Genomic DNA, 144,179 nt, shown 5'->3' with positions numbered 1-144,179 from the left:
ACTCTGTAAGTGCACATGAATGTTTGCCCAGCCGTCTCGGGCCGGCCAAACATTCATACACATTTTGCATGTTCTCCACCCAGGCTGCATTGCACAGGCTCCCACTGCCTGTCTGAGCTGCGACCCACAATGCTCAGATCAATCACAACGCTACATTGCAGTGTTGTGATTGGCTTAGGGGAGCCTGGGTGTGCTTTCTGTTCCGGCCAGATGAGGGACGACGGAGGAGAGATGCTGCATGGATGTGGCGAGAAGGGAAGTACGTTTTTTGTCTTCTTTTTTTTCACCCCCTCTCCCGCCCTGCCACCCCCGATCCGTGCCGGCTGCCACTGATCTTTTTCCAGGAAGTCATTCTCACTTTTTGGAAGCCTGTTTCCTCGATGCACAATTCTTTTAGCTGGTGTTTCTGAAACGTGCCTCTGGCTCCAAATGCGCCAACACATCAAAAGCATTTCTCAGTATCAGGACCACAGGGCTTAACTGTAGTATAAAGAGGAAAGAAAACAGCAAAATATGATGTTCCACCAGCCATTCATCTAACAACTCATCCAGCAAATTGCTGAAATAACACATGTGACATAACTTATAAAGTATTTACTGTGAGCGGCTTGGTTCTGGCTCAAATGCACAAAGCCACTGAAACCCCTGCCATCTGCCTTGTTCCAACAACAATTTGCTGACTGCACAGAAACAAAAAAAGAGCCAAGACAACAATATGGTGGAGAGCATGAGTTATGTTTAATTTTTAGTTAAAACATGTTTTGTATTAGCAGGTTCCTTACAACCATTTAATTTATTTTCCCTTATTCTCGTCCATTTTGAAGAAATAGTCCCCATTTTCTCACCACTCCACCACTTACCTCACACATTGCATACTTATACGCTAGGTGATGTCAACAACTGTAGTACAGATTTCTGGATTGAAAAGATAGGAGAGGCCAAGATGAAGATCTCCACCAGTAAGTTTGTGAATTGCATTTTGTAGTAAGTAGTGCTGCTTTATGTACAACAAAGTTTGTGAAACAGACCCTATATTCGTTTGCACCACACACAGTCTTCCCTACCTTAAACCTGCCACTTTGGTGTGCCTCGCCTCTTACCCCCAAAGGACAGCATTGGTCATTTAGTTTTATTCTCTATGTTTTCTTTGCATCATTACTGTTAGTAGGCTCTGATTGGCAGATCTAAGGATTTTGGTTGGGCTGTAATGGACAAAGGGGAAAGTGTACAACAGACTAATTGAGCGTGGCATTAAGCAAAACTTGCTAACACCACGCTCTGCCATTCTGAAAACACATGGATGCATCGTACTTACAAAGATACAGTGCACCTCTGCGTTTCCCCTAGTGCTGGCGTTAAATAATGCTGCCTAGCCTCAATGCAGGCACCCTTGCACCATACTGCAAGGGTGCCTGCGTTGGGGTGAATGATTGTTTATGTGCAGGGGGGTGCCTCTTTCTGCACATAAACAATCACAAATGGTGAGTTGTAACTCCTAAGTGTGCTGAACAGACATTGTTACATAATATCAAAATCTATGTGGGTGACAGTGTGGAGCAAGGAGTTTCATTTTTGGGGCAAGAGGAAGGTGTTGAATGCTTTGACGGAAGGCAGCATGATGGGGGCTCTGTGGATTAGCCTAGGTAGGCTGGCCCACAGATTGGACCTTACACAGTGAAACATCTACCAGCTCTCATAGGTGTTGAGATGAAGGGTGGTGATTTGTAGGAGCCTGGCGAGCAGTCTGGTGGGCTCAGAACTGAACAATTGATGGTGCACTGCTGGTATTTGTGAGTGGGATCTGAAAAACATTTATGGTACTGGTAGGTGAAATTGTTTATTATTTCCATGCATAGTCTGCAAAAAGTGTATGAAATTTCTTTAAAATTCTGTTTATGATGTGAATTTCGCTTGACATGACATTTGACTGTGACATACGCATTTGTGTATATAAGTCATGCAAGATACCTACTCAATGTATTGAGTGGTTATTTGCATGATATAGATATGAGTATAAAATGGCAGAAGATACCTGTTCAATGTACTGGGTGGTCATCCACATGGCTTTACCTACTGAGGTGAATACAAAATCACATGAAAAGAGCAAGCATAAGAAAAAATAAATCCACAGTATGTACAACTCAAAGATTGAATATTTATGCCAAGCTGTACATGTGTTGAAACATTCAATTTAAGGGTTAAACACTTGAGTCTGGTCCTGGGTGTAGTAATGCAGGTAGCAGACCAAAACAGGTCCTTAACTGGGGTTTGCTAAGCCATGCAAATCCACTTTGCGTGGTCTAGTAAATATGAAGAAACACAATGCAGTGCATAGCGCTACCTTGCTCTTCTTTGCTTCAGGTAGGCATTACATGGGTGGACCCTGGGCATTCCTATGCATTCACTGATGTATTTTGATGCACACCCAAGATTTACAAAGACTTGTAAACCTGAGTTTGCGCTAATATGGTGCACCTACCCGAAAGAGGTGTAATGAGGCCAAATATCTTTATTTCTCCTTTTTGATTCCTCTCTCCATAAGTGCTGCTTTCTGCAGCACACATAGTAAGAGGAATAGGCCTCTAAGGATTGTTTTTGTGCAGGAAGTTGTCCCTTCCTGCACAAAAACAATACTGCCCATAATGCATCCACCCTTGCAGTATGGTGCAAGTGTGCCTCCATTGGCACTAGGCAGAACACAGTACTCCAGCGAAAGGAGAGAAATCTTATTTTAAGTGCCTGACTAATAAATTAATTGTAGTACAATTAAGAGCTGATGTAGCTTTAAGTGAAGCAGATTGGTTAAAGGCTCACCATACGAGACAGTGAGAGGGCAGAAATGCTCCATGTTTACAAAGATGCTGAGCATTTCTGCCCTCTCCCAGTCACGTAACACAGCGCAGAAAGTTGTCTTGCTGTTTTGCAGTGCATGAAAGAATGGCAAATCTTCGCATGTGCATAAACGTGCGTCTGCACAGGGTTTATTTTAGTATCCTTATGGGGTCTTGCATGTGATATGAGGACCTAATTGTCCTGTGGGGACCTGAAAACAAGTCCACCAAAGGCAATGTCTTCTAAGCACACTTTGGGGCATATGCACAAAGAACGTGGCGGAGTGAGGCGTTAGGCGTCATGGCTTAACACCACACTCCGCCACTTCAGAAACACAAGGCTGCACCATATTTACAAGAATAGGGTGCAGCCTTGCTTTTCCCCCTAAGTTTAGCTGCTTAGCGCCAACGCAGGCACCCTTGCTCCATAGTGCAAGGGTGTCTGCATGCAGAGGAAGATTGTTTATGTGTAGGAAGGTGTCACTTCCTGCACATAAACAATCTTGAAATGCCTTCTGTCACTTCTTTGGGTGCTGCTTAATGCAGCACACCTGGAAGTTACAAAATGTCATTATTTTAAAAGATTGTTTATGTGCAGGAAGTGACACCTTCCTACACATAAACAATCCAAGGCGTTTTGCTTTTTCCATGCATGCTGCACAAGTCAGCACACATGGAAAAAGCACAAACGAGGAGAAATAAAGCATTAATCCTCATTTCACCAAGTTAAGACCACGTTTTCCCTGGTCTTAATTTTGCCGCTGCCTCCAATTTACTCTGGCCTTGTAAATAGAGGGCAGCGCCAAAATCAATGGGTGTTGCGGTGGAACCCCCATTGTAACACCCACTGCCCACCCCTTTCACGCTAAGCATAGCGTGAAAGGCAGCCTTATTTACCAGGCAGCATTAGGCCACATTAAGTGGCTTAATTCTGCCTGGTAAATAAGTCGGAGTCTATATCGCCACAGAAATGTCCTAAAAAGTGACGTTCCCGTGGCGATAGGGGATTGTTCATATGTCCCTTTATCTTTTGTTTCCAGTTTCACACTTAGCAGTGAAATTGACCTTTGAGAGAGAAAAGGGGAGGAAGCAGAACCTATCTCAGGAGCTGGTGACACACAGGTATGCTTGGTTCCCAGCTCTTACTGTCCTGCCCTTATCTCATTCTGTTTAAAAAACACAAACTTGACCATGTAAATATTCACTTTAATGGTCGCTTCTCTGCAATGGCGGAGGAGTGTCACTCCACAAGCTCAGAGCAAGCAGCTGAAAATTAAAACAATATTTTATTATCGTTTTATTTTTCAGCTACTGGCTGAGCCAGCGTGTGCAGAGAGGGGTGGGTCCAGGCAATGGAGGGGGGAGGAGGAGTAGTAGGTGCACTTTTAAGTGAGCATGTCTGTTTAACCGGCAGTCTTAGAGTGGCCAAACTGACATGTGCTCTTAGGTTTCTCCAACTCAGCTGTATTGCACAGCAAGATTAGAGAAACAGTACAGACTCCCTGTGCCTGAGCAAGCGTTAATCCAGCCCACTCAGGCCAATCCACACACTGCTATCATACTTGAGAGCTGCGCAGGGATTGGGTGAGGAGTCCGTGATGCTGTCTAAGGGACTGCTGAGACCATGAACTGGAAGCAGAGGAGTGCGAGGCGGGCGGCAGCACCAGGTAAGTCTTTAACTTTTTTTTTCTTAAAGCCCCCGCCACGCACGTCCCCTACCCCCCGCCCACCACTTTTTAGGTCATGCCGAGAGGCAGAGCGCATGCGCTGCTCTCTCTGCGAGGCATGCAGTAGTCGAGCATGCTGTAGAAGTCCCGCCCACTCTCCGCCCATACTTTTCATTGGCAGGTGGGCTGGTGTCATTGTCCTTGGTAAATGTTGGTTTCCGATTCCTTATGAGGCTTGTTAGTTCCTCCTTGTTAATGCCTTGTTGCCATTTGTTACTGCTCATGATGACTGGACCTTTTACTTGGCTCGTTACACGGTCGGTTTTATCTAGGGGTCAGCACTATTTTGTTTATGGGCACTTATGGGGACAATGGCAGATACTATTTTATTGTATTTGTATCCTGAGCGTGGCGCCAGCTTTAGGGACACGACGCTCAGTTTATTTATTTATTTATATTTAACTATTATGTTGAGCGAGGCGTCCACTTCTGGGACATCGTGCTCTGTTTATTTATTTTTAACCTTCATAAGGAGCGCGCTGCCCGCTTCAGGGACACCGCGCTCAGTTTCTTTTTTTTACTTTAAAACTGAGTGTGGTGCCACTTCAAGGCCACCACGCTCAGTTTTCTTATTTTTTTTTTAACTTTCACACTGAGCGCGGCGCCCGCTTCAAGGACACCGCGCTCAGTGTTAAAGTTAAAAAAAGAAAAAAGAAACTGAGCGCGGTGTCCTTGAAGCGGCGCCCCGCTCAGTTTTAAATTCAAGCAGGCATATGTAATGCAATAGGTCTCGCATTTACACGAGTTTAAGCTATTGGCATTATAAATGACAATGCCTTTTATTTATGTTTCAAAAAACAAAAATAATAGGCATTGTCATTTACAATGCCAATTGCTTAAACGTGCGTAAATGCGAGACGTATTGCATTGTTATCTGCATCGGCTGCCACTGGCTCACTTCCTCTGGACTTGCCCTTGTCCAAGCCAACCCTTGGAAAAGATAAATGTACAGGTTACAGCATGTTAGCTTTACCTAGGTGAACCTGTATGAGCTTCCTCCGGGCAATGAGGGGGGACATCCGCAGGTGAGGCTGGTTTCAGGCAGCAAGATGCCAGTGACCTGTGATCATGTAGTAGGGTTAAGAACATACACAAAATTTAAAATAGCCCTTCCTTCCAACAAAAAATACTAATTTTAGTACATAATAGTAATAATAATAATAATAAGAAGAAGAAGAAGAAGAAGGAGTGAAGGAAACACCACTTAGTATGCACGTTTTAACAGCATCGAGAGCATAGTGTATATACCGAAACCCGCCGGCATCTAAAGTATTAGAGAATATAGAAATTCTGAAAACGAAAAATGTATGATGAGCCTTTAATCAATCTGCTTCACTTAAAGCAACATCAGCTCTTAATTGTACTGCAATTAATTCGGTAGTCAGACACTTAAAATGAGATTTACAGCTTTTTCATTAACTGCTCGTTAGACATGCCATTAATATCTGAACATGAATTACTGTACATTACAGTGCCTTTCTTATTAATCTAATTCATTCAGATGCTTCCAGTCTAATATGTAATAGACTGAACATAAAAGGAACGGCATAGCGCGACTACTGAAATCCAATTTCGTACAAGAGCAAAGTAACGGTTCCAAAAATATATATACTGCCATTTCCAAGATGGCTGCCAGCAAAGCAGCCCTTCATCGCAGTTCCTGCAAAGGCCACGGATCACCTACATCTTCCTTTCCATTTAGCCTTCTGTACCCTCTTTTAACATCTTTGATCCTCTAGAAAAGAAATAGCTACAATTACTTGTGAGCACTTTCTTTACCGCAGTATTGGAGTGCCTCTCCCTCACACATGGTGGCCATAAACATCAGGGGGCATATTTAAAAGCCTGTTGTGCCGCCGTGCATCACTTTTTTTGATGCACCTCCAGTGCAATGAGCTTGCCCATATTTACAAGGCCATGGAAAGTCATCCTGCATGACTTTTATTGGACTTGTAAATATGAGCTTCTTTCACACGGTACTCTGTGTGAAAGGGGCGTTCCATGGGCGTTGCTGTGGGTGTTCCTATGCAACATCCATGAAACTTGAAACATTCCCAGAATTACAATATTTTGTAAAACAGGGAATCCGTCAGAATCCTATGCCTCCGCAGGGGAGGTGTAGGAATGGCGCAACGAGGAGAAATACTTATATTTCTTCATGTTTTTCCTCTTTCCCAGAATGCAGCATGCAGAGAAAGTGGATATGACTTTCATGGTTGTTTTTGTGCAGGAAGCTGTACCTTCCTGCACAAAACAATCCTCCCCGCAGCACAGGCATCCTTCCAAATGATGCAGGGGTGTCTGCACTGGCACGCGGCAGTCAATTTGGCGCAAGCGCAGGGGAAAGCACAGGGATGTGTCGTATTGTTGTCAATACAATGCATCCCTGTGCTTGAAAATTATGCAGCTTGGTGCAGCTAAATGGCTTGCGGCGCCGCACCAAGTCATTTTCCTGTAGAAGAAGCCCCAGGTTCTTATTCCTGTTGGTTACTGAACTCTACCTCACTCCTCCACTCCCTTCTCTTAAGGGCAAACTCACTCTCTGAATTGCAAATGCTTCTTCTGCATCTCCTCGCTTATCCATCTCTCAGTACTAGATCAGGTCCATCTCGAGTTGTCCCACCTCTGCTCACCTACGAGGGTCTATGGGGTCCCTTAGTTTACTTAAATCATATTTTTAGTACCTCACAAGCCTGCCTCATAGATGGCAGAGATGAGGACGAAAGCTGTGCTCGCCCCTGTGCTGGTGCTAAGATAAAGGTTGCGTTGAGCACTTGGCGAATGGCTCGGATGGTGAGTCTGTCACCCAGTGTTGTAACCAGGAAGTTGAAGATTTGGTAAAGCTTTGTTGAGATCTTGCTGGGACAAGCACCACGGATGAGTAGGGGGGACCAAGGAGTGGTTGCTGGGGTTGGGCGAGAACCCAGCGGTTGCTTGTGGCTTTTGCCCGTAGGAGAGTATAAGGATAAAAGTGTCCACTCACCATTCTCATCTGGAGCACCAGACATGTTGGAGGTTGTTGAATGATGGGCGAGGTAAAGTATGAGTTTGGAGATCCTCGGGGGAGATGGATGGAGGCGGAGTATTGAGGCTGGTTGAGCTAAAGGGGATCATTGAGGGAGGAAATATGCTACATTCGCTGTAAGGTGGGAAGTGTCCATGCTGTGTTTCTTATCACTGTACTGTTCTCTCAAGTAAGTGGTGTGGCAGAAACATGTTCTTTACGTGACCTCATACAAGGAGGATTGTATCCCGCTGCCTGATGACTAGCCTGAGAGGTAAGGGATGGGTAGAAACTGTTGGGTTCTGCCTTGGAAGAGGGAGTTGAGCTCTAGAGGAGGAGAAGTTGGTTGGAACTAGAAATCTATTGAACTGCTTTTTGTATCTTGGAGCTTCGGGTTTGGATGGTGGTAACATGTTGATGATTAAGTTTGCTCTTGTGCAGTGGAATTTACTCCTTGCCCATTTGTCTGGGTGTTGAGTCTATGGTGGGAGAATGGTATTGGCAATTGAGGGATGCCCCACAAGGAGGGTGTGTTAGGTCACTTATCCTGGCTTCCTCCATTCTCCCATTCCTTCTCATCCCTCATCGGCCATCCCAGCATTTCTACAATTCATGCTTCAGCTGAGTCTGACAATACAAATTGACAGGATGGATGTGGGAGAGTGAGTCCTTTTGGAATGAGCATTTCTGCTGTCTCCCCTCACCCTCATCCATTTTAAAACAGCAATCACTCCCTCTAATCAATAGCCAGCTCTTCCATTCTGCTGCCGTACCTTTGCAAACCACATTTATGTGCATTAGACACCTTGCGTCTTATGTAGGTGTCTCTGGCATTCCTACAATGTTTCTTAATCGTGAAATCAACCCGGTTGTCTCACATTCTGAAGTCCTATGTTTGCAGAGGTCTTATGTTTCCTCTTTTGCCCTCTTATCTCATACACCAATGTTGGTTCCCAAATGATCCCCCTACCATCTCATGTCTTCATCTAAGCCTCTCATCCCGTCTTAATCACCCGCAGACTCTAGATGCAGTAAAGTCCAGGTGGCTTCATAGCGTGTGCGTCCACTGTTGCTTTGAAGCTCCCATGAATCTGCAGGGAGGACATCAATATCAATATATACAATCAATAATATTAATTGATGAAATATGGTTCAACTTGTGGGCTTTTCCTTGCATTACATGATTCTGCGATTTTCATGATGCTGTACCACCACTGTCAGGGTAGCCACATGGCAGTCATGGGGCAGATGTGGCTTCAGAACTGGAGCTCTTCATCCTCGCCCTGTAGTGTGCCTGTGCTGCTCCTTCTGCGTCCTCCTTGGTGTACCCATTACCCCACAGCTCCATGATTTATTGCACCCACTTTTGGTGTCCCCCTTGTCACATGTAATGCACCATCACACGGAGGATGGGAGCTACAGAGTTCCATCACTAACTTCAGCACATGAGAGAGGCTTTGTGGATGTTGTGTTCCATTTGGTGCCATTGGAACAGGAGCGGCTCCCCCATGAGAGCGGAGGAGCATCGAGCATGCTAGAAAATGCCCCCAGAGCTGACAAATAAAATGGTGATAAAGTGTATTTATTACCATTTTCTAGAAACCCATCCTGAACCAAGTGTCACAACGGGGCAAGACAGTCCCTTTGGTCGGCTGTCTTGTGGCGGCCAGCCAAACGTCCATTTTACACTTCTCTAAACTAGCTGTCTTAGACATCTGGGTTAGAGAAAGCACAGGCCTCCAGTGCTCTTGAGAGCAATGAGAGAGCCCGCTCCCTCCAATCCTCACACTTCTCTCATGCTAGAAACAGCTTGAGAGAAGCGCCAGGATAGGATGATGCAGTTCCCTGGGTCCCAGAGCTCCAAGGAGAGATCAGGAGGACGTTGTGTTGCAAACCAGGAAGGTAAGTGCCATTTTTAATGTATTTTTTATTTTAGTTTCACCCGCCGCACCACTCTGAAATACTGGCCAGCCGCCACTGCATTGGAAATGTAGCTTTGTTGATCCATCCGAAGATGGGTGATGAGTGGCAGTGTGAGGGAATGCATATCAGCAGGAGCTTGAGTGGGCTTGAGGGATGACAATTTGTACTGACCCATCAGACCCCATCATTGCTGCACACTGAAAGACACGTCAGGAAGACAAAAAAAACAGAAAGCATTTACAGACATCTACACCATCTCTATTAGTAGTCTTTGGGCCTAACTTCATGACAGATGTAGGCTCTGAGTGTCTGATATTGTGGTGTGTAAGAAGTTATCTTAAGTGAATTATTTTTTTTTCATGATGTTTACATACCAGCCTCCTTTGTCTATACAACGTATGTTTCCGAAAAGTTATGTATTTTTTAATATAATTCATGGTATTATGCATAAAGCCCTGTGCCTGCCCCCCAGTTCCTGTACAGCATGGACTTTACAGTTCGTGCCATGCAGGAGCTGTTCTTGGCATTTCCATTGCGGTGCCCATTTTCAGAGGTACTGCCCTGGGACCTCTCAAAAAAGCCCACCAGACACATGGAAACTCATAATCTGGCAGGCAGTGTGCACTAAGGTTTGGCAGTGCAGAAGCGGGCCGCTGGCGTGGTGGTCCGCTTCTGCACCGCCAAACTTGTAATAAGGCCCTTTGTGTGAATAATAGTTTCAAAATGTACTGGCACATGCATCAAAAATGCCATTTGCGATTCCTTATTTGCGAAAAATAAGGATTCGCTAATGAGGAATTGCAAAAGCCTATGCATGTAAAACTCGCAAAAAAAATATCGATTCCTACAAATTCCTTAATTGCGAGTCGCAAATTGCGAGTCGCAATTAAGGAATGGCACTCTATGGGCCTGCAGGCCCATAGGAATGAATGGGAATTGCATGCGCAATTTCAAGTGTGCAAGGGTGTCAAAAGGACATCCTGTTGCACCCCTGAAATTGTAATGCGAACCCATGTTGCGCACATATATGCCCCAATGGCATGTGTGTAACATGTGACTTTGAAAAATGCACTTTAGTACATTTTTCAAAATGTCCACTAATTACCATCAGGTATAATTTTCTGGTAAATAGCGGACCCTAATAGCGAAATCGCTATTTTAAATGGCATCTTGCATTGCATTCAATTCATCGCAATTTGCGATGCCTTAAATGCAATCACAATTTGCGATTTGGAATGATGCATCCCAAATGCAAAAATTCCGGTTGCAAAGGCAGATTCTGAGAATCTGCCCTTTTGCGACTGGTTTTTTCCTTGATGCATGTGCGCCCAAATGTTTAGCAAATTAGCAAATTCTATGTTACCAACACAGACGAACAGCAATAAACAACATACACTGTCCAATTCTGGCTTCTCAACCTCTGCACATTTCCTCTTGCTCCTAACGAGTAATATCTTGTCTTATTTTCGCAATGATTTTGATAAACCCATTTGCTTTTTGGGTGATTGGCAAACTTGTAGCCATTGTGAATTTGACTTCCATGTTTTGAAGCTTTGACACATATTTGTGCGCATCATAGAAACTAAAAACATACAATACAGGAGGTGTCCTGTGATTGCTTGTGTCTGAGACGATGCTCGACTGTTGCATCTTCTCATTTACGATTTCCTTCCAGTGTCAGCTTTATTTTGTTCTTTCCTTTCTTCTTGCTGGCTTCTCTTACCCTCCTTCAGTTCAGTCGCTCTCTCCTCCTTCCCTTTGAGATTCACTTTTTCTTTTCTGCTCCCCCATCTGCTCTCCTGGATCGAGTAAAAACAGTGGCTATTTCATTGGCAGACATCTAAAGAAACAGTATGATTTATTCCCTGTGATTTTCTCCTTTGCTTTTCTGCGTCAGCAAATCAAGTATTGATCAGGAGAAAAGGAGGGCCGGGTGTGATAAGTGGGAGCTTCAGAAATGGAATAAAATATGATCGTGCGCCCACGACCGAGAGGAAAGAACTGAAGGTACCTTTTCAAAGGGCTCTTGAATCTTCACCTTATGAACAAATCATTGGGTGCCTGATCTGCTGGCATCCAGGAAGGCCTGACTTCTCCAGCCTGGAAGTGTTTTTTTCCCCTACCACCAAGAGGCACAGTGAAACCTCTGCAAGAAGGCGTAGATCAGAGGTCCCCATCCTTTTCTGTACTGAGAGTTACTTCTATTCAATTACACTCATTGAGAGCTTCTAATATTATTGGTGTTGCATAATTTCAATTTTGTTTTATGTATATTAATTCATCCAAGCCAAAGCTTTCTAATTTAATAAGCTGGGCTGCACAAGGTGAGCTACTCAGAGGTAGCTGGAGGGCTACAGTAGCTCACGAGCTACGTTTTGGAGACTTCTGGGGAAGATCTTTTATTGTTGCGGACTTAATTGAAAAGAACAAAGGAGATATTGCAGATGATATGACTCATTTTGGTTAGAGACACCCTCTTTGAGGACTGAAAAGTCTCCTATGAGGGTAGGGAAGACTTTTTTGGTGTCTTTGCTTGGAATAGAGCAACAGCTGTCAATTCACCAGATTCCAGAATTCCAATATCTAGTCTGGTTTTCAGAATGACCAACATAATGGTAATAATCTATGTTCAAAGCTACTGCATGCTAATTTTTTAATTCAGCTTCCTCATGGTTAGCCTGAAGTCCTGGTTAAATGTATTTATTCATTGTTACTCAGTCATAGTATATGGACAAAGTTGCATTATTCAAGGGAGGAAAGGACGGAGAGGCGGAAGCATAGGTAAGCCTGAGTCTGCGGATTCACAGATCCTTCAGATGTAACCATATGTGGTTGGTTTTGAGTTTGGTGGTCTCTTGTTTGTAAGGATGTGAGTCGAAAGGAATGAAAGACATAATGAGTGACATGCTTCGGTGAAGTCAGGTTCTCCACTGAATCCAGCATCTCCGTAACTTTTGGGGTGAGGTGTGGAGGTGGTCCACACAGTATTAGGTGAAGTGATTAACAGCTCCTTGGCCTCTGGCCAGGTGCCTCTGTGATGGAAACATGCTATGGTGGTTCCACTCTTTTAAAAGACCTTTGCTGGATGCCACAAGCTGGAAAACTATTGTACGGTTTTGCTGCTACCACTCTTCTTCAAGATTAGGGAGAAGTTTCTTAACCAGCAGCTTTCACGCTTTATTGAGAGAAATGACCTGCTTCACACGACTCAGTCGGACTTTCATCCCTCATACAGTACTGAGTCAGCTTTGTTGCTGGCTACAGAGTCAATCCGTTAGAATGTGGACGCCGGAGATTTGGTGGCACATTACTGTTGGACCTCAATGCCACCTTCAACACTGTTTCCCATAACATCCTGATTGAAAGACTCTGGAACTCTGGTGTGGGCCATAAAGCGTTGAGTTGGGTTGCTTCTTTTTTGCATGGGCGCACCTTTCAAGTGTCACAAGAACCTGATCAGTCAAAAGTACTTCCACTGAAGCAAGAGGTGCCGCAGGGCTCCTCCCTGAGTCCATTCTTATTAAATGTGTACTTTTGCCCTCTGGCTGAGGTCATCAAACGCTATGGGTTTACCATTATCTCATATGCGGATGATACGCAGTTTATTATCACGCTGTCACAGAATTCCTCCCACATGGCCTCCTCTTGATGCCTTTGCTCTGCAGGGTTCAATAGGTGGATAGATACGAATTGTCTCAAACTTAATGCTGGGAAGACCGAGGTTCTAACCTTGGGCAATCAATCGAACATCTGGTCCACTGCTAGATGGCCTAATACTTTGGGCCCATTACCCGCACCCAAACTCAGAGTCATGAACCTTGGCATTTGGTTTGATGAAAAACTTTCTTTTGACAGGAAAATGACTACAGTGGCAGGAAAATGCTTTGGACTGCTCAAGATGTTGAGGACAATCCTGTGCCTCCTGCCAGAGTCAGCAAAAAAAACAGTGGTTCAGGCCTTGATTGTGTCCAGGCTTGGCTATTGTAATGTTCTGTATCTTGGAGCCACTCAGGGGTATAATAAGAGACTCCAAAGAGTACAGAACTCTGCTGCACGTCTCCTATTGAATCTGCCAAAGCGGTCATCTACTGGGGCTGCGCCAAAGAAGCTTCATTGGCTTCCGGTGAAGCTGCAGATCCTCTTTCAAAGCCTTGAGCTATTGTTATAAGGCATTTGCCAACAAAGCTCTATGGTACTTTCAATCCTACCATAGAGGAATTCAAGATCGGCAGGGGCCTTGTTAGCCAGTGTTCCCAAAGTAAAGAAAGCATGCACGGGTGGTATCCCTTTCAGCTATTTAGCGCCTAAACTGTGGAATGCTCTTCCTCTGGTGGTTCTTCAGGCCCAACCAGAATGTCTTTTCAGGATAAAACTTAAAACGTGTTTTTATAGTTTGAAATTTACATGGGTTTAACAGCTGTAGGTAGGTCGACGGAGACTTATACCTAGCACTGGGACACCTCACATGAGGTAGCTATGTGCTTTAGAAATTGCATTATTATTATTATTATAGAAGTGAATGACATTTGTGGTTAAAGGGAAAAAAGAGATCAGGTATTTATCCAAATTTACAAAGGACATTTTCTGACTTACGCTTGCATATAGGAATAAGTTATGACTGTAAAAGTTCATAAACTTGCACTGATCATTCAAATAAAAGAACATAATTTAATCATGTATATGTAACTTACACACTTAAGATGACTCTGAACGTCTACTTGTTTGCATCCCAATGAGCATATGATAGGAGATGACAGTACATACCATGCAAATGTGGAGCAGACTGTTATGAAGAGGCTGGGTACCTTAACTTGCAATTTGTAGTTTATTGGGAAACATGACCTAGGCATGGTTCCTTCCTCTCCAGCAGATCTCAGATGATCTGGTTTAGAACTCTCAAGTCTAATCATAAGAAGACTCTACACTGACAGAAATTTCTGTGTCTTAAGAATATGACACCCACCCGTTCAGATGTAAGATCTTTGTTATTCCATGGCCCAACCCAGAGAAGAGTTCTCCTTTGCTAATAGCGATAAAACCTCAACAACAGGGCATTCCCTTTTCCAGTGCCCGGGTGAGAGACTAGTGTCTTTCATGCATGGCCTTGCATCATTGTGCCACTCAGTAGGTAGTAGACTCAGGAGCATAGATTGACGCACATACTATCTGAATACCTCGCCACCTCAATGAGTAACTGTTCTCTCCTATGCGAGTTGTGTAATCCTTTATACCCCTAATTGCATGTCCCAGATCTTTACCACCAGGAGAAAAGAGCATTTGCGCCAACTATCCCTGCGGCCTAACACCAAACCACTATCTCACCTAAGAGCCCTGTTCATGGGATTCCCACTAAATGAGCCAGCGACTCCTTCAAGAAATAATTTTCTTAAATTCCTGCACTGTTAATTTAGTGTTATTTTTGTGGTATAGAAGCCCACTTTAAACCGTTTTGTCATTTGTCATTCGCCAGCTTCCAAATGGGTAATACTTCTCCTAGGACATTATTCCCAAGTGGCATTTTTCTCCTGACACATTATTTTCAATGGCTATCACTCTTTTCCACAATAGTTCTTATGAGTATTATCTGACATGAAGCGACGGAAAAGCCATTGTAACTAGATGACCAGCAATAGTCATGTCAATAGATGAAAGCGTAATTCTATGATTCTATGTGGTGTCAAGTACCCATTGAGGTACAGTATAAGAATATTACATGTCACTGAGGTGTTTCATCAACATGGAGAACAAGCTCAAAGGTCAAGGTCACAGAACTCAAAGGTTACTTCCAATGTCATTTTAATGTGCAGCAGAGGGTGTTTTATTCCTTATAATAGGCGGTCGCACCATCACCTTTCTCAAAAAGTGCTAAGATCATTGAGGTGTGGATCTTTCAGGCAAAAGAGATAGCATGGTTGCAGACATGAAGAATAAAAGTGGAATATGAAGCGCAAAATAAATTCCCTGAAAAATACATAGTAATGTGTTACAAAAACATTAAAATCACGTTAATGTAAATCACATAAAAAAAATAGATAGCTCAGAATGTGTATTAAAATGCAGATGGATTCTCTGTCTTTCTTGTAAGGACTATTAGCATGTAAAAAGAGACATTTGCAGAAATGTATCCTTTCTATTGATCACTGTTCATTTTAAAAGCACAGATCGAGGGAATATCAGTCAGTTCCCATTTTCTTTGTTTATACTGCAGCTGCCTTTCACTTGGTTGCTGGCTCTGGCAGCAGGAACTATGACGCCACAACTCAACTGCAATATCATTAGAGTTGAGCAGCTAAAACGTCACACTTCGACTGTATTAAGGCAATTAGTGACACGTTTTTAAAAAGGGAACCAGGAATTGAGGGATCGTAGGCTCTTGTGTATTAATATGATTAGATTGTTCTGCCTTTTCTAATGATTTTGTAGAAAATGCAGGTTATTATGCAAGAGTTTGAAACTGATTCCTCCAACCAATATATTTTCAGCATATGTTGCACCAAGCAGGCTCATATAGACAGACACCAATTCTGCTGGTTTCACAGTAGTTGCCTTAACTATTTGGACTCAAAGCCTCAGGGGTAAATAAAACAACCAGATGCTGTCATTACTGGCTTCAACTACCAGGTTTCTGTGGGGAAAAACCCAACTGGATATCCATGCATCTATAACACCATGGGCTGCTTAGACACCAATGAAGGACTTTAGGGAATGTTGAAAATGTTGCAAAACGTAATTCCACATACCTGCTTGCCATAAGGGGGTTTTCATCAGACTCAATAACAATGATTGTGTATATAGAAGTCCACACAGGCTGAGCTATCTGTCTGCAGGCCCTTGGATCACAGAGTGCTCCTATATAATACACTTCTTAACGGTGGACATTGTATTGTGTTCTGCCTTTAAGGTATTCCTTTTCTCTGTGTTCTATAGCTTTGTCATTGTAGAGTTTCAGGGTGCGTGGATCACATCTGTGTCACTTGGACCAGTGCTGGCAGGAGGGAAGCCATGTGCTTGGCAGGGTGTGAATAAACTCAGTTTATTCTATATTCTGAGTGTCGCCAGTGCCTTCACTACATATTGCCATTCAAAGCTTGGAAGATCTACCGGGTTATAGTCAATTTCCTGGGTTTCTTAGAGTCCGCACTCACCTTTCTGATCTATCTAACCAGCTAAGAATGCCCTGATACTTGATTCAAGCTCTCTCTCCATCAGATGTACAATTAATTAATTGTTTAGCAGTAAAGAGTGCTTTTATTTTGTTTTAATGAGTTTTTTTATACAGAACATGGCATCTGGGGACTCCTTCACCTAGGCAAAAGGCACACAAGCTGAGAAATGCTTCACATCTGCACATACAGAGTTTACAAATGGAAGGGAGACTCCGGTTTATAAGAGATTTTGTATTCAACGCAGAGAGCATGTCTACAAATGTTGTGGGGTATTCAAATACAAATTCAAAGGGGTCTCAACAATACAGACCAGTCAATAATCAGGGGTGGGTGAGTAGTAGCGGGAAAGCCCAGGTTAGAAGGGATGCACGGGAAAAAGGAGTAGGCCATTACACAATTCTAGGGTATTGAGTAGGATGGGGGTAGATGGAGAAGAGGAGTTTTTTTTAGTTTAATACTCTCTTGAGATAAGGCGTCTGAGCTGCACAACCCACAATATGCGTGAAAGGGACAGAGGAAGAGCACATGGGGACATGTGGGGGGGGGGAATTAGGCTTTGGCCGAATGCAGTCAAGAGATGCAGTGGCTGCCGATAAGTAATTCTAATAGTAGAAATGCTTGGGGACAAGTCGTTGGGGACAAATCTTGAAATCTTGACATGCTCAGTGGGATACACTCCTTTGCATTCAGTGCTTGGAATGTGAGGGATTTGGCCAGGAATTGCGCCTACATGAAGTTGTCAGTCCCACTCCTCTGCACCCCTTTTAATAGGGGCTTAAGGGTAGACTTGGGTAAAATACTAGAGAATTGACTAAAGGTGCTCACAAGCCATTTAAAATGGGTTTCTACCCCAACATTTCCCTGAAATGTCACTCGTAATCACTCACTCTACTCACTTCTTTCCGTAATCGAGTGTATGCTAATCAATGCGGACTGTAATCTCAGCCTTCGAGATTTAAACAGAGTGAATCAAATCTGCCCTCTACATTAGACTCAAATTCTCTGCTTTCACCCTGTGATGTTTTCCCCGCCAGTCCAGTTTCTAAGGCCATAACTTAGACTGGGGCGAAAAACCCAGTAAGATGATATACAATAAATGGTCCTACTGCAATGACACACTATGACCTGATCTCCTTTACCGAGAAGTCCATAACTATCTACTGTCTTCAGAAAGGACCAAACAAGCAAACTGATCGCAATCAATGAGAGAATCAAATAAGATCGCTTATAACCCCACGAGTGATTCAAAAATCAATTTCTATCAATTTCCACTTGATGAATCATCTTTATCTTGCATATAGAGTTCACTGCTCCTGTCTGTGCCACGATGCACCTGGCACAGACCACGACTGTGCTCCCTATTACAGAGAGGGTGCTGTTCCCAGTGCAAGCATCAACTCCTGCCTGCGCAAGTAAAGGCGCCTTAATAAAGACAGATCAGCTCTTGAAGCCACTGTCCTGCTTTTTAATTGAGACAGCCCACCTTGCCTCCTATTAAAGGGAGCAGGAATCTCCCTGAAGACAAGTGTAGTGAGTGACTCCACATACTTACTATAGGATGCCAGGAGTGTCTGTGGGACCCCTGTGACGTAAGCCAAAGGGATGCCCTTGACTGTGGTTGGTTGCCTCACAGATCCCAGTTTAATCACAGATAATCAATGCTTCTTAGATGTGCCTATGATGTGGTTTTGGTTTGCTGTAATAGGATGTGGTGATACTAACTGTGCTGTCTGAGCAGTTCAAATGTTATGCATGGATTTATATTTTGTATAGACTCACATCTCTGTCCTTGTTTAGGGCGGTGGGGGAGGAGGGAAGATAGGAAAAGTAATTGAACTGTAATGTTATCTTGTTCCTAAAATCCGTAAACAAAAGACAGAGGGAGATTGAAAATAAAAAGTTGCCAGCACACCATTCTACAGGTACAGAACCAGTGTCTCAATAGTCCTTCCTTCAGATTTTATTTTTATTCCATGCTTGCAGTCAGTACACTTCAAGCCAGCCAACACATGTTTGGTCACTTCAGGTGTTACCCATTGACTTCGTCAGGGATGCTGTTCTAATCAATATCACTATAAGTCCATTTAAACGGGCCAGAGGTACTCCTTAGGACTGGTGTGCTTCTCAAGAGTGTCCCGCCGCGTGCCTCATGCTTGTAGCCATGTTTACCGGAATCTCAGTCAGTGTGCATTACGCGCAGCTCCTTTGCCTCTACGCCCAAGTCTGTAATTCAGTACAGGTGACGAGGTGCGGCGTTGCCTTGTGTGAACAAAGCCACACCCCCAAGCAAATCAGTGAATGCCCCCTCATCTTTGCACTGCATTAAAATGTATGCCAGGGTGATCCTTTTTATAGACGGTGTCACACAAGCATCTTTGCCCACTTCTATAAAACTAAACCGTACAGGGTTGCAAAAAGGAGGGGCGATTGCACACAGTTGCCCCAGAGCACATTTGTAATCTAGACCTAGTTCTAATTTATTATCCCTAAAACAAAGTTCACAATCTTTAACTTCCTATCCTCAACTTCAAAATGCTACAGATAATGTTTACTGTGCTCTGCTCATGGTGGGACGGAAATGTCCCCTGCATGGTAAATGGTCCTGTACCGTTGTCCTGGCTGCCTGGCGGCATGTGAATCTGGTAGAGCTGTCTATCCCTGTCCACGAGATACACCAGATCAGCTGCGGTCCGTGCAGGAAACAGCGGTGAGGCATGGGGGGGGATTTCGAGGGACGCTGCAGAGGGAAAATTAAATGAAAGAATTAATTTTCCCCTCTGCATCGTCCCCCGAAAAAAAACCACGCGGCCCCCCCGCACCCCTCCCCCGCTGTTACCTGCACGGACCGCGGCTGAACCAGATAATCAATTTTTTAAAAAGGATATGGCAATTTGAGTAAAAAATAATTTTACTCTATAAAATTCTGTAACATCAGAGTTTACAACATGAATATGTAACATCCTTCGGGATTTAAGGAGTGTATCAGGCAATATCATCAACAGAGACGTGTAAACAAATTAAAAACATTTTCTCTGCTAAAATATTGCTCATTAGAGAAATAGCCTTGGAAGAAGCCTCGCCTCGAGCCACAACACCGGCAGAGAGCACAGACAACATTTCTTTCCAAAAACTAATTGCTGTAATATCATGAGCACAAACGCTTAAGCCTTTGAATGCTCATTTGGTCTCATTAAAAGGCCATGACTTCAGAGTGGTCTTTGGAGTTTGACCTCTTCCTGGGGGATCACTGTCCAAGATTCATGTGATTTTAGTTCCCTGGTCCATCATCTTGTTTAAAACCTGTATTTATTATTTCTTTCTTGGAGACATGTCACGCAGAGATCTTAAAAGTCAACAACAAAAAACATCAGACCACCAATAATGCCTTGATTAAATATATGTGTATATATCTGATGTATTATCCTGATAGTTTCTGCTGACTTGTACACAAAAGGGGTTTTATCCCACCTTTGTTCTTTTTCAGCCTGGTTGATAACAGTGCAGAACTGGTTTCTAGTGGAAAACCGGGCGAATATTTACAAGCCCCAATCGCCACCGGAGCGTCACTTTTTTTTTACGCTCAGGTGGCGTAGCACCATTTCCCATTTTTAAAAGGAGGCACTAAGCCTGGCTTAACATCACCTTGTAAATATGCCCCTTTCTGCCGCAGTCCTCTGCGGCAAAGGGGTTGCAATGGGTGTTGCTGTCAGCGTTCCACCGCAACATACATGCTATTTGATGCTGCACGATTTACAAGGCTGAGGCAGCTCCAAAAACAACAGCGCCATTCTAATGCCATGGATTACCAGGAGATAGGAGGAGAAATCAGTAATTTAGCACACATAGAAAGAGCAATTCGCCATGAATAATTCTTTATGTGCCGGAAGGTGTCCCTCCGGACACATAAACAATCGGCTCTGCTGCTCAGTTACCCTTGCAACATGGCGGCAGTTTGCTTGCACTGGCGCTACGCAGCTTATTTTTGCGCTATGAGAAACACTGGGAGCGCCATATTCCTATGACTATGGTGCATCCCTGCATTTTAAAAATGCCGAATGGCAGTGCTGCTCATTTTAATTTATACAACCATACTGTAGGTTTCTATAGACCTTACCTAGAACCTGCATTTATTACCAAATGCTTTTTTATCAGCCTTGGAATTATTACATGCTGAGTAAAAAATATTTCATAGTCGATCTCTGCTTTTTCAGGCGAAGTGGCTAAAACGTCCACAACCCTAATCTTGTATAAATGAGATATCTTGATGTAATTCTCCTTGTCTGTGTGCAGAATTCAATGGCAATGCAAGGGACAGAGGCATGCATTTAATAAGCTAGTACATTTAGAAAAAATAAGACTGCCCAGGTCTTTTTATGAACACTTCTCTTTCTCCACTCACTGAATCTTTGAAGCAAAATCCTGCATTCATGATGTTAAAGAAGGTAGGCATGGGGCAGTGCTTATTTACAAATTAACCTTCAGATTTACAGAGACTAATAGAGTGTGTTTATCATAGATTTCTGCTTATTGTCTCAAAAAATGTTGCCTAAAAAGCATGGTAAATAGACAATAATCTTTTGTGATGATTGAAATAGTCCAAACGTGTGGTAGGCACCACCAGCACTTAGTTTGGGGATCTCGGATTCTGCCTCCTCATTCATTGCCCTGGTCTGCAGCGGCTTTACTGTACAGACCTGAGGCAATAAATGATGGACGGAATGCTGAATGAATCAAATATTCACCCCAGTCAAGAGATCCGGGTTAAATCCATATGGCTGGGTCCAAACTGGGTGGCATAGTGAGCAAAAGAACGATGGATTTAATGCAGATATTTTGACTGTGGGTAAATGTTTGTTTCATTCAGCATTCTGTCCATCATTTATTGCCGCAGCACTTTTTGCCTTAAGTGGGATGGCTATGCCCAGCCATGGGTCCCTTGCTCGCTGTGCCACTAGATTCAAGCTAGCCTGGATGATGAGGGGTGTTACCCCAAAACCTGTCTCAAGAGGCTTGTTTCCGGTCCAGGAAGGACCAGGCTTGGCAGTTCAGGCTTGACTACTCCCATGAGGAGCAGGTTCAAGACTGATTTGTATATGGCTGGGTCCAAACTGGGGCGACATAGTGAGTAAAATAACGATGGATGTAACCCAGATCTTTTGACTGGGGTGAATGTTTGATTCATTCAGCATTCCGTCCATCATTTGTTACTGCAGCACTTTTCAACCTAAGTAGGATGGGTATGCCCAGACGTGGGTCGCTTGCTTGCTGTGCCACTTGATTCAAGCTAGCCTGGATGATGAGTGGTGTTATCCCGAAACCGGTTCCAGGATGCTTGTTCTGATCAAGGGAGGACCGGGTTTGGCAGTTTGGGGTGGACTGTTCCCATGAGGAGCAGAGTCAAGACTGATTTGTATATGACTGAGTCCAAACTGGGGTGGCGTAGTGAGCAAAAGAACAATGGAATTGATCAGATATTTTGACTAGGAGTGAATGTTTGATTCATTCTGCATTCCATCCATCATTTGTTGCTGCAGCACAATTAATATACAGACCAGCAGGAAAAAGCAGATACCTTCTTCCATCTCCACAATAAGCCACAACAGAGCATGGAAATAGAAGAAAGACAGCCAATACATTGATTTTTCGCCTTTAAGTCTATTAACAGCACTTCACCTATTTCCACAAACCACAACGGAACGAAAAAGTGTGCATGCCCCTCCCCAGCCAGGCAGGCTGATTGTACAGCAGACAGTTGGGAGGCTGAAAGAAGTGGTTACAGGTTTCGGACAGTAGTGGAGCTGCACTGCAGCTAAAAGAAAGGCTAAAAGCATCTCCTCAGGAAATGCTTAGTAACCGGCACCTATAATTTGACAAATTAAGCACTGGAAGTGTGGATCGTAAACAACATTTTGTTGGGAAGTTAACTGGCAGAGACTTCAAGCCAGACCGGGAGGGGGTTGTTGTGCAAAACAACTTAAATATATCTTATCTTTAGTGGAGTTAAAAAGATTCACCTGGCTCTTGTCCTTCACAAAGTGGAAATTGAGATTAAGTCCAGCAGTAGGATCCCCAGAGAAAATTATGTCTTCCACTTGGGTGACTTCGTATCACAAGCCAATAAGGCAGTGTTCTTGGAATTAAAAGGATTCCCCGGTAACTCCAGGAGTCATGGTATATTATTGTCACGGACATCAGGCAATGTTAACCAGAGAGCACCACAGTGTTGCATAGAACATTGAAAGGGGGCAACGAGTCAATATATTAGATATGTGGGACGTGAGTGGTATGAGTCTCATGCTGTTGGGCCTTGAGGTCAGGAGATCTTACATTTCCTTAACATTGGTGGATGAGATGCTCACAAGAAGATGTATATAAAACATCAACATTTGCTTGTGCAATTTTTGTCCATATGTTTCATATGAAATATACTTTTGCATAGCCAACTCAAGTAAGGCTCCTAGTAAGGCTTCTTAGCTTACTCAGAGCAGCAACTCTTTTGTGCACTTTACTTCACAGGTTTATGAAACAACTGGATTTATCTTTTCAGCCATGGTAATCCTCATTATAGTTCTTCTCCTGCGGCTGAAACTCCTTTCTGAACTGCAAGATCGCCAATGCTGTGGCTTATTGTTTTATGTTAGCGACAGCACCCACTTCAGAAGTGTGGTTGTGGGACATGAACAAGGAAGGTGGTGGACCTCCAATTGGGCATCACCTGGTGCAGGGCTGGCGTTAGCGATGGTGGCGCCCGGTGCAACCCTCTTTATGGTGCAACCGTGACCTCCTTCTGCACGGATTGCCTCACTATCCTCCTCCGACAATGCCCCTCAACTCTCCATAGCCCCTCTCTCACATGCATTTCATCTGTTTCATAGAGCTACTCATACCAGTGTAGGGTGTCAGAGCACTTTACACCACACGCACACATTATACAGAGCAATGAATCATATGTGTGTAAATCAGTCTGTAGGAAATGTTACGTAAAACAATGAGGATTACAAGGTGTAGGAATCATGTCGCAAATACTAGTAGGAATTATATTTTAAGGGTTTTAGGTCTGAAGAAGCACACGCTTTGGATTTAAGACATAACACAGTGTTTAGGCTTGGCATTACTCATAAGAATGTATTTATACCCAAACAGACCCTTTTTTAGCAACATTAGGATAATGCAAGATTGGAGAAAAAACGTAATCTTCTAACTTGTGCAATGCAGTTTGCATGTAACTCTTTGAAGACAGTTCATAGGTAATTTTGCTATATTAAGATTGTAACGTATGATCTGTAAATAACAAAATGATCTCTGTGGCAAAATCAATAACCCACTGAGAATCTACACAAAATACCTTGGCCCTCATTTATGGGGATTAGTTGTAGGGCAGAGCAGCAAGTCGCCTTGCTGTGCTGCACTATGCCAAAGTGAGAGGGCAGGAATGCACCATATGTATGCAATAAGGTGCATTCCTATCCTTCCCCCCTGCACTGGTGTCATTTCAGCAGCCTAGCTCCAATGCAGGAACCCTTGCAGCATGGTGCACGGGTGCCTGTGCTGTCTGCAGGATTGTTTTGTGTAGGAACGGACACCTTCCTGCACATGAAAAATCCTAAGACGCATTTTCCTCTTTCTATGTGTGCTGCTAAAGAGGAAAAAGCAAGGAGAAATATAGCTATTTCTCCTCATTACACCTCACCTCAGGAGGCGTAAGGTTTTGTCACTTCCCCAGGTTCACATGCGCTCGTAAATCTGTGGAAGTGTCAAAATCCATGGGTGTTGTGTGGGAAAACCCACCGCAATGCTCATTGAATGCCTCCTGAGCGCAGAGTAAGGCAACACAGCTATTTGTGCGGCCTTGCCTTATTCCGTATCGATGAGGCCCTTCGAAGCCACACATAGTGGCTTTGAGTTGCCTCGTAGATATGATTTTAGGATTTGCACTGCCAGAGCATCACAAAAAGTGATGCTCCTGTGGCACAAGGGGCTCATAAATATGCACTCTTGTGATATGCATGATACACATTCTTTGCAGCAGGCATGTTATCCCTCTGGGCTACTTTATGATGATTTAAAACAAGCCACCAGACAAAACTCGATCTCTCTACAGTGGGAACATTAATCACAGGAATGTTTTTTATTGCTGCCTGAAAACTGTTGAACACTCAATGAACTCTGCAGCAGGTGCTTTTACACCCTTGCGTTATTTCTAAACACATCGCGTCAACCATTCACAAAAATGACCATCAGTCCAAAAACTGCTTGTAGATCGAAGAAAAAGAAACAACCATTGTGCTAAATGAAGCTATGTTGCAGATTCCAACTGTGGGCCCAGTTACGATGTTGATCGGATAAGCGTCCAACAAACACCATAATGGAAATGGAACCGCCCAACTATTAGTCAGCGGGTCCACCCGCAGTATTAGGATGCAACTGCCCATGGGCGATCGAAAACATCCATTTTTCTATTGCAGCTTGTGCGGCGGCCGTAAAAGGGCCGCAGCACGTGCTGCAATAGAAAAATGGATTTTTACAAACATCCCTGCACCGTTTGGCAGGCACCATGCGGTGCCTGCCACATGGTGCAGGGATGTTTGGGGGGCACCATAGGTGATCCCAGGCCCCAGAGAGAAGGGTCTGAGGGGAAGCGGGCCCTGATAGGGGCTGCACTGTATTCAAACACTAATTATGTGTATTTTTCGGCTTGCACTACTGTCACCAGACCTCTGCTGCAGCTGTATGCTTACAGGTTTGCACCACTATTCACCTCAGCTGTTTATATTCCTGTTTCCACGTCTGTCTTCACACCTCTGCAGCAGTTGTATGTATGTTTGCACTGCTATTCACACACTTATTCAGTGCATTTTTCGACTTGGACTACTGTACCACACCTATGCTGCAGCTGTATGCATACAAGTGTACGTGCACTGCTATTCACACACTTATTCTGTGTATTTTTCAGCTTGCGCTACTGCCACCAGACCTCTGCTGCAGCTATATGCAGGCATGTGTACGTGCACTGTTATTTACACATATTCTGTGTATTTTTCAGCTTTCGCTACTGTCACCAGACCTAGGCTGCAGCTCTATGCATACAGGTTTGCACTGCTATTTACACACACATATTCTGTCTATTTTGGGGCTTGCACTACTGCCACCAGTCCTCTGCCGCACCTGTATGCCTACATATGTGCCTGTTATTCACACATCTCAGCAGAGTACATTTATATTTGCACATCTGTCCCAACACCTCTGCTGCCGCTATATGCATGCATGCGAGCACGGCTATTTACACACATATTCTGTGTATTTTTCAGCTTGCGCTACTGTCACCAGACCTCTGCTGCAGCTATATGCAGGCATGTGTTCGTGCACTGTTATTTACACTTATTCTGTGTATTTTGCAGCTTACACTATTGCCACCAGACCTATGCTGCAACACTATGCATACAGGTTTTCACTGCTATTTACACACGCATATTCTGTCTATTTTGGAGCTTGCACTACTGCCACCAGTCCTCTGCCGCAGCTGTATGCATACATATTTGCCTTTTATCCACACATCTCAGCAGAGTACATTTATATTTGCACATCTGTCCCCACACCTCTGCTGCCGATATATGTATGCATACGTGCACAGCTATTTACACTCATATTCTGTGTATTTTTCAGCTTGCGCTACTGTTACCAGACAGTTGCTGCAGCTGTATGCATGCATGTTTGGACATTATACACACATCTCAGCAGTGTGCATGTATGTTTACACATCTGTCCCCACACATCTGCTGCATGTGTGCCTGGCTATTTACACACTTATTCTGTGTATCTTTTGGCTTGCACTACTGTCACTAGACCTCTGCAGCTATATGCATACATGTATGCACCGATATTCGTATTCCCCAGCTATTTTATTTCTGTTTGCACATCTGCCCCAAACATCTACTGCAGCAGTATGCATGTGTGCATTGCTATTCACACACTAATTCTGTGTATTTTTCGGCTTGCACTACTGTCACCAGACCTCTGCTGCAGCTGTATATACACAGGTTTTCACCACTATTCACCTCAGCTGTTTATATTTCTGTTTGCACATCTGCCCTCACACCTCCGCTGCAGCAGTATGTCTGCATGTGTGCACTGCTATTTACACACTTCTTCTGTGCATTTTTGGCTTGCGCCACTTACACCAGACCTCTGCTGCAGCTGCATGAATAAATATTTGCACTGCTAGCCGCACGCCTCTGCTGTAAGTATTTCTGCATGCACACGGCATTCACACGTCTGCTGTGTGCCTGCTCACAGCCTCCTTCCTGCGTGTTAGATGTCGGCATTGCTTTCCAGATTGCAGTTCCTGCAAAAACACCGCATGGACCTGTGTTCTCATTGTAAACCTCGACTGTATACACTTCTGTGTGCACACTGTCCTCACCTCTGGTGCAGGCATTGGTGCTTGACTCCGTAGCTGGGGATCCGGCTCGAGTCTCGGCTCCGGCTCAAAAACCTGTGATTCTAGGCAAATCCCTTAATCTCCCCGTGCACAGAGACAGCGGCTAGATACCCTCACGGGTGATAACGCTATATAAATCTACAAATTTAAATGTAATATAAAGTCCTCCTCGCACACCTGCTGTGGGACTCCCTGTTCACTTCGCAGCGCTTGGAAGCCTGCTGCTTGCGTTTCTGCTCGCTTTTCAGTCCCTGCTGCCTCCCGCAGAAGCCCCGCATCTGCTCCCTCCACGCTGCGCTCCGACACGTGTTACTGCTGTTTGCTGAGACTGACCCCGGAGGCGCAGTGACTCCGGGTCTGTTTGCATTAATTAGCCGGACAGTTATCTCCATAAATAGTATCACGCCTGGCAAACAGCTGCAGCTGGGACACAGACACATCATTAACCACAGGGAGTACACCACGCATTGCAGTCAGCAAACAAAATGCAACCTTCTGTTATCAGAAGAGGCCGCCTGGACCTCTGCGGCCCGCCTCGCTGCTGGAGATGGCTGGTAATGAACTGCCGACGCTGTTTGACGCTGTCACTTGTAATTCCTGCGGCCCTAGAGAGGGGGTGTTGCTGCAGACAGAGGCTACCGGGATCTCTATGGATTAGGCCAATTAGTGAAGCCCATTCCTGGCTGTCCCAGCACTGACTAATGAAGCAGTGCTAGCTGAGAATACAGCACGCGCTGAGAGAAACCCAGGGTTCATTGTCTGTGGGCCCTCCAAAGAAACCATGGGAGAGGCAGCTGATTGGCCAGCATCTTAGATTGAGTGGTAGCTCCTCTCACCTCACACCAGTGCTATGTTTGCCATTTGTTGCTTGTCCATCATGGCAGACGCCACCTTCTCCTGCTGAGGTCCAGGACCACCTGACCTGTTCAGTGCATATCCAACCTGTTCAATGCACAGAAACAATGCCAAAAACCAGCGGCGGCTCTTCCGATAAGGCGGAGGAGCATTGCCCCACTGCTTTTCAACAGTGCAAAAAAGGAAAAAAAAAATGATAAAAGCACGATGTTAATATCATTTTATTTTTCCATGCTGAGGCAGGTTTTGCGGGGCAGGCGGGGCTGGGCTGCTCACAGTGCTGGGGGAGGAGTGATTGGGACACTTTCTTAGTGTGCATGACGGTTTGGGCGGCCATCTTGAGCTGGCCAAACAGTCATGCACACTTAGTATATTTTCCACTCTACTGTATTGCACAGTCTGGTTGGAGAAGATGCACAGGCTCCCAGTCCCTGTCTGAACCACGGCGCTCAGACCAATCACGATGCTGCTGTCATGCTGGTGACAGCAGCATCATCATTGGCTTAGGGGAGCCTGTGTGCTTCCTGCTTCTGTTCCGTGACTTGTCGGAAAGAGAAGTGGAGGAGAGACGCGGCAGAGAAGAGATAAGTGTATTTTTTCCCCTCATCTCCCCCCTCCCCCGGCACTGCCACCCCCGATCCGTGCCAGTCGCCACTGCCAAAAACTCCTCAACAGATCCCTGGTCTGATGCTCTCCTCTGAAAATATATAGAGGGATTTGCTGCTTATGGCCTACCCTCTTCTCATGCCTGCATTTCTCATTTAATCTCTACAATCTCCACAAGGGATCCTGGTCAAGCGGCCCTCAAGCCTTCCCTGGCTGCTCTCATGGGTGCCAATAGGTGATTGTGAGAATCCACACAGCTCTGAAGACTGCATCTTGTGACTTCCATCTTTCTACATCTTGTCCTGGAAAGGACTTCTTGCATCTGTAAGCATAGGCGTGGGGTACTAGATGCACACAAAATGTGTCCAATTTTCACAACCTTCATACGCGGAAAATAAATTACCACATCTTTAACTATAACTTCCACTTTGTCTTTCTTTTCTTGGGGTTGTGTTCTTTGAGGGGGAGGTTGATATCCAAGGTGAAACCAAGTGACTTGCCATTCAGTGAAAGTTGGGGTTCGCAGCTTTCACGGTACATGTCATTCAGCCACGTTTCTTGCTTCTTGCTGAATCATCAGCATATTGGTGAATCTTGATGCTTTGATCACATTACAATACATTAAAATGACCACTACAGTACCAACCGTTACCTCGAACGGCACTATGGAGATCTTGCTATGTCAGTAAATTTACTGCATCTGGAGCTAGAATAGTAAATCTTCGGTGTTGAAGCAATGATCATCCTGAACTCACATGTTTGAAAGTGCCTTCATACATGATAATGAAGAAAAAGAAGTCTGGTGAAATAAAATATTTGCCTAAGATCACACAATTTAAGTGGGGAAGCCGCAATTTATCCAGATTTTCTGATTTCATTCTGTACAAATCAGCTACTAAAGAGGTATTTATTTGTCTTTCCTTATGTTAACTTCTTGCCTTTACATTTGTCTGCAGTTTCTGCATTTTTCTGCAGTTTTTTTTATATAACACAAACTCGACCCAAATGTTTTGGAGCTATTTACATGACCACCAGTTCCCTTACCGCAGCAGTGGCCGCTCCTTCTCCTACATCGCTGCCAAGACCTGGAACGACCTTCTCCTCCAGCTCTGTACAGACTCCTCGCTGGCAGACTTCAGAAAGAGACTGAAGACCTTGCTCCTCGATGGAGACACAGCGCCCAGATACCCCTAGTGGCGACTGTATTGCGTTTTACAAATGCTGATTGATTGATTGATTACACACGGTCACATTCATTTTTTATAGGCATGGTGAGATTAAGTGATTTACTCAGAATTACAGGCTTTGAGCAAATGCCCAGATTCAAACCTGGTTCTGTGTAACGCCACATTCTGGGAAGAGAGAGGATGGCAGGCAGAAGGTTAGAATTGGACCTCGAGCCAAGCCAGAGCCAAGCTTCAGGCTTGAGTCTGGCTCAAGCTTTCTGTGGCTCCCCCACCTATATTTTAAAATATGTAAAGAATTTTTTATGAAAAAATGAATGTAATATATTTTCAAAAAATATATTTCCCACAACAGAACTTGTTCAATTAATAAACATAATAAAAACCTGATTATTGAATTTTTGTTATCAAAGTTTTCATAAATAAACCAATAACACATACATATACAACAAAATATAAATGTTTACATTATAATGAATACATATTTATATTATGTTTATACTATAATTAATCATTTCAAAAATACTTCAAATAAATGTAAATTAAAAAATAAAATGTGTTCCAGTTTTTACATTTACATTATAATTATTATCATATAAAAGTAAAATATTTAAATGATTTTTCTGTTGGTTAGAAATGTAAATTACAATTTTTACTTTTATAAAAAATGAAATTATTTGGCATTGTTAAATTAATTTTTGATGAATTTTTATTTTTCAATAATGTGTTATCATTTTAATATTTATTTTAAATGTACAGTTAAATAATTTTTTGGATTGAATACAATTAATATACATTTAAATGTATTATAAACTATTATTTACTACAATTTGTAAAGTAACAAAAGAAATGTAAGCATTTTACTATACTAATTTCCATATCATTAAAATAATGAACATTACATTTAAATTACATTATCCACTTTTTAATAATCTTCCACCCTTATCCCCTAAAAACCTAATATCCCACTGCTAAAGTAATTTATAAATCATTATTTTAAGACATTAAAACAACTAAAAATACTAATTTCAACAATATCATAATTAATAAAGTATCTTCCTAACAACACAAACAAAAAAATGATTAAGCATATAATATCAAACACACTGCGATAAATTACATACAAATTTACACTTACAAATGGTATTACATACAGAGATATTTTCTAAATTGATATTTGACAACAATATTAAAAACAACACATAAAGCGATATTCTTACCTTCGTTATTCCTGTCAAAGATATTTTGCCATCCTGATATTCTTGACACAATATTTTTAATCACAATATTTTTAATTCGCTATTTTGTCCAAACACTGTTTTGGACGTCACTTATAATTAGCGATTTTTACCCTGATGTATTAATTAAAAAATGACCCCAAAGTTGGATGGTAACTAGTTCATAAAGGGAAAGGATTTACGTTTATACACCTTCCCCTTTGTGTATGTTCAATAAAGATTCTGTGGGATGTGGGATGAGTCATTGGTCCACAGGACCACTGCCATCTCTCAGTGAAACTTTCTACAAAAACAAAGAGTTTTTCTTTTAATCACAATCCAATTTCCTTTATGGAAAATGGACTGCTTAAAAAAATGAAAAATAACATTAATTAAACATAATCACAGATATGGTAGTGTGGTGGTGTGCTTCTTCTTGCCGACCACTATTCTGGTGACTGTGGCCACATGCGGGGGCAGGGGTGAATTGGTGAATTGTGACCTGCCTAATGAACATTAGGCAAGCAGGTCGTTCTGTGACCACGTGCATTTTAGTATTTGCTAAACTGACCTATTTGTGCATAGGTTAATTTGCAAAACACTGTTCCATTCGCAAAACGGCACTGCACAAATTGGTACCACTTTTTACAAATGGAATAATTGTGAATGGGGCCTTAAATAGGGCCTGAATAGGAACTCATGTACTTTTATTCAAGTCACAAAATGTGATTGCAAATTGTACACTGCCTTTTTGACAATGTAATTGCATTTTGCTTAGATATGGCTTAAAGGGGGCCTCTTGGCCATTATCCCACCCATCATATCACTTTATCCTGTCTCAGAGATATGAGCCTTGAAGAGATGAGGTACATCAACACATCTCCATTCACAAAATACTCTGTAGGCACCAACAAATCTCTCCCTGACATTCAGGTTGGTTTACTCTTCCTCAGGTATGTCACTCTCCAATCTACCTCTCCCTTTTACCACATATGACTCATAGTTCTACTGGTGATTGGGACAGCTAGCAACTTTAAGGATCGGTGGGGCGCGGCGCACCATAAAACTCACCGATATGTTACCTTTCTCCTCACCCGATACTTTCTGCTTGCAAATTCAACCAATCCTGGAGCTGCTCTCAAGCTGTTAGCAGCTTCCGGATTGGTTGGAGCAGGCTAACCCAGCGCTAATTTTGAGGCTGGTGGCCTGTGCCTGCATTCCTTCAGCTGTTTTACTGCGCTGGGATTGCAGGCTCTGAAGTGCGCATGACAGATTGGCCGGCTGTAAATAGGAAGCCAATCTGTCATGCACACTGAGCACTTGTTGAAGCAGTCATCCTGCAATACGCAGGAATGTCTGCCCCGCCCCCACCATCACGCTTGCAGTAGCGCAGCCGGCGGCACACATAATAATAAAATGGTAATGACCATTTTATTATTCAGTGTGTACCTGCTGTGCTCGCAGCAGGTGGGGCAAGGCACCTCCTCCTTAACGGAGGAGCCGCCGCTGGTGGCGATACTAAATAGCAAAACAATCCCGGATGTTGAACACCCTCATAAACAGATCTTCTCTGCAAACCTCTGCAGTCTACCCTACTATTGCTTTCTTCCTATAAAATAATGCCTTCCTCTACCCATGTTTGTCAATTTGCTTCTACTAGTGTGGCTCAGAGCCATTTCCATCACCCCAGCTCTTTTACAATTCACTCGTTCATACACCTGTACGGCTATGGTTAACTCCCTCCTGGTGTTCACTCCTCCCCTGCCCACCATCCCCTCCTCAGAGCCACTCTCCATCCCCCTGCTCCTGTGCCACATTTTGTGTCCCGCGTCCCCAGCGCCAGGTACAGAAGCTCATTTGTCTTGGCGCACACGTACAGCGAAGAAGGTGACAAATGAGCACTTCTAAAATGGAGCAAGGAAGTAACTAGATGTTATTTCTGCAGCAGCTCTGCATGGAAGACGCGTTATTACTCACTGTGCGGTGAGCATTACACAAAGGGTATTGATGTCCTGTGCCTGAGAGTGGCCTGGTTCTATACGTCAGAGTGGGCGGATCATCCTAGAATAGGGTTAAGTGTCATGGATGAGGTGGAGGAGTGACACATTTAGCTCACCAGCAGACAAGACATAGCAAAGTGTTATAGGGAGGAGAAGGAAGGTGTAGTTGAAGGTACTCAGCTGAAAGCAAGAGATTCTGTGGCAGCAAAAAACTACAATGCAGTGGCGGCTGTGAATTCTGCTGGGATCTTTCCTCTCCCTGAGGCAAGCCGGCAATGAAAGGGGCTGCTGCACTTCGCTAGCCTTTCATCAGTGGGTGAGCCATAAGCTACATATCAAAAGGAATCTCTCATAAAATAATTAAAACATTTTAGTTGCTGGCAATTTCAATTGTGGAAAAAAATTGCTTTTTTTAATTACCCTTTATGTTTCAAATAATGCTTTTTCACTGTGATCTGGTCCACTGTAGACTGAGGGCAGAGTAGTAGAGTACAGTGCCTTAGGGGCTTCAGTAGCCAGCAAACAGCATTGTGTTGTGGTTGGGGTCCATGAAGTGAGCTTGACGGGGCCTTTGTTGATGTGCGACATATGATGGATATCGTACAGCTGACAGCTTTGGTGACGTTTCCACACCGACAAAGTGGTTTGAGATTTATCTTGTATCTGGAATAGGGATAATTTGTTTGCCCTCTAAGGGGGTGATTACGAGTTTGGCGATGCGGTAGCAGACCATCATGCCGCCTGACAGCTCCCGCACCGCCAAAACTGAGTGGACACCGCCAGCCAGATTACAAGTTTTCTCATATTTAGTGGGCTTTTTTTGGCAGTGCCTCTGAACATGGGCACCGCAATGAGAACTCCAAAAACAGTTCCTGCACGGCATGGACTGTAAAGTCCATGCCGTGCAGGAACTGGAGTGCATGCACACAGGGGGGCACATGTTCTGCCCCCTACATTTATCTCCTTGGACATGGGCAACAGTAGGCCCTGTAGGGCCCCCTTTGTTTCAGGACTGCCAGCTTTTTCATGGACGAAAGACATCATGACACCTCTGGTGGTCCTGAAACTCGTACTATGCATGGCGGTGCTGCTGTGGCACCACCAGCATATCACTGAGCCCCTGACTGCCATGCCACCACCAGGGAATGGTGGTTCACTGGTGGTTGAGGCGGTGTAATGGTAGTCTGACTGCCAAAGTTGTAATTGGGCAGTCAGACCACCAGTGCGGTGGTGGCTGGACTGCCACCGCCACGCCGCTGCGAGTCTGGCGGTCTTCGATTGGCCAAACTCATAATAAGGCCCTAAGTTACGTGGGGTGGATGGAGTGTCATGGCAACACCTTTAGAGGGTTCCCCCTTTTACAGCAACAACGTTTGCATTGGGCAGGAGAGTCTTCTTGCCAGCCAAAATAACCACGCTGTGGATTTGCTCCGCTTCTCTTGAGTGCTCAGCTCTTATGCTTATCTACACCTTGTTTTGCCGGTGTTGGCTCCTGAGCTGTAGGAGGAATCTTGAGAAGTTCCCCTGGTAGTCTCTATGGGCTGGCAGGGTGCTCAAGACAAGTACAGTAGTCAAAGCAGGAAAGCCTCAAGCAGATCTCCATGCCATGGCCCTAGCCTATTGGAGATGGGCAACTTGCAGTCCTGATGTCCACCAGGCTCCACAAATCTACAGAGTATTCTCAGTGGGGCTCTTCAAGCTTCAAGCGACAGCTGGGCAAAGTTTCCTAGGCCTATGCCTCACAAGCTGATCCAATCCAGGTTTTAAAAAAAATTCTGGGACTTGAAGTCTTATTTATAAAATCAACACTACACATATCGGAATTAAAAGGAACAGCTTGGACTGGAACAACTCATCACCCATTGACCTGGGAAACATGGCGGGTTTGAAGGGACATGCTCAAAAGGATCAATATATTTGTGTTGAGTGGAGCAGACCAGGGGACAAATCCCAACCAGAAACTGAGCATCTTTTAAAGTTTTGGTCGCATCCATTTAGGGGGGGAACGGATTTTCTGGAGTGAACTGCAGGAATATGGTTTGCAATAGAACACGGTGTTCTTTCATTATCTCAAGCCAGATGCAGCAAAAAGGCCTATTTATGGAGTTCCTTCCTTGCAGTGACAGACCATCTTTGCTGATTTATTTCTTCAGCTTTGAGAGTGCTTGTCGGGGTGGGTCATTGTTTATTCCCCAAAGAGGGAAAAGGTGATGCAGGAGCTTCAGGCATTGGTGTTGGAGGCAACTGGTAAATGTACATCCATCATTCCAGGCACAGGGGCCTTTCTTATGTTAACACATGCTTTCCCCACACACCAGAAGAAGGGGAAAGAGTGTCTACAATTTCAGGGAAGAAAGAATTATATATAGGGCCACTAGTTCTCGATCTGAGGTACAGGAAGGTTTGTTCCCCTAAAGTTCCAATTGCTTCCACCATCCAGGAACAAACTTAAAATTGTCTGAGGAAAGGTACTCCCTCAAAGAAAAATATTGAGACTATGTTGAGTCCCTTGTCCTCAAGAATCAACCCAGGGCTCTGCCGGTGGAGCAGATCTTGTATCCATGGTGTTCCTTGGTATAGAAGGCTCCGGATATGTCACAAGGGGAAAAGTAGGAAGGACGAATGAAAAAATTCAAGAAGGGAAAGAATGAATATATATAAAAGTGGAATGTTGTCCTCACAGCTCTGTAGCTGGATCCTTCACAATGCATGAGGACCGTCAATAATTCATGGCTTATAAACTGAGTAACATCTGCACAGATATTACAAATTCCAAGTGCGAAGACCTAACGACTTTTCTATGTATTGTTCGCAATAATACATACAAAACATACTGAACATGAGGTTTTTCTTTGCTCTTCAACCGATTATTGTTGCCAAAAATGTAGGAAATGCGTCGATTGGGAAGACTAACTTTTACTTGAAAGTAAGCTTGCCTGGAGGTACACATTCTTAGGTCCCTATTACGAGTCTGGCGGTCTGAGGACCAGCCACCACCACACCAGCGGTTTGACTGTCTCATTAGGAGTCGGACAGTCAGAACACTCTGGGACCGCATGCTTCGCCAGGCAACTGGCATTGCCTGGCGTTGGACAGGCAGTCAGAGGCCACAATATGCTTGGCTGGACCGCCGCGGTGCCACCAAGCACATTACAAGTTTCCTCTCCTCCAAGGTTTACATGGAGGTTCTTCCTCCATGTAAACATTGGAGGAAAGAAAACAAAGGGTACCCTGCCCCCTGAGACTCAACCGCATGTGGATGCACACAGGGTTGCATAACATGTGCATGCACATAGGTTCCTGCACGGCATGGACTTTCAAGTCCATGCCCTGCAGGAACCTTGTAGTGCAGTCCCCTTCTCAAAGGCAGCAAGGCCTTCAAAAGAGGCACCGCCATGGAGCCACCGGCCTGCCGGACTACTGCAAAGTAGTAATCTGGCTGGCGGACGGCAGAGACCTTCGGCGGAGTGGTCGCTTGCACCGTGGTGCCACCGCTCCGCCAAAAGTCATAATCGGGCCCTAAATGTTTTTAATCGATTCTCCGAACATGGATACCAGAAAATAAACAACTTCTGCTTCTTTGCATGGCTAAAGGAAGGACTGTGTGGGGCGGGCCATGCCTATTCAAGCATCCCCTGTCTAGGAGTTCAAAACACACCTTCTAGGATCGAGCCTGGTGTACATACCCACACCGGTAATTCCGGGTTCATAAACACCAGGCCACTTGGAGTCTCCCCCTATATGGCAACGGTGCCATGTTCTCAGTCCTACGTTACCTTAAACAAGTCAGTGAATTTTGAGGGTCGGCTTGTTCGCTTGTCCATGTAACCAATGACCTTAAAAGGGAAACCCTGAATTGGAAACATACTGTTCCGATCCGGGGACTCTCTCCAAGCCTTCATCAGGATCTTGCTGGCCTTCTTTACTGGCCACACGAATAAGATGGGAGGAAGCCAAGATGACAGCTGTGTTGTTCACGAGCAAGGCCACGGTAATTAGGCCACACTGTGTAGTCAGAGCCAAAACCTTTCTGCTCATGATGCACTGCTAGAAACAAAAACACCGCAATCAAATGGAGATCAAAAGCAACACAAAATAACTGAATGGAAAGGACTGCCAATCAGTCACATAATGACAGGCAGTAACCCCATGAGCTCATCTCAGACCTGTTATTGGCACAGGGCGACCCCTCGGGGGTCCGGAGCCCTGCCGAGCTGGGTTTCTGTTTTTAGAAGCGGATTATATGTACGGGACGCATTGCATGTGTCATGTCCCCAGCTGTGAAACGGGATTTTCTGCACATCAGCAGAACAGGCAGCTAATCATACGTTGAAAGACCCGTAGGGCGAGGAGGCGCGACTCGGTGTACAGAGTGCGCATGCGCAAAGCACATCATCCCAGCTGTGAGAAGTGATCAAGGCCTCCGTGATCTGAAGAGCGCCTGAGTGCCCTTACCTCGCCTACACCTAACACAGGCGGGCAGCTGGGCACCACTCGTGCAATCAGCAAGAGACAATAGATGATGGATTTCAAGAACCACGCACTTGTGTTACAGGAAAAATGCAACTGTGTTGCTGTATCCGTTATGGAACAGACGTATTTTCGGAGTTCTGCACACCCACAGTCTAATGGTCACATCTACCAATGTCACTTCACCAAAATGCCAGAGTTGGTGACAGTAACGGCTCAATGTGACACCACAGGAAGTGGCACTGGATGAGCTTTCACCACAGTGGAATATCAGGAAGTGATGTCACGTGATTTTTCACCGATTGTCAGTATATGACGTCATTACATTGAGTAATGCCACTACAAAAAAGGACTGCAATTATTTAACGATTAATAAGACATCAAAAAGTTAACAAAGTATATAGTAAGGTCTTTTAGTTAACTGCCATATATTAACTAGGGCCCTGCAATAATAGGAGAGCCATACAGCAGGAACATCCCATATGCACTGCCTTCGTGTTCAAGATATACACTTGGTATTGCTGTCATTTTCCTGTATACTAAGGGTCTTATCGCGAGTTTGGCGGTCCTCCTGCTGGGCCGCTGCAACGACAGGAGGACCACCAAGCATGTAATGCACCCGCATTATGAGTGTAATCGATAGAGGGCGGGCGGTGCTGCGGCGGTCTCACGGCACTGCCGTGATACCGCCTGCAGCATGTTCCTGCACGGTATGGAATTCATGCCACACCATGCAGGAATGGGGTGCAATTGCAGAGGGGACCCACATCCGGCAGTTGCCTCAATGCCACCCTTTTCATGGCTGTCTCACTGCCATAAAATAGGTGGTGAATAGGCAACTCGCAATATGCTCTGCGTTGCTGACAGTGGCACCTCCAGCATATTCAGGCCAGTTGCAGACTGCCAGTCTAGAGGGATCCTTGATCCCAGCAGAGCCGGAGGTCTTGTGGCGTTCTGATCACCACACTCAGAATACTGCGGGAGGACCTGCAGTGTGGCGATGGTTGGACCGCCACCACGAGTACAGCAGTCCTGAGGACCGATGTACTCGTAATAAGGTCCTAAGAACAGCCGCCGTATGGCATATGCCATATTAAATGCCCAAGTATTGTATATTATTGTATCATTTGTACAGAGCGTACTGCCCTAAGAGAGACCCTGAAGAGATAATATGCTACAAGGTATGTGTGTGTGTGTAGTTGGAAGGATGTTATGCGGGAAGTGCGAGGTGTGGTTATTGTGTTGTTGAACACAGCACTTGGCAGTATGATGAGTGAGGAAATGTGAGCGATAGATGTGCATTTTTATAGTTTCTGAAATACCAACAGCTCGAGTTAGCTCTGCAGGTTCCTTTATTTCATTAGCAATTTTTTTTCTTCTCAATCTTATTTTCAATGTTGTCTGTGGCAGGAGTTTATTCACTCTGAGATCTTATGGACCAGATGTACCAGGTGCAGAGACAGATTTGGGGGAATCGGTGATCTGTCCGGACAAAGTTACAGTTGTCCTCTCAATGATTGCCATTTTGAGTAATAAAATAGGGAGATTTGCCAGAATACACTAAGTTATATATTCATCCTTCTTTATCCTTGACATTATAGGATGTTGGTGTTCAGATTATGCGACTATTCCGGTGCTGCAGAGTGGACGCTGTTAATGTTCCTCCATGATCAGCATTGCGTGTCAGATCAATTTGATATTTCCAGACCTTGCTGGTTAGTATTGATGAGGGTGTCTGGACAAAATATGGGATTACAAATATCAGGAGGTAGAATTATTGGAAAATAAGTATCGTGATGCACAAATATTGTGATGCACAAATATTTTGACAAGAATATCATTTTTTTAAGGTAATATCGTTTTTCATAATATTGATGTTCTTAATATTGTTTCTAATAATACAGTAGTAATAAATATTGTTTTTTCATTATTTGAATGTGTTTTAGTTGATAAATAATTTTATGTGTTACTATTGTTTATATAAAGGCTATTTTTTTAACATAGCTTGCAATTTTAAGTGAGTTAGATAAAAAAATTTTTTATAGCAATTTAAAATGTTTTAGTGGGTTGTTGGATTTGTAAGAGGCTTGGGTGGAAAGTTAGTTAATGATAATTACAAATGATTTAATACATTTTATTGCATTATATGACTCATATTTATTATGCAAATTAAGTAATATTGATTTATTTTCATTACATGCTATTTGCGGACTGTTAGATTTGTAGGGGTACTGGGTGGGAAGTTAATTAAGTTATAATTATTTAACATTTAATTATTAATTGTTTATTAATTATTTAATTGATATGTAATTATGTAATTTAGGAAATACGTATTTATTGTACTTATATTTTAGTTTCAAGCTGCCAGGTTTGTAGGGATTTTGGGTGGTAAGTTAAGTAATAATTAATTAATTATTTAATAATGGTTCTAATTAATTAACTAATTAATTTTACATTATGTAAAATACGGAATACTAACTTATTGAATTAATAATTTAGTTGCTGCATGCTAGGTTTGTAGGGATTTAAGCTGGAAAGTTAATTAAGTAATAATTAATTATCTGTTAATTAATAATTGTTCATTAAATATATTATTGATTTTACATGGATAAATAATTGAGTGCTTATTTTTGTAAGTCATATTTTAGGTGTGGGCTGCTAGGTTTGTTGGGGTATAGGGAAGACATTTAATTAATTAACAATTGATTAACACTAATTGGTCACTAATAAGTTTAATGAAAAGTAACTATGTAAATTGATTCATGTTATTTATTTTTAATGATATATATTTATAGTTATATTTACACAAAGGTTAATAATAACATATATGTATACACATATGTTAATTAATATTTTTTTATAATAACAGTTTAATATTTTTTATACATTCGTTGTGTTACTTATTTATGTGATGTGTTTGAAGTGAAGTACTTTACCTCCTTTTCTTTAGATTACATAAAATTAACCTCTTTGCAGTTTGACATTTTCCCTACTGCTGCTGCTGCACTTTTTGGAGTGGGAATAGTAAATATCAGCCCCCCCCTCCCCCCCCCGATAGCCAACACTTTTCCTACTTTTGCACACACTGGAGTGGGAATAGTACATTTCACCCATCCGAAATCCAAAGCTTTCCCTACTGAAGCACAGACTGGAGTGGCAATAGTGAAGTTCACCGCTCTGAAATCTAGCACTTTCCCTGCTTTTGCACACAATGAAGTGAGAATAATACATTTTGCCCTCCGATATCCAAAGCTTTCTCAAGTGTGGCACAGACTGGCGTGGGAATAGTAAATTTCTCTCTCCAAAATCCAAAGCTTTTTCTAATCTTGCAGAGACTGGAGTGGGAATACTAAATTTCTCCCCTCTGAAATCCAACACTTTCCCTATTGCTGATCAAACTGAAGTGGGAATAGTACATTTTACCCCTCCAAAGTCTAACACTTTTCTCACTGTTGTACTGACTGGATGAGAATATTAAATTTCACCCCTCCAAAATCAAATGCTTGTTGCACAGACTTGAGTGGGAATAGTGTATGTTAATCCTTCAGAGTCTACCACTTTCCCAACTGTGGTGCTGTTTGGAGTGGGAATAGTAAATGTCACGCCTCTGAAATTCAACTTTGCCCCTACTGTTGCACAGACTGGAGTGGTAAGAGTAAATTTCACCCCTTTGAAATCCAATGATTTCCCTACTGTTGCACACACTGGAGTGGCAATAGTAAGTTTTACTCCTCCACCATCCAACACTTTCCTTACTGTTGCTGCTTGAAGTGGGAATAGTAAATGTCACCCCTCTGAAATCTAATGCTTTCCGTGCTGTTGCAAAGACTGGAGTGGGAATAGTAAATAATTGTATCCCTCCAAAGTCCAACACTTTCCCTACTGTTGAATAAACTGCACAGAAACTGTTGTAATATTGTTTATTAAATATAGTTTATAGTATTAATTGCTTTATATATTTCTATTTAGCATTATTTGTTTTTATTCTAATATATAAAATATCTAACATGACCCTGCTGCTTTGGCTGCCAATTGCTTCCGCACTCTCAAGTGGGTGCAACGTAACGCGAGGGCTGGCTCGCATAAAGGTTTCGGCGTTTTGGCGGGTCGCCTTCGTCAGTGACACTGACGAAGGCAAACCGCCGAACCGCGTTTGTTTTTGAGTATAAAGCAGTACGAATAAAGAAATCCGGAAGAGGATTTAACCCCCCCCCCCGCGAGTGCTGGTCTGATTGAATTAGCAGCCCAAAAAATTATGTCTTACATAATTAGGAACAATATTCATTTAAATTAAATTAATTGTAATAATATTTAAAAAAAAATTGTACAAATACAGATAGATAGTTTCCTATTAATAAGTGTAAAATGTAGAAACATTATTGTATTGAATGTAAAATAAATATGTTTTTACACTATCTATATAAATATATATATATGTAGAAACACATATATGTAGAAACACACATATATGTGTTTATATAAGAATATGTTTATATACATAGTATTAAATATTAGTAGAATATATTTAATTTCATTATATTAAAATTAAATATTAAAATATTGCATTTTACTGCTTTAAACTCTATCTATATTAAAAAATCGATATTTTTGACAATATTAGTTCCCCGCTATTTCCCCCCAATATTTTTGTACTTACAATTATAACTACAGGATCACGATATTATGGTAAATAATATTTTTTGCATATTTTCGACAACGATATTTCTTGCAACGGTATTGTGACAGTGATCCAGTGATGAGAGGATATTCAAGATTGCTTTTATACCCTGCATCTGTGCCATTCAGTTACCAGTTACCAATGATACATTATATACCTGTCCCGTTAATGATGAGGGCTCAAGTAGTGAATTGGTGCATAAAATATTATGGTGAGATGGATAATAATAGATTGAGACAGGGAGGATCATCTTAGAAGACCATCAGGTATACTAGCCTCTTCGGTGAGCATGACGGCCCGCGGCCGTCATGCATCACGGTGGGCGTGTGCGGAGGGCGGCTGAGGACCGTCCGAATTCCGCCCACTATTAAAATCACCCGCACAGGGCGAAAATGTGCGCAGCGCCGAAGGGGCTAGAGTTGCTGTCTTCTATTATGTTGCTAAAGACGGGGAGTAGGCAGACATTATTTACGCTATCTGTGGTGTCTGGGGGCTATTGTCGGAGTCCTCCATTTCACCAGTCAGAAGGCCCATCTTCAGGTGCTCAGAAGTAGTGAGTACTTCTAATATTAATTTGAGATGCATATATTACAATTGGGATGGGGCAGGTATGTGCCATCCTTATGTTGAGATCAATGCAGGGATATGTTGGGCGGATGCCTTGCGCCTGCATCGGGTGCCTGCTTCTGTCTTCTCAGTGTATATTTAGTCATTCCTATGGAGTTTCTTCATGACCTCATGCAAGGTTCTAAATTGTATTTTTTTTTTATTTGTACATCTTCACATGCCAGATTACAACCTCTTACGAGACTATTATGCCCAACCATAGCTTCATACATGCCTGTTTTTCCTTGTGTCCCTTGGCACTGTGTTTAATGCCACGAGACTGCTTTCACATCTCAAGTTCACTTTCTGCACACAATATGAGTCAACATAAGGCTGATTCTGCTTGAAATGCAAAGTATTTATTTATCAATTTATTTATTTATCTTTTTGTTTTAATCAGCATGAACAAGGCACAAACTGGTAGCAGAGAGCATTACATAATAACCATAAAGGCTGCATACAAACAGTTTAAATGAGCAGTTTAACAATCTTCAATGTATGCAACCTGTTGGAGCAGATTCTCAAAATATTTAGAAACACATAAGCAATTACAGATTCAAATTATGTTTTTCGAAGCGAATAGGACATATAATTTGGAATAACATGAAGGGATAGATTTTCAAACACTTTGTGCTGGGTTAGCGTCACAAAAGTGGCAAAAACCAGCACAGAATGTTTTTTTACCAATTTACTTTCCAGCACAAAACTTGTAATGCGTTGGAAAACACCCTACAAGTAACGCAAAGCAGTGCGAAGCATTACTTTGTGTTACTTCGCTCCAAGGGGGCGTTACATGGGTGGCATATGGGCGTTCCCATGAACCCACCCATTCCTTTTGATGCAAAACCCTATCTACAAACAACTGCAGACAGGGTTTCGCGTCAAAAGTTAACGCCATCTGAAAGGAGGCGTTAAGAGGAGAAATGTTTTCCTTTCTCCTTTCTTTTCCGACTTTGCATGCGTGCTGCACTGTACAGCACACTCCAAGTGTGAAAAGCATTTGAACTTATCTAGGTATGTTATTTTGTACAGGAAGGGTACCCTTCCTGAACAAAACCTATGCTAGACTCAGGCACACATGTTTGCACTATGGCACAAAGGTGTGCGCTAGGCACACAGCAGCTGAAGTCAGCGCCGGCGCTAAGCAGAGGGGAGGAGAGAGCCATGTCTCTCTCCTGCTCACTCCCAGTCATGCAACCAAGTGCAGCATGTTTGCCTGCTGCGCGGCGTTACGTGAATTCTTTGAAAATCTGCCCCTATGTATCCACTTCTTTTATTACTTGCCTCAGGGTGAGATTCCTCTTTTTAGATGGCTGCTAGAGCTCTCACCAGGATTCGTGTGGAGTTATTATAGTGGTAACGTCCTCTGAACAACACCGCCTCCTATGTCCAGATATATCCTTGTTTCTCAGGCTCAGACTCACATGTTATGTAAAGTTATGTTGTGTTATATGTATTTATTAAGCACACGTATGCATAAACCTCTTGGAACTATAGAGCATTAACACAACCCACTCAATATTTTAAAGGATTAGTTTTGTTTATCGAATAAAAAGCCATGTTTTTAGTTGTTTCTTTAACAGAGATAGCTGATATTCACATCGCAGAGAAAGAGTTCCAATCGAGAATGCCAGGCCACCATAGAAGGCTGATTTGGAGTGAGGGCGAGAAAGAAAAACACAAATTGGTGGAATGCAGGTTTCTTCCGGAGTTCTGCTGATTGAATTATGATTCAAAAGCAGTGATGAGTTTTTATAAACAGTCATGTGCAGAATTTACATGGATTTTAAGATACACCTATTATATAAGGGTAGCCAGTGGAGGGATTTTAATATGGGGCAGCTATGGTCCCATCTAGCGCACCCAGAGAGAAGGCAAGCTGCTGCGTTTTGCATGAGCTAAATGGGTTGGACTAGTTTGGAAAGGGACATGGAACGCACACTAAAGATGAATGATTGATTCTTTGTCTCAATTCTTCATTGTTTATTCTTTTCTTCAAAGCACTTCTAGCCAACATGCGTTTGATCGGCCTCGTCGCCAGCATTTCCACATGGCTTGAAATTACAATTTGCAGAAAACATCCAAGTATCGCACTTAGGTTAAGTGAGCCAATCAATGTGGTTCCTCCATCCTTAAGTAATAGCTCTGAGCAAAGGGTTGCGCTGTGCACAAAACCGTCTGCGTAGATTCGCTGCAGAGAATCACCACTAGCATCCTCCTGCTGTGGTCCTATCTCCCCATCAGCCAATTCAACACAAGGAATGAGAAATGAGCTGTATATCCAGCCATAGATATGCCAGGCACCTGTGTTTGTTAACCTGCCATGGTCATGTCGGTCTGTCTTGAGTAGCAGAGGGCTGATGACCCCTTTGATGCATTGAAGGCTGAATATCCAGTGAACCACTGATATGCCAAAGTCATTTGTTGTTCCCAGAGGCGCTTGACTGACTGCCCGCCACACTTGTAATCTGACTTCGAGAACTCTGAAATAAGGCTTGCTTAGTTTTCTCTGACTATACTTGGGACTGCGATCCCACTTTCCTTTGTTGCAGATATTGTGGACTAATTGTAATTAACTTAAACTCAAATAAGTGAATATTTTAAATTTTTGGAGAACTAATGTTATTCCAAAGCTTCAATATTGGCTTGAAGATATGTCTGACATGGCTCACTCTGGAAAAATGATTTAGAAGTTGAATGACAATTGACTTCTTTTAGGTCATATATGGTGTCCTTGCATAAATTTAAGGTGATTCTGACTGTATAATGGATATTTACTGTTGATGGGTTCTCACTTGATTCTCATATATTGTATACATGACACTTTTTGCTGCATGTAACACTAAATTTTCATCCAGTTGTATTGATTCATCATCTACATGTGCAATCAAGGTGTTTCTACTATTGCTTAGTTTTTATTTTCTTTCTTTTTTTTTTTTATTATTCCTTTTTAGGTCTCGCGAGCCAAAGGCTCGAAGAGTCATTTTATATCTGGGCTTTTCAAAGTGCTGCCGTGGCCTAAAGCTACAGTGCACGTGAACGTGCACGCGCGCAGCGCCATGTGTCTTTCCTCCTTAGAGATCGTAATCATGATCACTTTCACTTTCGCGGGCTCCTCTGTTGCTGGCATTCCCCCCTCCCTTCTCGCCCAGCCCTTCTTGTTTTTTTTCTCTTGTACTGAGTCCAAGTCTGATGGTCAGATGCGAGTATCACTCTCTCGCAACGAGCAGTTTATCTGCAGTTTAACTAAACTGGATTTCATCTCCTCCGTCTCCCCTTGTGTCAGGCGATGCCATGCTGTAAACAAGAAAAGGCATTATGGAGAGTGACTGCAAACTGTCCTCCCTCTAATGACTTGCTTGTTACATGATGAGCAAGGATTCTGGGAGTTGTATTTCACCGTGGCAGCGAAGTACAGAAGCTAGCCAACTTGTTTGCCATGGCGCCTGGTTCGCGCCCCTTGCTCCTTGTTTATTATACCAGCATATTTGCCTTGGTGACTGAACGCAGCGCCCGTGGAGTCCGACCCGCCAGTATTCCACTGTGAGTCCCAGTCAGGCGCGCAACACCCATTGGACTCACAGGGCTTCAGCCCCCCCCCCCCGTCGCGTCTGGCAGCCCGGGATGAGACAGCCTCGCGGCACACACACAGCCGCACCCGAGTACTTCACAGGTCTTTAAAAGACCATTTGCATGTTAATGAGGCCTCGCTGTTGTTTCACCCCTTCTAAGAGCCCCTGCAGCTCCACTCTGCCTCTGGCTTAAAAGATTCAGCCCCCCCCCCCCCCCGAAATTTTTTCTCAGCCCCCCCCGAAATTTGGCTCTAGTTGCGCCTCTGGTCCCAGTTATGGCTGTGCGGTGTCTGCAGGGATTGCTCCACATACCAATCGGCAGAATGTGAGGGTTAACAGGGCGGCGTCTAACATCGGGTGCCTCAAGCAACCAGAAGCCCCCCGGGCATCCAAGGATTAAAGGGTAACGAGCGATTCTTATTTCCTGTCTCTTAATCTTTGGTTCGAATTTAGCGGCGTCATAAAATGCCCGTAAGTGCTCGTGGAGTCCCACAGTGAAAATGCACTTGAGGTTTTAATTCCTGATTGATTAAAATCATCCTTCTGGGTTGCTAAAAACATTTGGTTAACTTCAGTTACTCCATGTCACTCAAGACGTATTTTAGATTCTAAGGCTTTATATGTGACATTGTTTCCAGTTGTGTTGTTGCTTTGCATCATGGTAGCGCAGTACTGAAGGTGACAGTTTACTTTTCAGCACACAGTGAGTTTACTGCTGCTGTTTACATACGCTGATCTTTCTGACGGGTTTTACAGCACTGTGTTGCCTTGTGCGCTGCGAAGGTCTTCGGGTGGCTTGTTGGCACTACATAAAATACGTATCACAAGGAGGTTTCTTGAAACATAAATATTGACAGGACTGCATAACGCGATGCCCTGGCATACGATGTGTTGAAAACAGCACTGGTGCCTGCAAAAACGTCACACTTTTAACTCATTCCCATGGTCCCCTCCGAATGCAAAGTGCCAGCTTTCATGTATGTACTACTATATGTTACGCTACCCATGACAGACTACCGGCTTGCTTTCCCTATAACGAGTCTTCTTTTTGGTTGATTTGTTGGGTAACATATAAAATATGTTATACATCCGGTCTAGGTACTAATCTGCTGAATTTGGACCTCGGGACCCCGAAGTTAAAAAATGACCACAAATTAAGTCATGATCTTGTTTTGGCTGTAATTGTAAGTATATGTACTTTCAAAAACAAATGTGTGCCATCTACTGTCACAATTACATGTTCATCCCTATTGCATGCTGGAGTATGCCGGCTGAACTCACGACACACCTCTTCTCCTCACCCTCCTTCCTTCTGCCTCATGTTGATCTTCTACTCACTCTCCATCCTTATGCCTCATGCTGCTCTTCTCACTCCTTTCCTTTTGCCTGATGCTGCTCTTCTCCTCACTTTTCTTCATTGTGACTCGCGCTGCTCTTCTCCTCCTCATTCAACTTTCTTCTGCCTCACATTGCTTTTCTCCTCACTCTCCGTCCTTGTGTCTCACGCTGCTCTCCTCCTCACTCTCTATCCTAGTGCCTCACGCTGCTCTCCTCCTCACTCTCTATCCTTGTGCCTCAAGCTGCTCTTCTCCTCACTCTTCTTCCTTGTGCCTCACGCTGCTCTTCTCCTCACTCTCCATCCTTATGCCTCATGCTGCTCTTCTCACTCCTTTCCTTTTGCCTGATGCTGCTCTTCTCCTCACTTTCCTTCATTGTGACTCGCGCTGCTCTTCTCCTCCTCATTCAACTTTCTTCTGCCTCACATTGCTTTTCTCCTCACTCTCCGTCCTTGTGCCTCATGCTGCTCTTCTCCTCACTCTCCATCCTTCTGCCTCACGCTGTTCTCCTCCTTACACTCCATCCTTGTGTCTCAGGCTGCTCTCCTCCTCACTCTCTATCCTAGTGCCTCACGATGCTCTCCTCCTCACTCTCTATCCTTGTGCCTCAAGCTGCTCTTCTCCTCACTCTTCTTCCTTGTGCCTCACGCTGCTCTTCTCCTCACTCTCCATCCTTCTGCCTCACGCTGTTCTCCTCCTTACTCTCCATCCTTGTGCCTCACGCTGCTCTCCTTCTCACTCTCTATCCTAGTGCCTCACGCTGCTCTCCTCCTCACTCTCTATCCTTGTGCCTCACGCTGCTCTTCTCCTCACTCTCCTTCCTTGTGCCTCACGCTGCTCTTCTCCTCACTCTCCATCCTTCTGCCTCACGCTGTTCTCCTCCTTACTCTCCATCCTTGTGCCTCACACTGCTCTTCTCCTCACTTTCCGTCCTTGTGGCTCACGCTGTTCTTCTCCTCACTCTCCTTCCTTCAGCCTCAAGCTTCTCTTCTCTTCTCCTCACTCTCCTTTTCTTTTGCCTCACGCTGCTCTTCTCACTCTCCATCCTTATGCCTCATGCTGCTCTTCTCACTCTCCGTCCTTGTGCCTCACGCTGCTCTCCTCTCACTCTCCTTCCTTGTGCTTCACGCTTCTCTTCCCCTCACTTGCTGTCCTTCTGCCTCATGCTGCTCTTCACCTCCTCAATATCCTTCCTGATACTTCATAGTGCTTCACAAATAACTATAATCCAGCTCAAAATATTCCACTACACACCACATATTTACAATCCATAACAAATGGGTACAAAACATTGCCATTTACACCGCAAAAAGCTCAAAATCAAACAAATGCGAGACCTATTGCATTTCCAATGCTTGTTATCAATGTCATTGTTCACATCTAATATTGTATAACTGGTGTTTTTCCTCTGTTTTATGAAGGTATTTGTTTGTTGATCATTGTATGTTTGAATTCGAAAAAAACGTAATAAAAAGATTTTTTTTTTTTTTTTAATGAGTAGCAGATGGCTGATAATGGTCGAATCGTCAGACGGGCTTACCTGCCTGCTTGAGGACAAAATAGATGCTAAGGTACAGAGACAGGAGCAACAATTGTCTCTTTATTGAATGCTGCCTCTGTTCGAAAAAAGTTTGAGGACGTGGGCAAGGCAGCCTAGGAACCTCGAATATGTTCCTTTTGCTGCTAAAAGAAGTTTTTTTTCGCTGAGGAAATGGTAGGGTTCAGAAATCCTAAATTGCTGTCATATTCCAGAATTTTCTAATGTGCCACCTGTTGACAAATATCATTGCTACTATCTCCTAGCACTAGTATAGGTGTTTGATTTTAATCACATACAAAATATATTCCCAGTGTGAATTTGTGAGTGTGTCTATTCATGGTGAAAGAGGATTTAGGTTCCACTAACAACTCCTGTGAGTGTCACACGATGAATCCTTATCCAATATGCACCTTGCTCATCTAATGCTCAGTGGGCTGCAGGAGGTGACAGTACACGGAGTTCTTGGTCTCATGTGGTACATTGACTAAGGGACATATTTACAAGCCCCACCTGCCACCAGGGCATCATTTGTTATGCTTCTGTGGAGTAGCACGATTTCCCATATTTACAAGGTGGTGCTAAATGCTAAGCCACTTAACATGGGTTAACGCCACCTTGTAAATAGGCCCCTTTCTGCCGCAGTCCTCTGTTGCAAAGGGGCGTGTCATGGGTGTTGCTGTGGGCATTCCACCGCAACACACACTGCTTTTTGATTCCGCCCCAGATTTACAAGGCCGAGGCTGCACCAAAAACAGCACCATTCTAACGCCATGGATTACAAAGCATTAGAATGGCGATAAGCGGATAAATCATTAATTTCTCGTCGTATTTTGCTTTTTTCATGTGTGCTGCCTTCTGCAGCACACATGGGAAGAGCAAATGGCCATGAATAATTGTTTAAGTGCAGGAAGGTGTCCCTTTCCTACACTTAAACAATCGCCCCTGCAGTGTAGGCACCCTTGCAACATGGCGGCAGGGTGCTGGGCGGACGGCAGGCAGCTATTTTGTGCCAGCCCTAGGGTAAACACAGGGGTGCACTGTATTCTTGTGAATACGGTGCATCCCTGCATTTTGAAAATGTCGGAGCGCCATGCTGCTGATTTCGGTGCAGTTCCGCGCTCAGGCGTTTTTTTTTCAATATGCCCCTAAATCTTTAGTGCCAGAGGGTCCAGAGAGCCCTTTTCTCAGGCCTTCTTTTGGAGAGAATTCCATAACATGTATCAGTCCATGTGAAGTGTTAAAGAGCACCTACTTCATGATGTGTCTCTTTTAGCCAAATAACAGTGAGCTGTCTGAGGACTTTGGGCATCATTCAAGTTATTTAAAAATCATCATTTTTATGGTTGTATATTCACCCAGATACATTTCTTCTTTTGTTCTTTCCATTCTCCTCTGGTGTAATTTTGGAAAACCTGCTCAATAACAACCTTTTCAGAGCACGTAAAGTTAATTGATTAGGCCCACTTGTATCATATGTATTTTCTTTCGTATTTTGTTCTTTTTGGTAGAGCTCTCCAAATCTCCTTGGGGCAGATTTATGTTCCCTGGTGCATCCCTGCAAATCAGCAGGGATGCGCCAGGGAAGATGCATCACGCAAGTTTTCCCTTGCGCCACCGCAGATGCGCCGCAAGGACAAGCAGATGCCTGACGCATCTGCCGGCCTAAGGTTGGCGCAGTGCTGAAGTTGTGATGCAAGCGCGACGCAACTCCAGCAGTGTTCCAACCTGCCCTATCCCTAACATGGTGCGTCACGCCTTACGCCTGCTTGCAGCAGGCGTAAGGATTTGACGCACCAGCGTCGGAAAAGTGACTGCGTGAAATCTTGTAGATTTCACTGCGTCACTTTTCCGAGGCTTTTTCCGATGTAACGCCCACCCTGCATACATTAAACCTGACGGGGGTTTAATGTGGCGCAGGGCTTTACAACGTGACGCATCTCCCGTCACGTTGCAAATCTGTCACAGCATGGCGCTAGTTTTCCGCCGCCGCTGCGTCACAAAAGTGACGCAACGGCGGCGCAAAAGTGGCGCGCGGGGCTTGTAAATCTGCCCCCATATGTCAGCCTTAAGTGGGGTGGGAGGTTCAAATGGGGGAGAAATAGATTGAAGGAGTTAGAACGGAGCAGTGAAGAGATCACAGGAAACCATCAGTGGTGCTTTAGCAAGCACAACGGGTTCCACCACTCAGATCTTTCTTCCATGAGTTTAGAGGACCAATACCAAAAGTGGACAGTCATAGAGTGTACATGCTGGACTACAGGTACAATATCTCATTTCCGTTCTTATGCATCTGACATGTTAGGAAAAGCCTTTATATACAGCTATGTATGATCACTATGACATATACAGTGCATTGCACTGATGCCAAAATATTCACAAAAGATTAAAACTGCAAACATGTTGAAGTGGGAATACCTTATGTTTAAGTGTGGTTTTAGGAGTCAGGGTTTTGTTCATTAGTCTAATGTGCACGTTTGCACTGTCACATCCCAGTCTGCCAATTTACTGAAGCAAAACCCACTCTTCACTAGTCTACTAAACAAATGTTTGAGCAGGCCAATCCAGACGCTGCTCTCATGCTAGGTATAGCATGAGAGCAGCGTCTGGATTGGGTGAGAATCCTGTGCAGTGAACCGCATCCATTTCCTGGATGAGAGGAGCAACGAGGCAGCCGGCAGTGGGAGCAGCAGATAAGTCTTATATTTGTATTTTATTTCTAAATCCCAAGATAAGATTATTACTTTGACAGGCAGGTCTCTTAATTAATGCAATAGAAGACAATGTCATGGATTTTGTGAGAATTGGGCACGTCAATTAAATTAGGGACACTTAACAGGGAGGATGCCTAAACCTATAGTAATGAGGGTCCTAACCATTTAGTATTAGCTCAGCACGTGCCGCCCTATGCAAGGGGCACTGAAAGATGGCATGGGCATCGCAGACAGGGTTCACTTAAGGTGTCGACCAGAGATGTCCAGTCCTTGCTCTGGGTCAGGTGCAGAACAGTGTTGCCTACAATAAAAATTCACCTTATGACTGCCCAATCTTTGGAGAGTGGCTTGGCATATACCCACTAGTCCCAATGAATGTGTGGTGTCGGCACTAGACACCAAAGAAAAGCAATACAAGGAGCAGATGCCATGCCACCAGAGTACAGACCAGGGCTCTGAATACTGTTCCAGCAGTGTGTCGTTCATTTAATGACCCTAGGATGCAAATGCACAAAGAGCAAGGGTTTGGATTGCCTAAAATTGTCGCACTTGTCTAAAAGCACATTGCAGAATAGAGGTTCACTTCATTTTTGCCAATTTTTGGAATTTGCCAAGACCTTTTGATTTTACTAAAATGATATGCATAATGTAATTATATGGCTTTCAATCAGCCCTCTTCAACTGTTATTGTGTCAATCACATTTTTCTTCCATCCACTAAGGGCGGATTGCAGACCACAGCTGCCCTCTAGGGGGACTCAACTTTAGAAAGGGGCCACATTCAGTCAAAGTCATTTTCTAAGTGTGAAACATGAAAGGCTTAGGGGCCCCTCATAACATTCTGCAAGGGCGGCCTCTTCATTGTGTGTTACACCACCGCCATCCACTACTGCATGGGTTAGCGGTTACACCTACTTCAGCCATTCGCTGTGAGTGACAGCACTCTGCCTGCTCATAAGGAGAAGAGGAAGGCGGGGCCAGCATCGGCCCCGCCGCCATTATGGTGGTCGGCCGTGCCCCCACCGGAACTGTGCCCCTCAATCCTGGTCTCTCGATGGACATGCCCCGGAAGTGATTGAATCACTTCCGGGTCACGTGAGGCTCCCCCGCGCCCCGGAAGTGATCTGATCACTTCCGGGGGCGTGGGCGACCCTCGGGTCCTTAAAGCCGGGGGGAGCCCAGGAATCGATCTCTTTTTCTCCCCCTAGCACAGCAGGTGCATGTGCGTCACCTCCCTCGGGAGGATCTTTAACCGCTTTTTTCTTTTGTTTCTTGCAGGTCTCAGCTCGGGGCAACATCGGACCGTCTGGTGAACGAGTTGCGGTCTTTCGCGTTTTCGGCGGGGACATTGGTCGAGCTGCAGCTTCGTTTCGTAGGGTGCAGCGGACTCGGTTTCTTTCCCTGAGCAGGACTTGGTGTGGGGGACACGGGCTCCGTGTGTCGGAGGTAAGGTGTTGTAGGCGGCGGTTCATTCGGCCTGCAGGGGTTGCGGTGTGTGCCCGTTTGTGGTTTCCGGGCACGCTGCTTTGTTGGCTTCCTCGGTTGGGGGACATATTGATGGTAGCTGCACTGTAAGTGACTGGCATGCGCGTTGTGTGACTCCGTGGGTTCACAGTTCACTTGAGCGCATTTAAAAAAAAAATATATATATATATATATACATATACGTGTTCGCATACGGCAACAGCGCGGAGACCGTAAACACTGTTTGTTTGCTCTGAACACGTCCTCGCGGCGCTCGTGCATACGGAGGGCGCATGTCCAGCAAGGGCTTTTTGGGATGAATACTTTATGTCGGCGGATCGTCTTTTCGTCGGGGCACGCATTCGGTAGCCTATTATTGATTTTGTCCCACTGAAGTTTAACGCTTGCGGCGTGTTACGGGGATTAATAAGCTGAGGGTTGAACCAACTGGGAGAATGCTCCAATAGGGAATTTCTTTAATTTTAAGGCTGCAAGGAATTAACTTGGTGCCTGGGGTGGGGGCATTATAGTCTTTCATCATTGTTGCCCGTCCATTGGATTTAATTTCAACGTGCTTTATCAGAGGCTCTAAAGAATTTTACACAGCAGAAACTTTTGATAATCGCCTTGTTTTTTTTGTACGCCATCAGGCGCCTACTATCATCGCACTGCAGCAAGCATTCATTAATTGCTCTGTTCTTTTTCAGCATAACAGGAAGGCGTGGTGTTTTCGCTGTGGTTTTACAGGCACTACACGGATCGTGTGCAAGCAGCTCCAGGTGCTGACAGGTGTGACGCGGCAGTAACATCAGAGGGTGCCTGAGGACACGGTCAGTGGACTGCACCCCGGCGCTGCTGGGAGCCAAGCGGGTTGGAGCCTGTGCCCACCTGCCCTGCTGGGTTAGCCAGTAGTGAGGCTCCGGTAGCGAGGGTGAAGTGGCCCGCGTGTATCCTCCATCAAAACAGTGGTAAAAAACTTGGTAGAGGTCGTAGTGTAGTCATGCCCCCGAAGGCTAAGCGTGGCGAGCGGCGCCCAGGTATAGCGACTGTTTTAGACGCGCTCATGAGGAAGATTGGGGAGATAGATAGTACCATGGCACAGCTGGCAGAGTGGCTAGATGCGCAGGAGGGGCCATCTGGGAGATCGCGCAGGGACGCTTTACTTCCAAAGGAAGCTTTTCCTCCCTTGCCAAAGAAGAGTAGGGCTAAGAAAGGCCCACGGGTTGTCCCCGGGAAGGGTGGTGCCCCGGTTTTGCCTATAATTCCCACAGGCCCTAGTGCACCGGCAGGCGAGCCTCTTCCTGTAGACCCGAGGGTGGGGCTGTTCCTTTGCTTCCCGCGACACCTGTTATCCCGCCACCGGAACCTGCGCCCCCTATGCCCACTCCCGCGCCAGCTGTGCCAGTACCAGCAGTTCCGGTGCCAGCGGTGCCTGATCTTTCTTTGCCTGTTCCCCCTGCACCTGCAAATCCTACCCCGGCGCCAACGCTGCCAGTCCCGGCGCTGCCTGCTCTTTCGGTACCTCTTCCCCCCGCATCTGGGGGGGTTCCAACGCTGCCTCCTGATTTTGTTTCCAGTTTAGCAGCTGTACTTCCCTGGCTGGGGGGCATGGGTTTGAACGTGAGTGCGGCGGGTGTTGCCGGGGCGGACGCGTTGGAAAGGGCGAAGCAGCTTGTCGAACTAGCGAAGCCTAAAGACATGCCGGCGGTCGGGGCCCCCAAGGAAATCCCGGGACCTTCGCAGGGTAAGCCACAGACGTTGCCAATGTTGGGCATGGGTGAGGCACGCACGTCTTATGAATCACTCTCGCGCCACCTGTCGCAGGAGGTTAAGGAACGCATTTGGAAAGGGACCTATATTGATATATTTTCACTCCTGATCGATGATGTAGAGAGGGAGGAGATGAGGAGAAAAAAGGATTATATGCCTGCACGGGAGTGGGCACATGAAATGTCAAAGTATAGGGTTGAGGAGAATATTAGGCATTGGATGCTGGCATATAACATCTACATGGCAGTGGTGACAGAGCGTTTCCCCGAGGAGGCACCGGCGATGGCATGCTACATGTCTAGGATTTCAACGGCGCAGGCAACGAAAGGGGGCTCGGGGTGGTTGGAGTATGACAAGAAGTTCAGGCTTATCAGGGCTTCTGATCCTACGTTAAAGTGGAATCAGGTAGAGGGGATCTCATGGTTGGATCATGTGGGCGGCCTTACAGCGGAGACTGTCAGTGACTCGCCAAAACCTCAGCCCTTTCGTGCGTTCCCCCCAGCTGCGCAGGGCGGGGGGGGCGGAAAGAAGGGATGTTGCTGGGATTACAACAGACGCTCCTGCGTTAGGGCACCAGGGACATGCAGGTTTAGGCATGCATGCAGTTTCTGTGGCAACGCTGGGCATGGCGAGGCAAAGTGCCTTAAGAAGCAAAAAGATAGGGGGGGGAAGAAACCAGACGGTAGGAGTTTCAACCAGAGCTAGGACTCCCATCCTCCTCCACGCCATGATGCCTTGGTTAAATCGATATAGGTGCGCAACCTCGGCGAAAACCTTAATTGGGGGTTTCAGAGACGGTTTTAGAATTCCGGTGGAGAACTTTGTGGGTCCCTCGTTCTGCAGGAATCAAGTATCGGTCACCCAAAATGCCGGGGTGGCAGAGGCCAAGATTGGAAAGGAATGTAGATTGGGTAGGGTAGCAGGGCCTTTTGACAGCATTCCGGTGCATAACTTCGTGTGTTCCCCCCTGGGGGTAGTCCCGAAGAAGGAACCTGGGGAGTTCAGGCTGATTCATAATTTTTCGGCGCCTCGGGGGCAGTCTGTGAACGACTCCATTGATGATGATTGCTGCTCGGTGCGTTATGCATCTATTGATCAGGCGATTGAGATGCTGAGGGGTCTGGGGCCGGGCGCACTAATGGCAAAATCAGACATAGAGTCTGCCTTCAGGCTCCTGCCCGTACACCCGAGCGATTTTCACCTCCTGGGCTTTCAGTTTGGGGGCAAGTTTTTCATGGACATGTGCATGCCAATGGGGTGTTCGGTGTCATGTGCCTACTTTGAAATGTTTAGTACGTTCTTGGAGTGGGCTTTTAGACAGGTGACAGGTCATGGGCATGTGCTGCATTACCTTGATGATTTTCTCTTCCTGGGGCCTCCAGGGGGCGCGGGGTGTAGGCAGGCACTGGAGCAGTTCTGCGCATTGATGAAGAGCTTTGGGGTACCCCTGGCGCAGGGTAAAACCGTGGGCCCCGCCCCGGTAATAGAGTTCTTAGGAATTGAACTGGACTCAGTCGCGGGGTGCTCACGGCTTCCCGCTGACAAAGTGGCTAGGTTTGGGGAGACACTGAGGCAATGTTTGGAAGCAAAGAGGGTAATGTTGCACCAGCTACAACAGATGGTAGGGCAGTTGAACTTTGCGCTACGCATTATACCTATGGCACGCCCCTTTTCTAGGTCCATTGCACAGGCGATGGCAGGCCTTAAACACAAACACCATCACACCAGATTGAGCGGCGAGGTCAAGCAGGATATGCGGATTTGGCTAGCATTCCTGCGGGATTTCAATGGCTCTGTCCTGTGGCCCGGCCCTGTCACTTCTTGCAAGGAGTTGGGTTTAATGACAGACTCCGCGGGCAGTGAGGGGTTTGGCGCCATTCTGGGCATTCGGTGGGTGGTGCAGCGTTGGCCAACATGGTGGGTGGACAATGGACTAACGGCTAACATTGGTTTCCTGGAATTGTTCCCCATTTGGGTGGCATTGTGTGTCTGGCCGGAACAACTACGCAATAAAGCAGTGGTGTTCTGGTCTGATAACATGACAGTAGTGGAGTGTATAAATAACCAGGCGGCAAAATGTAAAATGATCTTGCGTTTGATTAAGGAAATAGTGTTGAAATGCCTCCAGCTGAATTTACTTTTTAGAGCGAAACATGTCCCGGGGGTGTTGAATCATGCTGCTGACGCTCTGTCTCGTTTCAAGATGCAGGTGTTCAGAGCACATCTCCCGGGAGCAGCACCATGCCCAACGCCGTTTCCCGAGCAGCTCTGGCAGATTGGTGCCCACACTTACCAGACTTGGTGGCAGCGAGTCTAGCACCAGGAACGCGCAAGGCTTACGAAGGGGCGTTTGGTGCATATTGTAATTTCCTACAGAGTCAGGGTGGGACACATTGGGCAGATTCTGGCGGGGTTTGCTGCTTCTTGCAAGCCCTGCGGGACAATGGGAAGTCGGTTGGGGTAGCTAGGAGACACATAGCTGCAATTTCATTCTTTGCACAGCTCGGCGGCGGGCGGGACCCTACGCAATCATTCATAGTGCGTAAAGCATTGAAGGGCTGGCAGCGTTTGCAGGGGACTGCGCCGGATACTAGACGCCCTATAGGTTTGAACACCCTGACTGCAGTCTTGACAGCGCTAGAGCAGATCTGCAACGGCGTTTTCGAATGCTTATTGGTCAGGGCAGCCTTTACTTTGGCTTTCTATGGGGCCTTTAGAGTAGGGGAATTAGTGGCTAACAACAAAAGGGACCTGGAGGGTGGTTTACAGGTGGGTGACATTCATTTCCATAACGGTGCTTTGCAAGTTACGATCCAGCGTTCAAAGACCGATCAGCAGGGGAGAGGTCAGGTAGTGTTTCTCAGCCGGGCGCTGGGCAATCCCTGCTGCCCGGTTTATCATGTGGAGGCTTTCCTGTCACACAGGCCGGGTGATAGGGGGGGGCCGTTGCTAATACACATGGGGGGGGATCCACTGACAAGGTTCCAATTTAGGCGGGTTTTAGACAAGGCAATAGACAGGGCGGGTCTGGACCCCGGGAGTTTTGGGACACATTCGTTCAGGATTGGAGCTGCCACCGAGGCGGTTGCGCAGGGTCTCGGGGAAGAGGCGGTGCGCAGGATTGGGCGGTGGGCTTCCAATTGCTTCAGGCGTTACGTGCGTGTGGATATGTTGTGACTTCATATGTTAACGGTACTGACGGCATTCTTTTCTTGTCTACCACCAGTTCCCTCTGCCTGCCACGCGGGTGGAGTGACGGCGACGTCCCACCAAGACAGCAACACAGTCAAGTCCACAAGGATTTCCCCGAAGACACAACGGGAGCGTCATGCATGTGTTTTTGGCCATTCTTATGTGTCCCGGTTGGGCAGTTTTTTCAGGGCAAACAATGGGGCAGCACATGCACAGCGTTTAGGTTTCAGGGTTTCCTTTTTCGGCCATGGGGGCTTACGGTTTGACAGGTTCAGGGAACGGGTAGGGCACATGCTCACCTCTTTGGATGCCCCTCCTGACGCCATAATTTTGCATCTGGGAGGCAATGATTTGGTACACCTCAACAGGAGGGTCCTGATAGAGACGGTGCTGTCGGAGTCGGCATGGCTGGCAAAGCAGTGCCCTGAGACGGTTATCGTGTGGTCACACATGATACCAAGACTTGAATGGCGTGGGGGGGTATCAGTGAAGGCGCTCAACCGCTCGGTGCAGAGGGTCAATAACAAAATAGACAGGCTGTTTAGGACCCCTAGATTACAGGTGATTGCTCACGGTTGCATTAAGGGGGACATATGCTACGTGCAAGACGGAGTCCACCTCTCTCGTTTGGGTAACGAGTTCTTCCTGGGCAATATTTTAGCTTGGTTGGAGGGTTTCCAGTGGTAAGTATGACCTTGGGTTTGGGGGGGGGGCCTGATAGTCGGTCTACTATGCAGGCCTGTGCGGTAAGGTCATAGGTTGGACAGACTAAATTGACTCATCTTTTGGGGCGTCTCATTACGTGGGCCGCCCAGAGGGGAGGGACATTTGGTTCTCACCAGACTCCAGGGGCAGTTACAACCGGTTGGTTGGAACGGTGTGGGGACAAAGGGGGTTACGCTTTCCATTGGCTGGTTGGCCACCACGCACGCGGGCGTAAGTAAGCTGCGCTGTCTGCATGGCCCCTTTATGGAGTAAGTCCTGAACGTTTGGGGGTTGCCTGGGGGTAAGTACTTCTGGGTCAGCTGGGCCTCCGGCGCATGCGCATCCCGGTTGGGGTGCGCGGGACAGTTTCGGTGTAAGGGGGAGGGGCCAGCGTTTTGACCTTGCCGTAGGCTCAGAGGAATATGCAGAAATGTAAACAGCAATGTGTTAGACTAGGATAGGAACATTTATGTATTAGAGTTTTGTTAAAGCTAGGATCTAAGCAAATGTACCGAATCCTGTCTTGTCATTTCTGCGTTATGGTATTTTATGAATATAACTTGTTTTGTATGTTAATAAATACGATCGGGGGTCAACGACCCCCTATTCCAAAAACAAGTACGTTATCTTGGTTTTTGTCACAGTCAGGGGAGGAGGGGGCGTTAGGCCGTACCAGACCATAGAGGAAGGCGGGGCCAGCATCAGCCCCGCCGCCATTATGGTGGTCGGCCGTGCCCCCACCGGAACTGTGCCCCTCAATCCTGGTCTCTCGATGGACATGCCCCGGAAGTGATTGAATAACTTCCGGGTCACGTGAGGCTCCCCCGCGCCCCGGAAGTGATCTGATCACTTCCGGGGGCGTGGGCGACCCTCGGGTCCTTAAAGCCGGGGGGAGCCCAGGAATCGATCTCTTTTTCTCCCCCTAGCACAGCAGGTGCATGTGCGTCACCTCCCTCAGGAGGATCTTTAACCGCTTTTTTCCCCACCCACCATCCCTGAAATAAGAGTTTGTGGTAAAATGTATGTTTTCTGTAAATTTTTTCCACAGGTTACCAGTTTGTAGATATGTTGTCAATGCCTTTTTTGTCGTGTTTTTAGGCGATATTCCATAGGCGAGCGGTAAGGTCGTAGGTTAGACAGACTAAATTGACTCATCTTTTGGGGCGTCTCATTACGTGGGCCGCCCAGAGGGGAGGGACATTTGGTTCTCACCAGACTCCAGGGGCAGTTACAACCGGTTGGTTGGAATGGTGCGGGGACAAAGGGGGTTACGCTTTCCATTGGCTGGTTGGCCACCCCGCACACGGGCGTAAGTAAGCTGCGCTGTCTGCATGGCCCCTTTATGGAGTAAGTCCTGAACGTTTGGGGGTTGCCTGGGGGTAAGTACTTCCGGGTCAGCTGGGCCTCCGGCGCATGCGCATCCCGGTTGGGGTGCGCGGGACAGTTTCGGTGTAATGGGGAGGGGCCAGCGTTTTGACCTTGCCGTAGGCTCAGAGGAATACGCAGAAATGTAAACAGCAATGTGTTAGACTGGGATAGGAACATTTATGTATTAGAGTTTTGTTAAAGCTAGGATCTAAGCAAATGTACCGAAACCTGTCTTGTCATTTCTGCGTTATGGTATTTTATGAATATAACTTGTTTTGTATGTTAATAAATACGATCCGGGGTCAACGACCCCCTATTCCAAAAACAAGTACGTTATCTTGATTTTTGTCACAGTCAGGGGAGGAGGGGGCGTTAGGCCGTACCAGACCATACAATTACACACAAAGTACTTCCCTTAAGTGGTAGGAACTACTGTGACAATGTGTGCTTTTTGAGACCAAAAATGTCTTTGGCATTCAGGCAATGCGTGTTTTTATTAAATTGATGAGGGCCGCGCAGTTTGCCCAACAATAAAGTTTAACAAAAACATGAGAAAACAAAACAAGCATTCCCAAAGCAAAAAGGCTCCAGGCAAACACCAGACCTTTTGGCTTTGCTAATGTTTGTTTACTGGTTGGAGACTAGAAGTGGACACGGGACCAGAAATGTGTGAGTTACAAGAACAGTGTCAAGTTAGAGGCAGAGTGCCGAACCATTCGTAGGATGGGATTTTAACCAGGCGTGGCCGTTACAGGTAAGAGCGGTTGGGCAGGGTGGGGGCGAGTGGAAGTAGTCAGACGACGGAATAAGGAAAATAATATATATATATGAATAAAACAACTAAGCTTTCGCATGCTGCATCGCCGACTTGGCAATGCGGCAAGAGCAAGGTAAGTACTTCTAATTCTTTTATTTTCCCTATCCCGTCGTCTGTCAAGTTCCCCCGCCTCACCGCTCTTACCTGTACCAGCCATGCCTGGTTTTAACTTCATAAACTTACATGTATCCCTTTACGACAGCAGAAAACCCAGATGTCATAGGTAGATCTGGAGTCTCTAGGGTGGGGCCAGATGAGGGCCGTGCCCCACCTCTGTTCATCTTGCCCGCTCCTCTACTTTCGGCCCCACCACCTCCGCTGTTGAATGTGCCAGGAGGAGGCACAGAAGAACAAACCTTTGCTGCACCTGCCCCACACATTACTCTGTCCAAGCACCTTTCACTGAAAAGCAATGTAGTGTGCTTAAAATATTTAAATGTATTTAAAAGTTTGCATACTGTTATATATACATGTATACAGATATCCATATTCATTTGCACACAGTCACATTTAAACATGTTTAGTACACATGTATCTGTGGCACATATTGCAATATTTTAGAGTATATATATATATATATTCACAGAAAAAACCATAGGTTTCACACATGTTATAGTTAGCGGAAATTTTACTGATAAAAAACCAATGAAATTCCCCCGTTATAGTTAGTGCAGGCAACTATAACTCACGCGACCGCAATCCTCTGCTGATGCTAATACTGTATTTAGACACTTATTTGCCCATGTCTTCTTCCATACATTTTTAGCTATACATATATTACAAATATTTTTTTTTCATAAAGACACATATGTCATCAGCAGAAGATTGCGGTCGCGTGAGTTATAGTTGCCTGCACTAACTATAACGGGGGAATTTCATTGGTTTTTTATCAGTAAAATTTCCGCTAACTATAACATGTGTGAAACCTATGGTTTTTTCTGTGAATTTGCAAGGTTTTTTAAATGCTAATTCCTAACTATAACGTGTGTGAAACCTATGGTTTTTCAGTGAATTTGTACGGTTTTTTAAATGCTAAGTTACTTTACGCCATTCGTGGCGTGCGCGCCCACTTAACGCAGTTCGTTCCGTGCACGCACGGTGCGCTTCGCGCACCGTGCGCGCACAGTGAGCACGCGGTGCGCTTCGCGCACCGCGCACCCACTTTACGCAGTTAGTGCCGTGCACGCACGGTGGGCACGCAGTGCGATGACAAAGCAAGAAAGCACGTCAACAAATCTGTTTCTGCTTTCCTCCGTGACTATGGTATGGGTGCCATTTACCACAACAACTTGCGTTATGACATGCAAGACATTTATAGAGGAGATGGTGTGCACTTCAATGATGAAGGGAACAGAGTCTTCCTCTTGAACCTTAGACTCTGCATCGGTACTTACTTGTAGGTACCACTAAAAAATCATTTCATAAACACAACGGCTCTTTTTAGAGCCCCCTAATATCTAAACACTTAAATCTGATTTTCATTTTTTTTTTTTTTTTTTCCTACCGTACGCTTACCGTAAGCTTACCGTACGCGTACCCCGTGATTTTTTTTAAAATCAATAAATGTTTTTTTTGTACTTTTCTGTCCTTCTTTGACCCCCTTACAAATGTTAGGGGGTCTGTAACTCTCCTCATTGCCCCCTTTCCTTGTTTTCACTCTTTTTTTTCAGAGTGAAATACACAAAATGGCGGCCGCCGCTTCCTGGTTTCGGCCGATTCGAATGTTTACTAAGATCTAAGAGCCAATCAGAATCGCGCTCGCGCACGCCACCGTACGCTTACCGTAAGCGTACGGTAAGCGTACCGTAAGCGGGCTCAGATATATATATTGATTTAAAGGCTATTTTCTCAGAATCTACTGAACAGATTTACACCAAACCTACAAAAGGCACTTCCTTGACCTAGGGACTACCTCTCTGCCAAATTTTGAGTAATTCTGTTCAGCCGTTCGGGCTGTAGCTCGTTCTAAAGGTCCTATGGAAAAATGCATGGGAAAAACGCGTTTTGGGACCCCCCTTTTATCTCAGCCCCCGCTTGACGGATCCCCCCGAGACTTTCAGGGTAGGAGCGGAGCGTAGCGCCCCACCTATTTTGAGAAATTCGCGAGGATTCGTCAACCGGCGCCAAAGTTATTCAAAATAGAATGTTGAGGTTTTCCTATGGAAACGTGGTCCTAACTATAACTACCTACTGGCAACCGCCAGTAGGTAATATATATATATATATATATATATATATATATATATATATATATATATATATATATATATATATATATATATATATATATACACACACAGAGAGAGAGAGCAGTACAGTTGGCACACAGTGGCATCTCTAGGAGTGAATTTCTGGGCCCTAGGCAAATGTGCTGTAGCAACCTACAAAGGTTCCATGTATTATATATATAAACTTTGTAGGTGGCCCCAGCACGTTTGTTTATGTATCCTCATGCTTGCCCCCACCGCCCCCGGCCCCCTAAAATTCACGGTATAGAGCGCCAGTGTCGCAGTCTCCCGGGTTGCTCTGCATGTCTGGCACGGAGGCCGGTTTCACAGACGTGATGTGCGAGCAGAGCTGACAGCCATGGTTTACCAAACTCCGCCCGGGACGCGGCTAACAGAAACCAATCTTTTTGATGTCACAGTCAGATGGTTTTTCACAAATTCCGCTCCATGATTAACTCCGGTCCCAGCTCCGCTTGACATACATATTGCTTGCAAATTTCATTCCACTGATCAAAACAAGAATTTTTATAGACACTCGCGGCGCTTCGGGGGCCGCGCCTCGGTTAGCGCCGCTAATCAGCGGCCATTGAGGACGGCTCAGGGCGGGAATCCAGCCCATACCTATGTATGTGGCTTTCTGCCTTGAGTGACATCTACTTTCTTTTCGCACAAATACCGTATCCCCAGTTAACGTAACACCTAGATACTCGCGTGCCCCTCGACTGCAGAGTCAGTACATATTTTTTTATTACTATAATTGTTTTTTATATTAATCCGTGCGGTCCTGAGGAGAGGCGACGAGGGGCATAGCAGTTTTCTGCAACAGTTATTACAATATTTTAGCAGCTAACATTACTATGTATACAGTTAATCGTGCAATTACAATTGACATATTAGGCTACTAATAAAAGAGCTAGCTAATTTAATGGTGTGATTACAAAAATAGGAATGACTTTTAAAAATAACTTTCCAATTTGCAGGCAGTCATTCGGGAATATAAGGGGCAGATTTACAAGCCCCTTGCGCCACTTTTGCGTCACTTTTCCCATCTTAAAAATGACGCAAAATTGGCGCAAGGGCCTTGTAAATAAGCCCCTTAGAATTTAGAATGTATTCTGGGCAGGTTTTCACACATTAATAAAGCGCCACTACAAAGTGTTTACGCCACCAATATGAATTAGTGGAATTGTTTATATTTCCATAGATTGTGTTTTAAAACAGACGATTTTTTAGGATTAGAGGCCAATACACGTTAGATGTGGTGCTTACAACTCCATATGTTTCAGCTAATGCCAATATTAAGAGCATCATTTCATCCATTTCTTTTTGATGGTCTCTGGGCCAGAATGAGAAAAGGAATATATCGTTTAAAGTGGCAGAAAAGAAGCAATTGATCAATTTTAATCTCATTCCAATGTACTATCAATCAGTGACTCCATTAAAAGATGCACCCAGGCCAGGCAGGAACTGGGGGGCAGATTGACAAGCCCATTGAGCCACTTTTGCGTCACATTTAACATAGGAAAAGTGTCGCAAATGTGGCGCAAGGGTCTTGTAAATCTGCCCCTGGATATTTTACGCTGCTTTGCGCAAAATGCAGCACCTCGAAGTTACGGGAAGCCAGTACGCAGCACTTTACTAATGTCCTACCAACTAAATAAATGAGACATTATGCTATTTGAATGTTTAGAAGCAGAATTTATAATAACGACAGGCGCACAAGGGCAAAATGCCTCACGCGTCTCTAAAATGACACATTGAATTTCTGGCTGTCACTTCTCATCTTGAGAGCTCTCACCCCGCCAGACTCGAGCCGCCTTTTTCTCCTTGTGCGGGCGACGCACCTGCACTCGTTGGCCGCAGTGTGAGGCTTCACCCACACTTCCGGTGACACACGGCGGGCTGCAGTGAAAGGGCAGGCGAGGGAGGACGCCTGCAGACGGCTGTCCGTGTGACGCAGCGTGCGTCACAGGGCTGGGGAGGCACGAGACAGGCGTCCTTGCAAGGGGGATACAGGGCTTGACAGAGGCAGCCCACGGCTAGTGCCATGTGCCCAGGCACTGTGCGCGTGGGAAAAGGTCTGGCGTGGCGCCTTCTCAACCACCATCCTTGGCTCTCTCTAGAAGAGGAGCAGTGCCAGGCCTGAGATCTACACTCGGAGTCCCTCCTCTGCCTCCTTGATTTATTTGTGTTTGCCAAAGACTATTATTTTACAGATATAGATACAGTGCAATGTTTTATGACGAATGCCTTCTGGACCGAAGGAACATTAAGGAAAACAAAAATGTTGCAAAAAAAGGCAACCACAAAAACATGCAATGTATTAAAATCCGTTGAATAGTAAGGTAACCTGAACACTGGGTAACACAATCACGATCAATTTATATTTAAAAAAGTTAAAAGGAAATGTGAGAATCAATCATGATAACTTTATATGTCTCTTGATCTGGAAAGGCTTTAATTTCTTTTGGAATGCTGTAAAGGGTGTATTGCTTTAAAAGAGTTGGCTTCACTTGGCTAAAAAGTAGCAATTAGGCCCTGAATTTAAGTGTGGCGGGCTGCCCGCCAACTGTCATGGTGGTGGAGTACACAACATCCGCTGCCCTGGGTGGACTCCGCTTGTCATAGTCCCGCGGTCAACTCTGTACCTTCAGAGGAACTGCCGTACCTGTGGTTCCTCTGAAGGCGCTGCAAATTGATGCACGGATGCTGTCTTCCCGATGGCCACGTGCAGACTTGGTGTGAGAGTTATTTTTTAGGTCAATCCTGGGCAGCGCATGCGCTGCTCTGCAAGGCATGCTGTATTAGAGTATGGACTTGAAGCCCCGCCACTCCGCCCACATTTGTCATTAGCTTGAGTCATTGTCCTTCGTAAAGGCTGGCCTCTGATTCGTTAATAGGCTTGTTAGTCCCTCCTTAGTACCGCATTGTCTTCATTTGTAACCTCCCATGAGGACTGGCCCTTTTACTTCGGTTGTTACACAGTACGTTTTATTTAGTCTGTAAGTACTATTTTCTTCAATGAATTCCTCCTACTGCAGGCAGGGCATGCTTTCCTGCAACTTTCAGAGCGCCATGCATTCTTTCACTTTCCAAGCAGCCCGGGACAATGGCAGGCGCTTCTTTGAAATGCAATAGGTATCGCATTTACAAGAGTTTGAGCTTTTGGCATTGTATATGAGAATGCCTTTTATTTATCTGTTTAGATAATTAACATAAATAAAAGCCATTGTCATTTACAATGCCAATAGCTTAAACTCACGCAAATGCGAGGCCTATTGCATTGCAAATGCTTGGCTTGTTTTCTGTCTAGTACTGGCTAATTTTCCTGCCAGTGACCAGGGGCATAGCCCCGAAGAGGTGTGATACTCCCCTAATAAATGGATTCTGATGTGTGTCATTCGGTCCAGGGGCCTCCATTCAGGCGAGCAGTGTCTGTGGTCGATTTTCCTCTCGGATTAGCATTCCTCATAGCACAGACAAACATGGATTAGCATCCCTCATAGCACAGACACACATGGATTAGCATCCCTCATAGCACAGACACACACGGATTAGCATCCCTCATAGCACAGATACATATGGATTAGCATCCCTCATAGCACAGACACACATGGGTTAGCATCCCTCATAGCACAGATACATATGGATTAGCATCCCTCATAGCACAGACACACATGGATTAGCATCCTTCATAGCACAGACACACATGGATTAGCATCCCTCATAGCACGGACACACGTGGATTAGCATCCCTCATAGCACAGACACACGTGGATTAGCATCCCTCATAGCACAGACACATTTGGGTTAGCATCCCTCATAGCATAGACACACATGTGTTAGCATCCCTCATAGCACAGACACACATGGATTAGCATCCCTCATACTACAGACACACATGGACTAGCATCCCTCATAGCACAGACACACATGGATTAGCATCCCTCATAGCACAGACAGACACACATCTCAATGAAACTTTGCAGATCTTGTATACACCCACCCCTCCTCTTCCCTCTCACACACAACTGGGAAAGAGTAAACAAAGGACTGTATGGCTCTTATGTGGTGCAGAGAAGCCTTTTAAATGTAATGCTCTTGTCATGCATTTTGCCATTTCAATGACAGTGATGGTTGGGAACGCTCTGTTTTACAACCCTCGAATCTAACTGGCGACGCCCCTGCCAGTGATGGAGAGAAAATAATATTGAAATGTCTGCTCTAAATCGTCTGGGTGGTCTGATGTCTGAGGTCGGAGCAATCCTTCTGACAACAGACACGGTGGGGCACCGGTGTTGGAAAAATGCTGGTCCACCTGGATCTAAATAGGGAGGGTGGACTAAGGTTTTGGCATACAGTGGACTCTACCTCATTGGTGTCAGAGTGCTCCGCCCACCAAACTCTAAATCTGGCCCTTAGATTCTCCTTTTCTTTTGTGTGGAGTGGTGATTCTCTAGGTTTAGTTTTGAATGAATACATTGTACAATTAGACACTTTACTGAGAGTGGAAATGCTTTTGATAAAACCAATTGCTAATTCATTCACATTTCCATATCCTGCCAGCGGGGGGTGCATTTAACCAGAAAAAAACGCGGAATTCAGGAAAAACACGTGGCAACCTACCTTATAAACCCGGATCAAACATGCAGTACCCGTTTCCGGATCCTTAGCTCATAATGACGCGTAAAAGGGGTGATGTTACCACCTGGAATCGAGCCAGGCCTTACCACCTCATTTTCTGGTTCAAATCGGAATGAGGGCCATAAGGGGTTATTTACAGTTGCCAAAGCTGGGTGCAAAAACACCATGTAAAAATAAAGTTTGTCACATAATGCTGTGGCAGCTGAGGGCGTTATTTGCAGATTTCTTACACATAGTTGGAAAACAATGACAAGTAACACAAGCACTCAGGGGCAGATTTACAGGCCCCTTGCGCCACTTTTGCGTCATTTTAACATGGGAAAAGTGACGCAAAAGTGGCGCAAGGGGCTTGTAAATCTGCCCCTCAGTATTATTTGTACACAGGAGTCCCACTGTAAAAGTGCTGCCACTTGACCGAGGGTGGTGACTGGTCTTGTTGATACAAGTGGAGTGTAATTTGTGTTCATGAATGATCTCCCCATTTTATCAACAAGGCTTGGATATAAATGACCCATTTAAGCATACAAAGGAAGCACAGTTTCACTGAATTTTGAAACTGGTGGCTTATTTTCAGACACTCTAGATACTGGCGTAAAGCAAAGTATGGGGAAAGATGGAAACTGGCACAAGCGTGTCAGGCACCCAAACTAAAGATGTGTTATTGTTGTAGGGTGGTAGATGGTCTTTAACATACCCATCACTCTCAATTGGCCAGCTTTATGCCGCCTTGGCCTTTTATCCGCCAGCATGTTACATTTTGCTACTGGTATGTTTAGTTTTACCCATTATATGCTTGGGCTTGAAGTACCAGGAGGCAGAGGATCGGACACGACTAAATCAAAGGATCGCCTTGAGCTGATCCCCATAACATAGGTTCAGTTATGTTGTGATGTGTTATTTTGTGCTATATGTTGTTCTTTACTATGTTATGCTGCATTATTTTACAATATCCTCCAAAGAGGAGGGCAGTCCCTCACAGCTGCTATAAATGTCCGCCTATTGTGTTGCTTTTTAAAGTTGAAAAGCACTTAAAATATCCCTCCTCATGATGGTTTAGATTGGAGATGGTTTATGTTTTTTTCATTACAATCCAAAAGACCTGTCTTTGATTCTTGATATCGTAAACCTGCTGTCCCAACCACCAGCCAGTGAAAACTCGAATGATCTTGTCACTGACAGCAGATATGATGCAACCCTTAAAAGGTGGCACACAATCCATATGACCGAGCATCCAGAATAGAATGAGCAGAAAATTGCGCTAATCTGGCAGAGTTTTGCCTGCTCCACACTATGCAGGTATCGAAAAGTTAGGGCAAACATCCTCCAAGCACTGGTGGTGGAGTTTTTCTCACACACGGCTCACCAACGTTAAGTTGGCAAGTGAGAATTTGCATTCCCCTACAGTGATTTTCGACCACCAGAATGCCTCCTGGCGAGATTGCCTCATTGCAGAAGTGACTGTTCGCGTTGAGAAAACTGCCGCTTGAGTAAAAAATCAGCAGTACCCTCTGGCACGCCGCATGGTAAATTTGCGCTGATTTTGCATCACAGAGCAGGATGCCACGCTAAAAATCTGCGTGAGCAGCGCAACGTGCCAAATTTCAGACGCTTGCGGAGCTCCACGGAATCTCGCAAAGTTTTTATGTAACTCTGTGTAATTCTGTAGAGTGAAACTCTGTGAGCTCTGCCCACCCCTAATCTTGAAGTTGCCAAAGGAGTCTGACTTATTCACCACAAACCTGCATACAGCTTAAACTGACTGTGAATTTCTGCGCCCTTCTTTTCTTTGCTTTCACATGCTGCAATAATTTGCCCTCATATTAAAACCATCCTTTCACCCACCCCACACATTATTACTTCAACTTCTAACCTAAAGCCACAGTCATTAGAAACCCTGCTGTTACCCTCTTCACAGCTCTACCTTCCCTTCATATGCCTCACCTTGCCATTCCCACTCTGACCACCTCCCTACTTTCTCTTCTGCAGCTCCTGCTGATCCAAAGCCTATTTTGAAATATGCTAAGTCATTATATCCCTAGTTCAAACTTTCAGTCTACAAAGCATTAAGGTCATGACCTTCAGCTCCCTTGCCATGTCCTGTCTGACATCCTTTGTTCCACTCAGGGGATAATCCATAGTGCTTTAACTCTGCAGCCAGTCAAACCATCCTAAAAGCCACTGTAGATCTCTCCTACCTCTCTATATTCCAAGGTCACAGTTCCACTTCTCAAAAATATATGAACATCTTCTATTCAACCTCCTCACTCTCTTTCTCACCACATAGTCTGCGTAAGGTTTCAACCGGGGTTTCAACCTCTTCACCCCACTTAAACTGTGCTGTTATGTTGCTAAACTTTTATTTAGCCTCATGCTTGCTAAACTCTCTGAAACAATTGATGGTGTTAGTCACAACACATTGCTGTCAACCTTCTTCACCTTTAATGCTACTGATTCACCCTAGAGTGGTTCTTTTCTTATCTTTTGGACAACTTGTTCTCCTTCTCAAGGAACACAGCAGAAACTCTCCTACTGGTTTGGTTCCCAATTCATAGCTTTGAGTCCATTTAATTTTCCCTCTATGACACCTCTTGCAGAGTAGTGTCTTAGCAAGGTTGTCGTAGGATGTACCACAAACAAGAATATGTTCCCAGTTGCAATAAAAAGAGTGGAGCAATTGGGTTGCAGTGACCCTCAAAGACATAGATGCCTTTGTTATTGCCCCTGCTGCAATAATGTCAGCTATTCCCCTGTCTTTCTCATGGGTCCTAGGCATAGATAATTTGTTTTCCTGTCACCCCTAAAGCTACCTCCCTTCCCCTTTCCTTTGAAACCTTAATCCCAGCAACATCTGCCAGATCCTATTACATGCTTTTCAATGTTCAAAAAGTGATGATATACTTTGTAGATCCTATGGAAGCTCAGAATCAAGTTCTGAATTTATGCAAGAACCAACCTAATATCCCTGTCTATTCAGCCAAGGCTTTCGACCACCATCCTTCTATGGAAACTTAATTTAGTGGCGGGTCACTCACTCGGACAATTCTCTTCAGAAGAAAGAGTCCAATATTTCAACACAAGGTCTCTCTACAACCTTCTTAGACATATTTCTACCTCAAAGAGGAATTTCTTCAAATTGCAGATCTCAGTGTGAAAAGCTATCAATTAAACCTTCTCCCCATTACAAACTGTGTCCCTAATCACAACCAATGCTCCCTGCCAATCAAAATCTCCTAGTGTATCCCAATCGTCCTGCACTGCATCAACATTCCACACATTTCTTCTACTGGGACTCCGCCAATGGAAGTCGCTTCTTACTGATCTTTGAGCTATAGTGTCACTCTATGTGTTCAGGACCACTCTCCAAGCCCAGCTTCTCCTATCTGAATCTTATGATGACTAACCATCTCCCATGCCTCCCCCATTGGTCCGGGTCAGGATTCCAGTAGTACCTGGGCTACCGCCAACGTATGTAGTGCACGCTCCCACTTCTTTCCAAGGCTATATATCTCCTCCCTTCGGCTCTCACTTAGATTGTGCTGTTAGTTGGGGCTCACTGCAAGTTCTTATATACTTTTACCAGGTTCTGGTCTGCGGTGCTTGCGACTCTTGTGGCTTTTGATTAAAAATTCAATGGATCGCAAAATCTTGCATGCACCGTGAAGTTTCATGAGAACATGCTGGCGAGTATAAAGGTCCAACAATCACAGCCAATTATTGAGGGATTCAGTGGGGGAAGAAGTCCTCGTGCAGGCCTTCTGGTCTTACTCTGCCCCTTTCACCTGCCGGACCGACATCCTGGGAGATGCCAGCCACTTGTGCCTACATCTTGGAGGACCAGCAATCCTGCAATCTGTTGCTAGGGATGCAAGAAGGACCCCACTACAGTTAACCAGAACTCTGAGGATTGTAATATCACTGCATTCCCAACACAGATGCTTGTCCTTGTGCAAAACACTGTTGGGTCTGAACAACACCAAGGTAGGAACAGGAAGCTTCTTTGAACATTGATGTTCTAACCAAAGCAACTGTGAACCCTTTCTTGGTTCTACTTTCAAACTAACATTGCTGTGACAACCATTAGCTGTCTTGTGGACTAGTAGAGCACTGTTTTGGCTGTGAAAAAACAGACTTGTGAACAAATAACTGAAGTACACACATCAATGCTTCACAGGCTGATGATCACAGTTCTTTGTCTGGCTTTGAAGAAACAGTTACTGTTGCTAAAATGTATACTGAAGACAAAGTCAATCCTTGCAAACGTCTACCTCAGGGAAAGGTAATGCATTGCCACACTAGTAGACATCATTATGTTTGACCCAGTATCCTGCAGCTAATCTTCATAGTTGGCTTAAAGATGACCCTGCAACCAAGACCCCAACCCTGCCACTGTAGTTGACTAATTGCTATTTATCAATTGTGGAACACATCTCTTCCTCTCGGGTATAAGCAACAATAACTATGAAAGTGTTGCATATAATTAATATTCGCCATGGATGCTTATTTTGACTGTTTGTGCAGAATTGCATTTCCATTAACTACCTTGGAAAATAATGTTGAGTCACGGATAAATGAAAAATGACTTGTTCAAAAATTGTCTTTTCCTTTTAATTAGTATTGAAAAATTGTCTTTTCCTTTTAATTAGTATTGCTTTTTTCCAAGTATTTGTTACAGAGGATACTCATGGACAGACAGACATACAGACAGAAAATTAGGCACACACTGAATGGGAGCTCTTCATGTCCTATAGAGAGGAAATAAGCAGACATAAAATAAGAATTGGCAATCGTAAGTGGTCTCACCTATTAGATCTATTGGCTTTGTCATAATGTTTTAGCTATGCTGTACAGAATTGTGGCTGTTGTGCAGCATGGCATTAAAAAAAAATATGATGAGATGGCAACTGTGTCATTTTTAGGCCAGGGCAGAGTCCGCAGAATTCCGCTACACAGAACACAGCAAAGTGACCAAAACACTCTGCGGTGCTACATGGAGATCCGCAAGCAGCAGAGTACGTTTGGTCAGGCCGTTCGTGTTTATTTTCAGTGCTGGGTGTTTGTCCGGGGCTGTAAAATCAGCTACTGCAGTGCTGCTTCTTTTCATCCGCTCGAGTAGATTTTCTACTTGAGTGGCAACTTTCTCAAGGTGAACAGAAGGTTTCTCAATGCGAAAAGTCGTGACCATCCGCGTCTGCACGTGTTGAGAAATCATGCTACCTGCGCTGAGAAATCTCTCAGGGAAGTAGATTTTCCTTGCTCACACTTGACAACTTGCCGTTGACGAGCACGAGCGAGGCAAAAACTTTGCATGCTCCGCGGAGTGCGGAAAACTCCGCAAACTCCACAAATGGAACGGAGCTCACCGCCCAGGACTAGTCATTTTGTAGGCGCGCGCATGCATTTAACAGTCATCTGTGCGCCTACAAAATGATGTGGATGTTTTCTGTTTTTGTTTCTATTTACCAATCTGAGACGGATTGAAAAGTGCAGGAAAAAAAGGAGAATATGCAGCATGAAATCACTTACATTTTCTTTTTTTTAAATGATGACTGAGTTCTGGAAGCAAGGTGGCAAAGAAGCAACACTGTAGGCAGGTGCAGAAGCAACATGGTGGATGGCAAAACCACAAAGAAGCAACACAAGTGAAAGAGAGCAACATGTACTGCAGATAGAAATAAGCACACAGAGTAGAGAGAGCAAAACCCGAGTGCAGATAGTAGGGAGCGAAGTAAATGGGTGAGAGAGTGCAACATTGAGAGGAGGGGCAGCTCACCGGGAGACAGCTGTATACCACATGATCTCTCATGGATTGCGTAAAAAAGTGGTTCTTCAAGATCATGCAGTTGAAGAATAGTAACCAGCCATTCAAAGATAGGGTGAGGCGGCTATTCTTCATGGGAGGGCAAACACAAAGTTGACAATCTGGGACACGAATCAGAATCAGGCAAATGAGAGTGGCAGTCACGGCAACCAATGCATACATGCCAACATGTATTTCCCCCGAAGCTATTGAGTCGCGGCACTTATCGGGTCTATTGTCATTTATGGGACTTGCAAGTGTGGTGTTATAAAATTGGATATCAGAAAAGCAAAAATAAAAATGTTTCTTACCTGTAAGGAGCGCGGAGAAAGCGCTATAGCAGGCAGAGAGAGTGTGACAAAAATGTTGTGTACTGGCATGCGGGAGGAGGCTGCTGGCAGTGCATACTCAGAGTCACACAAGGCCAGTCCCTGTTGGCAGCAGCTCATCGAAGAATCGAGTTTTTGCATACAGGAATTAGGAGGTGGGAGACTAGCCTTGAAATTGGTAGTCTCCCGCCTGAATTGGGAGGGTTGGCATGTATGCTAATGGCAAACAATGGTCAGGCTGCAATATGTTTTTGCAACCATACATCTTGCACTGTCTGGTAGGCACGACGTGACTAGAGCTGGAGTTTCTGACTTCTTACTTGTCTGACTTCTCTGATTGCCTAACTGCTCTGTTTTCCCAGCACATGCTCGCTATTTTCAGAGTACTAATGGGTCTATTTGCTAAGATTTAACCCCATGTTTGTGTCACAAAAATGACACCAAATGGCACTAAATCTTTTAGTTATCAATCTACTTTACAGAATAAAACAAGGTTTACGCTGGAAAATCACTTGAAAGTAATGAAAAGTGCGGGAGCTGGGGGAACACCCCTCTTATCTCAGATGGAGCGCCGCTCTGGGATCTACGCTCACGCTCGAGCAATGGAAGTCTTGCTGTGCGCTAACCAGACCCTCCAGGATTTCGCGATTTTGCGATTTCGCGGCTTGCCGCGAAATCGGCACTTTTGTAAAAATGCCGCGATTTTTACAAAAGTGCCCGCGAAATCGGCACTTTTGTAAAAATGCCGCAATTTTTACAAAAGTGCCTGCGAAAAGTATTTCTATTTTTAATGTTAGCTCTTAGAAAGGGCCTACTCCCCTGTTGGAAACCTCAGTTAGTGCTAGGGAGCAGCAAGGGGGGGTGAAGGAGGGGGTGGGTCGCAGGAGGTGACATACTCGTGATGCAAACAAAGGCCGAGTGATTCTCGGCAAAGTCGCGCGCTTCGGAAGATGCTTGCAGGGCAGAGCCTAAGTATACTTTTCAGTCGTGAGCTCGAGGTGAAACTTGGAGACGTTTTCTCTGTCCTGTTTTCAAAGGGGTCATTGACGTCTGCCGGTGTTATGTCATATCGGGTATCCCCTCGGAATCGTGTATCTTCTGGTCTTTCCGGAAACGAAACGAAACTTCGCACGAGCAGCGGCAGACAGAAGCAACAGATCTCTTCTCGGGCTGAGTTACGGGATACATGATTCAAGGGGATGCCAAACTCAAAGCAGTCTATAAATTACCACACACTTCTTAAATACTGCAGCGGATCACTGTTGCACGAGTAGAAACGGGCAGAAAAGCGCTTTTAATGCAAATATTAAAACGTACAATAAAAGACAATTGATTGCATATACACGTTGAAAGCAAACGTAATTATTTGATGTAGGATATTGAATCATATCATGAAATAAACACGTGTGGAAGACAAAGCGAATGAAAACAATGGCAGGGTTACAATAGTAAGCTACAAGGGAAAACAACATCAAAACGTGAGAAAGATTAAAGGGTGAAGGGAACAAAGGCAATGAGAAAGAGCAAGAGTTATTGACAAAAACATAGCTTGCACAGTAAATTAGCTAGTTTGCCACCATCAATCCTGTCAGGTTTCCCAGGTCCATGTGTGATGCTCCAGTTCCAGGTTTTTTTACAATTGAATTCTGGGACTTATAGTCAGTGCCACTGGAATTATGTGACTGTGCGGCCGCTGCGAATTTCGCATAGTTATGAATTTGCCACTAAATCCACCATCTGCATAATCTGCAGATTGAAAAACACCGGTCCCGCAATGTGTCAAAAGGTGTGATAACTGCTATACTAAAGCAAATGGAGAATTGCATTTCCAAAGGATAACAGCTTTCACCTGTGGGCTGCTTCCTCTGTTCCATATTCCAGGTTCCCTATTCAAAGTGGAATACTCTGCTAAAAGAGTTTCCAATGATTTAAGGCTGAAAATGAATCATTATGAGTAAAATAAAGTGCCGCAAAAATGCCGCTAAATTTCCATATTTGTGCCGCTAAATTTCCATATTTGTGCCGCTAAATTTGCGAATCCATGCCGCTATATCCTGGGGGGTCTGGCTAACAGGTCGTCTCACTGCGAACTGCAACCTTTGCATAATTCATTTTTAGTACTTGCACCAATTATATTATACCCCACTGCAACTTTGTAGGTTTGGACTGCATGAGACTGCAGGCTGCATGAGGTGTGGGCAGGCGGATGCTGATTTTTCGCATCTGGCATGGCTGTGTGCTGGTATATTTGCATTTTGGTCCGCTGGTATCCAATCTCCGAGGGTACATAAAAGACACGGGACACCTCATCAGGGAAATTGAAGGCATGCAGTTTAACATCTATACAGACTTTCTAGTGTCTATGGACATCGAAGCTTTATACACCAACATTCCACAGCTAGGGGCACTAGAAGCAGTCAAACACACTCTTGAGAATAACAACACCACGGTTGATCGGTTATTCCTGCTGGAATGCCTAGCTATTGTTCTAAAAGAAAATTACTTTGAATTTAACGGACAAATCTTTAAACAGATACTTGGAGTTAGTATGGGCGCAGCCTGTGCACCCAATGTAGCGAACATATACATGGGAGAATTTGAAAATAGGTTTATTTTCAATGAAATAGCTCCATTCAGCGAAAACATCAAAAGCTGGTATCGCTTTATTGATGATACCTTTTTTATCTGGAGAGGTTCGGAAGAACAACTGCACGAATTCATGGCGTGGATCAACCTTTGCGATGTCCACCTCAAATTTAGCCCAAATATAAGTAAGTCCAAAATAGAATTCCTAGATATTTGGATACAAATTATTGATGCTAAAATTGAAGTTAGTCTGTATACTAAGCCTACTGCTAAAAACACTCTACTCCAGTACTCCAGCTTTCATCCCCGCAGCCAAAAGGACAACATCCATTTTAGCCAATTTTTACGGCTACGCAGGAACTGCACTACTATATCTAATTATGATATACATGCAGAGGAACTCAAACAAAAGTTTGCAAGCAGAGGGTATCCCCCTAAACTCATTAAAGATGCTTACAAAATAGCAAAATATCATGATAGAACTGTACTATTGCAACCTAAAGAACCTAAAACTGATGAGAAATTGGTCTGCGTCACTCCTCATTCCAACATTGATCATAAAATCAGACAAATTATCAACAAAGAATGGAATATTCTCAATACGGACCATACTAGAAAGAGCTTCCCGAGGCCTATTTTTGCATTCAGACGTAACAAAAACTTAAGGAACTCTTTGGTTAAATCTAAAATACCCACTACCAATCCATTTGTACAAAAATCTATCACTGGAACTAAACCAATCAGTGGTACTCACAAATGTGGGAGTTGCCACGCATGCCAGTTTGCCATGGTGACTGATGAATTGATCTGGGACAAACAGACATTCACATTTAAAGACATGACTAATTGTCGCACTCGACATGTTGTCTATCTTATCCTTTGTCCTTGTGACAAAGGATATGTTGGAGAAACTAGCAGAGAATTTCGCATACGTTTTAGTGAACACAAGTCAGCAATACTTAACAAACGTGAAGGAGCCCCTCTGGTGGCCCATTGGACTGAGAAACATCACAGTATCTCAGAACTCAGGTGGCTAATTTTGGAACATGTACATCCCCCCAACAGCCTCAATGTGGATGCTATTAGGCGCAAAAGGGAAGTTTTTTGGATATATGTCCTCAAGACACAAGAAAAAGGCCTTAACGAACATCTCCCTTGGGAAAACGCGATTATATAACATTATTTTTGGTCCCACTTATTGTGAACAGAGGGGAGAATATTTATTCCTCTACTTTATCTGGTCTAAGGAAACACACAGGATGAACTGCCTAATTGGCTAATGCATCAAATACTAGCTGGTGATTATAGTCACCTTTTTTGACCGCATCTAGAAAGGTGGGCTAAATACACACCTCTGTAATGTTAGACCTTATAGCACACCTGGGACCTCTAACCATACCTTTGTCACCCAATCCGTGCCCCAATTATATAAATCAACAACTGGTTAAAATTCATCCATGAGGCTTAATTTTTATGCGCCGACTAAGGTAAATGTTAGGAACTCTTCACGGAGGGGTTAAATTCCTTCCCCTATGATGCCCGCCGTGACTACCAATTTTTTTTGGGTCTGCATTCCGATGGGAGAATACATTTTAAGGTTGCGCTCCTGCTTCATTTGCAGTCTCATTTTAGTGTCCATCCTAAGACTTCATTAGTTCCTGGATCGAGTAACTTTTGTCCCTCAACTTTAAATTTATTACTGGTATAAATTCATTAATGAGGCAAAATCGTTATGTGTTGTCTCAGGTATAGTTAGAGAGCCTCATTTCACTTCCAAGATGTCCGCCGCTACTAACGACCTTATGGCTTGCATTTTGAATGGAGAATATATTGTTAGGTTGTTTTTCCGTCTCATGTGTAGTCCTATTTCAGTGCCCATGATTAGATCATCACTTCCGGGCTCTCCTTATAAGGGAAACGCCAGGTTCCACACATTTATTCCGAAGAGCGCAAACCATGGAATCCTTCATAAATCTTTGCTGAACTGACCGGTAAGATTAATACGCTGCTTTTTTAGCATCACCTTTATACTACATGCAATTTCATTGTAGATTGCTCGTACGAGCGTTAATATTTACGCCTAGCATTTGATCTTTAAACTATATGCAATTTCATTGCAGATTAATTCTATGAGCGTTAAAAAAAAATTTTACGCTCAGCATCTGATTCGCGCTCTCATCATTCCCTGGTTCACCCAATAAGAGTAATGCCAGGCTCCACTCACTCCTGATTTAGAACGATTACCTTGGAATCTTTGACAAGCCTTTGCCTAATTGCTCGGTAAGAACCGTTACAAGCTAGTTTCAGCCCCTTTGGTTGTTTTTTAAAGAAATGTCAACGTTGCCATCTATTTCAGTATTATATGCAATCTTCTCGTAATTCTATTATAGATTGCCCCTTCGAGTGTGAATATTTACGCAACATACCGGATTCACGTTTGAGAGTATTCAGCCTTCCGCAAGACTGAATTAATAAGGAGAACAGGTAATTCGTTTGCCTTCCATTATACAACTTAGGTTAGCAATTCGTGCATATATTTCCCAAGGTTTCGTTTCTCCATCATACTGATAAAAACCGAATTCTGTATATTTTTTTGGTTTTTAATTCAAATTCAGTATTCTACCACACTATGAGACCACCTTGTTTTTTCAGGTGTGCACATCGCACTTAATTCTATTCCCTGATAGGTCTCCAATGTACCGCCTATATTCTCTTTACGTGTTCTCCTTTGCTACATCTAGGCTAGCGAGTGGACATAGCGAGATACACATTGAGTTTTCTCCAAATACATCGAGGCATTTAAATTAGCCATTACTTGGTGCATTATTTAGGTGATGGTTTGTCATGTGACCTCCATGGCTGAATTTTCTGGATATCATTGCATGCTCGCTTGACAATATTGAATTAAGTCTTAAGATATAACATTAGCTCAAATATTAAGAGACGCTGTAGGAAGTTACAAGATATTCCTTAGTTCTTCCTTAAATCCTACTGATCATTAGCCGTACAGCCCACTGAACAAACCATAATGTCCTATCGTGAGAGATGATATTGGCATCATTCAGGACTGATAACCTAGCCACTTCTGCTAGAGGCTCATTGTATATAGATCCTTTCTTATACGCTGCATAGATACTACCGTAAACTGCCTTTAGTATAGAAGGAAAATCTCAACCTTAGTTGTTCTGTTATTCATACTAGCCTCGTGAGTTCTGCTTAGTAACATTTGGTACCCCATTATGTTTTCAGATTTAACCATAGTTATTCTTTCCTTCTCATTGTAGTTCCTCAAATACTAAAACTAAAGATTTAGGAAACTTCGTCACTGGTATCCCCTTGTATAAGAATCGGTCATTGGCAAGTATGTTGTCACTAAAACCTATTACTCCCTCTGAAGTTTTCTTTTCTTCGATATTTTATTCTTTTGTGCCTAGGCTGTTTGGAACTATAATGGCATTTATTCACATAAACTCCTGTTTTTGGGTGTTTGTTCTATCACGGGTGTACATAGAGGTCTTTATTCTTTTACTCATTCTATAGCTCCTGCTCCATTTTAGCTCTAATAAATTTAAAGAAAGCTAAATAATATTCTTAATCACTTATTGTGATTTTTTTATACCCACAGACCAACGGCTGTCAAAATTTAATGTTTAACTCTAATGTATGAGTGCTGGACATCAAACTAGGCCTTGAAGCCTGTTTCTCCTCTGAAAGACCACTGTAACTAGCCCTGAAGAAGGAGCCTGTAAAGATCATTTTTTGAGCTCCGAAACGCGCGTAGGCGTTGGTCCTATGTTTAAACTATACAACCTATGATTTTAATTGTCTATATATTGTTGTTTTCTTGAGTTGCAGATTTACTGTCTTTAATTGTGTGTCATATATGTGGTATATATGTTTTCCTATTTATGTCATGGTTGTACAATTAATCATAAATTGTGCTTCAATAGTTTGATGTGAACCATATTATATGTATTACAACACAGTATGAAAATTGTTTATGTATATGTATCTTGAGGTGGTTGAAAAAAATGATAAAAAAATGATAAAATGAACTAATAAATGAAATAATATAGTTTTATATACCGTTGACTGTGGGTATTACTTTATTGCATGGACATATTGCCTTCAATTTAAGTGGTATAGTGTAGGAAGTCTTGTTTTTCATTAGGATATTGAATCATATCATGAAATAAACACCTGTGGAAGACAAAGCGAATGGAAACAATGGCAGGGTTACAATAGTAAGCTACAAGGGAAAACAACATCAAAACGTGAGAAAGATTAAAGGGTGAAGGGACCAAAGGCAATGAGAAAGAGCAAGAGTTATTGACAAAAACATAGCTTGCACAGTAAATTAGCTAGTTTGCCACCATTAATCCTGTCAGGTTTCCCAGGTCCATGTGTGATGCTCCAGTTCCAGGTTTTTTTACAATTGAATTCTGGGACTTATAGTCAGTGCCACTGGAATTATGCGACTGTGCGGCCGCTGCGAATTTCGCATAGTTATGAATTTGCCACAAAATCCACCATCTGCATAATCTGCAGATTGAAAAACACCGGTCCCGCAATGTGTCAAAAGGTGTGATAACTGCTATACTAAAGCAAATGGAGAATTGCATTTCCAAAGGATAACAGCCTTCACCTGTGGGCTGCTTCCTCTGTTCCATATTCCAGGTTCCCTATTCAAAGTGGAATACTCTGCTAAAAGAGTTTCCAATGATTTAAGGCTGAAAATGAATCATTATGAGTAAAATAAAGTGCCGCAAAAATGCCGCTAAATTTCCATATTTGTGCCGCTAAATTTCCATATTTGTGCCGCTAAATTTGCGAATCCATGCCGCTATATCCTGGGGGGTCTGGCTAACAGGTCGTCTCACTGCGAACTGCAACCTTTGCATAATTCATTTTTAGTACTTGCACCAATTATATTATACCCCACTGCAACTTTGTAGGTTTGGACTGCATGAGACTGCAGGCTGCATGAGGTGTGGGCAGGCGGATGCTGATTTTTCGCATCTGGCATGGCTGTGTGCTGGTATATTTGCATTGTGGTCCAAGGTGGTGAATGTACTCACTGATATTGTGCTGGAACCTGTGCGCTGTACACCAGAGATTTACCTACTTGGGAATGTTCAATGTTTAAAGCCCTGCAATCGACGGTTGGTTGTGGTCTCAACCTTGTTAGCTAAAAGAGCTGTAGCGCAATGCTGGGGGGCGAAAACCACTCTACTGTAAAGAAATGGGTCCGCGATCTGCTTTACTGCAGAGACCAGTTGGAGGTCTACGCGGAGGAGCTACCTGAGGCTTCGCGCCTAAAGGACTTCTGGGCCCCACTAACTGTATACCTACTGACTAATCCTGATCTGTAATAATATAATTGATCATGAGCTACCCTATACCCGGACATTGCTTCACTTGCATTGGGTCTCCACCCCTTGAATGTGTTCATGCTCTGCCACTCATACGTGTTTGCTTCATTCTGGATTCGCCAAATCACTTGTGTACTACATCTGATATGCCGGCGGGGTGGGGAGGGAGGGGTTTGTTTTTCTCGCTGATTGATGCTGCTTGATGTGCACCTTCATGTATGTTACCATGCTATTGAAAACTGAATAAACATAAATAAAAAAATATAAAAGAAAGTAATGATAAGCAGTGCATAGAGGTGCTTTGCATTACTTAGCGCCAAAGGAGCATACCATCACTGATGTAATTAAATAGAGGGGGCCCCCCTGCAAGGTACGTGAAGGGGACCCCTCAGGACTCTATCAGGGGCTCTCATGTGAGAGTACTGTGCTGAGGGGGCCCCCTGGAGCTTGGGGCCCCCCCACTCCGTTGGGGATACGGGGGCCTATGTTACGCCACTGCATACCATGGGTGGTGCATGGGCATTCCCATGCAACCACCCAAGGTTTCTAATGCTAAACCCTATTTACATAAAAAAGTGGACAAGGTTTAGCATCAGAAAATAGCACTCATTTCAGACAGGTGTTATGAAGGAGAATTTATTTTTTTCCTTCTTTATTTTCCGACTATGCATGTGTTTTGCACTGAACAGAACAGTACAAAGTGGGAACATGTTTAAAGTTAGTCTAAGAATAGATTTGTGTACTGGAAGGGTGTCCTTCAGTACAAAACCTATTTTAGACTCACAGAGACACCTTTGCACTATGGTGCAAAGGTGTGTCTGTGGCGCAAGGCAGCAAATTTCTGCACCGGCACTAGTAAGCGGGGAGGAGAGTGCCATATCTCTGTAAATATGGCACTTTCCTGCTCTCTCCTTCTCACGCAGCGCAGCATTTGTAGCTGCTGCACTGCGCTGCGTGAGAAACTGACAAATCTGGCCCTAAGTGTGCAGATATATCAGAATGCTACAGTGCTGTGAGGGAATTTACTGGCAGTGCTGTACTTGTGTAGTTATTCAACATAGAAACTACAATATTCGTTTGCTGAACAGATTAATCTGTTTTAATGTAATACAGGTTAATTGTATTTAATGCAGTGTGAACCAATTATGGCAATCTACTAAATTACTGTAATGCAAGGTAAAGCAAACGGGGGCTTTTGTGCTGTATTTGGGAGCAGAGAAGTCAGAGTTTCTACTATGTATTGCTGGATTTGTGGGATAATCTTTCTGAAATGTAATGAACAGTAAAGCAGTTAAATTAAGCTCTTATGAACCAGTAAATGTTAAAGAAATTAGAGTAATCTTCTGCAATCAAATTCAGGGCAATGCAATCAGAATAATTTGCTTTTAGTCAAGTTCTGTGCATGAAGAAAGCTTGAACTGCTGCTGTCTGTGCTGTACCTTTTCAATCAATCAATCAGGCATTTGTTAAGCGCTACTAGTCACCCATGAGGGTCTCAAGGCGCTAGGGTTGGTGGGATGCAGGTTCCAGTCCATCAAGGAGGGGGGTCTGTCGAAGAGCCAGGTTTTGAGGTTTCTTGTGAAGATGGGAAGCAATTTTGTCTGTCTGAGGTGGAGCGGAAGGTCGTTCCATGCCTTGGCCGCGAGGAAGGAGAAGGAGCGGCCTCCCGATCTGGATCTTGTGGTGCAGAGGACCATGGCGTAGGTGAGCTGGGCTGATAGGGTCCTTTGGGGTGAGTGGAATTTGAGTCTGCTGTTCAGGTATGCTGGTCCGGTGTCGTGGAGGGCCTTGTGTGCGTGGGTGAGTATCTTGAAGGTGACTCTAGCCTAAATAGGGAGCCAGTGGAGTGTGTGCAGGTGCTGGGAGATGTGGCACTGTCTTGGCGGCGGCTTTCTGGATGTTCTGTAGCTTGCGGGTGAGGTTTGTGTTTATTCCGGTGTAGAGTGCGTTTCCATACTCGAGTCGGCTGGTGACAAGGGCGTGAGTGATGGCCTTTCTGTGTTCGAGGGGGATCCATTTGAAGGTCTTGCGTAGGAGGCGGAGGGTGTGGAATAGGGGTGGGTGGAATTTGCGAAATTCACTTTCGCAAATTATCGCGAAAATGTTAAAAATCTCCGCAAACACGCGGAAATATCGCGAAGATGCGGAAGTTTTTTTCCCGCCCGTTCGCGGTATTTTCTGCGTGGTCGCGGCTCGCCAACTTACCCATGCGGTTGTTCGCGGGCGCAGCCATGTTGTTTTCACTTGTCTCGCGGTGCATGATCGCGAGAAGAAAGACGTGATCGCGCGACGAATGACGTTACGGCGGGCGCGAACTGTCGCGAAACAGCGCAAATGGCTATCAGCAATCCAACATCTCGTGGAGAACGCGACCGGATCGGGAAAGCTTGTCGGCGAACGCGGGGTTTCAGGTAAGGCGATCGCGCGCACGCGAGAATATATTATTGTACAGCGCAAGCAAGCAAACAATTTCCGGTAAAATGCGGATTGCGGAAATTTTGACATTTTCGCGCTCTCCGCGGAACGCAAAAATGTCAAATCATCGCAATTTCCGCGAGAGGAACGGAATTTTAGCCCAGGCCTAGTGTGGAAGCAGAAAGACGAGACGGAGTTGTACCTTTTCTGATTGTCAGGGTAAGATTAGCAATGATGTGTATTCTCTTTGTTAGAAAAACTTCACAGGAACTTTTTAATCTGCAAAAGTCAAAATAATTGACTCTACCAAAGTGTGGCCTCTCTACCCATATGCCACAACATGTAAACAATAGTGGCGGGTCTCTGACTGACTCTCAAAGCAAGTATGCACATTCCATTGAAATGCAAGTAGATTTAATTTTACAGTGGAACTTTACATGAAAGGTGGCAAAAGGTTTGCCTCTCCCTGATACAAATTAAATGGTCTGGTCACACTATTGAATCAGAAAACCCAGTACGCGACCACCACCCCATTATATGATACACCCGGGGCATGGACAGTGGCGCAGTGACGAAGTGACTACTTTAAAGGCATACTTTGTGTGCCCCACCAGGTCTCAGAACGGGCTCTTGACTAGGAATGGGTGTAACTCGTATAATTCTATGTAGCATAGTCACACAGAATTTCCCAAAAATGTAATGTAATGTAGAACTATGTGAGAAGAGTATTTCTGCATTTAGAGCTTTTTTCTCAGCACCAAAATGGCCCTTTACGTTCAAAAAGGAAGCAGGATGCATTTTGCATGTTGAGCTCTCTAATCATGCTACATGCAGCAGGACATGAATAGCAGCGCCAGCAGCAGCTTGCGCTGGCTAAATGTGCACTTGGTTAGGATTTTCCGCCAACTTACTTCAGACATTTAGCGCTTGTTTCTTAGTGTAAAATCACCCTTGTGTCCAAAACGAATGCATGGATGCACATTGTGTTATGAGAATAGCGCTAAATGCAACAGAACATATAAAGCTGTGTGGGGAGCCACTGGCGCTCCCTAAATATGTCCCCCCACATTACTCTTAATAATGCAAGCAGGAGTAATCGCATTATTATCAGTAATTCTGCGTCAAAGAGTAACACAGAATTTCCAAAATCACTCTGATCACTCCAGCATAATTGAAATTTCGCCCTGCCTACTCTGGACCTGGCATGTCTATACACAGTTTGAGGTGAGGGCCAAAATAACAGTCAAGATTACAGTTTCACAGGCAGTCAGGGCACTCACGGCTGGAGTATACAACCCCATACCATGCTGTGGACATTCACATCCCAACAAGACGGACGTCAGATTCTATTGCCTACTGAAATTAAGACCTCTATATCTTGTAAATTACCACCCCCAGTGAGGCTCTCAAAATCTTACATGCATTTATGCCCACAAATACAGTGTGTACTACTGTTAGCATCCAACAAGAGGCTTTCTTGCAATCCCAAAAAGTTTGCATTATTTCTTAATTGGTGTCAGTTGCATTTCCTAAATAAACCCATGACATCTCCTGATGATCAATTTAAAGTAGCCTTTCGTCTATCTTATTGGAGTGGGAATGCTGCCAATTGGTGTTTTCCAAATTTCCCTAACCAAATACAAAAGCTATTTAATCAAAAAATGATGTTGTTTCTGTAGATAGTGAATTGCTGATTTTAAAACAGACACATCAACATTTACTAAGTTATATCACTGCCCTCAAAAGCACCAAAACACAGGCATCTGTTCCCACTGATATATGTTCTTTTGGATCAGAGCACACAAGCAACCATTTTCACCAACCTCAGTCTCAAGGGAGCACATCATTTGATCAGAGTCTGATGGAGCGGTGAATGGAAAACGTACTTTTGTACTAACTGCAGCCTGTTTGAATCTTAATTAATGCCTTTCAAACATTATGATACCCTTGCAGCTTTTTGCTTCTTGATTGTTGAAGTGCATAAAGGATTTCTGGTTGTAGTTTGTAACGTATATGTAGATAATATCTTGATTTACTCTGAGTCTTTGGAGTCACATATGCAATTTGTTAAATTAGTAATACAGAGATTAAGAGATCATTAACTTTTTGCCAAACTACGCAAGTACGTATTTCATACCACATCAGTAGAATTTTTGGGGTACATCATTAGACCACAGGGAGTTAAGATTGAAGACGAGAAGGTTTTCAACAATCCATGATTGACTCACGCTTTCCGCTTCTTGATTGTTGAAGTGTATAAAGGATTTCTGGTTGTATTTTATAACATATATTTAGATAATATCTTGATTTACTCTGAGTCTTTGGATTCACAAATGCAACTTGTTGAGGTAGTATTATAGAGATTAAGAGATTATCAACTGTTTGCCAAACTTGGCAAGTATGTATTTCATACCACACCAGTAGAATTTTTGGGGAGCATCACTAGACCGCAGGGAGTTAAGATGGATGCCGAAAAGGTTTTCTGCAATCCATGATTGACTCACGCTACTTCTGTAAAAGTCTCTTCAGAGTTTTTTTCAGCTTTGCTAACTTTAGAAGGAAATATAGTCATCAATTATCTGAGATAGACAGACCCCTTACTAAACAACTCCATAAGGAAGTTACTTTCACATGGTCTTAAGGAGCTGATCAAACTTTGGATTTCTGAAAAAGAAATTTTGCGCCCCTATTTGAAACATCTCAATGTTGTCCCTGTGTTGAACTTCAATTTGTTATTGGAATATATTCTTCCTATCATGTGGTGGAAGAGGAGCTGTATGTTGTAGAAAAGTAATAACTGGACATAGGCCCCGAATGGCCACGTTTTCCAGACATTTTCATCAGCAGAGTTGAATTGTACATTACAGAAAAATAGTTTCTAACAATAAACAAGTGTTTTGAAGAATGGAGACATTATTTATTAGGAGCCAAACATAAACTAGAGGTCTACACTGTGCACAGAAATGTACAGATTTAGAGGTCTGTCAGAGCACTGCCTCCCAGAGAGTTCAGATGCACTTTGTGTTTTTTCTAAGTATGACTTTGTGATTAAATATAAACTGGATCCTTTCAACAGAAATGTGGATGCCTTATCTAGACCTAATCAATCTGAAAAAGAGAATAACATTTAGTGAATGTCTATTGATTTCGCCAATTGGAATTCAGAACAGTCCTTCTACAGCCTTGATTGATATGTATGCTTTTATAAGCAAAGTACTCACAGATTTAAAGTTGGTTGTGAGAAAAAGAATGCCTAGGTGGGAAAGATGGATTTTATTTGAGTAAAACTTTTTGTGTTTACCTTTAAAGCAACTAATACATCATGCTATGATTTTGTGTCATGTCTCTAAGACAGCTGAACTTTCTAGAATAACTAAAACAAGAGCAGCAAGTAAAATCTATTTTTGGTGGTCAGCATTATACACAAATGTTAAACAGTATGCTCAGACCTGTGCAATGAAATATTTATTTAAAAAAACTTCTAAGTTATTCCCCAAGTTTGTGGGTCCATTTATTTTTGAATAAATTGTGAATCCTGAAATTGTTTGGTTAAAATAGCACAGTCTGTGATGATCCAGAGCATCATGTATCTTTGATAAAAATAAATAGATCTGTGAAGGCATGTCTTCCCCCAAATCCTCCTTCTGGAAATGAGTGTGAAATAGATTTAATCTTAGCTGTCCGAATTGGTAAAAAGGCAATTACAGTATTTAGTGGATTGGAAAGGGGACTTCCCTGAGGAGGGACCATAGCTGCTGACCTCTAAAATATATGCTACACTTTTGTTGTGAGATTCCTGTAGAGCTCATCCATATAGGCCTAGAGGCAATCTGCTGCGATGTCTCACATCAAACAAGAGGGGGGGTGGTACTGGCATAATCCGTGACCGGCCCTCACTTGTGTTTGCTGGGCCGGCACAGAGATGAGCTCCTTCGAACTTCAATGATGTTTGAGTCTTCCTCTGAATAGGAGGTCAGCACTACACACTGAGTGTAGGGGTGACTTTGTGCAAGGCTTTGCAGATGCAACACCTGCACAATGTGAAACATGCAAGTAGATTCAAAATCAACTACAATTCCCAGAGTGCCATAGGGATATCTCAAGACTTGCAATGGTGGCAGCAATCTTGGATCCATTGAGTATTAATTCATTGTGGTTCAGAGCATTTCTTTCTAGGCCATTGTAACACTTAGCTGATTGAGCTGAAATATTGTTGGCTGAAGATTGGAATTCTTTGTGATTTCATTGAGAGTTGTCTATGACCTTGTTTTCAGAGATATATTCTGTATAAACATTAGAGACAAGATTTAGACTTAGATTTGCACTTTAGTATTTGAGAATCCTAGGATTACAAACTCAATTACATCTATTAACGGGAGGATACAGTGAATCCTCTATACCTCTCTGCTGCCAGGTGCACAGTACAGCACTCGCGGGAAACATTTACCCTGATTTTATTCGGGTATATAGCACACAAGACGCGTTTCGGCGACTATATACATATACATATACATATATATATGTATGTGTATATTTATACATATATTATTTTTAGATTTACGTAGCGCATTCTAGACCTGAACATATCAGAGCAATTTACATGAGTACCAGTTAGGTTGCAGAAGGACACATTCATTTTATGTTAGGCACTGGAAGATAAAGTGATTTGCCCAGAATCACAGGATATTGAGTGTCCCTGCCAAGACAAGAACCCGGTTCTGCAGCTTCGAGGTCGACCGCCCTAGCTATGAGACCACATCCTCTCCCCATATATATCACTAGAATCACATTTAATATTAAAGTACTGCCCCTGCTGGGGAAGTCTAGGTATATTACTGGGAGTGAAAGCACAATGAGGTGAAGATATTCAACATCTGTTTCTCTGCCTCTTGTCACACTCCCTTTTTCCTATTCTTTATAAGTTCATCAGTGGGTTTTGTGTGGACTCTAGCATCACTCCTGTTGGATCTGGAATGCCAAGTTAGTGCAACCATGACAGAAATGTGTTTGCCATTTGTAGTGGCCAGTGGAACTATAGTTCTCTCATTGCTCATGAAACCACACAAGAAAGATGCACACATAAAGTGGTGCGCTGACGGTGGCCAAGAGGCCATACCACAGGAAAGAAAATCTGATGAAGGCCTAAACGTCACAAACAACAACCCTTCTAGAAGACATCAAAGGAAAGTGGGTCATCCAACCACAATACCTGAAGTGGTAGTACTTTAGGACATCTTGTCTCCTTGGCAACATAGCCAAAGGTCTCCTCATCACTGACCCTTGCTGATTGAAAGTCACACCTGAATTTCTTCTTACCCTCCAATGTCAGATTACCTCCTTACCTTCCCACTGCTCAACCACAATCCTAGCAGCACAGGTCAGATCACCAGGTACAAAAACAGAAAACAACCACACTTAATCACCTTTTACCTCCTGACGACAGAAGACTTCATCAATGCAGTAAACACTTGCAGCCAGCAGAATCACCAGCAGACCAATGTCCTCTGGAATAGCCCTGTAGCCGATCCAGACACAACTGCCAATAACTCCTTGAATACAAGTATCTTCACAAAGGAACTCTAAATGTCTTACATAAACCCTCCCTAAAACAAACACATCTTTAGTTTTTAAAAAAAGATAGAAAGATCTGCTTTAAGAAACATCTGCATTGGGGTAACAGCATCCTTATAACGTGCACTCTTCTTTGCCTTGGTACTAGTCATCAGCCCAATCTTATATGACTTGAAAACAAACAGGAAGTGAACTGAAGCAGACTGCATCGTTTCTATCAGACAGATCATCATCTATCCCTTCAGATCAACTCCATTCAATTCAGAACTAATGCACCTTACAGTTCTACTTCTTCTACTTTTTCCTTGATTTTCCCTTTTCTTTTTCTTTCTTCACTTTTAACCTTTCTGCGCCACAATATCTTTCTACCAGTATGTCACATTTTTTACTCACCCCATGATTTAGCTTCCTCACACTTTCTTAAAAGCTGATTTCCCTATCAGCTGCTTTCCCTCCTGGGAATGGATTGCTACTCAATTTCTATAACGAGCTTTACATTATTAATAAATGATAAACACAACATGACCTTGGCACACCTTTTTTGTTCCGCAATTGTTATATGACTGAATAACAATGAGTTAATATACGATGAGCATTGTCATTTGAAAACCATAATTGAACTTGTAATACCCCCATTTTCCTTCCCTACCCATTCATCCCTTTTTACCTTCTCTTTTCCTTTTCCTTTTCTTTTTCCTTCTTCTCCTATTGTGTGCAATGTTGATACTTTCTTCTTATATTGTGGTTTCTGTAATCATTAATCACTATGTGAATTGTTTGGGGGTATGACCTTTTGTTTATTATGGATCATGTATATATGGTCATCAGCCTTGAGAAAGCCCTAGGCATGCCGGACACTTTGGGTGAAACGTGTCAGCTGTATTTTCTTCACATCCAGTCTTAAATCCTGATGCTCTCAATAAAAATCAATCAAAGATACAGAGAACATTTTGGGTATTTATTCCTAAAAACCATTAAAAAACAAGAATTGCCTGTCTCCCTCAAACTACTTCTTCTATAACACGTGCCTTCCCTCTCCACCGGACCTAGTCTCCTTCTATAATCTCAATTATTACTGCTATGAAGAGAATACACAAACCATATTTGACTATGAAAGCCCATCTGCTTTGACTCCTACTTAAATGAACAAGCCTTCAAGTGGCCAAATAAAGGAAGATCTCTAATCACGGGAAAATAAACATGTCAAAAATCAAAATGTTCATATGCAGCAAATGGATCAAACACCACCCATTAACAATATGGCTGCAGTAACCAGGCCCGCCACCAAAAAACTCAGCCAAGTGAGAAACAGAGGTAACCACAGACCCTAATCTTTCAATCCCATTCAGATTGGGTTTGTCCAATATATTTAGACTACACAGTTTGTCACTTCTTATTGGATATAAAGATAGCTCTTCCTGCATTGCCTGAAATGCTTGACCCGCACTACTTGCCCGAAGCATTAGCTACCCCTGAAGGTCGGGTCTAATTGTGCCCCTGGATAGATACATAGATAGAGAATGGGTAACTGAGTAATATGGAGATATATTCCCAGCAAAGGGAATTGGTGGCATTTATAAACCATGTGACCAAAGCTAATATAGGACCATCTTACACATGCATGTATTTTTTATATTACATAATTTATTAATTCATTTTAATATTCGTGATTGGTTTAGTATTCACTGTTTGCCTTGGACTGCAGATATGTGTTGCAGTGGCTTGAGAAATCTGTATTTTTGGTGGGATAATCTGCTAATATGCAAATGCAAAAAATGTGTATTATCATAAATCGACTTTTAAATGCAAAGCACATTGTAAGAGAATTTCAAAAATGTCTTTTAAAATGTCCTTTTTTTCTTTCAGAGTTTTATATAGCGCAAAGTTGATCCGAAGGGATTGGATATCAGAGCGCTTTACATGAGCACCAGATGCGTTACACAAGGAGACATTCATTTTGTTTTTGTTAGACACGGGGAGATTAAGTGATTTGTCCAGAATCACAGGATGGTGTGCGTTGTTGCTGATACACGACCCCAGGTCCCCAGATTTGAGAGGGACCGCACTAGCCATTAGGCCACATCCTCTCCTCTTTCATTTTATAGAACAAAAATACTTTAGGGCAGGTTTAACAAGACATATAAAAAAAACTAAAATATGAAGAATTGTGGGAGAGTGTAACTGTTTATTGACAGGGTTCTGCATTTACAATGTTTGTTTTCACACATTAGGGTGTATTCATTGTAAATGCTTGCATCATGGCTGGGCCTCCAAGGGTGAGCTTGCCCGATGTGCTGATTAATGCACTGACAGCAGCAAAGTCATTATGAATATGGTTTTATTATCAGCACTGAAAGAAAGAAATCAATCTGTGTGAACCATCCACTTTACTTTATTATTTGTTTAGGTAAGCTAAATATCCTGCAAATTAATTTAGCACTGTGAACTATGTGAAATAATTCACACGAGGGATTTTTTTCTGTGACACACACACACACAAGTACCCCCATACATTCATTCACTTTTATAGTTAAAAGTGTACAGCAGGAGCGGTCTGTGGAGGTAAGATCGGCGGAGCAGGGTGGGGGTGGGGGGGGGGGGATTCGACAGCTGATGCAGAGGGAAAATTAAATAAATAATTAATTTTCCCTTGTCCTGTCGAATCCCGTGCCTCACCGCTCGTACCTGCACGGGCCGCTCCTGAGTCTGTACAGTTAACAGCACGAATTTTGGTTACTCCAGAATCTGTTTAAGTCAGTGCCAGGAGCCCCTCCCACGCCCCCTCTGTGAGGTAACAGTGAATTCCTTGCTGATGTCAGTCTTAACACTCTCCCTGACACCTCCACCCTGTCAGCCCCACCCCTCGAGACCCGATACAGAGCAGCACCAAACCCCGCTCTAGTTGTCATCGCCAGCTGAGAGGGTGTATGAGCACGAGGCTGTCACTGATAGACTGGAGGACCTGTCAATCACAGACAGCAGGGGGACGGCACTGGGCTCGTGCTTCATATCTGAGTTTTCTACCCCAAATATGACTCAGTGCAAAAGCCCCGCATTTTTGCGAACTGACGTCAATATGATTCATTGCGATGCTAGTCAATTACTGTCTTTTTCCTTTCTGATAAGAGCATAAAGGAAAAGGGCTTTGTGCTTGTTTTATGTTTTAGCTTTTTTACCTTAAATACGTTGTGTCAAGGTTGCAGTTTCTACCCCTGTGTCGGTGCACGGAAGCCCAGAAACTGATCTGCAACCCCTGTGATTTAAAAAATCTGAATTCTGTATCTTTTAAAAGTATGTATACGTTTATTTATTTCTAGCTTTATCAGCTGGTTGACTCTGCCTTTTATCAATCAATGTATATTCATTGTATGTTGTCTCAAATTACTCCAATAGAGTCCTGGCCGTCTATTGTGGGTCAAATGTCGTGCAAAGTCCTTTTTGACAACATCACAGGGTTAAAGGATGTAAGGTATATCTTAATTTCTGATTTGTTTATTAATTACATGCAAGTTACATAGTCATTTTGGAAGAACCTCTTTTGCTGGTCTAGTCAATGAAGTTAATATAAAGTTTGTGTGTCTCTGTATGTCTGTAATGTCTGTTTTTTTCTGTGTGTCTATACCTCTGCCAAGGAATGTGTGAATCCTTTAGCTTCTCCTGGCTTTCAATTAACCAACAACGCAGCACTTTGCTTGTCTGAGCCCATACTTACAAAGGTAAAAATGAACATGCAAGTTAGGCTAAATGAGTCATTTTGTGCAGATGTGATTTTTTATAATGTTTTACTTTTTTACAATTTATATAGGTTTCCATAATTACTCCATCTGTGTAACAGAACACACCTGGAAAAAGTTGGTGAATTCCTAATGAAGTTCAGCGGAAGAGATTTCTGCATGCGTAATGTCCCATCACCCAGATACATATGTGTAAAAAGTCTTCCCATTAATACAACTGCATTTTTCTTTTTTCTTCCTTTAGGATGACTCCTTTAGAAACTCTCATTTCCCTATATCTCCATCAGTTATGGGGTGTGTCTTCTCCTATCCCACACTGGAAACTGATTTACCCCAGCCCTTGACCGGAGAAACTTTCTGTTTCCGTGGTGGGAATGAATCATTGGGAGGTTTGTGTTTAATTGCAAACTTGTGAGCTCAGAGGTGTGTGCAAACCTTTTTTTTTTTTTTAATGCAGATTTATATAGCACGAACTCAAGCCGAAGGTATTGGAGCGCTTTACATGAGCACCGGTTACGTTACACATTCAGGCACGGGGAGATTAAGTGATTTGCCCAGAACCACAGGATGTGGACGCGACCCCGAGGCTTGAACCCTGGTTTCTAGCACCAAAGTTGGCAGTCTAGCCGACGGACCACATCCTCTCCCCTTTTCATTGCATCACTGCTGTGGCACGCAGAGTTCCTATCACCTCAAGAGCATTTACTCATGCATCACATTCTGTATAGAGTTACACATGTGTACATTCGTTAGCATCTTTAAATGCACATGTTGCGAACTGCAAAAGTGAATTTGCCTTGATAATCCAAGACATGTGCCGGTGAGTTCAACTTACTTGGACTAATGGCTTTATGAATGGGACCACGAAGGTTTTATTCCGTTCTTCAAGTCGTGGGATTCTCTGAAGGTATGGAGCAGGACACTGCTTAATTTTTTTTAAAAACATAAGTACCGGGCCCTCACCAGGAGGCCACTGCAGCTTGCACATCCCATTGCTCCAGCCAGCGCTGCTCATGACAGTACCAATACAACTATTAACTATTACAATACTAAAAGTGTGACTACTCAAACTATTCCAGTCCTGCAAAGCTATAAAAATGGCATGAGCACTGGTAATAGCCATTTTAATGTCTCTTGAATTAATAAGCATCTGTTGTTGTGCTCATCTCTAAATTAGACAGTCAGCGCCACCATGGTACAGACTGTCATAAGTACTGGTATTGACAAGTAAGTGCAGGTGCTGAGCACCGGAAGGCACTGGCTCAAATTAAGCACTGGAGCAGGAAACAGTAGAATTCTCTTCCACTGCCCTACTTGGGACCCCTCTTCATTTTCATAACATCTCACACACCACTACATTCCAAAAGTTGTGTTCAATGTAGTGTGAGCCTTATAAATATTTAAAATATTCATTCATACATCATTCCATGCTCTGCCCCTACACTTTCTCCCAGACACCTTGCGCCAGCCTCTGCAGAAATATACCACGCACACACAAACACACACACAATCTACTTCCCCACATAAAAGCACACAAATGAACATACACCCCAACAACACTCCAAATAAAAATCACACCCCATCTCAAAAGCCCCTAAAGACCCTTATGACGTGATAATCTGTGTGTTTTTTGCCTTTTAACACATTCCACCTGACCCTTACACTTTCCTTTTCTTTACTCCTGATGCGCTTCTGACAGTCATCTCCTTCCTCCAACATCTACTTCTGATCCATCACTTCTGTATTCGTGGTCGCTGTCAACCCCTTCTATAAGTTCAACACTTTTCCCTCTATTGTTATCACTGCATTGCAAAACTTTTTTTGACTCTTATGCAGTGTTTAATTTGAGCCGGTGCTCAGCACTGGCACTTAATTATTTTTCGGGGCTTGGCACCGGCACCTAATTGTCAACACCACACTTAGAACAGTCTACCACATGGTGGCGCTGCTCATCTAATTTAGAGATGAGCAGAACAAGGGTTGCTTAGGAATACAATATACATTACAAGTGCTCATACCTGCCTCCCCAGCCATTCCTTTAGCTTTGGGGACCTGGAATAATCTGAACTGTCACCTTTAGATGCGAGAGAGATGGTTAGTAGTTGTTTTGGCAGCGATGACAGGGGTGATGGGTGGTGAAAGCTGCAGTGGCCTCCTGGTCAGAGCCCTGGCACTTAATATTTTACAAATTAAGCACTGCTCTTACAGGGTCTGAATTCTCACCCTTAGTTAGTACACCTGAAAAAGTCTGTTCAACCCAATCTCTGATCTTAACTTCCACCCCTTTCCAACATCCAACTTCCGACCAGCCATGTGTAAGCCTGCACTCCTTCTCATAGCTACACCCTCTAGTCTTCATCACATTAAATTGTATAAGGGTGTCTGAAATTTGCGTAATCTGCACTTGCATAATTATGGGGAATACCAAGAAAATTACAGAAAATGTTGTGTTCTTTTGCGAAATGCCACACTGCGTTTTCTTCCAGTAATTTAACATGAAATATGCCCTTCCTTCCATTTTTGACGCAAGATCACATTTTGCACACAAAAAAATGCCTAAAACCACAAGCGCCGCTAATTGCGGCCACTTGCGTTCTGGTTGTTTGCGTTGTTCCCTGTGTGTGTAATCAAGTTTTGTCTCAAATGGCACACAATTACATGGTGTGATCAGGGGCGATTACTACATTGAAGCGGAGGAGTGTCGCCCCACTTAAATGCCCCCAGAAGAGCCCCAGAGACGAAAAATAAAATGGCAAGGAAGTTAATTCATCAGTATTTTATGTTTCCTCAACCCGTCCTGACTTGGAAAGGGGTGGGGCCTGCTGACTGGCAGGAGTGCTGGCCTGCCTGTGTATTAGTTTATAGTGCCCACGTCCCTTTGGTTGGTCGCCTTGCGATCGCCAGCCTGACATGCGCACTATAAACCTCTCAACCCAGCCATCTTAGACAGCTGGGTTGAGAACCTGCACAGGTCTTTCCTGTCCTTGGGAGCGCTGAGAGATGCCTCTCCCTCAAATCCTAGTGCTTCTCTCATCCTGAGCGCAGCGCAAGGATTGGTTAAGTAGGTTAGTTGGTGCCCTGGATGTGACGTCAGAAAAGAAGAGGACCAGAGCGAGGAGCACGTGTCCGTCTAAGCAGGTGTTATTTTATTTATTTATTTCGTTCAGTTATTATATTCTGTGTATTTATTGTATGCCCCACCCATTTGCCTGCCCCACAAATCTGCATACTTGCCACCCGCCACTCACTGGGTGTGATAGTGCCATTTTGGGAATTTTGCATAACTCGAAAGTACTAAAATGATGTGAGATTTACCAGCATAGCAGAAATTTGAGCATGAGCAGGACACCCACTTAGCTCTATGAGTGAGCACACACTTAGCTCTATGATTGGACACACACTTAGCTCTTTGAGTGAACACACACTTAGCTCTATGACTGGACACACGCTTAGCTCTATGATTAGACACACACTTAGCTCTATGACTGGACACACACTTAGCTCTATGACTGGATACACACTTAGCTCTATGACTGGATACACACTTAGCTCTATGACTTGGCACTGGCTGCTGAGATCTGAAGTGCTCTGCAGCTCACAAATTGGAATCCTTGCAGGGCCAACTCAGCCTCCCATCCTTGCAAGTCCGGTATATTGAGTACCTTTAAACTGGGACAAACTAATGCCTGTTATTTACATTGAAATAAACAGAAGGGCGCACACTAAAATACATCCACCTATGAGCAAGACACATGAGGAACTGGGGGCCCATGAGGTGAGCCCCCCCCCATTGTTGACATCTACTATCCAGTAGAGAGGATTGCATTAGGGCCCAAGGCTATCTTGCCTCCTCAGTGGAGCGTTTAGTGAGCAGGGAGTGCGCAGCCACCAGGGCCCAGCCACCAGGCACCTTCCATTTCCTGCCCGCCAGGCCCTCCCCTACATGCAGCGCTGGCTCCAGCCGGAGGAACAGCTGGCCGGGCTGCGCCGAAGGCTGCCGCTGCCTTCCTCGCAGCTTCTTCCAGTAATTTCAGGGGTAACCCGAGAGCCCCTGAAGGGAGACCGCCAAAAGGCTTAATTAAGCCGCGCTGCCGCGTGGGAGTGGGCAAGCCGGGCCGCTCGGGTGGGCAGCGGCCCGGCGCGGTTGGCATCTGCGCCAGGCACCTGTTGGGAAGCGGCCAGGGGGAGTTTAAGGAGCGCCACAGACACAGCACAGCTTACGAGCTGGAGACGGGCTCTTTGAGGCAGATCTTATCGATACATTCCTAATGCGGCATGGGGGTCTTCGAGGCACGTCTCCCGTCTGAGGCGTGAGGGCACGAGGCCCGCAGGCCCCGGAGCAAAGCACCAGCCAGCGCCTTGCAAAGCTGGTCTTTGCGTCTCACGGGCGGGGCCGGTTATTCAGTTAAAATCATATGCTTTAGAAATGCTCCGTTCTCTCGTCGCCAGCCGCTCGGAGACTTTTGTTGCGCTGTAAAAACAGGGATTGCTTTCTTTTGTTCAGTTCAGTAAAACTCGTATGGCCGGGCCTGTGCAATCCAGAATTTAAACTGATTCATATTTTTAGCAGTAACGTTACCATGCTAAGCTACCTTAAAGGAATTTAATAACAATAACTTTTTTTATGTATAGCGCTTCTACCGTAACCAAGGGCGTTAAATAACAGATGGTGTTAGTGCTCAGTATAAACGTACGCCATTCATCAACCTCAGAATAAAGGAAGGCCGAGTCAGCAGCGCCGGGATTCGAACTCCTGACCTTCAAATGACTGCATTTCATAAAAGTGAGCATATAATTAACACAGAAACCATCATGCTTGCTTTTTGGAGTGGGAATAGGGGCAGACAGAGAGGCAGATTTACAAGCCCCTTGCGCTACTTTTGCGTCATTTTTCCCATGTTAAAAATGATGCAAAAGTGGCGTAATGGGCTTGTAAATCTGCCCCATAGTTTATAACCCACGCGTTACAATGTGTCCCATTACAACGCAATTTTTACAACGCAACATCCATTACAACGCATTCCCAAAAGTCACGCACCCGGCAGAGTTAGGATAGAAATTTGCGTTGTAATGGATTATGCGTTGTAATGGCTTGCGTTGTAATGACATGTGTTGTAATGGATTTTGCGTTGTAAAAAATGCGATGTAATGGCACGCACTGTGAATGCGTGCGTTGTAACGTGCCCTATTCGGGAATAGAGCTCAGATTTTCCTCATCCCGCTAGTCACTGGTCTGCTCGTACAGTGCATTAAGCATGTGGTGATGTCACTAACATTTCATTGTTTTCAGTAAGTCATCCATCTTCTAAACAGGGCAGATTAATGTTGTCAGAACTGCATAGGACATACCAGCGTTCTCCAGAAGCCAGCTCCATGCTTAGAAGTAAACCCTCACACAGAGGGGCATATGTACAAGGGGATTGTGCCACAGGAACATCACTTCTTTCGACTTTTCTGGTGGCACAATGCTCGGCACCATTGTTACAAAGCGGCGTTAAGCCACTTTGCATGGCTTAATGCTCCTTTGTAAATGTGGTACGCTTTCACGCAGGTGTCTGTGTGAAAGGGGCGTGCAATGGATGATGCTGTGGGCGTTCCATCGCAACACCCATTGCTTTTTGAGTCTGCCCCAGATTTACAAGGAGGTGTAAATCTGTGGCAGCACCAACAACTAACATCACTGAAAAGCAGGCGTTGGATTGGCTCAATGAGGAGAAATACTTTTATTTCTCTTAGTTTTTGCTTTTTGTATGTTTGCTGGAATCTGCAGCGAAGGTGTCTCTTCCTGCACAAAATCGATTAAATAATGGTGATTTACTCCTTCTATGTGTGCTGCACAATGCAACACACATAGAAGTAGCAAATCAGCATTATTGATTGTTTATATGCAGGAAGGGACACCTTCCTATACATGCACCAACATCCCTGCGACGCAGTCACCCCGCACAATGGCGCTAGGGTGTCTGTGTTGGTGATGGCAGCTATTTTTAGCGCCTGTGCTAGGGAAAACATAGGGGTGCGCTGTACTCTTGTAAATATGGCACATCCCAGCATTTTTTAAATGACGCAGCGCTTTAAAATTTGCTGCAGCGCTGCACTGCACCATTTCCTTGTACATATACCCCATAGAGACGTGAAGCAGAAGCTAGAGTGTCTTTGTGTGTGACAACAACAAAACATCTTCATACCCAATCATTGGCATCGTTTATGGAGACGCAGATCCTAAAGCCTGCATATGGAGTGCTATAGCAAAGCCGACCTTAAGAGCCTTAGTCAGACTTTAAAGCTCTGAGGATAAGGATCACCGCTGATCGTGATAGTTCAATACATGGATCTGCCATGGTCAATGGAAGGATGACGCACCAGGCACCAGTAAATGGCAGGTATTGAGACTGCAAGAAAATCTTGAGATTCAGGGTCAGACCATTGATATACTACAACAAGTTCCGGGAAACAAGTGTTGGACCCCTGGGAGTGGGAAGGGTTAACAAATATTTTTTTGTGTGGTTCCTAACCTGGTGCAAAGCAAAGTAAAGCATTGCCATGATTTACTTACTACTCTAAAAAAACGGAGGGCCTCCAAGATACGGTGCATTCCTGTCCTTTTCCTCTGAGCTGGCGCACAATGGGCTGCCATGGCCAACGCAGGCACCTTTGCGCCATGGTGCAAATGTGTCTGCGTTGTAGGGGTGATGTTTTTTGTGAAGTAAGGGACACCTTCCTGCACAGAAACAATCACGAGAGGTGTTTTTCTCTTTCTATGAGTGCTGCAGAATGCGGCACACATAGAAAAATAAGGAAAAATAAAGGTATTTCTCCTCGTTGTGCCTACCTTATGCCTACCCTAGGGAGGCATAGGAATCTGACGCATTCCCAGGTTTACAAAACCTTGTAAATCTGTGAACGGGTCAGGTTGCATCGATGCTGCGTGGGAACACCCACAGCAACACCCATGGAATGCAGAGCGATACGTGAAAGGGAGCCACATTTACAAGGCCATGAAAACCCACGCAGGGAGACTTTATGTACCCTTGTAGATAGGAGCAGGCGCACTGTGCCGCCAGTGCGACAAAAAAAGTAATGCACCGGTGGTACAATGGGCTTGTACATAAGGACTACTCCTAGTAGTGACAGTTCAAACTCTAGGAGCACGGAGAAATGGCGAAAGTATAACAAATAGGGAAACTGGGGGTCCGACCTAACTCAGAGTTGTAGGTATAGTATCAAATATCCTTAAAACTGTGGAAAGAACCTGAGAGTTTTAAGACAATAAAGCACAGCACCCCGTGAGAGTAGGCAGCAAGGCCTTGCGGTTTCCGAGACCCGGAGGGAGCACAAACATCCTAAGACTGGCACGCATGTCACTGCAACATTACCCTTGCCAGGTCAGAATTAGCAATAACGTGTCCAGCTGGACATGTCGCCACAGACACCAGCTGTACAAACTCGTCATGTGTTAGCAAGTGGCTTAGGTCTTGGCAAAGGCAGCTTAGGTTGTCATGCATTCATCTCTTTCTTCTAACTCGACCACTCCTTCAAGTCAGAAAGGATGCACTTTCCATAACCCTGTCAGTATTCTGAAGCTCTCTTGAATGGTTGAATAAAGCGTGCTTTATTTAAATGGAATGCTGGTTAGCTGCTCCCCTCCCAGGAAACAACCTTTACAATGCGATCGCTATCACACCATACTTGTATCACGCATCCATTACCACATAATGCCTTTACCAGGCATTGCCTTTATCAGGCAAGTCTTTTCCACTCATGTGCTTTTACCGTGCATGCATGCCTTTACAATGAAATCGTAATTATAAGCCTGGTACTTGTGAATATATATATATATATCTCTCTCTCTCTCTATATATATATATATATATGCTCCATTTCCGTAAAAGAATCGCACTGCATTCACGGAACCCCATCGGAGATGCTTTATTAACAAGAAACGCGTTTTCGGTGTGCTGCCTTCATCAGCTTGTTTTTAAAGTATGCGCAATCTGTCATGATATCATTTTTATATACATGAGTGATGAAATGCACACCATGAATATCCAGTTTTATGAAAGTCACTTTTCAGTTTTTCTTTTTTTACGTGCACCCCGAGAATTATGGTTTTGCCTTCCAACCACTGGGTTACAAATCTGTCGAGAATGGAGCGTATTGACGCTCCTTAACGGACGCACAGCTGATTTCCTTGAACAAACGATAACTCTGTTTTATCCATTTTTTCTGTATGATTATTTCCAAATTCCTCCAATGTTTAGAGCAATTTTTAAAACTGAGCCGACAATCACATGTGTGACAATTAAATGTCTTTCCAACTTTTCGAATGCTGCAGTTTGCCACTACAGGCCTTTTCTTCCTGCAACACGACGGGTACATTTAAAAACATCCTCTATCCAATGCATTTCGGGCAATGTTTTCGCCCTTCATCAGGGATTCACTGCAAATATTTAAAACAACAAAATTACCTCGTGAAAACGAATGCTTCAGTTCAATATACATTCAAATCGTTTCACATGCCTAGTTTACACTGGTCCCTATTTGACGTTCTCCCTCTACTCGCCCAGCAGTCCATCTAAAGCTTAAACAAAAGGGCTTCTCCCCTCAACCAAAACTTTATTCTATCTAAAACTTAGTACTAGTTTGTTCCCCTCGTTCTATATCATAACACAGCCCATTAATCAACCACTTTCTCCATGCTTACATTCTCAAATTTTCCCGGCCAACTTCCTTCCTGATGTCAACAGTAATCATGAATGTTGGGGCTTTGGCCATCTGACCAGCTCCTGCGTCGAGTGCACTGAGGTCCCGTGGTTGGACGAGGGGCCTCTGGAGGGGATGTGACTCGTGGCGCAAATGTGGTATGGCTTTCAAAATATGCTGTGCACGAAAGACAACGGTAAATATGTACCAAAAAGATGCAAGAATCATGCATGTGGAGAACATGCCCATACAGAGGATTGATGGACTATAACATATTTGAGCCATGAAGGTGGGAGAGGTTTAATTCAGTATCCCCCATGCATTTTACCAGACTCTAAATCCCAGAGTGCAACATGGGGATAGGACATTGGTTCCGGAGAATCAATCCTCTTTTGTTGCTGCTTTGCCTTATCCAATTAAATCAAACTTACCTGTTTGAAAATGATATCATGACAGATTGCGCAGACTTTAAAAACAAGCTGATGAAGGCAGCACGCCGAAAACGTGTTTCTTGTCAATAAAGCATCTTCAATGGGGTCCCGTGAGTACAGCGCGTTTCTTCTACAGAACTGGAGCATTGATAGCTTGTATGGTTCCACCGCCATACTAGCTGCACCCATCTAGAAGAGTGCAAATAATGCCTGAAGGTGGACTTTGGGAGCTGTGATTTATAGTAGCAATTGCACCACCATTTAGGGATCAGTGCACCGCCGCCGACTGATGTCGATAGTAATCATGACTGTTGGGGATTTGGCCATCTGACCAGCTCCTGCGTCAAGCGCAGTGAGGTCATGTGGTTGGACAAGGGGCCCCTGAAGGGGATGTGACTGTGGCGCAAATGTGGTATGGCTTTCAAAATATGCGGTGCACGAAAGAGGACGGTAAATATTTACCAAAAAGATGCAAGAATCATGCATGTGGGAACATGCCCATACAGAGGATTGATGGACTATAACATATTTGAGCCATGAAGGCAAGAGAGGTTTAATTTAGTATCCCCCATGCATTTTACCCGTCTCTAAATCCCTGAGTGCAACATGGGAATTGGACATTGGTTCCGGAAAAACAGTCCTCTTTTGTTGTGCATCAAACTTACCTGTTTAAAAATGATATCATGACAGATGGCGCACACTTTAAAAACAAGCAGCTGAAGGCAGTTAGGTAGTTATAGTTAGGAACTCGTTTCTTTTCAAAAAGCGTTTTTTCTTTTGCTAATATCTGTGGCGCCGGTTGACAAATCTTTGCAAAAGTTTCAAAACTAATGGGGCACTCCGGTCAGCTCCTGTCTTGAAAGTTTTGGGGTGATTCGTCAAGCGGGGGCTGAGAAAAAAGGGGGCCCCAAAACGCGTTTTCCCCATGTTAATTTCCATAGGAACTTTAGACAATGCTACAGCCCGAACTGCTGAACGGAATTACACCAAATTTGGCAAAAAAGTAGGTCTTGGTTCAGAAAGAGCCCTTTTTTTAAATGGTGTAAATCCATTCAGTAGTTCCTGAGAAATTAGAAAAAGTAAACTTCCGAAATCCGAGCACTGAGGAGGGTTTGCGAACCCTCCCGGGCACAAGCTTCACTCTGATTGGCTGCCAACACTCAAAACCAGGAAGTGTTGGCAGCCATCTTGTGACTCGGTAGAATGGAGTCACAAGAGAACAGTGAAATAAAGGTTAAAAAACAAGAAAAGGGGGCATGGTAGAAACACCCTGACCCCCTAGCCCTGCTCAGGGGTTCCCACAAGGACCCCCAGGGCCCAAAAAAAGTACTCTTTAAAAAAAAAAAAATCAGCCAAATTTGTGCTGAGGTCGCGAATCCGGCTGAGAAAATAAAAACAAAAATGAAGCGCGGGCTCCGCGCTTCGTTATTCTTAGGCCCCCGGGTGGGCCAGGTCCCGGGGGCAATGCCTATTTAATTAGCGGGGGCCCGTGGGGGCCCCTGCAGCCCCGGGGACCTCCACCTCCCAGGGGCTTAGTTTATTTAATGTGGGGGGCTTGCGCCCCCTCGCAGCCCCGGGGACCGCCATCTCCTCAGGGCTTTGTTTTTAAAAAAGCGTGGGGAGGCTCCTGACCCCACGCTGCCCCGGGGACCACCACTTCCCCGGAGCATGCCTAATTAAGTGTGGGGTCCTCACGGGTCCCCCCAAGCCCCGGTGACCACCACCTCCCCAGGGCTTTCTTTATTAATGGGGTGGGCCTCATGGCCCCCCCAAGCCCCGGGGACCACCACCTCCCCGGGGCTTTGTACTTGATGGGAGAGGGGCTACGTGGCATTCTCCAGGAGCCCTTGATGGCTCTGGGGACCGCCAGCCCCCAGGGCCATCTCCTGCAATGTCCCGGGGTGTCCAACCCTGGGACATTGCCATTTGCTATGGCAGGGTGGGAGCCATGTGGCTCCTTCCTGTTATAGCAAACTCTGCTCTGCTTCATTGAAGCGAGAGCAGGAAAACCTGCTCTCGTTTCAATGATGTGTCATCTCGTTAGTTCTTTGTTACATTTGGAGCTAAATTACATTTAGCATAGCTCAAGAAACTAAATTTAACACTTCACAATGAAGCGATACAACATCCACCATTTGATTGAGCGATATTTATTTATTTACAACAATTTTTGATTGTATAAAAATTCGGCGCATGGTTGCTCCAGAGGGAACGTGCATAAGGTAAGGGTGCTGAGAAGTGAGTGTGTGAGGAGAGAATTTCCAAAGGGCAATAGAAGAATTGAGATAAGTAACAAAATAAACGGTTTACAATTCACCGTACAAGGTGTCCTGGTCACGTATCAATAAATATAGTCACAATTATCAGTACAGAATCCAATTCATATTTTAGCACGTTGGGTAAGGGACGTGTACCAGGCTCATTTGTGAGGGGGTGTCGACGTTTCGACCCGTCTTAGGGTACTCAGGTAATTTGATGCCTTGACCATGCGGGTCTTCTTCAGGACAGCAAGAAGGGTGGGGCAACCTGACGGAGTCCTCAACTTGACATAGGGGTCTAGAAAAGGAGGTGCAAATTAGATGATCAGGATGTTGCATAGCTAATTTGATTAACACCTGCCAGAGCGGGTGTATGCTTACCTAGCGTGAATCCAGGAGTGGTTCAACCATGGATCACTAGTGGCAATAATTCAAAGACCATGTGTGTGGTCCACAGACACTGGAACTGAAATTAAACAGAATTGAACAGTGTGAGGGCCAAGTCGGTGATCTATTCGCTCAGATGCGCGTGTGGGGGCATAAAATTGTATAAAATTCACAGTACCTGCAACGCGGACTCAATCCGTTCAGCAGTGTATCACAGGGAAACGGAATCAATTTAGGCATCTCATATCCAGGACAAGGGCCGTTCTAGGGGGGAGCAAGGTGAAAGATATAAGTATCAGTGGGCCAGCATGGACAGGTTGGCGATCTGCTCGCTCAGATGCGGGTAAGGGGGCATAATTTATATAAATTAGAATTCACAGTACCTGCAACGCGGACTCAATCCGTTCAGCAGTATATCCCAGGGAAACGGAATTCAATTAAGGCATCTCATTTCCAGGCCGCTGGCCGTTCTAGGGGGGAAGCAAGGTGAGTGATATGAGTACCAAGTGGCCAGCGTCGTGAGCTAAAACATTAAAAGGTCTCCCAGCGTTCTTACCTGCATCTAATGCAGAGCGTGCTTCCCGTGGCGTCTCAACCGGAGGAAGCGGGGGCGCATGCGCTCTAAGTATATGAAGCGCACCGGGTAACCGTGCATGTCGTGACGGTGCGTCGTTGAGAGAGTCAGAGTGGAAAGACTCACCGGGGCGTTACACCTGTAGTTCCAACGGGGCTTGTGATGTCTATCTATGGTCCTACGGAGCCGTGTATGGACCATAATCTATAGTACCGGGGGTTGGACACAATTGTGAATAGTGATTTAAAAAACAGGGGCAGAACTCATAGTTCAATAGATTAATCGGCACACAGCAATACCGGATACTGTCATGCAAAAATAGATCCGTTATAATGAATATAAAGTTCATGAAGGAACATCATTTCTAAAAGTACAATGAATGAATAGACAGACAATAGAACAATAGTTCCAACGTGTATACAATACAAACATACGTACAATTAAACATAGCATAGGCAGTCAATGTAAGGGCCAAATTATACAGTGTTGACCAGTTGTAATAAAGGGCAATCTACCTGAAGCAATAGATTAGCAGACCAGGCCACATTTCACAGTATAAATCAGTTGTCATCATGAATAATATACCAGTGGTGAGAGATTATTACCAAAAAACATACTACCCAGTACTCATAATGGAAATCTGTCTATTAATCTCCTCCAACTCGTTCAATCCTCTATGGATAGTGTCCAAGGAATCTATCCATCTGCATTCCCTTCTGTTAAGTGTAATACTGAAGTCCCCTCCCCTGGGATTTGGCTTGATCTTTTCAAGGACCCACCATTTTAAACTGTCAGCTGCATGTCCAAACTTCGTAAAATGGTCAACCAAGGGTGCTCCCACTGTTTTGCAGCGTATACGGCTGCAATGCTGAAGGATGCGACACTTAACTTTTTGAGTCGTCTGTCCCACATACATGAAGTCACATGGGCAAACAATTGCGTATATGACCCCCGATGAGTTGCAATTACTGAAACCCTTCAGTGTGTGTACCTTTTCATGGTGTGTAAACGCATTGATTTCTTTGGTCAACGGGCAGGCTTTGCAGGATCCACATTTATGGTGTCCCGTAGCGGACGGAACACCCCATAAAGTGGTCTGACCGATATTGGGGGGCATAGGTAGTAAAGATTTGACCAAATGATCTCGTATATTTTTCCCTTTCTTGAATGCATGTAAGGGGATTGGTGTGTTACCCAATTCGTCAGACACTAGGTGCCAATGTTTATTGACTATCTTTTTGATCTCATTGCTCTTTGTACAAAATGTCGTGACACATACTAAGCGGTCTTCCTTAAGGATCTCCTTAGACTTAGGGGTCAAAAGAAATTCCCTGTGGTTGTGCCATGCCCTTTTACGGGCTTTTTTAAGGAGCCTGATAGGGTAGCCACGTTCCACCAGCCGTGCTAGAAGTCCGGCAGACTCTAGCACGGCTTATAATATCCTTATAATATCCGAGCAGGGCAAACTCCACACGAATCTCTACAGAAAAAGCAGTGAAAGGAACACTCTACTTCGTTACTCGAGCCACCATCCTCGTAACCTCAGAGACAACTTACCTTTTGGACAGTTCCTTAGGTTACGTAGGAATTGCTAAAAAAAAGAAGACTTTTTTGATGAGTCTGCCGGACTTCTAGCACGGCTGGTGGAACGTGGCTACCCTATCAGGCTCCTTAAAAAAGCCCGTAAAAGGGCATGGCACAACCACAGGGAATTTCTTTTGACCCCTAAGTCTAAGGAGATCCTTAAGGAAGACCGCTTAGTATGTGTCACGATATTTTGTACAAAGAGCAATGAGATCAAAAAGATAGTCAATAAACATTGGCACCTAGTGTCTGACGAATTGGGTAACACACCAATCCCCTTACATGCATTCAAGAAAGGGAAAAATATACGAGATCATTTGGTCAAATCTTTACTACCTATGCCCCCCAATATCGGTCAGACCACTTTATGGGGTGTTCCGTCCGCTACGGGACACCATAAATGTGGATCCTGCAAAGCCTGCCCGTTGACCAAAGAAATCAATGCGTTTACACACCATGAAAAGGTACACACACTGAAGGGTTTCAGTAATTGCAACTCATCGGGGGTCATATACGCAATTGTTTGCCCGTGTGACTTCATGTATGTGGGACAGACGACTCAAAAAGTTAAGTGTCGCATCCTTCAGCATTGCAGCCGTATACGCTGCAAAACAGTGGGAGCACCCTTGGTTGACCATTTTACGAAGTTTGGACATGCAGCTGACAGTTTAAAATGGTGGGTCCTTGAAAAGATCAAGCCAAATCCCAGGGGAGGGGACTTCAGTATTACACTTAACAGAAGGGAATGCAGATGGATAGATTCCTTGGACACTATCCATAGAGGATTGAACGAGTTGGAGGAGATTAATAGACAGATTTCCATTATGAGTACTGGGTAGTATGTTTTTTGGTAATAATCTCTCACCACTGGTATATTATTCATGATGACAACTGATTTATACTGTGAAATGTGGCCTGGTCTGCTAATCTATTGCTTCAGGTAGATTGCCCTTTATTACAACTGGTCAACACTGTATAATTTGGCCCTTACATTGACTGCCTATGCTATGTTTAATTGTACGTATGTTTGTATTGTATACACGTTGGAACTATTGTTCTATTGTCTGTCTATTCATTCATTGTACTTTTAGAAATGATGTTCCTTCATGAACTGTATATTCATTATAACGGATCTATTTTTGCATGACAGTATCCGGTATTGCTGTGTGCCGATTAATCTATTGAACTATGAGTTCTGCCCCTGTTTTTTAAATTACTATTCACAATTGTGTCCAACCCCCGGTACTATAGATTATGGTCCATACACGGCTCCGTAGGACCATAGATAGACATCACAAGCCCCGTTGGAACTACAGGTGTAACGCCCCGGTGAGTCTTTCCACTCTGACTCTCTCAACGACGCACCGTCACGACGTGCACGGTTACCCGGTGCGCTTCATATACTTAGAGCGCATGCGCCCCCGCTTCCTCCGGTTGAGACGCCATGGGAAGCACGCTCTGCATTAGATGCAGGTAAGAACGCTGGGAGACCTTTTAATGTTTTAGCTCACGACGCTGGCCACTTGGTACTCATATCACTCACCTTGCTTCCCCCCTAGAACGGCCAGCGGCCTGGAAATGAGATGCCTTAATTGAATTCCGTTTCCCTGGGATATACTGCTGAACGGATTGAGTCCGCGTTGCAGGTACTGTGAATTCTAATATATATAAATTATGCCCCCTTACCCGCATCTGAGCGAGCAGATCGCCAACCTGTCCATGCTGGCCCACTGATACTTATATCTTTCACCTTGCTCCCCCCTATAACGGCCCTTGCCCTGGATATGAGATGCCTAAATTGATTCCGTTTCCCTGTGATACACTGCTGAACGGATTGAGTCCGCGTTGCAGGTACTGTGAATTTTATACAATTTTATGCCCCCACACGCGCATCTGAGCGAATAGATCGCCGACTTGGCCCTCACACTGTTCAATTCTGTTTAATTTCAGTTCCAGTGTCTGTGGACCACACACATGGTCTTTGAATTATTGCCACTAGTGATCCATGGTTGAACCACTCCTGGATTCACGCTAGGTAAGCATACACCCGCTCTGGCAGGTGTTAATCAAATTAGCTATGCAACATCCTGATCATCTAATTTGCACCTCCTTTTCTAGACCCCTATGTCAAGTTGAGGACTCCGTCAGGTTGCCCCACCCTTCTTGCTGTCCTGAAGAAGACCCGCATGGTCAAGGCATCAAATTACCTGAGTACCCTAAGACGGGTCGAAACGTCGACACCCCCTCACAAATGAGCCTGGTACACGTCCCTTACCCAACGTGCTAAAATATGAATTGGATTCTGTACTGATAATTGTGACTATATTTATTGATACGTGACCAGGACACCTTGTACGGTGAATTGTAAACCGTTTATTTTGTTACTTATCTCAATTCTTCTATTGCCCTTTGGAAATTCTCTCCTCACACACTCACTTCTCAGCACCCTTACCTTATGCATGTTCCCTCTGGAGCAACCATGCGCCGAATTTTTATACAATCAAAAATTGTTGTAAATAAATAAATATCGCTCAATCAAATGGTGGATGTTGTATCGCTTCATTGTGAAGTGTTAAATTTAGTTTCTTGAGCTATGCTAAATGTAATTTAGCTCCAAATGTAACAAAGAACTAACGAGATGACACACTGCTGATTTGTGAAGTATTGAGTCAGGACCATTGTTTGTTGTACTAATTCGATTCCCAGGTCCCTGCCCTTTTGGGACAACCCCATTTTTTTAATGGCTCGTTTCAATGAAGCAAAGCAGAATTGCTTTTAAACAAGGGGAGCTGCATGTTAGCAGCTCCCCTTGCTCAAAAACAATACCGGCTTCCGCAGAAGGCGGGGGAGCCGGCGGTACCCTGGAGGCATTGGGGTTCCCCGAGGGTCCCCAACGCAAAGGGCTGACCCAGGGGAATGGGGTCCCCGGAGCCAGGAGTGGCCCGGGAGGGGGGCCACGCGGACCCCCTCCCCCTCAATAAAATAAATAAAAAAATGGAAAGGACGGCCCTGGGGGATGGATCCCTGGGGCCATAATTGGCCTGAGGATGGCGGCCACGCGGCCCCCTTCAAAGAATTATTGAAATAAAAAAAAAAAGACTGGCCATGCCCCAGGGCAGGGGTACTCACAAACTTTCTCTCGGGGGCCAAATTTACAGTGTGGTTTCTGGCTGAGGGCCGCACCGGTGGGGGCGGGGCCAGTGGGGGAGGGGGCGGGGCTAGACCCCCCAAAAAATCTATGACCATGAGGTTGAACACAGGCCCCTGCAGCGGACGCCTTTGTCCACTGAGCCACCAGACCAGGCATTCACACATTATCTATCTATCTATCTATCTATCTATCTATCTATCTATCTATCTATCTATCTATCTATCTATCTATCTATCTATCTATCTATCTATCTATCTATCTATCTATCTGTTAGACCTGTCAGCCCTTTGGGTGGTCCCTCCTCATCATTATTTATTTTGTCCCACTTTTGCCTCAAACCCCTGTTTGAATTTTTCCTTTTTGGGAACCACCAGACTTTTTAGTGTTGCTGCAGATTCAGGGAGCCATTTTAGCTACCCCTGAAACTTCTGTCTGAGGGCCTGGAGCACAAAATGGTGGCCACCTGTGACATCACCAGCATCCACTGGAACCTACCAGCACCTTACAGAACATTCCAGGAGATTCCAGAACTCTGTGACAGTTGGAGACCGTTTAGAATGTTGGGAGGATAAGAGAGGCAGTTGGCAGTTGAAGCTGGCAGTTGGCACCTGACTGGTGAAGAGAGAGGAGCACAACAGTAAAGGAGGAAGGAGTGAAGCAGCAGGGGTGGAAACTTGTGCCTGGAGTGGGGTCCATAAACCCACCCTTGATACTTGTCCCTACTGATGGATCCCAGCCTATAGCCCTGTGTGGGAAGAAGACAGAAAAACTCATCCTAAGGACCTGAACAGCAGGAACAGGCCTTAGAAGCAGAAAGCAGCAAGATCCTGACCTGAGAACTGGTTTCCCTGGAGTCCGGCGTCGAGTAGCCTAAGACCTGGAGCCCGAGGTGGAGAAGCGGCGCTGACTGAAGTAGCAGACGTCGTACCCGGAGCCGCCTGAGGTCGTGAGAGGGCGCCGACGGGGGTCGAGAGGAATACCAGAGGTCGAGGAGGAAGTGAACCGAGGTCGAGCGAGCGGCGTCATCGGAGGAGTGAAGTCCGCCCTCCGGAGTCGTCGGAGACCGAGGTAGAGGAGCACCGGAGGTCGGGAGTGAGGATCGCACTCCGGAGTCGCCCGGAGCCTGTGAGGAGGAGCACCGGAGGTCGGGGGTGAGGATCGCACCCCGGAGTCGCCGGAAGTCGACATCGAGGCCAGGCCGGCCGACGTCATCGGAGCCGAGAGCGCCATCGGACCGGAGCCGCCCGAAGTCGACATCGTGAAGAGACTGCCCGACGCCGTCGAATCGGAGGTCGAGATCGAACCGAGGCCACCGACATCGGACCGGAACCGCCTGCCGGCGTCGTCAAAGAACTGACATTGTGCCGAGGCCGCCGAGACCGAACCGGAACCGCCTCACGGCGTCGACACGACTCCAGCGGCGTCGGAACATCAGAAAAAGGGCAGTAAGTGGAGTAGAGGGCGCCTAAGGCCCTGTGGAGACCTGAGAGACTGCTCTAAGGGGCTAGGGAGGTGCTGAAACCAACCTGACTGTGCAAGGGGTGAACTGGGACTAACCTAGAGAGGTTGTGTGGAGAGAGAAAGCCAGGGCACTGGTATTCCCCCCTTTGATCTACCTCAGCTTAGGCCTCAGCCTTGTCCCAGCCAGGGAGTAGCCCCCCTCAAGCCTTCCACAACCCTACAAGCTGTGCCTGGGCCAAATCAGCCCTTAAGAATTGAAGTGTCATCTGATTACATGAGTGTTGCTGTATACTTTTAATTATTTATTGGGGGTACTGTATTTATTGAATTTTTACCTATTTATTGCTGCACTATATTTATAGGTCCACAGGACTTGATGGTGTACAATATTTATTGGTACAGTATTTATTGCCTCAAAGTATTTAATTGTCTGTATATATTGCACTTGTATTTATGCCCTGTTATTTATGATCACCCCTATTTATTTCATCAAACAGCCAGTATTTATTTGACCTGCACTATTTAAATTTGTATATTGTGATTGTCTTATTTATTTTTCCAATCAGCAACTAAGAGAAAAAGATAAAGAAAGAATATTTTCATAATTTTTACGGTGTAGAGTCGTTTTTGGAACGGATGCACGCATGGTTCTTGTATGGGTATATTGTATGCTTAGCACTGCGCCTGTTTCCTGACCACTCGAGCCAAGCTACCACAGTGTGTTCCGGAAGACCACCACCACCCTTTCTAGTGTGGGAGTGGTTTTCCAACATAAATTGGTGTTCAGCGGTGGGATAGAGCTGTGCCTACATATACTCAACAATAACTGTGGGTAGTCCATAGGCCTACACCGGGAGTTTTCTCACAGCGGCCTTCCTAATTGTGGGTTTTTGTTTTTTCCAAATTTACTCTGGTGGTGGGAGGAGGTATTACTAAAGGTACCACCCTACATTGTTACTGCACAAAACCTGTCCTCTAACCTGAGTGGGCAAGATGGAGTTTGTACTAGAGAATCTAGAAACGTACACTGTGGCCCAACTCAGGGAGTTTTGCCAGCGGGAGGGGGTGTACTGTCCCCCAGGAGCAAAGAAGGGTGCACTCCAAACCAGCTTAAGGGCTTGGGGGGAGGCACGCCGAGAAAGCAAGGCTGAGGAGGAAGACAGGGATGGAGAGCCTGACCCCGAGGGGGCTGAGATGTACCAACCTGAGGTGGGGAACCTGTCAGCAGGGCCCAGGACACTTTCTAGGAAGGGCAGCACTGTCTCTAGCGGGGGCTTATCCAGCGTGGAGTTAGCAGATCGGAGAGAGAAAAGACAGCTCACATGGGATTTAGCAAAGCTGGAGAAGGAGAAGGAGGAACAGAGGATGGCTCATGAGACGGAGAAACAGAAGTTCAGGGGTAGTCACAAACTGGGCACACAGAATTGGGTGGACTTCCTGGACTATGCAAAGAAGGCACTGGAAGGGTGGATTCAGGGCAGTGAAGTAAGGAACTACGAGGAGCTGTTTGACCTAGTACTGAAGGAACACCTACTCGAGAAATGTTTCCCTGAACTGCGGCAACACCTGGTGGATAGCAAGCTGACCAGTCCCCGGAAGCTTGCTGAGGAGGCGGACATTTGGGCTAGTACCCGGGTGTCCACAAGGGGGACTGGAGGGGATACTCAAAAGGCCGGACAGGGCGCCCCCCAGAAGAAAGAGGGAGGGGAAAAGAAAAAGGAGTTCTCCAAAGGCCCCCAAAATAACTTCCAAGGGAAGGGAACAGGATTCACCTCTAAGGCTAACCCACCCAGAAACCCTAATCCTGGCCAGAGTCAGCAGCCAAGGGTTGTCCATTGCTACGAGTGCGGTGGCGTTGGACACTATAAAGGAGATCCGAAGTGTCAGAAACGATCACCCCCTCCCACTGGAGGAAAGCCCCCCGGAGTAGCTAGTGTAGTGCTCGGGGAGGAGATGCCCTTAACTAAGGGAAGGGAGTGGGCGGGTGTCACTTTAGTGTCCCTGGGAGAACGGGAGATGGTTCCCAAGATCCAGGTGCCCGCAAATACCGCAAAGTATGGGCAGTGGATCACCATCAACGGCCAAAGAGGGGAGGCTCTGAGAGACACAGGAGCCAGTATGACTATGGTGCGTAGCCAGCTGGTGTCTCCAGAGCAGGTAATTCCCGATGTACTCCACCCAGCCGCGATGGCTGACGGCAGAACAGGTCACTATCCCGTGGCCGAGGTTCCCTTTGAATGGGGGGGGGTTGCAGGTTCACTTCGAGTTGCCGTAAGCCCTGCCGTGCCAGTCGATTGTCTGCTGGGCAATGACATGGAGCACAACGCTTGGAAGGAGGTGGAATACCGGACTCACACCGAGATGCTGGGTACACCTGACTGGGCCTGTGTTAGCACAAGGTCCGAGACTACCCGAAGAGGGAGTTCATTCCGGCTGGAGCCTGGAACAAAGGCCCAGCCAGCTGCCAGTCAAGGGAAGAACCGAGGACAGGAGGAGCCTGCCTCGGCGTCTCCACCCCGTAGGACGGATAGGCCACCGGAGGTGGTGGGCCAGGAGTCTGCGGAGGGGGACGTTACCAACCTGGAGGACTTACCCATCCCGGCCGAGTGGCACGTGGAGGGAGGCCCGTCCAGGGAGGAATTCTGCCAGGGCCAGAGGGAGTGCCCTACCCTTGAGGGGCTGAGGCGACAGGCCGAAGCCCAGGCAGCAGGGAACGTTGAAGGGAACTACAGTGTTTACTGGGAGGATGGCCTCCTCTACAGTGAACCCAAGGCACCCCTACATGGATCGTCACGAGCCTTGGTAGTTCCTCAACGTTATCGAGCCTTCCTTTTAGAGTTGGCTCACGAGATACCATTGGCAGGACACCTGGGGCAAGACAAGACCTTCGCCCGTCTTGTCCCACACTTTTATTGGCCTCAGATGAAAGTGTCGTCCGATACCTACTGCCGGACATGTGTGTCTTGCCAAGCCAGTGGGAAAACAGGGGTGAAGCTGAAAGCTCCCCTGGAACCACTCCCTGTCGTTAGCACCCCCTTTGAAAGGGTGGGCATCGACATTGTGGGTCCATTAGATCCACCAACTACAGCTGGTCACAGGTTTATCCTGGTTCTGGTGGATCATGCCACACGGTACCCAGAGGCAATACCTCTGAGGACCATAACAGCACCTGTTGTGGCTAGGGCCCTGATGGGAATCTTTACCCGAGTGGGTTTTCCCAAGGAAGTTGTGTCCGACAGGGGGACCAACTTCATGTCAGCATATATGCGGGCAATGTGGAAGGAGTGTGGAGTGACCTACCGGTTCACAACTCCTTACCACCCCCAGACCAATGGTCTAGTGGAAAGGTTTAACAAAACCTTAAAAGGCATGATCAGAAGTCTGCCTGAAAGCCTGCGGAGGAAATGGGACGTCCTCCTACCCTGTTTACTTTTTTCCTACAGGGAAGTGCCACAGAAGGGAGTGGGCTTCAGCCCCTTCGAGCTTCTGTATGGGCACCCTGTACGTGGACCTCTTAACCTGGTGAGAGACGGATGGGAAAGAACTCCCAGAAAGCTTCCCCAGGATGTGGTGAGCTACATGCTGGCCTTCCGGAGCCAAATGGCTAAGTTGTGGAAGCAAGCTTCTGACAACTTGGAAGCCAGCCAAGCAGTAATGAAGGCGTGGTATGACCACAACGCTCACCCGGTGGAGTTGGAGCCTGGCCAGAAGGTGTGGGTGATCGAACCAGGAGAGCTTAGTGCCCTCCAGGATCGCTGGTCAGGACCCTTTGAGGTGTTGGAGAAGAAGGGTAAGGCTACCTACTTGGTGGACCTGAAGACCCCTCGTCAGCCCCTGCGGGTGCTGCATGCCAACCGCCTCAAACCCCACCACGAGAGGCCCGAAGTCATCTTGATGATGGTGACTGACGGAGGAGAGGACGTGGAAAGCGAGCCTCTCCCTGATCTGTTTGCGTCTCAGGAAAAGGATGGGTCGGTGGAGGGAGTGATTCTCTCCCCATCTCTAACTCCTGAACAGCAGGAGGACTGTCGCCAGGTCCTGGGGCAGTACTCTTCGTTGTTCTCCCTTGTCCCGGGTAGGACTCACCTGTGCGTCCATGACGTGGACACAGGAGACAGCCCACCTGTGAAGTCCAAGATCTACCGGATGTCAGACAAGGTGAAGGCCAGCATTCATAGTGAGGTCACTAAGATGCTGGAGCTAGGAGTGATTGAACCTTCTAGCAGCCCCTGGTCCAGTCCGGTGGTGTTAGTACCAAAAGCTGCACCACCGGGTGCCCAACCAGAACTGAGGTTCTGTGTGGACTACCGGGGACTGAATTCAGTGACAAAAACTGATGCTCATCCGATCCCTAGGGCGGATGAATTAATTGACCGGCTGGGAGCTGCCCAATATCTAAGTACCTTTGACCTTACTTCGGGGTACTGGCAGATCTCTTTGACTGATGGAGCAAGGGAAAGGTCAGCCTTCTCCACGCCCAATGGCCACTACCAGTTCTGTGTGATGCCCTTTGGGCTCAAGAACGCACCTGCCACGTTTCAGCGCCTGGTAAACCAGATCCTCACCGGAATGGAGAGTTTCTCTGCTGCTTATCTGGATGACATAGCCGTCTTCAGTAACAGCTGGGAGGATCACTTGCGTCACCTGCAAGCTGTTCTCCAGGCCCTGAGACAAGCTGGATTGACGATCAAGGCCAGCAAGTGCCAGATCGGGCAGGGGTCGGTAGTGTACCTTGGACACTTGGTGGGTAGGGGAGCGGTGCAACCCCTCCAGGCGAAGATCGAGGCCATCATGGCCTGGGAACCCCCCAAGACACAGACTGAGGTCCGAGCATTTTTGGGCCTCACGGGATATTACCGCCGCTTCGTGAAGGGGTACGGTACCATCGTAGCCCCCCTCACGGAGCTCACGTCCAAGAAACAACCTCGACGGGTAGTCTGGACGGAGGCTTGTCAGCAAGCCTTTGAGAGATTGAAGAAAGCCATGTGCGAGGCCCCGGTCTTAAGGGCCCCAGACTTTTCCAAGAAGTTCATTGTCCAGACAGATGCATCAGAACATGGCATTGGGGCAGTGTTATCGCAACTCAACGAAGAGGGTCTGGATCAACCCGTGGTCTTCCTATCCCGGAGACTACTTCCCAGGGAACAGAAGTGGAGTGCAATAGAGCGTGAAGCCTTTGCAGTGGTATGGGCTCTGAAGAAGTTGCGGCCATACCTGTTTGGCTCGCACTTCCTAGTTCAGACCGACCACAGACCCCTTCGTTGGCTGATGCAAATGAAGGGGGAGAATCCCAAGTTGTTGAGGTGGTCTATTTCCCTACAGGGGATGGACTTTCAGGTGGAACATCGGCCTGGAGTGGACCACGCCAATGCAGACGGTCTCTCAAGGTATTTCCGCCTTAGTGATGAGAACTCCCAAGGGGTTGGGTAGCTCTCCCCACTTTCAGCTGGGGGGGACGCGTGTTAGACCTGTCAGCCCTTTGGGTGGTCCCTCCTCATCATTATTTATTTTGTCCCACTTTTGCCTCAAACCCCTGTTTGAATTTTTCCTTTTTGGGAACCACCAGACTTTTTAGTGTTGCTGCAGATTCAGGGAGCCATTTTAGCTACCCCTGAAACTTCTGTCTGAGGGCCTGGAGCACAAAATGGTGGCCACCTGTGACATCACCAGCATCCACTGGAACCTACCAGCACCTTCCAGAACATTCCAGGAGATTCCAGAACTCTGTGACAGTTGGAGACCGTTTAGAATGTTGGGAGGATAAGAGAGGCAGTTGGCAGTTGAAGCTGGCAGTTGGCACCTGACTGGTGAAGAGAGAGGAGCACAACAGTAAAGGAGGAAGGAGTGAAGCAGCAGGGGTGGAAACTTGTGCCTGGAGTGGGGTCCATAAACCCACCCTTGATACTTGTCCCTACTGATGGATCCCAGCCTATAGCCCTGTGTGGGAAGAAGACAGAAAAACTCATCCTAAGGACCTGAACAGCAGGAACAGGCCTTAGAAGCAGAAAGCAGCAAGATCCTGACCTGAGAACTGGTTTCCCTGGAGTCCGGCGTCGAGTAGCCTAAGACCTGGAGCCCGAGGTGGAGAAGCGGCGCTGACTGAAGTAGCAGACGTCGTACCCGGAGCCGCCTGAGGTCGTGAGAGGGCGCCGACGGGGGTCGAGAGGAATACCAGAGGTCGAGGAGGAAGTGAACCGAGGTCGAGCGAGCGGCGTCATCGGAGGAGTGAAGTCCGCCCTCCGGAGTCGTCGGAGACCGAGGTAGAGGAGCACCGGAGGTCGGGAGTGAGGATCGCACTCCGGAGTCGCCCGGAGCCTGTGAGGAGGAGCACCGGAGGTCGGGGGTGAGGATCGCACCCCGGAGTCGCCGGAAGTCGACATCGAGGCCAGGCCGGCCGACGTCATCGGAGCCGAGAGCGCCATCGGACCGGAGCCGCCCGAAGTCGACATCGTGAAGAGACTGCCCGACGCCGTCGAATCGGAGGTCGAGATCGAACCGAGGCCACCGACATCGGACCGGAACCGCCTGCCGGCGTCGTCAAAGAACTGACATTGTGCCGAGGCCGCCGAGACCGAACCGGAACCGCCTCACGGCGTCGACACGACTCCAGCGGCGTCGGAACATCAGAAAAAGGGCAGTAAGTGGAGTAGAGGGCGCCTAAGGCCCTGTGGAGACCTGAGAGACTGCTCTAAGGGGCTAGGGAGGTGCTGAAACCAACCTGACTGTGCAAGGGGTGAACTGGGACTAACCTAGAGAGGTTGTGTGGAGAGAGAAAGCCAGGGCACTGGTATTCCCCCCTTTGATCTACCTCAGCTTAGGCCTCAGCCTTGTCCCAGCCAGGGAGTAGCCCCCCCTCAAGCCTTCCACAACCCTACAAGCTGTGCCTGGGCCAAATCAGCCCTTAAGAATTGAAGTGTCATCTGATTACATGAGTGTTGCTGTATACTTTTAATTATTTATTGGGGGTACTGTATTTATTGAATTTTTACCTATTTATTGCTGCACTATATTTATAGGTCCACAGGACTTGATGGTGTACAATATTTATTGGTACAGTATTTATTGCCTCAAAGTATTTAATTGTCTGTATATATTGCACTTGTATTTATGCCCTGTTATTTATGATCACCCCTATTTATTTCATCAAACAGCCAGTATTTATTTGACCTGCACTATTTAAATTTGTATATTGTGATTGTCTTATTTATTTTTCCAATCAGCAACTAAGAGAAAAAGATAAAGAAAGAATATTTTCATAATTTTTACGGTGTAGAGTCGTTTTTGGAACGGATGCACGCATGGTTCTTGTATGGGTATATTGTATGCTTAGCACTGCGCCTGTTTCCTGACCACTCGAGCCAAGCTACCACAGTGTGTTCCGGAAGACCACCACCACCCTTTCTAGTGTGGGAGTGGTTTTCCAACACTATCTATCTATCTATCACTCTGTCTCCCTCCCTCTCTCTGTCTCCCTCCCTCTGTCTCCCTCCCTCTCTCTCGCTCTCTCCTTCTCTCTATCACTCTCCCTCTCTCTCCATCTCCTTCCCTCTCTCTCTCTTCGTCTCCTTCCTTCCCTCTCTCTATCTCTCTCTCTCCCTCTGTCTCCATCGGGAGCTTTGCGGGTGTTTCTGGGGGACTGCTGGCATTTGGGGGGCTGGTCCTTGCACCTTTCACAGGGGAGGCATCCCTCGGGGCAGCTGCTGTAGGACTCGGCCTCTCCTCCGCAGGGGGAGTCACCTCTTCAGGGGCAAGTGTGGTGGATACGATCAACAGCAAAATAGAGAAAGACGAAGTGGAGGGGCTCTTGAAGGAGTGTGAAAGGGGGCTGGAGAGAATCAAAGAACACATGGCGGCTGCCAACCAGCTGGCGGAGGAAATCAGAGATTTGTCCGAGACTGTAAACCAGGATGTGCTTCGGAGTCAGCCAGGCCGGCCTCCATCTCTCCAAATTAGTTAAAACCGTCCAGGTATTGAACAGTGGCCGCCTTCTAGCCTGAATAGCCGGGAGCACAACCGTAGTGTTCAGTGCTTTCTTCGTGGTGTTTGATCTGCTCAGCCTCATACACAGCGACAAGGAGCTCAGCAGGTGGGCCCCAAGTGACCTCGCAACAGCCATCCGCAAGGCAGAGGGTGAGCTAAGGGCTCTGCTCACAGAGTTGGAGGTACCTGCCCTTGAACGCTCTATGCGAGAGCTGAGAAACCCTCAACCAACAAACAACTAGGGCCCTCTGCCCCCCACACTCCCTCCCCGGCACCCCGTTTCAGAACAGACATGGGGCGAATCACACAAGTACTTACGAGTGAGAGAAGAGGTACTACAGGGCGACTCTTGCCCACCCCGACAAGTCGTTGAGCATGCACCGCTGTCAGTGCAAGAGCACCGACAGCTCAGTCCTTCCTGTTTCTGCCGTGTGTGAATATTCACATGTTTGATGTTATCAGGCCCTGTCACACAGACATGTAACAGTATGTAAAGGGGCACTAGGGGGGCTCTTTCACTTGACTCTGAGACCTGTGCGCTTGCGGGTTGGATCTCGAGTCTTCATTTGACAAGCTGATGCCTTCTGGGTGTTGTAGTCTTTACTTCACTTCAGATGACATTCATTCCCAGGCAGAGCCAGGCGCGATGAGAGGGGAGGCGGGGCGGGGCACAGAGTGGACAGAGAGCACACAGCCGCCGCACCCAAGTACTTCACGGGTCTTTTAAAGACCATTCACTTGTTAATGAGGCTTTGTTGTACTTCACCTCTTCTTAGCGCCCCTGCATCTCCACTCATTCAGAGGGGAGATGCAGGGGCGCTAAGAAGAGGTGAAATACAACAAAGCCTTATTAACAAGTGAATGGCTTTTAAAAGAATCACCCGGCCCGGCCCCCATAGCTCCACGCTGCTGCAACCGGCACGATGTCTGCAAGGTCCGCGGGCCGCCAAGGAAGGCTTGCCGGGCCGCTGGCGGCCCGCAGGCCGTACTATGAGTATCCCTGCCCCAGGGGATGGGGTCCCCGGGGCTGAAATTGGCCTCGGGAGGGTGGCCACGCGGCCCCTTCCGATTTGAAAAAAATATATATTTTTAGAAAAAGGGGTCAGGCCCCGGGGGATGGGGTCCTCAGGGCCCCCAAAAAGTTTTTAAAAGGGGGGGCCACACAACCCCCCTTGTAAAAATGATTTTTTTTTAAAAGTCGGCATCTCGCCGGAGGCCACGCACACTCCCTGCCCCAGCAAGTACCTCCAGTAATCGCCACAGAGCTGCGTTGCAGAGAGGTGTTCCGAGGCCATGCCCCTTTTTACACCTCTCTGCAACGCAGCTCTGTGGTGCTTACTGGAGGTACCTGGTGGGCTAGTTGGCCCCCAGTCACCCTCAGGATTGAAGAGGACTTAATCCCCCAATTTACAACGCACCAGGGAGCGCGTTTGCACACATGTTATATCAGGCCCCACCCCCTCCCGGCACCACTGTGCAAACGCGCCCCCTGGTGCATTGCGTGCCTGCTTTTGAGAAACATTTCAGGAAAGAAACACTAATTCTTTATCTGCCTGGTGTGCCAAATTAACCCTGGTGTCAAAGCCTACAGGCAGTGGGAGAATGATTGTGAAGAACCATTTGATAGCTAATAGGCAGTGATTTATTATGTGTGAAACACCCTCTGTCAAAGTATGTTGCTATGGAGTGGTTTATTCTTAAAAGAGGTTGTTAAAGCCAACAGACAGTGGATTAATTATGAAAATCCTTAGTCAAAACTAATGAAAAGCGGTTAGCTTATCATGTAAAATCTGTATTACATTGTTTTGTTCTGTTCATGTTCACTCATATTTTCATTTGTAATAATTATTGTAGACTCACTGCACCAATGGGATTATAAACAGGTATTATTGTCTTCACTGAGAGGCTGATTGCGAGTCTGGCGGTCCACGGACCGCCAGACTCGCGGGTGCGCAGCAGTGGCGGGCTTCTGATGGCCCTATTATGACTCGGGTGGTCGGACCGACCTGGGACCATGGTAACTGCCAGGGATTAGAGATCCCTGGCGGTGGTGCAACGGCCTTAAGGCCACAATATGCTTAGATGGACCACTGCGGTCCTGCCAAACATATTGCGACTTTCCTCTCTGCCATGAATTTCATGGTGGTTCCTGCTCTATGAAAACCATGTCTGAGAAGAAACAAAGGGGGTCCTACAGGGCCCTCTGTTGTCTCAGGGCCAAGGGATGCATTCAGAGGGGCACATGGTGTGCCCCCGTGCACATGCACCCCAGTACCTGCACAGCTTTGTAAATATGCCTCTTTTTGCAAAAGTCCTCTGCGGCAAAGGGGTGTATTGCACCGCAACACCCATCACTTTTTGGCCCTGCCCAGATTTACAAGGCTGAGGCAGCACCAAAAACAGCGCCATTCTAACGCCATGGATTACCAAGCATTAGAATGGCGATGCAAGAAGAAATCATTAATTTCTCCTCGTTTTTTTCTTTCTTTCCATGTGTGCTGCATTCTACAGCACACATAGAAAGAGCAAATCGCCATGAATGATTGTTTATATGCAGGAAGGTGTACCTTCCTGCACATAAACAATTGCCCCATGCAGTGCAGGCACCCTTTCAACATGGCAGCAGGGTGCCTGCACTGGCACTAGGCAACTGTTTTTGTGCCAGCGATATGGGAAACACAGGGGTGTGTTGTATTCTTCAGAATACAGTGCATCCCTGCGTTTTGTAAAATGTCGGAGCGCGGTGCTGCTGATTTTGGCACAGCTACGCGCTCCGACTTTTTTTGTAAATAGGCCCCTTGGTTCCCCAGCTACGAAGTCAGCAGCTCTGGCCATTGCGCCACATCCCCTCCCCACTTTCATGAATAGGAGTTGGTTCTGTTTTATGCAGTGCCAACAGGAGAAATGGGCTTGTGCAAGCTGCCTCCTGGCGAGAGCCATGGCACTTACTTTTTTTACAAACACATTGGCCAGCAGAGGTTTCACAACCAACAGGAGTACATTTTCTACAGATTAGTTTAACTTGCTTTTATTTTTCATTAACACGTGCAAGTTATTTCATATGCTGTTACCTTTTACACTGGTAAATAGAAAATAGCTGCAGAATATTTTACTCTTTTTTGACGCATCTTTGACCGCGCCACCCCACTCACTGACTCCCGACTCCATGGCACCCAGGATCACAGATCACCTTTCTTTTCAGCTCTTCAACTGCTGCATGTAAATGATGACAGCCTGGAAATGCGTCAACTTTTGGGCCATCTTCATTTACGAATTTTTTAAGACGCATTTGCGCCCCCCTGGCAATTCAGCCACAGACCCCCTGGAGGGTCACCCCACAGTTTGAAGTCCTCAACTCTAGGGAAACTATAAGCCACCCTTGAAAATGAGAGCATCTATTGGAAACTCAATGACACTGTCTTTGCCCCCTGTGAATGAACAATATTGTCCTCAAAATCAGGATCAGATTCAATTAAGTGCATTATCCCAGGCCTAGGCCTAGGGCACAACTCAATTTGCTACATTACCCATCTGACTTGTAATTGTGCTCTCATTTATCCAGTCACACTCTCTCATTAATAAGTGGCGGGAAGTGTTTTTGCATCTATTAAGAGTGTTCATTGCAGGCAGATGTGAAAAATGTTTGTTGCATTCTGTATATTGGTGTAAAATGGGTAGCGCGCGACCGAAAAGCTGGATCACATCATGTGTAGTGTTCCATTTGAAGGTCACTTAAGGTCATAACAATGCCCCCCCCCATTATTGCTATAGCGACTTTTATAATCCTGAAACTCTGACATTCACAAAAGCTGGAAATTTTAATGCTAAGGGCCTGATTACGAGTCTGGAGGTCTTGCGAGTGCCAGACTTACGATGGCAGTGGTCTGCCCGCCGCAAGCCGTTGCCGCTGAGGACAACTGGCTGCGCCAGGGAACAATTGTTCCCTGGCAGTGGTGAAGATGCGCTACTATGTAACATGCTCAGCGGGACTGATGCTATCCCGCTGAGCATATTACGAGTTCCTGCACTGCCAGCCATTTCATGGCAGTAAAACTGCCATGAAAAGGCTGGTGATGCAGGCACAAATGGGATCCTACATGGCCACCATGTCCCCTCCTACATGTGGCTAAATTCACGGGGACACAACATGTGCCTCTCTGTCTGTATCCCACAAAGCTCCAGCACGGCATGGATGTCACTGTCCACGCCGTGCTGGACCATTTTTGCCATTGCAGTACCTGTTTTCCAGGCACTGCCATGGGAAAGGCGAAGGACTGTACATGAGTTCAACTCATCATACGGCAGGCGGTCTTCGCGCGGGTTTGGCGCAGCTGTGCCGGCGGAGAGCCGATGCATCTGCACCAACCTCATAATCAGGCCCAAAGTATTATCTAGCTGACGGCAGAGGCATCATTTGGTGGCCAACAGTGGCTGTGACTGTGGCCACTGTGTCACCTTGCACCTCCAATTTTTGCCTTTATCACTCTCTGTTCTGCTTAGCCAGTCCAGGATAGGTCCTGGATACGACCAGACCATTCAGAATAGTGCTAGCCCTTGAGACACATCTTAAGGAGCGGATAGTGTTGCAAGAGGGAAAACTAGGGTGGACGACAAGTTAATTATATCAACGTAATTCTCGAAATTCAGGAGTATTATGTCTGTAAAATAAGCAAAATTAGCATTATGCAATCTTGCATCATTATGCCCTAGGATGATATTGGTTAAAGGAGAATAATTCTTGCATAGAGACATTTTCTTCTTTAAGTTCCTCTCTTTAGATCTCTTGTGGCATTTTCACACAAGTTAGGCCAACCCATAAAAATCTGACTTGAGATACTGCAAAACCACCTTTCACAACGTAGGGTAATTTCACATAACTTTTTCAAATTTCCGTAAGGATTCATACCCCTGGGGTAAAGATATTTAGCTTTAAGAAGGTAGGCAAGCACGTGCAATGCAATCGGTTTTGCATTTACAAGCGTTTGAGCTATTGGCATTGTAAATGACAATGCCTTTTATTTATGAGCAGTTTTAAAAAAAGATAAATAAAAGGCATTGTCATTTAGAATGCCATGTAGTGAGGACTGCTATTTATATATGTACATTGCTAAGTTAGCACAACCACGTTAGATGTTAGAAAGCCATCTTGCCACTTTTGCTGCTTTTGCACACGACACTGTAGTTACATGTTATTATTTAAGAAATGCTTGCTCGCCTCTGCTTTACATGAGAACTGTCTGTTGTTCACATCCCTAACAGTTAGTAGCGACCTTAGTCTGAACACTGTGTAAAGAAACAGTCTGGGTCACTAGACAGTGCATGTTGTTGGGTTCAGGTTGATCGGCCCACTATTTAGCCATAACACGCACGCAGCTGCAAATACCTGAAAGTCGAGTGCTTTTAATATTGCAGGCTGCATGCTTTAAACACATTCGGAAGAAGAGCTTTCCCCGGAGCAGAGTATACCTGATGCTGTGATGTGATCTCACTGAGCTGATCTTTACGGTATGGGGTTCCCCATTCAAGCCTAGAGACCTTCTATTAGTCTAATAATAATACTATTAGTTTACTAGTGAAAGGAAGGTGGCTGTCATCCACTGTCATTTTATTATGATTTCTCCTTTCATTTTCTATGATATTGTAACTATGCTGATGGTTTTGATCTTAACCATTTGTCTGCTTATGTTAGCCAAAGTACTGCATCTTAGGACACGAGGTTTATAAAATAAACTCTTTAAACTTTACAGTGTCTCTGTGTACTCTTGTTGTGGACTGATATGAGAATAATTACGAACAGGTATTTCTGATTCCCACCATTCCTGAGAATACACTAAGTCGCTTGTTCTGGGTTGTCTATAAATTGGGACCTCCGAGATAAAACTCGGATAACGAATGGGACACTGATGCTGGTCGGATAAGGGGTTCTGGGTTCTGAGGTGAGTTTTTGGTACACCACAATTCACTGAGTTCCTGGTTTCCTGTGCATAGTTCTGTGCATAAGCAGAATCTCTGCAACAGCCAATAGCTTAAACTCTCGTAAATGCGAGACCTATTGTATTGCAAATGCATTCAGCACCCGTGCTATCAAGATGTTTAAAAAAAAGCATTAGGAGAGAGCATGCCCTGCCTGCAACAGCAGGCAGGAGAAAGGTATTTGAGAAAATAGTGCCCTGAGTGCAAATTGCCATTAGAGTGCAGTGGAGAGAGGTAGGCCACCTTGATGCTTTTTCCAAAGTCTCTTTATTCATCTGCCCCTGTGGTCAGTTACTGATGCCTGCCCCTGTCAACTCTTTGCTTTCAGACACTGATGTGCTTGGACCTAAGAAAAACAGAAGTCATTTCCTTTGATGTTAATCATGATGGGCCAATTCTGACTCCCAGGTTGGCAGACGGTATAATTTGATGAATGAGAACTGACTTTCATCACTTGTTAGGTATACTTGCTGTGCCTTTGCCACAGACATAGGTAATAAATATATGACATGATCTGTGGGTGGGTGGGGGAAAAAAAAAACACACTGAAGCGACGGCAACATAATATTACGCTCCTAAACTCTGAACTGGAAATGGTTGTTTTCCTCCTGAATGCTGTACTTTATATATGTGTACCACATTTAATTGGCATGCTATACGGCACAAGACAGGGTGGAGTAGTTTGGGTGGTTGCCGTTTATGTTGCTTATCTTTCCGTTGTGGTATATATATGACAAGTCACTGACAGAGGACGGGTGGTCCAGAGGAGAGCAGAAGGGGCTGGGGGAGATGTGGTGAGGCACTGCAGAGGTATGCAGTCTCTCAGTGCAAGCTGAAAACTAACAAGTCATGAAATGAAAATACGAAAAAGCTCTCCCGTGTCGGGAGACATATAGATTAATGGGCACTGAAAGTGCTAAGAGCTAGCGGTTACCTCACACCGTTACTTAGAGTGCCAAGGAAACTGACCGCTCGCTAGGAAAAAAGTCATTGCAGTGAAGAAGAGTACCTGTGTGGCTGGGTGCCTCCGGGCTTCACTTGTGCCTTGGAAAGGTAACTCCTGTGCAACGCGTTCTGCCGTATCTCTTCCTAGACGCGGCTAAGCCTCGTCCTCTAGTCCGTAACAAGGGCGGGGTGCCGCAAGTGAAGACAGACTGTCTGTTCCACCGGGGAATGCCTGGTGCTGCATGGTATTACCAAGCTGTGGAGGTCTGGGTATTGTAGTTCGCCTCCATTGTTTAAGAAAAACAAACAACCGGAAGGATATCTCCGATGTTTTGTGCCGTGGCAGGATAGCAGCTCGAGACTTAAGAATAAACTTGACGATAAATAAAAAGTCATCAGTCCCAATTACTGCAGATACAGAGAATCTACTTCAGCAGTGTCCAATAGAGGCGAAGGTGTATACCGCACAAAATTGAGAGATGCTTTTAGTCATTATGGGATTTAGACAATGTGGTCTGTCCATGTTAAGATACGAACAGAGGCAGCTGCACAGTATATAAGCTGCTTGCCAAATCAACACTAACCACAAACAGGTGGCGAATTGGGAAAACAGCACTGTTTTGTTGCACATGCGTACGATGTAAGTCATCGTATGCATGCGAGACAAAGAGTGCGACCTCATCCACCAATCACACGACCAAGAAGCATTGAAAATGCAATAGGACTCGGATTTACCGAAGACCTGTTGCATTTTTAATGCAAGTGCCGGCATGAAAGAAAGCACGAACGGGAAGGGGTGGGGGTGGTTGTGGTAAAAAAAGTTACCGACTGCGGGACAGAACGGGGAGGGACAGGGAAACAAAACTGTTTTCCAAGTAAAGGGGCTGATAGCCTCGGAACAGGAAAAATGATGCCATGGCAGGCAGGAGGCGGGACTAAGACGGCAACAACCAATGGAAATGCAGGATTTGTCATTGTAACCAATCAAATTTATGGTCGAAAAGGTGGCGGAGCTTCCCCCACTTTAGTGTATACAGCATCTCTCGCCAAGACAGCGCATGCGCTGCCTAGGCGAAACCTAAAACAGGGGAAGAATGCCAAATAGGAAAGAATTCACAATGTGTTGAAAGACCGGCCAATCTCTAGCTCGTGAATACCCACCTGGGTGATAAGCCATGCCATACAAATTCGAATTGCTTGATTGATTGTGTTCCAGATCTCTTTTGACCCACCAGCAGGGTACAAAGGAAAGGCTATATGTTGTGCCATATTAGTTTCTTTTTTGTAGTGCCTACAGCCCTAAAGGCACTAAAAAGCACTGTGTTAAGCCAGAAGGGAGAAGGAGAAAATATGAGGAGATGGGTAGCAGTGGGGGAATTTGATGTATAGTGTTTATGCTGCCATTAAGCTTCTTCGAAGAACAGAGGGGGAGAGAGGAGTGAAGGAGACTGGATGTGAGGTGAGGGACCAAAAATGGAGCAAAGATGGTAAAGGAAAGCAGGAATGAATCATGGGCTGTGATTCATGAAAGAGCTGCTCGCTTTGATGTGTTGGCCTGTGAATCTCCTTGCCCCCTCTGCAGCAAAATAATCACTGATCATACAGTGTGCAACAAAAATGTGGAGTGAGCAGTGCTTAATTTGAGCCGGTGGTTACCGGTGCATGGCAACGGCACTTAATTGTCAGCTCCGGCACTTTGACAGTCTGCCACATGGTGGCGCCGTTTGTTAATTTAGATACAAGCACAAAAACAATTATTTATGAATTAAATATACGCTATGAGTGACTAATACCTGCTACCAAAGATATTATTTCATCTTTGTGAGCCTGGAATTGTCAGAATTGCCACACTTTAGGAGTGTGAAGATTATTAGTGGAGTTGTATCTGGCAGCACTGACAGTGGTACTGAGCGGTGCAAGCGGAAGGGCCTCTTGACTAGCGCCCTGTCACTTATTTCATTCCAAATTAAGCACTGGGAGTGAGATGGGCAACACCCACCTAGATCATATGAATGCCATGGGCATCAACTGTGGGCTTCATTAAAACACAATTGGGAATGCTGGGATGGTGGCCTGCATGGGACAGCAGACTTCATTCACCTTCCTTATATGCTGGAATTAAACCTATACCAGCTTAAGGCACTGATGATCTAATGTCACAAGAATGGCACTTGGAAAATGAGACACTGGGGGATCCGGTCCACGCAATGGTCCGTGGGTCTACTGCCTGCTCTTCCTGATGCCTTCCGCCTGCACAAGCAAAGTCTGTACAATCATACCTTCACAGCTTACATTTTGTGAATGGTTATCAATTGCACTCATAAACTTATGGCAACCATTTCTTGAAATGCAGCCGCAGCATGTGGGCATCAACATGCTAATTGCAAGTACAGATAAACATCACATTATAGACCCTGTGCCTACGCGACTCGCAATAACAATTACAAATGGCGCGTGCATCAGTGAATTGGAATCAGTAGTGGCTTTGTGAACACAAATTACATTCATGTGACTGGCATTGAGTTATCCCATGTGCTTATACCCCCTATGCTGTCTTAGAGCTGGGAAAGCAGAAGGGAGAGGCGTTAAAGGGAGGAATGGGACCAGAAGGTTGCGTCTGGTGGTAAAAGTGGAGGTGTACAGTTCGAAGCAAGAACAAGCTAATAATCTGACACAAGACAGTCTTTAGACTTGATGACGTCTGTTGTCATGGTTTACATTAGCAAAACAGAGAGTAAATGTCCTGGTCAGCTGTGTTATGAGCTCCAGGATTGGTGAGAGTTGGGAGGGAAATGTCCCCTGCCCGGTATATGGCTGTCAGGTGTGCCTGACCCCAAGTGAAACTGATATCCTGATTATTTGTGGTGTCTGCTCGACAGCCACTCTCCGAGAGGTGAGGGGACATTGCCCGAAGTCTGAGCAAATGGCAGGAGAAAATCTGGGTGTCTTCCTAGCACCTAGAAGACTGCCTGCTGGCTCAGAGATAGAAGGAGAGTTCATGAGCCTGCAGGAGGACAGATTGTCCTGGAAGAGAAGCTCAGTCATGTTCCTGGTATGAAGAACACCCAGAAGAATCTGAATTGTGTGTGTGGGAGAGTGCCTGGTCCTGGCTCAAGCTGAAAGTGGCTCCTCCATCTTCTCTGTGTTGTTTATTTTGCAAACTACATGAAGTGATAGTAACTTTCATCATTAGGACCATCTGGCATCTCTGGCATGACCTGAGGGGCCTTTGTGGTGCCACCTCCTAGCTTTGTGTCCAGAAATCATTGCTGCTGCAACTGAGGACTTCCCTCAGGATCCTGAGGCCATAAAAATCCGAGGAGAGATGACTGCTGATTCAGTCCCGAGGAACTGAATTTCTACCATGACCTAAGTGCCCTGCCTGCTGCATTTGATGAGCTATGTGTGTCCAGACGTCATCATCACTACACCTGAGGTCTTTCCCGATTGCCCATTGACTGCAAAAGTAAAGGAGAGATGACCGCAGGTCCCATCCAGCTGTACCAAAACTCCAACATGACCTAGGAGCAGGCCACCTCCATGAACCTGCATCACTGCCACTGGATTTTGCTGACTGATCTTAGAGTATGGGATGACCACCACAATGCTAAGCAGCACTTCACCTGGGCAGGTAACATAAGGCCATGACTGAAAGAGTAAGAGACTCCAATATGTTCTAGAACTGTGTAGTTAAACTGACAAGTGTGCCACACAAACGTTTAGCAAATTGCGAGACTGAGTGAACCTACGACTCTCCACATTGGGCTATTGGTCATACAGCCCTAATAGTATATTTCCATCCGAGCTGATTCTTGGCTGAAATTCCCCAGACTAAAGGCCCTGCATAGACGAGCGTAGCCTACAGCCGTCATGGGATAGACCTGTCATATAGCAGGGGTATACCACCGTATTCAGAATCTCATGAGGGTGTTTGCACTATACGCATTGGTTGCGGGAATCAAGGCATTCCAGGGGAAGGAGTTAGGTTATGGGATGGAAGCTGTCATAGTAGTGACAGGGAATAAGAAAGTCAAGTTAGAGGCAAAGATGGATCAAATAAGAAGGGCTGGACAGTACTTCCACCACCCAGACAGGACGGTGTTACGTGCGGTTTAAGCATCATCACAGAATCACCGTCTTCCCACAACAGCTTCTCTTCTCCTCTGGGTTCAGTGGCCATGGTGGATGGTGCATAGATGTAGAGTACCACCCTGGGTACTCCACGTTGCTCTCATTAATTGAGTTTGTCATCTAGGAGCTCCAATCTGTTGATGTCACAGATATGTGCCAGGGGTGTCAAGGATGGGTGTGCTGTGAACACTTACTACCCTCTATATTGCCTCTGCAAGGAATAGCAGGTATATGACACTCAAGTGACAATCACCCGCTTGGATTAGGAACCAGCTTCGAGACACAGATTCTATCACTTAACCCCAACAGTATTGTGTCGTAGAAATTTTCTGTGCTATCTATTATACTCAGTGAAACTGAATGCATTGCACACAGAGAAAGGGAAAATATTACACACAGTGAGCCCAATTCACATAAGTAATCTGAGACAAAATCCTAACTTTACGACTTTCGATACTCACAAAAGGTATTTAGTAGTAGTAAAGTTAGGATTCCTAACTTTACTATTACTAAATGCCTTTTGTGAATACTAAAAGTCGTAAAGTTAGGATTTTGTCTCAGATAACTTTTGTGAATCGAGCCCAGAGAAACTGAATGGCATTTTACTCACTTATATATCGAAAGGCATATGCCGATGGCCGGCATCCAACCAAAACTCAAGATATCTACAGCCCATTCATAATTTTTAAAAGTGAGACTGGGATCCATGTGTGGGACTCACTGCCACACAGACAGTTTTGAGTTGTGTCATCTTGATTGAGTGGATAGCCAATTTCCTGTGTCCATCAATGCATAAAAGAGATGCTACTTACCCATCCAATCAAAGCCGACAGTGCTCAAAAGATCCACAAAGCAGCTACGGTGTGCCACAAGACACATACTTTTAGACAGCAAGAAGAAAATTACAGTACTTTTCAGAGGTTGGCCAACACCACACAAGACCACCCAGCATTAAATGGCCCACATCAGCTCAACACAATATCATTCTCTGCACCTTTTTGCCTCCAAAAACTATTTTCCCACATTGGTGGTCTATAAAGCTTCCAAGAGAGATTAATAAGCCTCCTTACTTTTGACCCAGAACCTCTCATTAAGTTCCTCGTGTGGAAAAGGGAGTTCAAGTCTTGTCTCAGCTGAGTTCTCTCAACCCTTTGGCGCTGAGCCTCTTCCTGTTTCCAGTGACCTCAACACTTCGGAATATGCCATGGAGGCCATGTTAATTACTGGTGGGTATTTCCGGCTTTAAGCAGAAGAGGAGAGTGACAGATTTATCAGCCTTTAAGCACCAGCAGCCAACACTTGCTGCCTTTGCTGTGGCAGTCACCAAGGCTTCCCACACCTTCAAATGGCTAAATTCTCATTTATTTTACCCTCCTATATGGATTTCTGTTCTCGTTATGTTTCAGTTCTCTTGGGCCACGACTACATTTTAATTATTGTAAACAGGAAAGGATTTGCTGAAATGTTTTAGAGTTTAACCTTTTGCAATAAAATAGTCATATAGAAATCTGTAACTGCCTGAAATAACAAACCTTCAGGGGGAGTTAAATTTGACAGATGTCAATACAGAGTATAGAACAGAATTTGAAAATATGTGAAATTAAGCCGTCAGATTACTACTTTAAGCTTAACTTGTACACCCACCTACCATGTGTGAAAGGGATCGATGGGATGTGAATGAGTGAGCGTGTTGGTGACTTTGTAAGTGTTAATCTGATTGACTCACAAAATGTATGGCGTAAGACGCAAAACAAAATTTTAATTGTTCCATTGTTTTGTAGTGTGTGGTTTTTCATGAAGGTGTGTGACATCACGGACCTGCTTCGTGGGTTTCACGTTACTATCATCAGATTTTAAGCTATTTTATTAAATACAGCCTCTAAGATTGTCTGATTGTATATTTAGTGTTGTATATTGGCATTTTTGTCATTTCAAAAGTGGATTCCACTTGTTTGCAACCCTGGTTGTTTAATAATATAAATTATTTAATATATTGCATGTGTGAAATAACGTTTAGAACTGTGAAAAGCTAAATCTGTTTTATAGCTCCTCTCAAACCAGTGTATGGTGTCCGAGAACTTTACATCGCACACAATACAGAGCCAATGATACATGTGTAAATCAGTGTATAGAAAATGCTACAAAGACAAAGGTGTATGGTTCACATGCCATCCCTGCTTTTTGAGAGTGCTTGGTGTGGAAAAGCACAAGCCCAAGATTCAGAAGGTAACACAGTGGTTAGGGTTTGCCTTACTGATAAGAATGTATTTCTACCCAAACAAACCCTTTTTAGCAACATGTGGGTAATAAAAGACTGAAAAGAATATATAACATTCTAACCTGTACATTGCAGCTTGCAGGCAGCTCTTTGATGACACTTTATAGCTCACTGTGTTAGATTATGATTGTAACTTACAAACTGCACAGTAAGCAAGGGTTCTCTGCGACAAAAGCAGTAACCCACTAAGCTATCTACCCATAAAATAATGTTCTGTGATCTGCATGGTTCACATCCTCTGCAGCAGGCATATTAACCCGCTGCGCTACCTTAGATGAGTCACAACTGGCCCTAGGCAAAACTATGATCTCTCTCCAGCAGGTACATTAATTAGCAGAGTTATCTCGACACGGAAAACTACAAGATATACAAGGAACTCTGCAGCGGGGGCTTCAAAAACTGTTGCACTGATACAAAACCGGACCCCAACCCTTTCAGCTTCCTGGGAAAGCTCCCGGTACGGCCAGTCCAGACTTGCCCTACACTTCATGTCTCTTCATCTCACTCTTACATGTTCTTCGCTATCTGTGCTTTCTCTCTTTATCACTATTTTCCTGCCTTTCTCTACCTTCTTCTTTCTATGGGGGATATTATCAAGGTCCGGCGTTAAAATTATCGCTGCTTTATCGGCAGAAAACTGCCGCTAAACCGGCGATAATGGGCTTGATTATATGCCGCAGAGAATTCCAATAGAAACCCATGTTCTGGTGTGAACATGGGCTTCTATTGGAATTCTCTGCGGCATATTATCATGTCCATTATCGCTGCTTTAGCGGCAGTTTTCTGCCGATAAAGCGGCGATAATTTTAACGCCGGACCTTGATAATATGCCCCATAGTTTATTGTTTTTCACTCTGCTGCTCAAGGTGAAAGTTGTAATGATGAAAAATAAAGTCCTGGGCAGCATTACAGACATTTTTTGTGTCGGGCACACCATTTGAAAGGTGCACCCAGAGCAAAGAATGAAAATGCACCCTATTGTGCTGAATGCGCTGCCCCCAGGGCAGCCGCAAACTCGCGTACTGCCCTAGGGGCAGCGCATTCGGTGAAAAACAAAACAGATGCTTCGAAGCCGCTCCGTGATTTCACAGTGCAAGCTGCAACCCTTCATTTAGATTCCTGGACAAGGCAGGATGGAGCTAAAGAAAAAAAGGCAACTGCCCTGGCCATTCAGCAGGGCAAAGAAAAGTATTTGGTGGCATAAAAAGCATCTCACTAAATCAGAGAAAACCTTTTGCAACTCATTGGCAATAAAGGGGTGTGAAACCACACTCCAGGCCCAGGAGCATGGCTGTGAGGGGCTGCAGACACCCCGGCAGCACAAAAATAATTCAACAAAATAATTTTTTAATTTTTTAAAACAGGTACAAATAACTTACCCGCACTTGGCAAGGGAGGGACGGCAAAAAATGCATATGGAAATTTTCAGATTGAATCATTAAACCATTTGATTTGGGAAGGAAGCCCTTATAACTACCCCACTCCCCTGATTAATCTGTGCTCGAGTTTCCTGGATGAAAGCTGAAAACCTGGCTTTTTCCTCAGTAAACATTCCATCAGTCTCAGGTCGCTGTCTGTTATCGCTGTATTTCGTTGAAAGCGCCTTGAGACCATCCGGTGAAAGTGTGCTCTACAAGAATATCTGACAATGACATGAGATGACAATGTATGTATTTTCGCTGGATGAATGTATGTATTTTGTATTTTCTTTTCCAAACGTGTTGTTGAAAATGGTGAGGAGAGACAAAGTCATCAATGGCAAAAAAAATGGGCTTTACTGTGGAGGGTTGTTTCAAGTTTAACTCTGGAGCAGAACAGAACACGCCGGCCAGTTGGAAACCGCTGCATGGCAGCTGCCGGAAAGACTTAAAGTATGTCATTACAAATTCTGATAAAATAACTGAAGAAAAAACTGAAAAAAGTTTGCGAAATGGACCCTGTGGTTGGTTAGTACAATCAAAAAAAGAGGATGCATTTTAAACATTAAAAAAAAAATACAAATTGCATGTAAAGCTTTAGCTGAAGTGATTTTATGATCCAAATATGAAAAATCAATAACTCCCCCAGCTATGTTTAGGTCAAAAATGTTAATATGTCACTCTACAATTCACATTTAATGGTATCACATATTGAATCACAAATGACCCATCTAAGACGTCACTGGTGACATCACATATGGCACCACCAATACCATCTTTATGTCATTTGAATTATCATCTGAGGAATTATTTGTGAGGTCATGAAGAAATCTTTGAGGATGATCGATGTATAGCTAGCTCTCCATACCTGGTGATTTTCAGGGATTTTATAATTTAAATCTAATACACGTTGATAAAGAAATATTATAGTGATTATGTAAAGAAATGAGATATACGTTTTCAAATTCACTGAAAACACTTTATAAAAGAGGTTTTTATTTGTAAAAAAAAAAAATGGTTTTGCCCAAACACTTTGGTTGAAGAAACTGTAGGGTTAAAATCTAAGGGCCTGATTATGACTTTGTCAGTGTGGAAGCGGGCCGCCACGCCACTACTCTGCTCCCACACCGCCAAGGCTCACCGCTGCCCACCTGCCAGATTAAGAGTTATTTTGTGGTCTGGTGGGGGTGTGGCGATCGGGAGGAGGTTCAGTTTAAAGGCTGCTTCATGAGTCTAAGAATTGCACTGTAGCGGGACTGCTGATGTATGTTCCTGCACAGCGTGTACCCCCAACCATGCACCCCCATGCACAGAGGCAACAGGAGGCCCTTTAGGGCCCCTTTTGTTTCCACACCACCAGCATTTTCATGGCGGGCTCACCACCTTGAAAAAACTGGCTGTGGGGAAACTCGTAATATGTTTGGTGGTGCCACTACGGCACCATCAAGCATATTGCCTCCCCGGACTGCTGTGCCACCACCAACGATCTCGGATCCCTGGCGGTTGCGGCGGTCATGTGGCAGTCCAACTGCCATATTTGTAATACGCAGCAGAACCACTGGTGCGGCGGTCCCTGACCGCAACCGCACCTCCACCGCGAGTTTGGCAGTCCAATGGACCGTGAAACTCATAGTTAGTTCCTAAGTCTTGAAGCCGCTGAAAAGAGCAAAAAAAAAACATTAGTTATGCTCTTTCTTTGAAGATGGTCCTTTGATGACTCACCCATAGCTCATTTCTCCACCGCATAGGGACTGTGGCAGAGCCTAGTAGGAGCCTATGGCGGGTCCGCTTGTTGTCCTGTACCTGGGTTGCCTGGGACCAGTCATTGGTTAGACTGTGCCACAAGGGCCAACAGCAGAGCTGCATTGGACTTCTTCTAGAGCCACCTGGGGCTGGAATATGCAAGTTGCATGCATTAGGGCAAGTGACGTGCCAGCATCCATGGTGACTATCATGGCTGCGTGACCTGGGTGCTGTAGTTTAAGATACTGGCCAGCTCCGAGAACAGTAGGGTCATGCACTCCTGGATTCCACCACATGGTTCTGGCACAAGTTGCGCAGGACCATCGGGGGCATGTAGATTCCACGTGTGGTGGGGCACAAGGCAATTCAGTGCCAATAGTGGTGGTTTCAAGTCAATGATTCTGCGTCCTGGTTCATGATACATTTGCCCGGTCCCATTTTCAATTGCTCATGCGGGGCCTGAATGCTTCAGTGCTCTGACACTTTGGGTCTGCCCCTGTTAGGTGTCAAGAACTAGGGGAGGTCTTGGAATCAGGAAGGTGATCAGTGGTGATGAAATAGAGAACCACGAGGTGCAGACGGTGAAGGCTTGGAGTACCAAAATGTGCAGATGCAGGATCTGGGGGGCTCGGTTACAGAAGTCTCTGAATAGCATTCGAGATAAGTGTGGTTGTGCAGAAAACTTGTTTCATTTGGATCTAATCTTTTACAATTCCATTATTTCCAGGTCTCGCTGGGGCTCGGAAAATGCATGGTATGATGACTTGAGCATGACTAGGGCAGTAGAAAAACAAGCTAAGACTAATGATGGTCAGTAGTCATCAGATGTGAGTTTTTTTATCATCATCGCCAATGTAGTATCCCGCTGACAATTGATAGAATGCAGAGACACAGTTAATGGTCAAATAAGAAGTTACGGGACAGATTTACAAGGCTATTTCGTAGCTTTTGCGCCACCGTTGCGTCACTTTTGTGACACAGCGGCAGCGTAAATGTTGCGGCCCATTTACAACGTGATGCATCTAGGGAGATGCGTCACGTTGTAAAGCCCTGCGTCACATTATACCTGCGCCAGGTATAATGTATGCAGGGTAGGCATTTCCATGCAAAAAGCCATGTAGAACTGGCGCAGTGAAATTTACAAGATTTCACTGCGTCACTCTACGCCTTCACTGCGTCACTCTACGCCTGCTCAGACCGGGGCAGATTTACAGGAAAGTGACGCATCTGTAGAGATGCGTCACTTTCCCTGCGCCAACATGGAAAACCCTTGCATCACCATGGATGCGCCGTATTTACAATACGGCGCACCATGGCGCAAGGATTGACAGATGCGTCAGAAATTCTGACGCATTTGTTAACGGAAAAGTCACGCATTGCTGGAGTCATGTCGCAAGCACGACGCAACTCCAGCAATGCTCAGGGCTGCCCTATGCCTAACATGCTGCGTCAATTCTTATGCCTGCTTCAAGCAGGCGCAGGGTTTTGGCGCAACATGGACGTAAAATTGACTCAGTGAAATCTTGTAGATTTCACTGCGTCACTTTTACGGTGCTTCCTGCGACGGAACGCCCACTCTGCATACATTAAACCTGACGCAGGCTTAATGTGGCGCAGGGCTTCACAACGAGACACATCTCCTTAGATGCGCCACGTTGTAAATGGGCCGCAACTTTTACGATGCCGCTGCATCACAAAAGTGACGCAACAACGGTGCAAAAGTGACGCAAGGGGCTTGTAAATCTGCCCCACCAGGCGTAAGGATTGACACAGGGCAATTTACATGGGACCTACCTATGTTTTCTGGCGCATTGCTGGAGTTGCGTCACTTTTGTGACAACTCCAACAATGCATCACTTTTCCTCCAACAGATGCGCCAGAATTTCTGATGCATCTGTAATTCCTTGCGCCATGGTGCACTGTATTGTAAATACAGCGCATCCATGGTGGCACAAGGACATATAGAAGTGACGCAAGGAAACTGACGCATCTATGCAGATGCGTCAGTTCCTTCTAAATCTGCCCCAAAATGTTTGATCCAGGGCCCATACTGCGATTTTTCGGCATGCCTAGCTTCTGGGTTCACACTAAAATGGCATCCATTCCGCGATTTTTTTAAAGCGTGACACCAAGAACGAAAAATGTGAGTATTATTGGGTGAATTTTCACAGAATCCACTTCAGAAAGAAAGAAAATGTGAAAGGCGCAGGCCTTCTGAGGCAGACTCAGAAACGGAGTGACCTCGGCTGCCCAGAGACAGTCTGTGCATGAGGGGCAGTGATAGCAGAGGACAGGACCAGGCGCGTGCACGACAAGCTGTGAGGGGCTGCAGCTGCCAGGGGACCGTCGGTGTGTGTGTCGCAGCGAGGGTAGCTCCGACATACCGACCGCTGGGTGGCGCTCCGGTGCCGCAGCAGAGGGTCGCACTAGGATAGCGGTCTGGAGCCAGGACTCTATCATAACTCTTTGCCCTCCACATATCCCTTCTTCTCCCTGCTCCTCTCCTCCACCATGGCTAATGAGCATCCTGGGGCGGGAAGCACACAGCACCCCTACACAGCGCGCCGCAGATGCAGAAAGTGTGTGGGCGAAGCAGGAGGCAGACCCGGAGCCTGGGAGTGTGTGGGCCGACATTCGATCTCTTCAATTAGATCTTTTATCGAACAGGCCTCCTCGCACTCGAGATGTTTATGGCACTTGCGAAGTCAACAAAGATGTGCACAGTCAATAGTGTGAATGCTAACTGATATCATATATCTGATGACTACTTAGGCCCCTGCGCTCAGTTACACTTTACAATTAATATTTTCTGGTCTATGGGTTGTATTACGAGTTTGGCAGATTGCGTCACAAATGTGGTGAATATCCCGAGTCTTATATGTGCATTATAGCCTATGGCACTTGTAATGTGGCAGCCAAGATGACATTCCACGTTTTGACTGAGGATCTTATCCGCCATGCTCCAGATAAGGTCCTATGTGTTAAATTCTGCAGTATTTCTCAGTCAATGCATTTTTTCCATTTAAATAACAACAGAGAAAGAAAGAAAGAAAGAAAGAAAGAAAGAAAGAAAGAAAGAAAGAAAGAAAGAAAGGAAGAAAGAAAGAAGGAAAGAAAGAAAGAAAAAAAGAAAGGAAGAAAGAAAAAGAAAGAAGGAAAGAAAGAAAGAAGGAAGGAAGGAAAGAAAGAAAGAAAGAAAGAAAGAAAGAAAGAAAGAAAGAAAGAAAGAAAGAAAGAAAGACTAAGAAAGAAAGAAAGGCATTGTCTATTTTGACTGAGCATCCTATCCGTCATGCTCCAAATAAGGTCCTATGTGTTAAATTCCGCAGTATTTCTCAGTCAATGCATTTTTTCCATTTAAATAACAACAGAGAAAGATAGAAAAAAAGAAAGAAAGAAAAAAAGGAAGAAAGAAAGAAAGAAAGAAAGAAAGAAAGAAAGAAAGAAAGAAAGAAAGGCATTGTCTAGCCTGGACACAAAGCACATTTCCTTCACTGCCACACAAGCATAAGAGAACCAGTTTTCACACTAATACATGCAACTTTAGGTCCAGGCAAGCCTCATCAGATGTCACAGATCCTCAGAGGTCGTGTCATAAGCCAATATGTAAATTTGGAAAAATAAAGGACTCCCCTCAAGGGCTGTGTGACATCAAGGTCACCTTCAGAATCACCTTGTGCTTTTACCAACAGCACTGTGGATTTTGGGGTGTATTGTTTCAAATGTGTTTTTTAATAACCACTTTTGATTGAGTTTGGTATAAATAACATTAAGGACATACATTGACTAGTTCTACATGTCCACATCATATACATTAGGTGATCTTTTCATGTTTCTGGGGCCAGCCCGTGCCTCATAAATCAGTCATTCCTGTTGGGCACGCCAGTCCACGCCCTTTCTCCACTGCACCAGTGATGGGGGCTCCAGAGAATTCCATTTACATGCATTGTCACGTTTGGCAACCATTGTTGCCAATGGCAACCCGATGAAGACCCGCTCCACCCCAGATCCAATCAATTCACATTGTTAGGTCTGGCTTTAGCCAAAACCTTTAGATTTAATCAAAATCATACTTATAATACATTAAATCAATAAGGGCTTTCTGGTCCAGCTGTGGTGAAATACCTCAGGCTCCTTTCCATCTCTTGATGCAACAAGGAGGCCGGGAGTGCAGTGGCTAACAACGGGAAGGCCCTGACAATGTTCTTATGTCTGCTAGAAGTGCAGCCATTGGCCGGATTTTCCGTCCAGCATGGCCAGACACAGAGGGTGCGATTGGAAGTCAGAGGACACAGACTTGTGACCGGACAGGACATGATTTCTCAACCCATGTGAGCTCCCTCAAGTGCATGAGAGGGCTGAGCAACTAAAGCCACATCTTATTGCACACATTTATGGTGGGCCGCCCAATGTATTAGATGGAGAAGGTGGGGTTTGGAGCCGGGCCGGACTGGGGGACAAAAGCAGCCCTGGAAAATGTTATCGGACCAGACCCCTCACTGCAAAGTCAGTCTCAGGCAGCTCCGTTCGGCTGCCCTGAGGCTTGTATTTTCATTGGACTACGCTGCTGGAATTACTATGTTTCATCCAAGCTGGAATTACTATGTTCCATCCAAAATCGCCCCCTTGGCCTTCAGCCCACCAGGGAAATGCCCTATGCCCGGTATGGCCAGTCCGGCCCTGGATTGAAGGAAGGTGGAGAATTTGGATCTGTTCCTGGACATTCTTCGCAGCAGGATCGTCATTAAATTCTTAATCACCATCAGCCGAGAATGTGTTGAGGGCCGAGAAGACATAATTTAGGCCATAACACACTATGCCAGAGAGTGGTTAAAAGGGAAAAAAACAGGAGAGCACAACTCATCCCAGGGCAACAGAAAGAACACTATAAAATACTAAACACTAAGGGCCATATGTATCAAAGGGTTTTACCCATTCTGTGTCCATGGGAAAATGTGTTCATACATATGGCCCTAAGGGGGATATGTACAAGGAAGAGGAGGAGAGAGGCGTTAGCCTTCCTGGCTTAATGCCTCGCTCCTCCACTTCTGAAATGCAGGGCTGCACCATATTTATAAGAATGTGGTGCAGCCTTGCATTTACCTCTGCGATGGTGCTAAGTTCAGAAATTTAGCGCCAACGCAGGCGCCCTTGCACCATAGAGCTAGGGTATCTACGTGCAGGGGAGGATTGTTTATATGTAGGAAGGTCTCACCTGTTGTCAGATCTCCCGAGGCTTCTCCGGGAGCAACGTTACTTTTATTAAGTTCTTGTGACTTTTAACCTGCCGCCTACCTGCACTGCCTTAAAGCGCCTCGGATCCGGCGCCCTGATCCTCCCTGGCTGCCCTCTCTCTTGCACGCGACCAGACCGCCTCCGCTGATCGCCCCCTCATCGCCTGACTCTCGGAGGGGGACGGGCGGCTCCTCCATCTTGGGCGGGTCTGGCCTCGGCGCTGCAGCTCTTTGGCTCCTCCCCCCCTGGCTATCACTTAAGGCGCACACCTGCCCACACTTCCTGACCTGTTGTCAGATCTCCCGAGGCTTCTCCGGGAGCAACGTTACTTTTATTAAGTTCTTGTGACTTTTAACCTGCCGCCTACCTGCACTGCCTTAAAGCGCCTTGGATCCGGCGCCCTGATCCTCCCTGGCTGCCCTCTCTCCTGCACGCGACCAGACCGCCTCCGCTGATCGCCCCCTCCTCGCCTGACTCTCGGAGGGGGACGGGCGGCTCCTCCATCTTGGGCGGGTCTGGCCTCGGCGCTGCAGCTCTTTGGCTCCTCCCCCCCTGGCTATCACTTAAGGCGCACACCTGCCCACACTTCCTGACCTGTTGTCAGATCTCCCGAGGCTTCTTCGGGAGCAACGTTACTTTTATTAAGTTCTTGTGACTTTTAACCTGCCGCCTACCTGCACTGCCTTAAAGCGCCTCGGATCCGGCGCCCTGATCCTCCCTGGCTGCCCTCTCTCCTGCACACGACCAGACCGCCTCCGCTGATCGCCCCCTCCTCGCCTGACTCTCGGAGGGGGACGGGCGGCTCCTCCATCTTGGGCGGGTCTGGCCTCGGCGCTGCAGCTCTTTGGCTCCTCCCCCCCTGGCTATCACTTAAGGCGCACACCTGCCCACACTTCCTGACCTGTTGTCAGATCTCCCGAGGCTTCTCCGGGAGCAACGTTACTTTTATTAAGTTCTTGTGACTTTTAACCTGCCGCCTACCTGCACTGCCTTAAAGCGCCTCGGATCCGGCGCCCTGATCCTCCCTGGCTGCCCTCTCTCCTGCACGCGACCAGACCGCCTCCGCTGATCGCCCCCTCCTCGCCTGACTCTCGGAGGGGGACGGGCGGCTCCTCCATCTTGGGCGGGTCTGGCCTCGGCGCTGCAGCTCTTTGGCTCCTCCCCCCCTGGCTATCACTTAAGGCGCACACCTGCCCACACTTCCTGACCTGTTGTCAGATCTCCCGAGGCTTCTTCGGGAGCAACGTTACTTTTATTAAGTTCTTGTGACTTTTAACCTGCCACCTACCTGCACTGCCTTAAAGCGCCTCGGATCCGGCGCCCTGATCCTCCCTGGCTGCCCTCTCTCCTGCACGCGACCAGACCGCCTCCGCTGATCGCCCCCTCCTCGCCTGACTCTCGGAGGGGGACGGGCGGCTCCTCCATCTTGGGCGGGTCTGGCCTCGGCGCTGCAGCTCTTTGGCTCCTCCACCCCCTGCCACGCCCCCTTGACCCTCCTTTCTCATGTGTCGTCCCTATATAACGGCTCCTGTCTTCCGGCAGCGCAGCGGACGAGCGCAGCGGGCGCGACGAAGGCGCGCCGAAGTTGCGCCTAAGTTAAGCCCGTCTGCGCCCGTCCGCGACGGGCCGGGACCAGGGGCCACACACCCTGCTCCTCACTTGGTCTATTCCCCCGCACAATTGATAGCATTATCTGCCTTTCCTTCTTCCCCCCTTATTCCCTTACATCATTTACACTCACTTGGTATTCTTTCCTCTCCCTTGCCTTACCCGACACTAACCTCTGTCAATTCTTCCTTTTGTCCTACTATATCATCTCCGGTTTCTCGTCCCCCCCCTGTCCCTACTGTGGTTTCAGCCTACTTACTTAATACCCGGTCTGCAGTCAAACACCAGACAGCACTCTTTAACCTTCTGATCACTGACTCTCCTGACTTTTTATTTCTGACTGAAACTTGGTTCTCTGCCGACTCCCTCCCTGATCTCTTAGCCATCCTCCCCGACACCTACTATGCCCTCCGAGCTGATCGCTCGGATGGTAGGGCCGGTGGTGGGGTGGCGATGATCGTTC

At 45.3% G+C, this 144,179-nt stretch overlaps 1 long non-coding RNA gene and 1 pseudogene across 1 annotated transcript; both read left to right on the top strand.

The window, feature by feature from the left end:
- Positions 1 to 78,670: 78,670 nt before the first annotated feature.
- Positions 78,671 to 80,845, top strand: LOC146786063 (uncharacterized). Its single transcript, XR_014970548.1, has 5 exons — positions 78,671 to 78,755; positions 78,885 to 79,044; positions 79,155 to 79,248; positions 80,049 to 80,125; positions 80,390 to 80,845. It is a non-coding gene; the product is annotated as an uncharacterized LOC146786063 (long non-coding RNA).
- Positions 80,846 to 95,048: 14,203 nt separating this feature from the next.
- On the top strand, positions 95,049 to 120,627 carry LOC146786062 (apolipoprotein L3-like; annotated as a pseudogene).
- Positions 120,628 to 144,179: the final 23,552 nt, after the last annotated feature.

This window comes from Triturus cristatus, chromosome 11, assembly GCF_964204655.1.
Source record: "Triturus cristatus chromosome 11, aTriCri1.1, whole genome shotgun sequence".
NCBI classification, from domain to species: domain Eukaryota; kingdom Metazoa; phylum Chordata; class Amphibia; order Caudata; family Salamandridae; genus Triturus; species Triturus cristatus.
This window is presented reverse-complemented; position numbering and strand designations above follow the sequence as displayed.